We start from the raw sequence: 118886 nt of genomic DNA on the forward strand, positions 1-118886 counted from the left end.
CCTACTGGCCCAGAGATTAAAAATCTGCAACCCACTGTTTCTAGCTAGTTGGCTTAAGGAGGGCAACATTTATCAAAAAGCATGTGTGCCCAAATCACAACATTTCTTTTTTCTTTTTCTTTGTTAACTAACCAAATCACAACATTTCTTTTTTCTTTGTTAACTAACCAAATCACAACACGGATACTATCTTGGAAGCAACAAAATGTTAACCTGGATGAAAACTAAACTTAGGAAGGAAAATCTCTACACCTGGCAATATCATTTAGATTACATCCAACGGGTCACTCCATGAATATCTCACCAATGAATTGAGGAGAACAGGTGATTGATGATTCTACTTAATTACCATTATATCTACATAGGTATAAACCTTTTATGTGGGACCCTTCAACAGTAGAGAGCAGTTTCTTACATGTACATACCCCAATGCCCGGATCCCTTTATATACATACATACATAAATACATATCATTTATACGCCATGCACTAAGAGTATTTATGTCATTTTGCTTTGAGGAAATTTCATATCCATCTCAGACAGGAAATTTAATTTAATTTATTCATTAAGGCCACATATGTGGACAAATGACACAACATCAGTCCACAACTATTTGCTCAACTTGCCTTGTTTGTGGCAGAGAAAGCTAGAGACATGCATTCAAGTCTTTTTCTGTCGTTTTAAAGCTTTCATGCCTTCACTTGGCCTGTTTCATCCAATCTTATTCGCACTTGTTGGGGGGCTCTGTCAGTCATACCTTCTCTATCCATTTGCCTTTCGACAAGGCACAAGGGTGAGGATCAATTCTTTCTCGCAATCAACAAGATATTTGAAAGGTAGGAATGCACGCTCTATCTGCTGTTCTTTTGGTTTGTTAAATGTCAAAAAAACGAAAATGAAAGAGTCCCTTGTATTCTCTTTTGTATAAAAGTCATTGAAGGTGACCCTTTCTTGCTTATGCTGAAATTTTTGCTTACTCCCAACTTTTGAATGTTTATGAAGCTAAATTTTTCATATGGAAATATTAATTTGTTTGGGTTGTAAATAAGACTTATTGACTCTACGCCATTCTTTCGGCATAAAAGTTGCTTTACATTTTTCTCCATTTGATTTTTGTGGCATTAGCTTTTGAAACTTAATTAGTGTTTGTTTAATTTACTGGTGGATACGTAGGTTAGCAATATATTGAAAGACTTGATGGCCCATTTGGGAAGGCTGAAGCACAGTGGCTTTCTCGCTTTCAAGCACAGTGCTCAAATTGTGGCTGTTAGCCAGTCATTTATTTTGAAGGGCTATCCACTTCAGCCTCTCTTTGAATAACTTACCTAGAGTGCTCCGAAGTGGTTAAACCATTAATTTATCTGAATCTTCAGCCAAACGGACCCCTTAGCGGTGGTTGGCTTTGAATTAAATAATTTGTTACTTTGTCTCTTAGTGAATAAGTTACCAAGGAGTACTTGTGAGCTCCTTGTTGGATGGAGATGAAGAAATTGAATTCATTACCTATACCTCTGAATATTTCACCATTGTTTTAATTATTTTATCAACTCAAAAAACAAAACAATAAGTGATCAAATGGCCCCTTAACAGTTAACACACAGTCTCCCTGGTCATATTGAGGCTTGATGTTAGATTTAACATTGTATGATCAGATTTCAGTTGGCAACTCAAAATAAAGATCTTATCCTTTTGGTGTGCATGGGTGGCTTAGCTAGGATATCCATATTCCAAAGAATATTGGCTTTGTGGCTATTACAGATTAAGAAAAAAAAAATATCCTCCATCACAACCACCCATAAATAAGCCAATGGCTTTTGATGGAAAAAATTTAATTGGCTGTCTAAATTTGACCGCCTGGGCTGCCAACAGTGTCAATGATGAATGTATTACTGCTTTCTGGGTGAAATAATGTGTCATGCAGGGAAATTAAGCACTGTCGAAACCCTAGTTAGACAGCCAAAGTAGTTTTGTAGCTAGATGTGCATGTGTGAATGTCTTAGGGTCGCCCAGACAGATTAGTCCCTTCTTCCTTTACTTGCGCTATCAAGTATTGTGAGCGTGGGTGGTGATGAATTTAATATTCACTTTAATGGTTATAGTGCTTTTGCAAAGCACTCGGCTACTTTGAATCATTTCATTTCAAGAGTAGGTTAGATGTATTTATCGAACAGTTATCAGAAATACGACTAAATATGCTTATTCAATGTGGTCATTGAGTGTGCCACTATTAGATCCAGATTCGGCCATGACAGATGGACGAATACAACCAGCCGTTCCACAGGCCAAAGCCACAATGCCCCCAGTTGCCCACAGAAACAAAAAACAAAAGTACTAATGCTGTTGTTATGATAATCCAGAAACCTCCATAAGTCCATCCCGAGTTCTCGACTGAGACAGCCTGATACTTCAATTCACACCCAATATTCAGGGTTAATTGGCTCTCCTTTTCTCTTATCATTAATTAATTGTATGGATGGAGTTGGAGTTCACATGCACGTATATAATGTCGTAAGAGATTGATCGAATATGAATTCATATTTCATTCATACATTCTTGTGTATGTAAAAAGTTGAGGGTAAAAAATTTGGCATATATTTTATATGCATGTAATCATGAGTACGGCATATTAGTTATATATCTAGGATATATATATATATATATGTATTATTAAATTTTAAAATATAGAAATTAACGATTCTCAATTTTTTGTTCTAATCAATGTGGGTGTGACAATTGAATTCGGAGTAGTTGAATGCGGTTCCATGACTGTTCAGCTGGCTGTGGAACCAATGATGAGATTCCATGCTAGTAATAAAATACATGGGCCTATACCTATTACAGTGGAGCCTATGAATTTATTATTGGCGTAAAACTTCATTATTAATTCCACAACCAGCCAAACAGCCACCACATTCAACCAAACTTTGCTCGTGGCAATTATGCTGTTTTAAGACTTCAGCTCTCCCCATTGTTCAATTCAATGTTTTTAAAACCAACTCAAACAGAATCACTTTTCTGTTAGAATGATGGGACAATGAGTCAATCATCAAGGTGAAATGGATAAAAGATTAGGAATATCTCTGATAGTGTATATTCATCATAATAAATAAAAAAGAATAAAAAGCTGATCTCTCAACTACGTTTACATAGTTTAAAGGTTCAACTGTCACTGGCCCATTGACTGAATCAACAGTTTTTTGCATGATTTTTAAAAACAGATCAGTGACCGAACTGGTTAGGGGTCCGGTTACCGGTTCGAACGGTCTGACCGTTCGACCCGAACGGCTGGCCTGTTCTAACAAAAAAAAATTAAAAATTGAAAAACGGTCAAAACCGTTCGAATGGTTCAAACAATTAACTGGCCAGTTCAGCGATTTACTGACCAAAATCAACGGTTTTGGAGGAAAACAGAACCGGTCAGTTGACCGGTTCCTGGTTTTTCCGGTCAGGTCCGGTTTTAAAAACAATGGTGTTTTGTAAGTAAATAATTCAGGGGCGAACCCAAAAATATGAGCAGGTGATGGGTCAACCCACTTGAATTTGAATCTTTCATCAACTAGTCCAACCAATCGGTTCACTTTTAAGGTTGTAAACACTGCTCCAATGGAAAGTATACCTATTCTTGGGTCTTTTTTCTTTTTTGGTAATTAATCAAGTTATTCTTGGGGCTTTAATTTCACTTTCATAATTAGTAGCCATTTTATCAATTCTCACTCAATTTTGGGTGGTTCTCTCTACGATGACTTTTCACTTTGCTCTGAGTAGCCTAATCTCTCAAGCTCTGGTAGGTTATAATATATTTTAGGCAAAACTCATTGGATGGTAGGATGCATGTAATCCTCTAGAGGTGTGACAAATGGAGTATTGAGGGAGGCCACCTCATAGCTAGGTTTGGTATTGAAGTGGCTCATCAATCTTTGGTTTAAGAGTTCCTTATAAAGTACAGTAGACCTCTTTATAATTAATACTACATAATTCAACAGATCCTACAGTCTTAATTATGAGGTTTTACGAAACCATTTGGTTTCATGATTTATAACTAATCTTCTTGATATTTAATAACTAATAATCTTTAAGAAATTTTTGTATATTATTAGATATTAGAATGTATTTTCTATATAAATTTATCAATGTAAAAAAATATAATATAATGTACTTGTATTTATTGATTATACACAACACATGCACATTATACACTTCACTATTCATGAGAGTCAAGCAAGGGAAACAAAAGTATTTTTTTTTACTACCTTTTTCTAAAGTTCAAAATATCAATAAACCAATATATCGAACTTCATTTTTTTTTTCAAACTAGTTCAGAGGGATCAGTTTAAAGCCCGTTTACCCCAGGTCAGACCCCGAAACACCCATTATAGGGATGTATCGAGAGGTTACCCATTTGATATATATCGGCCGATATAGCCCGATGCTTATCGATATTTTGAACTTCCACTCCACTACCACCTCTTGCATACTCCCATCTCAGTTATCTTCCACTATATACTTAATTGGGTAAGCCACCACCGATATAGGTTTTTCTTGCTTTTTTAATTCTAACAATTTACAGAGTTCATTATCTTTAAACAATCTAAAGCTCTTTTTGATTTTTTTTTAATTTATTCACTTAACAATGGTGTGAATGGAGATTTTTTTAATTTATTCACTAATAATAGAAGAAAAAGAAGGTTATTTTTCTTCTATTACTAGTGAATGGAGATTAATAGTACTCAACTTTTCCCCATATAATTTGGAAGTAGGGAAAAGCAAAAGAGAAACAAAAACACTGATTATATATTAATGGTCTGTGTTCATGGCTCATTCTCAAGGGTCAACATACAAATTATACAATTCCATGACTTCTTCCATCAAATCATGTTGCAAACTCCATATCCCATTACTACCCATTAGTATACCAGCTGGTCAGATATGCACCACAAGATCCTGTTCTTATTTATCTTTGTTCCATACTGCTTTCTACTGCCATTTAACTCGTGGGCTGCGAGTTGATGTTTGGGATAGTTTGAAATTGATTGTTATCTTTCCACAGATTTTCATGTCATCAGATATACCAGCAATGACTCGGAACTTTTTGAGAGTTATTTTCCAGCCAATGAGTGAGATTTGTGAATGCTGTCGAGGAAAGGGAATCGGTTTTCTACCTTTGAAGGATCAAGTCCCTCATTCCTTGTATAACCACCACAAGCTTGTATGTGGAGCAGATAGCCTCAGCCTTTGTGAATTCAAGGATCAGGGCCTCCCAGGTATCCATGATACAAAAACCACATCCTTGTATATATAACAGCTTCTGTTGCATGAAAGCGTGGTTTTAAAAACCAAATCAGAAATGGAACCCCTTTAACCACTGGTTTCCAGGGGTGAAACAGTCTGACCATTTGGTCCAAATTCTGGTCAGACGGCCGGTTTTAGGGTCCGGAACTGGACCCGGATCCATGGCTGATTCCTGGGTCAGTCGGTCCAGTTTTCAAACCCATGCATGAAAGTGATTGTTGGGTTCTCCATCTCAGATAGCAAAGAGAGATGGGTTGGTTATTGGCAGCTCAGCCAAACATATGTTTGGCCCTACAAGGTCCTTGGACTTATATAAGTCCATACTCCAAACCAGACATCTCAGTTCTCAACTAGCACTAAATAAATTTGATCATGTAAACCCTGTGGTTCTCAAAGCATAGACTTGGGATTGAACCCAGCCTTCACTACTAAGACAGAGAGCCTTATCTGAGACTCCGGACAGGCTCAGTCTAATTTCTCTAGCCTGATTTAATTTGATGCAGAAAGTTGTTCTAGCTCACTCAGCTCGGTCCAGTGTTTGACTGTTTGCCCAACAAAGAGAAGCTAGGGAATAAGGATCATTTTTCCCCTTAAAGCATTATGCAGTGTTAATTTACATCTTATAGTAAACATTATGCAGGGGACCCACCAGATTGACATAATGTTCCAATTGTATGGTGTATGATGCATATGTACGTAAGAACAAAAAAAGGAGCAATTCTAGGCTAATTAGCATTCTACTTTTAAATATAGGTTGCTGGAAAGAGTGTAACTGTGTGCATTCGCCATTGAGCATCTTTTGGATTTGGACCTCAACAGCCAATGTCACAGAACACACACCTACGTACGAGAACAAGAATAAAACTAAATCAGTCATACCTCTACTGCAACATTCTGTTTTATGTGCACTGGATACAAATTTTGCACATGTTTCAGTTTTACATTTGATTGTTTGTAATTATGATTTGCATTCCTATCTGATATAAAATTTGTACTTTGCAAATTAAAACAAATTTTACATCTAAAAACTGATACAAAATTTGTACCACCTTCCTCTTACTTCAATTCTTTCTCATATAAAATGTGGATCACATTATCTTAAGTCCTACCTCACTCAGATAATCCTCCTTTTACCTTTGTTCTCTTTCGTTTAAAGTGGAAGGTCATTTCATCTTATTTCTCGCAAGCAAATAAACAAAGTTAAATCTGAAACAAAAGTAAATTAGAATTTACACTCACCTATTTTGCATTCCCATGCATTTACACCAGTGCAAATGAAATTTGAACTATAAACAAAGCCTGGCTGCAAATAAGAAGTTACAACCAAAACATCTCTTTGTCCTAAAAAAAGTGCAATACTCTAACACAATGTTTTCAACCCGCTGTTGACCCTGAACCATTGGAAGTTTAGAACCATCGACTAGCCATGATTTCGGGTCTGGTTTACTTTAAACCTACCATTTGGTAAAATGTTATTGACCTGGTCAAAAACTATCTCACCCTGGTAGTTGAATCATTGACCCATTTGACCAGGTCATCCGGGTCATGAGTTATACACTCAATGCATGTGTAAACTTTTAAATGCCATGACTTTGTGTTTAGATGTCCGATTTGAGCGATCTTCTTTTATTTTGGGTAACATTTTCAGATCTATGCATCTCAAGATGCCACCCCACTATTTTTTAACCTCAAATCCCAATTTTTAACATTTTTTATAAAAAAAAACTTAAAAACTGAAATAAATAACATAATTTAACACATACGCATATATTCTTAATACTTATCTAACATTATAAAAAATATATAATGCAATGACGTCATGGCATGATTTGACTCATTCGACCCAAAATGATCGAACTGATGACCCACAACCTGGAGGCAAAAAACAGTTCAGCCTCCAGGTTGATTTTTAAAACATTATTTTAACAGTGTTTGGATTAATGAAATTCAGGAAATGAATTGAAATTTGACCACCTGAAATTCCACAAGTTTCCATATTCTGCTATTTGGTAGGTAACTTGCAGAATTCAGAAATTAGCAAGTTCTGAGAATGAGTATTAATCTAAACTCTTCCTCAAATTATCCGAGTTCCTAATACAATCTACAACAACTAGAAACCTTTTAAGCCGCTTGCCCCACCCAAAAGAAAAGAAAAAAAAAAGACGAAATAAAGAGAAAACCTTGTAAGCCATACTTCTTATTAGCCCACAATTTGAAGCACAGATGGTCCTGTTTTTCCTCCCTAAACCACATGACCCAAATGGCCTGTTTTGCTCTAAATGGTAAATTGTGGGAAGCAGTCCAAACAAGATCCCATAAATTATGGTAAAAATGGTTCAGATTATCTGATCAAGATCAACAGGTACAACTTTATCAATAAAGTAGTACAAATTGGCCTATATTCATCAATGACAAAATGCACCATTACATGTAGTGGGGAAGCACCAAGATCGCCATATCCCTTGTTTGGTTCCTTTTAAAATGCAAGGCATGTTCCTCCGAATCTTCCTTTCTGAGTTTGCAATGTGGTCGTCACCAAGCAAAATGATGACACTTTTTACAAATCAAGGCAAAAAGCAATCTCACCAGAGATTAATAAAGTAATTAAATTCTGTTTCACTTTTATTCTTCGAATTCTCTCTTCTTTTTAGGGTTTGGAGAAGTGAATTCTAAATAACCTTTCTAATTATTCCAAGATAATATTAGGGGGTATTCTTTTTTTGGATTTTGAGAGGGGATAAAGTTGGTTAATGGAATTTTGGTTCCCATTGGCCAAGAATCACATGTTCATTTTTAGATTAATATGGGGGCTAGGGAAAATTTATTTTCCCGGGTATCACTTGCTCATCTCCTAGGTGGGTAAATAATTTTTCCACCTAGGAGAAAAATTGCTAACACTTGAATGGGACAAAAATGCCCCTTTTAATAATGGATTTTTATGACTAAAATGATTATTATATTATTTATCTAAGAAATAAAAGAACATGGATAAATGCACTTACCTAAATAAATATTTCCCAAGAAAAATTTACCCAAAATAATTATATTTACCCGAATAAATAACTTACCCAAAAACAAACAGGACCTAATAAATATTAAGATGAAATCCACTATGCCCATGGCTTTAGTTCATGGGTCACAGGCTTAGCTGATGATATAATAAGAATAAAGAAAGAAAAGAAAAAAAAAGATGAGAAGCCAATGACCCTTGGGGCCTTCTAAAGGACCTAGTGGGGTCTGAAAGAATGACCATTTTCTGTGCACTGAATGGCCCAAGTGTGGATTCTGCTGGGAATCTAATAACTTTGCATATTTAGGTACACCAAATATATAGCTCATTTTTTATGTGAGTGTTTAATGGGAGGGTTGTGGCTATACGTATCTATGCTTTAGGACACTGTAATGAGTCTGTTTTGAATTAGATTATTATGCATTTTTTTTAAGTCAAAAGGTAAGGGGGGAACAAATTCCCTCCAAATGATTGGTATGAGTAAAGCTATAAAGACCTTTCGGTAAAGGCGAACTTGGAGGTACATGTCTGCCAATTTCCTTCTCTGATTCCCACCTTCTCCTTCCTAAGGATTCTCCTTTTCTCTCTCTCACACATGACAGATGACACATCATCAGCTCTTGATCGAAATGCAGTGGCTTCTGGTTTCCTGAGGTGGACCCCACATGGACAGCCTGTTATCCATGTTTGGTGAAAAATCTGGAGAGCACAAATCCGCCATCAGCCAGTCATTTGAAGTATGGTTTTCTCTGCTTCAGCCCTTTTAAATATCTTATCTGAACCAACTTAATTAGCTGAATCTTCAACTCACCCCTCTCAAATGGACATCTAGAGCAGAAAGAATAACTAAGAGCTTTAGACCACTATTCACCAAATATCAATGAAAGGTTAGTGAGCTATGTACTTTGTGGTCCCATATATATTTGTTTTGTTAGGTCTTATTGTAGTTTTTTAATCACATATTAGTATTTGATTTAATTGTATGGTTGATGATGAAAGTGGTTGGGTTAATGTACAAGAGTTCAAAGTATGTTATAAGCTTGACTATAATTAAGCAGTTGATGGTAGGGGTGTCTATGAAAAACCGAAAAATCGAATTGAAAAATGTGGTTAATTGAACCAGTTGGTTCAGTTTTGGTTTGATATTTTTGAAAAATCAAAAGATCAGTCCGGTTTTCAATTAACCTACAAAAAACCTAGTGGTTAACCGAACCGACCAGTATATATATTTATATGTATATTTTATATATTTTTAATATATGTCACATATTTTCTATATATTATATATAAATATAATTCATTATATATATATATATATATATAAATGTATACATATATTATATTTACAATAATCCATTTATAAATATATTATATATTTTTATAATATTTATAATATATTATATCATTTATTATTTATAATATAATATTATACATAAATTTATATAATATATATTATAAATATAAAAAACCGAAGAACCGAAGAACCAAAGAACCAAACTGGTCAAAAACCAAAACCAGTGGACCGGTTCGGTTTGCAAAAATTGCACATGGTTCGATTAACCGCCCCCCTAGTTGATGGAATTTAAATGAAAATGTCTAGCATTTAGGCAGCATTATAAATAAAAGAGGAAGAAAATAAGTTAATAACCATGCAATTATAATTTATTCAAATTTGTTTACAAAAGAGAATATGATTATAATTTCAATGATACAATCTTCTTTTCATTTTTATATTTTGGTTCCTATGTCTATTTGTTTTTCTTTATTTTTGCACACATTTAATAGGCTATATAATGGAATTGAACCTCTGGTTAAGGTTGAGCTTTAAGATCTATATGACCTATAAAGATTCATTTCTTTATTTTCCTCTCCAACCATTTACCCAATGTTAGTCCTAATTATCTGGAGTCTTGGGAGGGATAGGCTGGGTATGGTCCTAACCTTAGGCATCTTTTCGCATAAAGTGTTCGCTCTCACAGACTATTACATGCATGCATTCTCATGGAATCTTGAGAAGGGTAAACTGAGTATGGTCCTAACCTTAGGCATCTTTTCACACAAATTAAAGAGACCACCCTCAAACTATTACCTACATTCTCATGCTTGATAGCCCAAGATTTTACAATCACACATTTTTACCAAGTAATGGTCACTATTTATTTGTTAGAATAAAATTAGTTACTATCTAAAATTTCTAAGTAATACATAAATTAATTTGTTATATTCTAAAACTTTGGCTACAGTAAAAGTTTTTTTCCCATCCACTCATAAAATAAGATATAGTTTTAAATCCTATATGGTAACACAAAGTCAAGAGGGGAACTAATTTAATTGTCTAAACAGATTCTTATGTGAGTTGATTGCTTTTTGTGGTTCTTACTTGAAGCACTTCAAGAATCTTACTATAATTAAACAACCAGTTTGAAAGATTTCTAATGTCATAAAATGGTATACACAGACTTTTTTCCACACGATAACATACAGGACATCACTTAAAATGTTCCAACATTGCATTAACCATTGATTCAAAAATAAAAAAAAAAGAAGATAAAAAAGGCTAGTCTGTTTGGTGGGATTTACTCAGTTACATTGTCATCATGTATCTCCAACTTCAAATAGTTAGGGCAAGGAATTGTTTAGAGAGTAAACATAGTATTTAAAACCATTATATATATGGTTAACAATTTTAAAAGTAGAATTTACTAATGTTTCTTAGTAAAGGAAAAAAGGCCTCCTCATGTCTATGCTGCAAATTCATTTGATGCAAGAATAAATAGCTTAGATCCAATGAGCCAAAAATTTTCAATAAGAATCTGGTATTAGTGTTGTTATAGAAACAATTTGAGATATCAAATACAAGATGTAATATGATTTAACAAAAGAAAACAATACCTCTAAATTTGTTTTACAACTCCTAATTAATTTTAATACTAAGGTAGAGTATCTATGTTAATTATAAATTTTCCCCTTTAAACAAGTTATGAATTTGGAAAAGAATGTTATACTGAACCCTAAATTTCATAAACAAATCTTTTCAAGGCCTAAGGGGATGCTTGCCAATATGTAAAATTTCATTTCTTTTTTAAACAAAAACTTCCTAAGTCTAACTATGTTCATGAAAACCTGATTTTTCTCTTTATAAATATATTAGTATTTTATATTTGCATGGGATATTTTATTCTCAATATTAATATTGATTTATTCTAACTTCTAGATATTAAAAATCTGGATAGATTTAGATGGGCATCTATTTTTATGTCTCATCCCACAAAAAAATGAATATATATGTATATATATATATATATATATATATATATATATATATATATAAGAAGGGGATGGACAATTCTGGGCTAATTTTGTTCTTATAAAAAGAATAAATATAGTATAATTTACTTGAAATGTAAAAAGAGGATAATGAGGGTGAAAAAGTAATTGTTGGTACACTATGGAAGAAGAAAAGAAATTTACCCATATTTTCATAGATAAAATTTTCTTGCTCCATTTGTCCTAGTAGATTTCACCAAGAGAATAAGCATACGATTGAGATTACAAAAGAGCTTTTGAAATTAGCCAAACTTTAGGCTCAGTTTGGGAATCATACAAACACAAATATGTACAGTGCAAATACAAGGCTTAGAAATATTATATACAAGGTTTTGTAGTGAAGAAATTGGATTTTGTCCTTACAAAACCGTTCTCAAAGACCCTTACAGTTGTGCATTTGGAATATCTCCCCATGAATAAAAACATACAAGTACAGAGATGTGAGGATGAAATACAAATTTTACACTAAACATATTTATATTTTCACTCTTCCGAAATTGAGCTTACATATTTGCATTTGTACTCCTTTCAAACTTAGTCTTAGTTTTATGGGTAGAAATGTAAATTCAGGCTCTAAAGGGTGGGGGCGAGGGAGGAAATCATTTATAAATATATTTAAGGGAATATGATTAAACTTTTCTCCTTGGGCTGTATCGGGTTCAATGTAAAATGGATGAAAAGAAAATTCAAGCTGAAATATTTGATCTATATTGTTGAAAATGAAATTTTGTTTTACTTGCCATTTACATCAATAGAAATTCAAAAAAAGGGGAGGGGGGGGGGGGGCAGAAAACAAAGTTTTCACTATTAAAGTGATGAAAATAACAGTAAGTTTGGAAAGATTGTAAATACAAAGTACAAAGACAAGGTTATTTAAAAATAGCTTATACAAGTTTTTGCACCAAACATATTTGTATTTGCACTCTTCTCCAAACCGATCCTTTTGGGAAGTGTACAAATACAAATATGTATATATAGTGCCAAACAAGATCTAGAAATACAAATGACACTAAACTTGGATTTGGATAAGCTAGGGATTTGTATTTTTAAAATCCCAATTTTAAGCTTTGTCTTTTAAGGCTTTAGGTTATGTTTTTGAAATAAACACTTACCAAATGCTTACTATACTTTTTGCCACATTTTTGTTTACCACAGCCCAAAAGCTCAAACCCGAAGCTTATCCAAACATGGGATAATTCCTCTTGTCAATGTTATAACTATAATGCATATAATCATACCACAGATAACATAGCATGAACCATGTCTCTTGCTTAGGAATTTTGGGGTGGATATGTGTAGTGTCTTTGAATTTATATTTCAATGCTTGCTTATAAGTGGAAATTGAGTTGAAAATAATATTGGAATCTGCATCTTCTGCCCTACCTTACCATGATATCAGTTGGAGCTGGCTTGGTTAGCACTCAGTGTGCTTGACTTGTAGACGATTGTACACCAGAAGTTTCAAGATTAACATTCTTGACTTGTTGCATGTCTGCATCTTACCCTCCAGCTAGTAGATACCCTTATCAACCTTTGGAGTAATAGGCTACATATCCATGGAAGGGAACTTCAGTAGCAATTCTTGGGGATTTGCCCCCTACAAGAATGCTATCCATAAGACACTGCAGTCACACATTGAGAATATCTCTTATAGTTGTATCTTATATATATTGTCATTCATGGAGAGATGTTCCAAATGTATGAATGTATGTTTGTGAGTAGCAGATTGAGAGGTTAATTATGGGAGCACCTACCTGGGAAAATGACAATTTTATGCTCTTTTATATTTATTAAAACTTATATTGTTCCTTTCTTAGATAGGTGCCAGCTAGCTTGATGGTAAGGTCTCTCTAACTAATTGTAGCTGAGACTTGGGATCAAATCTACCTGTGTGTATGTAGCCCATTCGCCAAAATAAGGAGATAAGGATGCATTGACAAAAAGGCCCATGGGAGTGGTTCTATTAGAGATTTCTCTCCAAATAAAGATCTATATCTTCATCTTTTCAGTGGATGCCCATCACATGGAAAATGCTTTCCCCTCTAAAGCATGCAAAATTTCTAGAAAATGACTTATGATTTGATTTCTTATTAAGTCATTTTCTACTCCCTACTGTGTGAACAGAGGACCTTAAACCATGTTTGAGTTGATAGAAAATAAGAGAAAAAAAAAAGAGAATTGAGGGATCTCCAAAACAAACATAATCTTAACCAAAAATTGAGGGGGGAGACGTGAAGGAATATAGTTTGGGTCCACAGGTATACCCATGGAATTTTCTTTCTTTCTTTTTTTTTTTTTTCTATCCAAAGGATAATTATTTATGATTTACCACTTTGGGCTATAAGTAAAAGAATATATCTAGGGTGCAAAGAAAAACTAAACCAAACAAGGAATTCTTTTTTGTTTCTACGAAGGGACAAACCCATTAATCCTCATGTGATGCGTTCTCTTACATTTTAGAAGGGAGGGGTATTTTTATCTTTTCACCATGGGTGTGCCCCATTCAATATCATTTTATGCCCAAATCACCCTGGATTTGTTACCCGCAACACTTACCCATCAAACTCCAATAATCAATGGAGAATAAGATGATCGTGACCCTTGATGTGAAGCTTGTCAGAGGCCCACGAGAAAATCATGAAATCATGGAAGGGCTCCTGTAAATCGTGTGGCTGTGAGTTAATTGACCCCACTCAATCCATTAGTTCATAACAGATCCATGTGTTTGTGGATTTAGCACAGTTTAATTAATTAACCATCCATACGAATACAAAGATTAGTACAAATCTCCATCTCTGTTTTCTGGGTTGTTTACTAAACATTGATTAGATCAAATAAAACCAAAGTTATATTTTAATGACTCCTGAATTAATGATTGCTTTGCATGGCAAAGGCTTTATGCAACTATAAAGCTTCCACGAAGCTTTGGTTAAATGTCTCATTCTACTTCTCTGTCATTCTCTCTCTCTCCCTCTCTTTCTATCTCTCACTATATAATGCGAACATGGATTATTGGATTATGAACTTCTGGAAACTGGAGATTTTTTCTCCGTCGCTCCTCGCTAGAGCAACCAGGAATATCGGTTAGTCAACTATCTGTTGAACCCACAGAAAGGTACGGACGGTTTTGAAGGATTTGCTCGACGCAGGTGGTGAGTTATAAACTTATAATAGGTGGTGGTGGTGGTGGTAAAATCCTTCGGGAGATCAAAATTTTTGGGTTCGAAATTAGGTGAGACCATGGACCATGCTGGCGTATACCTGTTATTTTTTTTGGTATTATTTTTGTTTTGTTTTACCTGTATGGAGTTCCTGGCTTTCTTGTTTTTCGGTCCAAGGTGTTTTTCTCGGTCTTCTGAAAATGGGTCTTGTAGTTTGTCTTTGTTCTGAACTTTTTTGATGGTTTTTGGATTTTAGAGTTGGCAGAGGATTCAAATTTTATCTGAGAAATGTGTCCTTGATTTCTTATCTTTTATGGTTTCTGGGTTTCCCATACACTGTGCTTGTTTTGCTTCTGAATGATGCGGGTTCTAGAAACTTGAGCAGATAAAAGGAAAAAGAGGTTTGGCCTTTGTGCTCAGTTGGGTCAAGCCTCCACTAGCTCTTTCTTTTCTTCATTTGGTGGAACCTAATATTTCTGTTCACTCTGTTTGTGTGTATGTCTATTTGTTCTGTTTTGTTTCTTCTAATTTACTGAAGATAATGATGCTTTACCATATCGGAATTGGTAAAATTCTTTGACTGCAGTAGAAAAACCAAGTCATTAATTAGTTGATAGAAATCCTCAGAGAACAATGTAACACTGCCCTGAATCCGACTGGCTTTATAGGGAGTGGTTTAGACTGTTGCTTGGTTGTGGGACTTGGACTTAGTTTATCATTTCTGGTAATAGCCATACCTTCTATATTCATGTGTCGTATGGGGCTTGGTGATGACTTGATATGGCTCAAACAAACGCAAGGAAAAAAAAAATAAACTGTTTTGATAGACAGTAGTTCCTGTGAAATTGGCGTTGCAGGTTGGGCTACAGGCTGAGCGTATGCCTGGAAACAAGTGCAACCGTAATGCTTCTGTCCCCACAACTCGATTGGAGAGGCTCCTAAGAGAAAGAGAGCTAAGGGAGCTAAGGAAATCCAACAGGACATTTCATCCAAATGAGGAAGGTAGTGATGGTAACAGGGAGACCGAACCATATGAGCATGGATTGAACTCAAGAGAGGGTAACAACTGCAAAGTTCCCTATGATCAAGAGTCTTTTGATGCAGCTTCAGCAGTGAGATCATATAGCGAGGGATATGAACGACAAGAGAAAAGGCCTTCCAAACAACGACTGTTGGTAGTGGCAAACAGGTTGCCTGTCTCTGCAGTTAGGAGGGGTGAGGATTCATGGTCTCTGGAGATAAGTGCAGGGGGTCTGGTCAGTGCTCTGCTTGGTAGGTGGTTGCTAAACTCTTGTTTCAATTGTTATTTATTGTTGTTCTTTAGTTTTATTTTCTTTTCTTCAGTTTCATATGTTTTGTTGGTTTTCTTTTAGTTTTTTCATCCAAAATGAGCACTTCTTTTTTGTTTCTTTACTGAGTTTTTGCCTTGTTGCTAACAATATGTTGGATTACATTATTCTTTACAGTTTAAATATAGACCTTTAATGTTCTTCACACACACACACACAGACACATACGCACCTGTATGTTTTGAGTTTTTCACCTGAAAATGAGAAAGTGCATCCTGGATAATTTTCTCATAGGAGTGAAGGAGTTTGAGGCAAGATGGATTGGGTGGGCTGGTGTAAATGTACCTGATGAGGTTGGGCAGAGAGCTCTTACTAAAGCCCTTGCTGAAAAGGTATAAAGTCTTGGTTTGTCCTTCAGATTTTATTTGATATGCAGTTTATTGACATTTCCTATATGCTCCTACCATTTTGAATTCAATGGGTTAATTAACTCTATATTTTTGCATCATCAAAGTGATTGTTGAGTTCCTCATGGCTCACCCTACTAAAGTATTTTTAATTAAATGCAGAGATGCATCCCAGTTTTCCTTGATGAGGAGATAGTTCATCAATATTATAATGGCTACTGCAATAACATCTTGTGGCCTCTTTTTCATTACCTTGGACTTCCACAAGAAGATCGTCTTGCAACCACCCGGAGTTTTCAGTCCCAGTTTGATGCATACAAGAGGGCAAATCAGATGTTTGCTGATGTGGTAAACAAACATTATGAAGAGGGAGATGTTGTTTGGTGCCATGACTACCATCTTATGTTTCTCCCAAAATGCTTAAAGGAATATAATAGAAACATGAAAGTTGGCTGGTTCCTCCACACACCCTTCCCTTCATCAGAAATTCATAGGACATTGCCATCCCGATCAGATCTTCTGAGAGCTGTTCTTGCTGCAGACTTAGTTGGGTATGTTACTGTTGTACTCTGCACCAATATTTTGAAGCACATTTCATGGCATATCTCCTGTTTTTCTGTCTTATGTGCTCAAAATTGTTGCATGCCTTTTTTAAAAGATCATATGGATAAAAGCTAAAGTTTGTTGTATCATCACATAACATAGAATATGGTTATGTTTATACATCTAAAAATAGCATGGCATTTCATGATTTAATGTTCAATACTAGTTTTTTCTTTAGTAAAAAAGTTCAGTACTGGTTGGAAATGATGTATCTTTGATATTGATCCTGCAACTTCAGTGGAATTGAGAAAAATAGGCGTTAGATCTGGTAATACTTTTAGCTTTGTTTTCTTGGTGCTGAGATGGTATGATTTCAAAACAGAGAGAAGAGAAGGAGGAGAAGGGAGAAGATATAAAAGAGAGAAGAGAGACAGAATTGAGAGAGGCAAAAAGTCAACTGGCGGCGCTGGTTTATTTGGTATTTATACTAGGGCGACTATACAGAAAAAAGAAAAGAGAAAATTACAAAGGTGCCCTTGCGGCACTAAACTTAAAATAAACTAAGTTATTTCAACACTCCCCCTCAAGTTGGGATGTAGATGTCAATCATGCCCAACTTGTCACATAAATCATCATGCCGCGAGTGATGTAAGCAGTAAACCTTTTGTAAATATATCCGCCAGTTGCTCTTTAGAACTCACATATGGGGTGCACACTTCCCCATTAACAATTTTCTCTCTAACGAAGTGTTTGTCAACCTCTATATGCTTAGTTCTATCATGAAGAACTGGGTTGGCTGCAATATTGATGGCAGCCTTGTTATCACAATACAAGGACATAGGGCCATCAACGGGAAAACCTAGTTCGTTCAACAGATTCTTTATCCACATGCCTTCAGCCACCCCATGGAACATTGCTCTATATTCAGCTTTAGCACTAGACCTAGCCACCACATTTTGTTTCTTGCTTCCCCATGTGACTAGGTTTCCTCCCACAAAGGAACAACATCCACTAGTAGACTTTCTGTCATCAACTGATCCAACCCAATCAGCATCTGTATATACTTCAATCTTCAAATGACCATTCCTTTGGTATAACAAACCAGCTCCAGGAAACCTCTTTAGGTATCTGAGTATTCTTTCTGCTACCTCTAAGTATATGGTCTTAGGAGCATGCATGAACTGACTAAGAACACCTACTGCATAAGCAATGTTTGGCCTGGTCATGGATAAATACAGGAGCCTTCCCACAAGTCTTTGGAATTGTTTTGCATCTTTGACAACTTCACCACAACAGTCACCAAGTCTATGATTTGGATCAATGGGAGAGTCGGCTGGCTTAACCCCTAGTTTTCTTGTATCCTATAACAGATCTAGGATGTATTTCCTCTAAGAAATGAAGATCCCCTTTTGAGAGTGGGCCACTTCAATTCCAAGGAAATATCGAAGGGGTCTTAGATCCTTCACTTCAAATTGAGTGGCTAAGAAATCTTTTAGTCTTTGAATTTCAACCTTCAGTCACTTGTGATCATATGTTATCAACATACACTATCAAGGCTGCAATCTTTCCTTCCCCTCTTTTCACAAATAGAGTATGACCAGTCTAACATCGTTTGTATCCAATCTGCTGTATAGCCAGATGAAACTTGCTGAACCAGGCTCTCGGTGATTGCTTCAGACCATACAAAGACTTTTTTAGTTTGCACACTTTTTGCTCTTTGCCTAGGGCACTAAAGCCAGGAGGTTGGACCATGTACACCTCTTCCTCAAGGTCTCCATTCAGCAAGGCGTTTTTAATGTCTAGATGATGAAGATCCCAATTAAGATTTGCCGCAAGGGAGAAAAGGACTCTAATGGAGTTCATCTTGGCTACTAGGGCAAAAGTCTCTACATAATCTACACCATATACCTGGGTAAACCCTTTTTCCATCAACCTAGCCTTGTACCTTTCTATCGTGCCATCAGCCTTGTGCTTCATTGTGAACACGCACTTGCACCCTACCGGTTCCTTACCCTCAGGAAGATCCACTAATTCTCACATGCCATTTTTATGTAGGGCATTTATCTCTTCTTTCATTGCATCTGTCCATTGAGGTACTAAGAGAGCTTCTGCCACATTTTTTGGGATAGGGACACTGTCAATGGAAGAAATGAAAGCACGAAAGAAGGGTGAGATGTTCTCATAGGTAACAAAATGGGTAATAGGATACTTGGTGGTACAAGACCTAACTCCCTTCCTTTTTGTAATGGGAATGTCAAGGTCACCACCAAATGGAATATCTATGGCAAGAGGATCGGGAACATCAATAGGAATGATAGTACCTGGTTGGATATGATCTGTCCCCGGTGAATCTGATGATGTTGGCGGTACAGTTTCAAGTTGCTCCACAACTCTTGAATTTAGTTGGCTCTTGCGACAACGAAAAACACGGAATAGAGGAGGGTCAGACAAAGGAGGGAGAACCTGAACCTGAACTGGTTTCTCCTCCACTTTACTCTCCCCCTAAGGAGAAACCGGGAAAAAAGGATCACTTTCAAAGAAAGACACATCCATAGAGACATAGTACTTCTTGGAAACGGGGTCAAAGCATCGATAACCCTTTTGGGAAGAAGGATAACCCAAGAAGACACAAGGAATGGTACGAGGATCAAGTTTTCCACGAGTAGGAGAAAGGTCCTGGACGAAACAACGACAACCAAACACACAGATAGGAATAGAGAAGAGGGGAGCCTTAGGAAAAAGAAGCTGAGGTGGGGCCTTGTACCCTAACAAGCGAGAGGGCATACGGTTGATGAGATAGGCAACACACAATACAACATCCAACCAAAAACGTTTAGGAACATTCATGTGTATAAGTAACCCGCGAGCAACTTCAAGGAGATGACGATTCTTTATTTCTGCAACACCATTTTGCTGGGGGGTTCTAGAGCATGAGCTATGGTGTATGGATCCGCACGAAGCGAAAAACTCCGTGAGATCACTATGGAAATATTCTTTGGCATTGTCTGATTGGAAAATTTGGATTTCCGTTTGAAACTGAGTGAATATCAAGCGTTGGAAATCTTTAACGATTTTTGGTACTTCATCTTTGAACTGCATAGGGTACACCCATGTATATTGGGTGTAGTCATCAATAAGTGTAATGAAATATTTATAGCCAGACTCGGATGTTAAAGTAACAGGGCCCTAGACATCAGAATACACAATACGGAAAGGAAATTCAGATTTATTATTTTTTGAAGTAAAGTGATTTCTACAATGTTTGCTCAACTGACAAGTTTGACATGTGAAATCCGACACTGACACTGATTTAAATAAATATGGTAACAACACTTTCAATGACTCAAAAGATAAATGACCTAAATGACTGTGCCATAAAAGGACTTGACTCTTATTAAACAGACTCTTGGACTCAATAGCTGCAAGACAAGCTTTATTCTCTAACATGTAAAGACCATCTACCATATGACTTGTACCAATTGTCTTCCCCGAGGCCAAATCCTGTATCATACAAGAGGAATGAAAAAAGGTTACTAAGCAGTTTAACGAATTTGTTATACTACTAACAGAGAACAAATTTATCGGTAGTTTAGGAACATGTAGAACATCAGAGAGGGTGAGTCCAAGAGGAAGGGGGGTGGTTCCTTGACCAGTTATGGTGGAGAAAGAACCATCAGCAAGTCTCACCTTGTCTCAACCAGATAATAGATGATAAGATTGAAAACAATTGGACTTACCCATCATATGGTTCGAGGCTCCAGAATCTATTATCCAAGGGGAATATGAGGGATGATAGGGCACATGGAAAGTTGTGGCAGAATTACCGTTACCAGATGTAGATGTAAAGGAAGTCGAGGGTGGAGAAGCAGAATCCATCTGGCAGATTGCCCTCCCATACAACTCCAAATGGTCATGGAAAGAATTAATGATATCTTCTCTCGGATCAGTCCCGGAAGGACTCATGGTAGTGGTTGATGATTGAGGCTCTTGAGAGGCTAAATTTGCTGCATTAAACTTTCTCTGACCTTGCTGTCCTGGCTTCTTGTTTTGATCCGGCTTTTTGCTCATTTCCTGAGCCCACTTTGGCTTCTCGTGAAGCTCCTAACATGTCTCTCGAGTATGCCTAGTCTTTTGACAGTGTGTACACCATAGCTTATCTTTGTCATCAACTTTCTTCTGGAAGTCACTCTTCTTGAAGGAATTTCCACCACCCGTAGCAACACCCCCTTTAGCTGCTAAAGCAACATGCTCTCCCTCGGGATTATTCATCACATTCCGTCTGCTCTCTTTTGACTGTACTAGAGCATATACTTCTTGTACTATTGGGAGGTCTTTACCCCCCAATATTTGAACCCCGATAGATTCATATGTGGGATTCAACCCTATGAGAAAGGCAAACACTCGTTGTTGGGAAACCAGAGACTTGTATGCTTTGGCATCTGCATCACATTTCCAGTCTATATTCTGATAGTGATCTAGTTCCTTCCAAACAGAAGTCAGGTCTGAATAGTAGGTGGAGAGACTCCTCTCCCCCTGTTTACAAGTTGAGGAGGCAGCTTGCAACTGATATATTTTAGCATAATGCCGTTGTTCGGAGTATGTAGGCTGTGCCTAATCCCATATCTCATGAGTTGTTTCTGCCCACATGAAGGTCTTTCTCACTTGTGGCAGAATAGACAATAACAGCCATGACAACACCATGTTGTTTTCCTGGTCCCACCTATCATGTTCCACACCACTAGACTGGAGTTTTCTGATTCTGCCATTGATATACCCCGTTTTTCCCCTTGCAGTTATGTAGAGCTTGATTCCCCTTGACCATTCTAGGTAATTGAGGCCATCAAAGGGAATCACAGCCATGGGAAAACTCATGTCAAAACCTCCGCTCATCCCACTCTGACTAGAGGTTACACCAGACATACCAAAATCTTTAGAAGACATAGAATCCGAATCTGATCAGTCACAATCCAGCTAGAGAACAAGTTTTCAATTCAGTTCAGACTCACAGTACAGTCAAAAACAGGTTGCAGTTTCAGTTCAGTCACACTTCTGGACACAAGAAAGCTTGTTCTCACACAAAGAAATCAAAGCTGGTCACACACCATTACTGTTCTCAGATTTTTGGCCCTACTGAATCATTTTAGACTGATCACACACCATTTCAGATGTGTAAGGTATTTCAAAGAAACAGATCTGACCATTCCCTTTAGCAATAAATCAACTTTCACACAGTAACTTAGGTTCAATGTAAATAGAAGAAGGAAATAAACTGCTGTCACAGCAGTTACAGATCTGCAGTCTTGAAGAAATCACACCTTTCAGCGCATAGGAAGGATCACTGGATCCACATGCATTGAGAGAAGACACTCTCACACCAGCCGCAGGTCATTAGATCCACATAACCCACTCATCTAGGTACAAAAGGATCAGTTCGATCCCCATAACTGATGAAGAAAAATAAAGAAAAACTCACAGCATTTGATTTTTCTCTCCCCTGATAATTTCTGGGCTCACGACCAAGAGAAAAGAACTATCTTGCAGTGAGCTTCCTCACACGTCTACCAGAGATCTTGTTCTTTGGTTCAATCACCAATAGACAAAAAAGGAAAGAAGCGCCGCCCTGGTCCTAAGATTGAATCTGCCGCTCTGGTACCATCTTTTCTTGGTGCTGAGATGGTATGATTCCAGAACAGAGAGGAGAAGAAAGAGAAGGGAGAAGAGAGAGGCAAAAAGTCAACTGGCGGCGCCAGTTTATTTGGTATTTATACTAGGACGACCATACAGAAAAAAGAAAAGATGTAAAGAGACTGGGCCGAATGGGCCCTAACAGCTGCTTGTGTGATATCCTTTATTTTTATATTTTATTTTATGTTGATGGGCCTCACTTAGTGGGCCTGTTATTTGTTCTTGTTTTATTTTCTTTATGTAATTGCCAAGCTGGCCGCCCACTTAAGGGCATACTTGTCATCATTAATTTTTAGAGATTAATAAAATAGGGTTAGAGGAGAAGGGTGAATGATTCGACTTCTTCTTCTCTTACCTCTTCTCTTCCACATACACAGCTCTTGCACTATTATTCAGATCTGATTTGCACTGTTAATTACTGATTTTAAACCTGATATTAGAAGACTGATTCACATCTTGGTATCAGAGTGGGTTCAGTTCTTCTTTCTTCCTTTTTCTTCATTCCTGTACACTCTAAAATTAAGAGAGTGTATGGAGAGATAGGTTCTCTATAGTATAGAGAATCACTTGCCTAGTTGGTAGAAGGGTTTGGAGATTTAAGTTCTGGCCGGATTTTGCCAAGAAGTGATGCTGTTTTGCTGCTGCCCGAAACCCTAGCCAACTAGAGATTTTCGAGGTTACCAGGAAAGGTGAAGCTTGGGTGTGGCGCTCTGTGCTTGGAAGGTGTCTTGTGACTGCTAAAGGAGGGCAGTTCAGGTTAGGAAGAGTTTGGGTCAGTCTGGTTGGTGTGGCACCATCTTCTCTCTTCCTCCCATCTTCTCTCCTCCCAAGTTAATATATCTGCTAGCATATTGACTGATTTTCTTGCTCATCTAAATGAGGTATTCATTTTAGAGACCAAAGATTTAGCCTTCCCAATCTGATGCTAATAATATTTTTTTTTGATAAATGGAAATATTTATTAGATTCAAAATAAGAGAGTTATACAGTGGAGGCTTCCAAACAGAGGCACAAGGTGCGACCTCAGTTACAAAGTTTGAATTTCAATTTAGCCCACCATAACTGATTTCTATACACCCCTTACTTGGCTAACAAGTCAGCCATTCCATTTGCCGATCTCATTTTCCATTGAACTCTAAGAGTCATGTTTCTAGTTAGTCATTTAAATCTTATATTTTCCCCTGCATGCCCAAATTACTGATTCCAGTTCCTCCAGCCAACCAACTATCAGTTTAGTCCCCTTCAATTAGTAGTTGGTCATAATTCAGCTCTCTAGTTAACTGTGCTTCCTGCAAAACTGCTTGAAATTCATCATGAACTGAATCCCCCACTCCAGTCAGACCTGAAAATAAAGCAAGAACATGGCCCTTTGCATTCTTGGACACTCCCCCAATTCCTGAAGGCCCTGGATTGCCTAGGTTGTTGCCATCGAAGTTTAGTTTTATGAATCCTTGTTCACGAGGCATCCAAACTATGTTAGGCCTCTCCTTAGTATTAGAAATTTTATATACCAGCTCCTAATTCCACCTAATGCCATCAAAAGAATAGTTTGAGAAGATATCCAAAGCTCTAGCCCAATGTATAGCCCTGTTTATCAGGAACTCCCATACAACTAGGGGTGAGCAATTGGTTTATTCAGTTAAAAACCGAACCGAATAAACCGAAGTTTTAAAAACCGAACTTATAAAATATAAAGCTGTACTGAAACCGAATTATTAAAAAACCGAAAAAATCGAAACCGAATTTTTCGGTTTGGTTTTTGGTTATTTCAGTTAAAACTGAATTTTATTAATATTATACTAATACATATTATATATTATATATATTAATATATTTATGTATATGTTAATGTATATTATATATTTATATTATATATAATATATAATATATATTATATACATATTAATAATATATATTATATTAGGTATATAATACATTTTGGTTAATTCGGTTTTTTCGGTTAACCAAATTTCTAATCTTAAAACCAAAACCGAAACCAAAAATTTTTAAAACCGAATTAACTAAACCGAAAAAACCGAACCAAACAAACTGAAACCAAAAATTTCGGTTTGGTTTTTCGGTTTTAACCAAATAATGCTCACCCCTACATACAACATCCTCCCATCTTACCTTGTTGAAAATTCTAGCATTTCACTTCCCAAACTGTCCGAACCAGTGTAGCTCTCACACATCTCCACAGAGCCTCACCCCTCCTCAAAGGCCATCTAAAGGTTGCCAGGTCAAATAGATTTAAAAGAAAAGGGTGGGCTTGGGATAGGAAACATAGTTTAAAAGAATATATCTCTCCTAGGAAAGTGGTTGTGGAGATTTCCATTGGAAAGAGAAAGGCTCTGGCAAAGGGTTATTGGAAGTATACATGGATGGGTGAACAACAACTAGGATGCAAAGGTAGCCCCCAATGCAACTCCAACCTCTCTTTGGAAAGCAATATATGAGGTGTATCCTTTTTCTCTTAACCATTTTTTGTTTGATGTGGGGAATGGCCTAAGAGGACCTTTGATTTGGGGAACACCCGCTTAAGGTCCAATTTCCTTTTCTTTACGCACTATCCAACTATAAGGCAGAACCTATTTCTAAATTTGTGGTTTTCTCTACCTCAGGTTTAAATTGGGACTTTGGGTTTATAAGGGGCCTTTGGGAGATGGAGTGTGAACCTCTCATCCTTCTCTTGGCCAAGCTTGGTGCTATCTTCTTGGATCAAAACACCAAGGGCACTAGTGTTTGGTCACTCTCCCAGATGGCTTGTTTACCTGTTCTTCCTTCTTCAATTTCTTAATACAACCTTTTACTTTGGGGGTGAACTTCCTGTCAAAGAAATTTAGAATAAGCCAATCCCTCCATAAAGTTCAGGCCCTTTGTTGGGAGGCCTTCATTGGAATGATTAACACTTGCTACTTTGTTGGAACCCCAATTGACCCTAACCACAAGTTGAATGCCACAGATGGAGATGTTCTTCTAGATAGAGAGGCCTATCAAAGATTGCTTAGCCGTCTTCTCAATCTATGTTTGACAAGACCAGATATATCTTATGCAGTTAGTGTGGTTAGCTAGTATATGCATGAGCCCAGAACCTCTCACATGCAAGCTGTTAATAGGATTCTCACTTACTTGAAGGAGTGTCTTTGCAAAGGAATGTTATACTCCAATCATGGGCATTTGAAGATTGAGGCCTACACAAATGCAGATTGGGCAAGGTCAATGGATGACAGAAGATCTACTTCTGGCTACTGTGCCTTACTTGGGGCCAATGTGATCTTAGAGGAGCAAGAAGTAATCTGTTGTTCGCTCTAGTGTAGAGATAGAATACAGGTCAATGGCTCATGGGGTTTCAAAGTTTCTATGGTTGAAGATCTTGCTAACATAAATGGGAATTCCAACAAAAAATCCTATGCAACTTTACTATGACAATTAGGCAGCTATAAACATTGCTCATAATCCTATTCAGCATGATTGTACAAAACATATTGAAGTGGATAGGAGTTTCATCCGAGAGAAAATTGATAGTGGAGAAATTTGCCTGCCCCTTGTATGAGGATCAACTTGCTGACTGCTTTACTAAAGGAGTTCACAAGCCGAAGTTTGATAGTAACCTAGGCAAGCTGGGCATGATAGACATCTATACTCGGCATGATTGTACAAAACATATTGAAGTGGATAGGAGTTTCATCCGAGAGAAAATTGATAGTGGAGAAATTTGCCTGCCCCTTGTATGAGGATCAACTTGCTGACTGCTTTACTAAAGGAGTTCACAAGCCGAAGTTTGATAGTAACCTAGGCAAGCTGGGCATGATAGACATCTATACTCGGCTTGAGGGGGAGTGTTGAGAATATGCAATATGATGAAAGGGCTTTTTTTGGGTTTTTTCATTTCCTCTTTGTATTTGGGCACCCAAGTAAGGGCAAACTTGTACTTTCAGCAACATTATAAACTTTTAGTCTCTGGTGTGAACAATAACTCGTGACATACCTTTGTAACATTTCTTCTTCTTCTCCTCCCTTCTTCTCCCTTCTTCTCCTCCTTTCTCTTCTTCTTTCTTTGTTTTTAGACTTCACCTTAAACAACTCTCTTGCACACCACTTCCCATTTAACCAAATGATCCTTCCTTCCCTCACCAAGCTCCTACAAGAAATACCTCATAATATTCTCTAGTTTCAGCACTTCCTTCTATGGCATCCTAAAAAGAGGTAGTAGATAGGCAGGTTAGCTAAAGTGGGCTTCAACAAAGTAATTCTACCCCCTAATGAGATATAGATTCTCTTCAATGTTGCCAGTTTCTTCGCACAACTTTCTATAATTGGACTCTAGAACCTGCCCTCTCAAGGGTTATCTCCTAAAGGCATGCCTAGGTGCTTCCTAGGCTAACCAGTAAAGGTGCATTGTAAAGAACCTACCACTTAATTCAGCTCCTCTTCCTCTAACTTGGCCCTAGCTACACAGCTCTCTTCAAAATTAATCTTCAAGTTTGAGATATGCTCAATAATTTCACAACCCATTTTAGGTTCCTTGCCTTCTTGGAATCTCCACCCTCGTAAAGAATAATTATATCATCTACAAACTACAAGTGTAAAACTACTATGCTAACTCTACTACCCCTCCAGCCTCTAAAGATATCTAACCTATTAGCTCTTAAAATTAATCTATTGAACGCTTCTGTTATCAAGGTAAAAAGGAAGGGTGAGAGAGAGGATCCCCTTTCCTTAATCCTCAGGAGGCTGGAAAAAAGTCCCTAACCACTCCATTGACCAAAACTGAATACTGACAAGTTTTTAGACAACCTTCAATCCACCTGCACCACCTCTCCCTGAAGCCACACCTTCTCATTACTTCCAAAAGAAAAGGCCAGTCTACCAGATGATATGCTTTTTCCAGGTCCAACTTACACACAAAACCTTTTTTCCCCTTCTTTTTAAGTCTTCCACACACTCATTGGCTATCAAAATTTGATTAGTAATCTTTCTACCTTGGATAAAGGCTCCCTGGGACTGGCTTATTAGCAATGGCAGGGCTGTTTTCAATTTTAAAGAAAGTATTTTTGCCACTTTTATAAATGCTAGCCACAAAGCTTATGGGCCTAAAGTCTCTTGGCTATATGACAACTCCTTATTAGGAATTAAGGCCAGGAGAGTAGCATTAATACCAAGGCTGATAAAACATTCCTCTTCAAACTCCTCAAAACTACCTACAGATCAAATTTAATTATCTCCCAAAAATCTTGGTTGAAAGCCATAGTGAAGCCATCTGGACCAGGAACTTTGGATCTGTCCATTGAAAATACAAATACAACCATCCTAATTTTCCTCCAAATCAAAGTCCCTTTCTAACAATCTTATCATATCATCATCCAACCTCTTCCAATCCAACCCCTCTGCATCCACCCTCCCACCTTGGTTTTTCTTGGGATTTGGGTTTAAGAAGAGGGTTGAGATCAGGAACTTGTGCATATTGATGAATTGATGGATGGTTTCTTCTTAGACTTTTCTTCACTCGATTCTAGGATTTGGATACTGTCTTCCTTGGGTTCTTTCTCTTGTGCTCCTTTTTGGTAGCCTCTCATAATTCTTCTTCATAAATCATAGCCCTTTTCTGTTAGCTTCATTTGTGCTGGACTGATTTCTTTCTAAGTTAAGGATTTTTGTTAGGAGGTATATGATAAGAAAATCAATAATTGTGAGTATATGCAAAAAAGGAGGCCCAATTGGTGCTTGTCTCTTCATATATGCTTTCTTTGTGGAAAAAGTGGGGAATACTTTCCATCTGATAACCTCTTGCCCATTTACCTCTAATATTTGGGTATTTGAGAACAGTTTGTAACTCTTTATGGTTGTAGTTGGAATCCTTTTAGAGATGTTATAAGTGTGTTCTTGTCCACCTACTTCAATCCACGTAAAAGAAGGGGGAAGACATAGTGAAGATGCATGAGAGCCACTATTATATGGATTATTTTGAAAGAAGGGAATGCAAGAATCTTTCAAGAAACGACATACTCCAAGGAATCATTGATGGAAAAATATCATAATTAAAGTAGTGCATTGGTCTCAAACATTTTTTTTAGGAGAAAAGGTAAAGTATTTCATTAAGAAAATTGAGCGTGTATACAAACCTTGTCCAGTATGGCACTGGATAAGGCAGGAAAAACTTTGTACATCCCAAAAAACCTCTGTTCCAAAATCAAACAAAAAGAATGCTATGCTCAAAAGAAGAGCTATAAGGACAATTCTTGAATAACTTGTGTGTTTCCACCCATGAGTATAACCTTCCCCAAATGCCCTTTAAAACTAACTCTTCTGTACTGAACTTGTCATCAAATAGCATCTTGTTTCTTTCCTTCCAAATTGACCACAACACTGCAGCTGGCACTACCTTCCAAACAATCATACCTTTGCTCAAGAAACCACTCACAAACCATCTCTTTAACAGCACCAATAAATCCCTTGGGAAACACAGCTGAACTCCAAACACCTTGTGCACTTTCGTCCATATTTCCCAACTGCAGCTGCAATGCAGAAAGTGATGCTCCATCTCCTCAGAATTGTTGTCACAGAGAACACATCTACTGGGTTCTACCACCACTCCTCTCTTTGAAAAATTGTCAACTGTTAAGCACTTCCCCAAAGTCGTCACCCACAAAAAAGAAAGAGACTTCGAGGGGAGCAACTGATATCCAGACCCTGTCTTCAGGGAAGGAAGCCTCCTTGTCATTACACAGTCTGTTATAAAAGGATTTGACTGTAAAGATTCCTGATTTATCCCCTAACCAAATCCTCTTATCCCTCCTTGTGCTATCCACCCTTACTGTATTCAGGATCTGCATCAAATCTTCCCATTGCTCCTCTTCCCAATCATTGAGGTTCCTTCTGAAAATGGGACACCTAACTTCCGCCCTTCCTTCCTGAGAGAACACCTCTGACACTGAACATTCCTTGTTGAAAGCAATTTCATAAAGAGTTAGGAATCTGTCCTTGAGAGGGCTATCCCCACACCAAACCTCCTGCCAAAAGCTAACTCTTACCCCTATCCTACTTCCATCTTTATCCCTTGCTTGAATTCCTTCACTGACAAAATCATAATTAGAGTAGTACATTGGGCTAAAGTATTGAAGATATTTGGGCAATCCAGGACTGCCAGATGTAGGAGTATTCAGGAATGGTCAAGGAGAGGTCGTAACTATCTACTCAGGCCCCATAGGCATTGGGGACTCCACTAGAGCAGGTTTTCTTGAATGGACTTTTGCTGGGCAAGAGGTTGAATATGAAGAACTTAGTGGTGGAAGGTGATTCCAAAACTGTGGCGGGCTGGTTAAAGAATGGATGCTGAGACATTTTGCCATTTAGCAGGTTTTAAGGGAAACCAAGCAATGGCTGGGGACATGATTGTGACAGTAAATTGGACTCTGAGGCCAGTTCACAGTTTGGATGATTCATTAGTGAAGCAGAGAATTCCCAACACTCAACAATAGGCTTCATCCACAAGTATTAACTAGCAAATAAAGAATGGATGCTGAGACATTTTGCCATTTAGCAGATTGAATATGAGGAACTTAGTGGTGGAAGGTGATTCCAAAACTGTGGTAGGCTGGTTAAAGAATGGATGCTGAGACATTTTGCCATTTAGCAGGTTTTAAGGGAAACCAAGCCAAGGTTCAAAGTATCGGAAACGCAGGGTGTATCGGAAAGACAATTTTAAGAGACGTATCGGGATGCACTTTGGATACGTATGGATACAGATGAAAAATCAGGATACACATAAACATAGTAGAAAACTCAAATAAATCCTAAAAAATATATTACTAATTATATTTACAAATTTTATATGATTGTTTTAAATGTAAAAAACCATAATTTAATGGTTTATATAAAGTGTGACATATCAGGACACAATTAGTAACTGTTGAAAAATGATGGAATAACTAAAATGTAAAAAAAAAAAACTAAAATGTAAAAAAAAAAAACTAAAATGTGAATGTCAATTTTCAAAAACAAATATAATTAATCTTAATATTTATTAGTATATAAATTTTAATAATTAATTCTAGTATTTATTAATAAACACTTGTCACTCGTTAAGAAAAGCGAAAATTTACTTAAAATAAAAAATACATATAATCATAGCAAGTAAATACGTGTGGGTCATTGGCGAACTTGTGTTTGTTAAAATCAAGTGACCAAGGTTCACATCTTGCTATAGCTAAAATTTGAAGTTTTTACACTAACAAAACAAAATTAATGAGAGGGGATCATTAATTAACGGAATTAATGAAAGAGTTTGAATTAGGCGCTAAAATTCAAATTTAAATTTAAATTTGCCTTGGAGTAATTGACTAATTAAAGAGAAATTAGACTTAAATAAACGACATTAATGAGAGATTCAGTATAATATGGATTAACGAAATTAATGATATGTATTGAACTGTATCGGACTGTTTTGAGCCCGTATTGGCCAATACAGATCCAAAACAGCCCGATACAGGCCCATATCGGCTGATACGTATGAAAAGAAATGGAACAAGTGATTTATACACATTCCGTGTATCGGGTTCTTGTTGAAACGATACATATCGGCTGATACGGCCTGATACGTTGCGATATTTTGAACCTTGAACCAAGCAATGGCTGGGGACATGATTGAATTGGACTCTGAGGCCAGCTCACAGTTTGGATGATTCATTAGTGAAGCAGAGAATTTCCAACACTCAACAATAGGCTTCATCCACAAGTATTAACTAGCAAATAAAGAATGGAAAATAAAAGAGGAGGCAAGAATTAATTCTACCATAGCTGCTGGCTATGGAAGAACTAGAAAAAAAAAAAAAAGAATTCTTTACTCAATTCCATGGAATAGATTGCCTTTTATAAGAACTGTTGACAACTTTCACATATGAAGTTTGAAAAGAAAGTTGGTAGGACTTTGACTAGGACTTTGACCATGACTTGCAGCATTTATGGTAATTTTCATCATCGCTATTTATAGAAAGTCCTAGTTTGAAAAGAAAGTTTCTAAATTTTGTTTAAAGTTTGAATACACATAGGAATTAGAAGTAGGACTTGGAAGTTAGAATCCAAATAGGAGTTGGGAGTGCTACTTTGGGTCTAAACATAGTGATGATGAAAATTACTATAAATGCTAGGTAACTTGTTGTCTAGGACTTTGACCATGACTTGCAGAACACAAAATCCTGCCAACGTAAATTCTTTAGTTGAGGCACTTTCACATGTTGGATTGAACTGAAATTCTACAGTATTGGAGTTCTGTAAGTGTACTTAAATGCCTCCAAATTTCAGTCAAATCAAACAACATTTGGCTGGTCAAACAGTCACTTCTTTTCCAGTTGATGCATTCTGCGAGTCTACTGTTTGACCCTTTTTCTTCAATTTTCTTCGTTTAGACTTGCTTAAAATCTTCTTATAAGCATTTGCATCAATTAGATCGACAAGGAGTTTCAGTTAACAGGGTACATATGTTTTGGGGAATTATCAATGTAAGCTAAATGAAGAAGTTATAGAAAATTTATGGGGGATTAGGCAGTACAAGAGCCTAACAATTGGGTTTCTCTTTTTTATTCTTTTGGTAGAATTCTCTTTTGTACATAACATTCCTTTTTTCTAATCAATAAAAATTCACTGGTTATCAATCAAAAAAAAAAAAAAAAACAGAATCGAGGAATAGACAGTTTGGAGGTTGGATGTGCTAGATCCAGGAAGAGAGGCCTTTTTATTTGTAGTGGGAGCTCATCACCTATTTTGTTTTTTCTTTAACTTTTTTGGGGATATGGATTTTATTGCACATATTGTTCATTGATTTGCATCCTCCCATATAAATTTTTTTATCATTATTTTAAAAATTTTCTTATCTCTTTTATTGAGAAGTATTTATGTTTATTTTTCTTACTAGCTACAAGACATTTCTTTGACAACTTTCACATATGAATACGAATTAATAGGGTTACCTTGGTCATATTTTGGCCATTCAAAAAAAATCTTGGTCATATTTTCATCAAGTGTTTCATTTGAATAACCTTGTCCAAGCCTCATAATGTGGAAAGAGATCTTAATATTTAAATCACCTATTCGGTCACGGAGCCTCATCGGTCATGTTGATCGTCTTAAAACCTTATTCAATTTCTCTCTTCTAACCTAAGTATGCCACTCATGAACTCAAGAAGCTACGATCGACGATGACGACGATGGAATATTGGTGAACGACAAGAAGAAGAGGTACAAAAGGGAGTTGAGGAGGATGAAAAGGGGTGAAGGAAAACGTTGGGGAGGAAAAATGTGGTATAATCAAGGCCATCCAATGGCTGGCTTAAGAAGGAATTTCTCATTTAACAAAGCAATGATGGTGGATGCCTGCCCAAACTTTGGGAGGACAAAACCAACAAAGCTGGGGGAAGGATTAGTGTTAGTAACTTCAGAAGAGGGTGTTCGTGCGAGATCCTCCTTCCTGCAGAGGTGTCTGGTTGGATGCTTTGAGGGAAAGATTTCTATTGAGGAGGCGGAAGTTGGGGCGGCAAGGTGTTGGAGAGAAGTGGGTGGGGTGAGGATAAAAAAATTGATAGAAGAGTTGTACCTTTTCATCTTCTCGTCTAGGGAGGAAGCACACTAGGTTCTAACAAATTGGCCATGGCAATTTAATCAGAGTAGGTTGAATCTAGAATGGTGGGAAAAGATGATGATTGTTAGAGTTAGCCGAATAAGGGTAGATTAGTCAACTCACCTTGGTTAAGTTATGAGCTTATGTGGCAGTCTTATTAGAGGTTCTCTGTCCCAAGTAGGGGCAGTTTAGTCCTTGTACATTTAATTAGAAGCCTAATCACTATTAAGAGGTCGACTGATAGGGTTTAGCTATCAGGTTCGACAGTTCTTTCATCTTCTTCTTCTTCTCTTCTTCTTCTTCTCCTTCTCTTTCTTCTTCTCCTTACTGGTTCGGACTACTGTAGCAACAGTAGAAACATGGTATCAGAGCGTGACAACTTCAGTTCGTGACCTGTTTCAGTTCGTGACAACTTCAGTTCGTGCTTCAGTTCTCTCCTTTTTCTTCTCTGGGCTGTCAATGGAGAAAAGTGGTTCGTCCCAGGCCTGAAACATCATAGCTCTTCTTTTTTCTGGTGCACAAAATCTCCTTTCCTAAGAAAACAACTTCAGCAGTGAATGGTTGGCTGAAGCTCTCAAACGAAGGTTGGTTATCTCTCCTCTGTGTGCTGTTGGTATTTCTGGGTTGAAAATCTTCAAGAACTTGAGAGGACTGATCAGAACCTAGAGAACTAGGTTGGTTGTTGCCCTAGTTCTTGGAAAAATTCCAAGAACAGGCTGTGTTTACAGTGACCAAATGGTGTAAGGGCTGCTACTGTAGGTGGCCGAATGGTGCAAGGTGTAATGCAATGGTACTAGTTGAGTTTTTGTTGGCCTTGTGGTGCCCTCTTAAAAGCATTAAAGCAGATCTGTATTGTGTGTGACAGCTATGGCTGTGTGGTGGTGCTTGTGATGCACAAACTCTGTTGAGTAGTTGTAAGAGAGCTTGCATGTGGTTAGTAAGTGCTGAATTAATGTCGGTGTAGTCTGTGTTTTTTTTTTGTGAAATCAGTAGTGGTGTGGATAAGAACAAAGGCGTGTATATCTATCATTGTGTTTAGGGACTGCTGTAGGTTCTGGAACATCAAACTCTTGATAGCAGCACTTAGTTGGTGATTGGGAATTCAGATTAGAGGCAGCATTGAAAGAGTATCATGGCAGCAATGGGAGATGGCTGTAGTGATCAGAAACCTAGTGTGGTGGTTTCCTCTGACTATCTAGGTGTATAGATGACCTCAATTAAACTGAATGGTGAGAACTATGTTCCATGGGCCAAGTCGGTGGAAGTTTTTCTCAAGGCAAAGAGAAAAGTGAAGCATGTGAAAGAAGATAAACCACCGGTTGACTCTCCAGGGTTTGATGATTGGGAACAAGAGGATGTTCAAATCATGACATGGCTATGGAACAGTATGGAACCCAAAATAAGTGCCAACTTCATATTCTTAGATACAGCTAAGGACATATGGGAACATGCCAAGAAGCTGTATTCTGGGCAAGATAATACTACAAGGGTATATCAGCTCTATCAGGAGTACTTTGGTCTGCAACAAGGAAATAAAACCTTAGAAGAGTACTATGCCAGTATGAAGAACCTCAGAAATGAGCTCAATGTCTATCATCCTCTCACTCCAGATGTTAAGGTTCAGCAACAACAGAGGGAACAACTAGATGTCACAAGGTTCTTAGTGGAGTTGAAATTAGAGTATGAACCAGTTAGGGCCCAAATATTGGGGGGCTCTACCCTTCCTACACTTGAGGAAGTGTTTGCTCGGCTTCGCAGGATTTCTTTGGGAAAGACAGAGAATCCCACACAGTCTGATAGATCAGCTTTTGTGACAGCCAGAGGAGGTGGACGTGGTACGAAAGGGGGAGGACATGCCTCCCGATGAGGTCGTGGTGGTTCCATATTTGGCCGTGGTGGTGGTCGTGACTCAGGGAGAGGCCGTGGCAAAGAAAAAGGCAGCTCTACAAGGAAGTGTACCCACTGTGGCAGGGAAGGACATTCCGTAAATTTCTGTTATGATCTTCATGGCCGCCCTCCCTCTAAATGGGCCAATCATGCTGTTGCTGGTGAGGTTGATGTCAGTGATAATCAACAGGCAGACCTAACTCCTTCCACATCTACATCTGTTTCCAGAAGGGAGATGGTGAGTGTACCGCGTGATGAGTATGAGCGGTTCCTTCAGTCCATTTCACAACACACTACTGCTACTCTTGCCTACTCAGGTATAGCTTGCCTGTCATCTAAAACCTCTCCTTGGATTATTGACTCTGGAGCTTCTGATCACATGACCGGGACTCCAGGTGTGTTCTCTTCTCTCTCTGAAACTTCCACATCTCAAACTGTTACCATTGCCAATGGTTCCTCCTCTCCCATCTGTGGTGTTGGCAAAGCTGACATGGCTTCTCTTTCTTTATCATCTGTTCTATATGTCCCTAAGTTTCCATTCAATCTTATGTCTGTTAGTAAATTAACCAAGACTCTTAACTGTTCTGTTACTTTTTTCCCTTCCTCTTGTGTTTTTCAGGATCTCAGGACGGGGAAGAAGATTGGTGGGGGGCATGAAGCTGGTGGGTTGTATTATCTTGACGGTGGTGGATCGTCAGTTGCACTTCAGACTTCACTCACTCCTCTACAGTGGCATTGTCGACTGGGACATCCTTCTCTCAAGGCACTCAAGATACTAGTTCCGTCTTTGAGTCATTTGTCAGTGTTATAGTGTGAGTCGTGTCAGTTTGGGAAACATTGTCGTGTTTCCTTCAGTCCTAGAGTTGAAAGTCGTATGTTGAGTCCTTTTGCTTTGGTTCATTCAGATGTTTGGGGCCCGATCAAAATAGAGTTTTATAATGGTTACAAGTATTTTGTCACTTTTATTGATGATTGTTCAAGAATGACATGGATTTATTTAATGAAAGAAAGGAGTGAATTATTTTCCATTTTTCAAAAATTCCATGCTGAAATACGTACACAATTTGGTGTTCCAATCAAAGTTCTTCGTTCAGATAATGGTCGTGAATATTTTCTAATTTCCTTTCAACAGTATTTAGAACAGCATGGCATCATTCATCAAACTTCTTGTGCATCCATTCCTCAACAAAATGGGGTGGCTGAACGGAAGAACCGTCATCTCCTTGAAACAGCTCGGTCTATTCTTCATCATATGAGTGTTCCTAAACGGTTTTGGAGTGATGCTGTACTTACTGCGTGTTTCCTCATTAATCGGATGCCCTCCTTTATTCTTCATGGTCGGTCTCCCTTCTCTATCTTGTTCCCCACCTTGTCTCCCTTTCCATTAACACCTCGTATCTTTGGCTGTGTGTGCTTTGTTCACAATCTGAGTCTTGGAATAGACAAGTTGGATGCACACTCCATCAAGTGTCTTTCTTGGCTACTCTTGGACTCAAAAAGGGTACAAGTGTTACAATCCCATTACTCGGAAGTGCTATGTCTGTCCTGATGTCACCTTTTTTGAGTCTGTTCCCTTCTTCTCAGGAACTGAAGCATCTTCGTCTCCACCTTTACTTCCTCTTCCTCTTCCGGTCAGTGATCCCGTTCTGGGTGTTCCTGTTGGAGTTGACTCGTCACCTCATCCAGTGCAGATCCCTACTGAACGACCACCAATTCGGCAAGTGTATACACGTCGAACAACACCGGCCCCTCCTCCAGCTTCTACCTTGTCCGCGGATCCTGTCGTTGCTCCTGTTGCTGAACCCTCAGGATTTGACCTACCCATTGCATTACGGAAAGGTAAACGTAGTTCTACTCTCCATCTCATTTCCAATTTTGTTTCAGTATCTCGCCTTTCCGCCTCACATCGCCAGTTTGTTTCACTATTGTCATCTATTTCCATACCTAACAATGTCCAAGAGGCTCTTAGTTCACCTGGGTGGAGGCAGACAATGGAGGAAGAACTCTCTGCTCTTCAGCATACTCACACGTGGGAGCTCACTACTCTTCCTCCTGGTAAGCATGTTGTGGGTTGTAAATGGGTGTGTACTGTTAAATACTTGCCAGATGGTAGTGTGGAGCGTCTGAAAGCCAAACTTGTTGCTAAAGGGTATTCACAGTTGTATGGAGTGGACTATATGGAGACCTTCTCTCCAGTGGGTAAGATTATCTCTGTCCGTGTGTTAATTTCCCTGGCAATTATGTATGATTGGCCCTTATTTCAACTTGACATAAAAAATGCCTTCCTTCATGGTGACCTTATAGAGGAGGTATATATGGAGCAACCACCTGGGTTTGTTGCTCAGGGGGAGGCTGGTAAGGTGTGCAGACTGAAAAAGGCAATTTATGGGTTGAAACAATCGCCTCGTGCTTGGTTCGGGAAGTTTAGTGAAGTGGTGAAGAATTTTGGAATGAAACAATGCCAGGTTGATCACTTGGTGTTTAGCTATGACTCAGAAGCTGGAAAGATTTTATTAGTGGCCTATGTGGATGATATTGTCATAACTGGCAGTGACAAATTGGGGATCGACAAACTCAAGGTCTTTCTGCAAAATCATTTTCAAACAAAAGACCTTGGGACATTGAAGTATTTCTTGGGTATAGAAGTTGCTAGATCAAGACAAGGTGTAAACCTGTGCCAAAGAAAATATGTTCTTGATCTATTGGACAAAACAAGACTGTTAGGTGCAAAACCGGCTGAGACTCCTATGGAACCAAATGTTAAGTTGAGCAGTGATACAGGGGAAATATTTGATGATCCTGGAAGGTATAGACGACTAGTGGGGAAGCTGAACTATTTGACTATCACGAGACCAGACATCTCCTTTGCAGTCAGTGTGGTGAGCCAATTTATGCAGAATCCTCGTATATCTCACTGGGATGCAGTTCTTAGAATTGTAAGATATTTGAAGGGAGCTTCGGGCTGTGGGCTATTGTATAAACCAGGAGGAAAACTTGAAGTAGTTGGGTACACGGATGCAGATTGGACAGGCTCTGTGTCTGATAGAAGATCTACTATAGGTTACTACACATTTCTTGGAGGAAATCTTGTGACGTGGAAGAGTAAAAGGCAGACGGTTGTGGCTAGAAGCAGTGTTGAAGCCGAGTACAGAGCCATGGCACACACTACATGTGAATTAGTGTGGTTGAGGAATCTCCTACAAGAAATTGGGTTCCACATGGATAAACCTATGAAGTTGTACTGTGACAATCAAGCTGCGCTCCATATCTCATCCAACCCTGTTTTTCATGAGAGAACAAAGCACATAGAGATTGATTGCCACTTTGTGAGGGAGAAGGTTCTTACTGGAGAGATAAGCACAGAACATGTAAGCTCAGGTGATAAGTGGGCAGATTTGTTTACAAAAGCCTTAAGCTCAGGGAGAGTGAACTATATATGTAACAAGCTAGGATTATATGACATATATTCTCCAGCTAGAGGGGGAGTGTTAGAGTTAGCCGAATAAGGGTAGATTAGTCAACTCACCTTGGTTAAGTTATGAGCTTATGTGGCAGTCTTATTAGAGGTTTTCTGTCCCATACTTAAGTAGGGGCAGTTTAGTCCTTGTACATTTAATTAGAAGCCTAATCACTATTAAGAGGTCGACTGATAGGGTTTAGCTATCAGGTTCGACAGTTCTTTCATCTTCTTCTTCTTCTTCTTCTTCTCCTTCTCTTTCTTCTTCTCCTTACTGGTTCGGACTACTGTAGCAACAGTAGAAACAATGATGAATCCCTCATCGGAGAGGGCAGAAGTAGCTAAAGAACCTAAGGAGATTTGGATAAAAGTTTTCGGACTGCGTTTGCCGTTTTGGTGCCCGAGTGTGGTGGAGGGAAAAGGAAATCTCTATGGAGGATACATCTGTATGGATGACTTTGAGGAAGAACTAAAAACCTGTGAATGGGTAAGAATAAGGGTGAAGGATGGGGGGGTGATTCCTGAAAAAGTGGAGCTAAGGTCGGGGGACCTCTTAGTGTGGGTGTGGATTTGGAAAGAAGAAAGGCCACGGGTTAGATGGAGGGGGCAGGAGAGGTAGGATTAGGGGATAGGGCTTGTGCGAAAGAGGGAGAGAAAGAGGAATCATTGGCGAGCAAGACGATGGTGCTGGTTGATGGAGAAGATAAAAGCAGCGGGGAGAAAAGGTCACCGGATTCGGAGAAGACGTTGAGGGAGGCATAAGGGTAGTATTAGGCCGTGCAGAACACGGTTGCCTGGGATTCTGTTCATCCCTGGGGAGAGGTGTGATTCCTGACACACCTATGGAGGCCTGTCACTTGAAGCTTGGGAGCTCAGGCGGTAAAGAAAGGGAAGTTCAAATTTTAAAAGGTAGTCAAACCTGGTCTGACTACTCAAAGTTGTGGCTCAAGGAGACACTCTTGGAGTGTCTAAAAGAACTAGAGCTGTTGCCAGGTGGCCTTAAGAAAGTCTCAAAGCCTTATGAGAATCAGAGGAAGGAGGTTCTTCAAGGAAGCTTGATGGGGTCAGATGTGGCTGAACCTGGTTCGTTCAAAAGAAGTGAATCCAATCCAACCAATCAGGGGCAGGCCAGGTCAGACCAACAAAATCTATTCCCAGGCCAAACCCATAAAAATAGGACGGATATTGGGCCAGGGGCTTTAGAAGGCTTGAATTGGCAATCTGCAAGCTCCAAGGTTTGCGTAGTGCCTAAAAAAAGCCTTGCCAGACCTGAAGAATCGTGGAAGAGCCAAGACCAGAGCAATTCACAGAAGTCTTAGTGGCAGTCAAGTCCCTTGCAACTGGCCCGACCTTCGCTTGCAGAGGAAATGGAAGATGAAGGTGGGATGGTAGAGCTCACGGTTGTGGCCAACCTAAACGAGGAGATAGCCGAAGCAACTCCCCTAGCGATAATTGAAGCAACTGAAACACCGGAAATTGTTGAGGGCTGGTCCCAAATCTCAAAAGTAGGAGAAAATCAGGTACATCTTTTCTATTTGGGAAGAGAAGAAGGAGAAGATTCAGGGGTGGAATTTTCGAGGGGAGTGGGAAAGGGTAGGGAGGTCAAGGGGAGGGAGAAAAGTAAGGGGAAGGGAGTGGAATCAACTTTGAAGTGGGTAAATGCAAAACTTTTGGGGCCGGGCAAATTTCTGGGTGTCTCAATTGCATGTTTGGAGACATAAATGATCCTCTACCTATAAAGATTGAGAAAAGAAGTCGGGGGGGATAAGGAAAACAAAATGCTAAAACAGGGGGAAACAAGATGAAGAGTAGGGAGATAATGAGGTTGGAGTGGGGTTTAAATAAGAAGGGGGGCAAATTAGAGGGCTCCTCATGGGGGGGGGGGGAAGAAGGCATGAGGGGGAAAAAAGGTAGGGTGGGGTGGGGAGAGTCATCTGTTTAATGGAATTAAAAATTATGTCGTGGAACGTGAGGGGGTTGGGTTTTGGGAGGATGGTGGTTTGCGATTTGTTTTAGAGGTGGGAGTCAAAGCTGGTGTTTTTCCAAGAAACTAAATTGGAAACAGTTGATCCTGGAGTGGTGAGGAGCATTTGGAGTCCATGGTAGGTAAGGTGGGTGTGTAAACCAGCTAGAGGTAGCACGGGGGGGGGGGGGGGGGGGAGATTGTTAATCATGTGATTTCAGTTGTTCTGGAATTTGAAGGGGGATTCCAAGGTCAATTCACAAATGTGTATGGTCTGACGGAGTATTCTGAGAGAGAGAGAGAGGTTATGGGGGGACCTTGCAGAAGCAAGAGGGAATTGTTCTATTCTGCGGGTTCTTGGGGGGGACTTTAATGTAGTGAGATTTAGGGAAGAAAAAAAAGGGAGGGGCCAGGAGAACCAGAGAGATGAGAGAGGTTATGGGGGGACCTTGCAGAAGCAAGAGGGAATTGTTCTATTCCGCGGGTTCTTGGGGGGGACTTTAATGTAGTGAGATTTAGGGAAGAAAAAAAAGGGAGGGGCCAGGAGAACCAGAGAGATGAGAAGATTTGGGGAATTTGTTAACCAGTTTGAATCGATTGACTTGCCTCTGATTGGAGCCCAATTCACTTGGACAAACAACCAGAATTCTCTGGCTTTGGTGAAGCTGGACAGGTTCCTAATTTCATCTGGATGGGAAGATAATTTCCAGGGTGTGAAACAACTGGCTCTCCCATGGCCAATATCTGGTCATACCCCCTGTAGTTAGTGTGTGGTAATTAGACCAGAAAATGCCCTTTTAAGATGGAAAATGTGGTTTGAAGAACAAGGATTGGCCCAACTGCTGCCAATGACTTGATGTACCTTATTAGTATAGTCCCTGTTGTATATTACTTTTACATCTTATTCTTCTTTTCTCTTTCAGCCCTATATGGGCATTCTTGTAATTGTACGTATCTTTTAATATATAAGAGACTATTTGAGAGGTGGGGGTCATTCATTCTTGACACCTCTAAGATTATTCTTGTTCTTTTCTCTATTCGGCCAAGAGTGTTGACATGGTATCAGAGCAGGTTGCTCTCTGATCTATTTTCTCACTCTCTTGAACCTTACTAGAAGCAGTAAACCTGTCGTATTAGGGCTGTCTTGATCAACCCTTTTCTGCTCTTTCTTCTTTGTGCAACCAGCAGGAGAGATTTCTTTAGATCTCTCTTGGGAGACATTGGTTTGAGGCCAAACTTCAGATCTGGTGTCGCCTAGACCGAATCTATTGTCCCTACAAACAACATCTGATTTGGTGAAGTTTTCAAAGAAGTTCTGATCTTCTTCTTGGGGTGGCAACACTGTACAGTTTCCTTTTTTGGACTGCAACAGCTTTGGACTTTAGATCTGGTGTCGCCTAGACCTGGTCTATTCCACCTACAAACAACATCTGATTTGGTGAAGTTTTCAAAGGGGTTCTGATCTTCTTCTTGGGGTGGCAGCATTTACAGTTTCCATTTTTGGACTGCAACCTTTTTTGGACTTCAGGCCTTCAACATCAGCCTGTGATTTAGGTTTTTCTCTCTAGATTGAAGGGTTCTCTCAAGCTCTCCTTAACCCTACACTCAGTTTCTGGTTTGGAGTTTTTAAAGACTGCCTCAATCATCATAAGATACCTCCCTGTTTGTGAAGAAGACGTCTAATGTGTTGGTAAATCACAGATTTCTCTCAATTGGCTGACTTGATCAACCTATAACCCTAGATCTGGTGTTGTCCTAGGGTTTTCTTGCCTCCTATTTATTTGATTCAGACTTCAGATTCATATTTGAAAGGCCTTAGACTCGATAGTCTTAAAAACTTGTCTTTTTTGGACTGTCATCTTCTTGATTACTGAATTTGGTTGTCTTTGATATCCTTGTGCCTGGACTGCTGTTCTCTTGCTGAAATGGCCTCCGATAGTGGCGATTCTTTTGCTAAACGTGATTCTCTGGCATCTATGGTTGAGCAAAACATTCGACAACTGGTAACATATGCTATTCCTTCTGCTCTTTCTGCTATTGGCTTACCTGGTGAGTTTTTCGGTTATTGTGCTTCTCCTTCTCATATTTGGATCATTGACTCTGGAACATTCGACAACTGGTAACATATGCTATTCCTTCTGCTCTTTCTGCTATTGGCTTACCTGGTGAGTTTTTCGGTTATTGTGCTTCTCCTCATATTTGGATCATTGACTCTGGAGCTACCAACCACATGACAGGAGCCTACCCTAACCAACCAAGTAACCTTACTAAAACCCATCACAAACATATTGTTACTGCCAATGGTGAAAAGTTAAACATCATTGGTAGTAGTGATCTGTTTCTTAAGCTTTCACCCACTGCATCTTTCCCTCTTACCAAGACCCTTCTTGTTCCTAATCTCACTACAAACTTGATTTCTATTGGCCAATTAATTGATGAAGGTAACATTCTCATTTTCTCTCGGGATGGATGTTTGATTCAGCACCAGAACACTGGAAAGGTGAAAGGGAAGGGGGCACAGGCTGGGCCGTCTGTTTGTATTGGAGTTCGAGAAGCCTCAAACAGAAGCATCATCAGTTTATTTCAGTTCCTCCACTTCTAGTTCCTTTCTGAATCATAGAAATAATGTTTGGGACTTATGGCATAAATGTCTAGGTCATTTACTTTTTGAAAATTAAAATTTTTGTTTGATTTTGGCCTTATTAAGAATAAAGTTCCTTCCTTGCACACCTTTGATACATCTTGTGTTTCTTGTTGCTTAAGTAAGAGTCGTACCTTACCTTTTCCTCACACATTTGAGCATGCTACCTCTCCCTTTGAGCTTATACATAGTGATGTCTGGACTGCTTCTGTCTCTTTTCTGCTCGGATACAAATATTTTGTGTCGTTCATTGATGATTGTACCAGGTACACATGGATATACTTTCTTTGCCACAAGTCTGAGGTGTTCCCAACATTTAAGTTGTTTCGTGCTATGGTGCAGGTTTGGTTTCAATCACAAGTGTGTATTCTCCGTTCAGACTCAGGAGGAGAATACACTAATGGAGATTTTTTTTATCCTATATGAAGGATCATGGAGTACAAGTGCAATGAAGTTGTCCAGATACTCCTCAGCAAAATGGTGTGGCCGAGCGCAAGAGTGGACATATCCTTAGTGTTGTAAGGACATTATTGTAGGAGTTCCATACTCCACCTTCCTTTTGGGTAGAGGCAGGTAGTACAACTGTATTTTTGATCAACTACATTCCTTTCCTCAGTTCTTGGTAATATGTCTCCCTTTCAGAAGTTATTTGGTCGTTCTCCAGATTTATCTATGCTTCATGTCTTTGGATGTGTGTGCTTTGTTGATCTTCCCTCTCGTGAACGTTCTAAATTGTCTGCACAGTTTGTCATGTGTGCCTTTGTGGGTTATAGTCCTGACCACAAAGGATTTCTTTGTTATGATCCCTCTATTCGCCACATTCGTATATCATGTAATGTTGTTTCTATTTTGCCAAACTTTGATTCACAGGATGCTCCACCTCTTTCTGCTGAGGACTTTCTCGTCTTCTCTCGCAAGCGGTTATATGCTCCAGTCCCTGCGCCTGCGACTCTCTTTCTTCCTGGTTCAGATCATCATCCTACCACTGCTCCTGTAAGTGATACCTCCTCAGTTGTTTTAGCTAGCAGGGAATCAGGAGGTGTTGGTGGCGGAATGTTATGAGTTGAGAGATAGTTTGACTTCTTGGCATAGTTGTCAAAGCGACGCCTAGGCGACAAGGCGCCCTTGGAGGCTTGCCTCGCCTAGTCGCCTAGCAGTTTTGTATAGTGTCTTATAAAATACTTTTATATTGTTACTTTTTTGAGTTATAATTATAAAATAGACATTATTAAACAAAAATATTCATTTTTTTTTGTTTATAAACTGATTTCTTTTTATTATTTTCTTTTTTGTTAGGGTTTAATCAACACAAACATTGCTAACTGCTGTATTGAACCTTCAAAGACTTCAGAATTTGAACCAATAAGTAAGGGAAAAACTTAAAGTTTTGTCTAATCAACACATTTCTTCCTCCAAATTTTCTTCTTAAGGGGGGGGGGGGGGCGCCTTTTCTTTTCTTCTTTTCCTATAACAAAAATAGGGGTTCAGTCCCCATATTTTTTGAATTTTCTTTTCTTTCTTCTTTTTCTTCTCATAAATATGTTGATTTTCTAGACATAAACATGATGTTTATAATTTTCTTATGAAAATTATGGATAGTTTTTAAGGAAAGATGGGTTATGGAACCTAGGGAACTGCCTAGGATATGCATTTTTCACCTTAAAAAATCCATCGCCTAGGCGGGCGCCTAGGCGACAAGGCGCCCCCTCCTGTCGCCTAGCCTCACCTTGGCGCCTTGAAAACTATGTTTCCTGGAACCCCTACTTCAGAAGAAATTTCCATGATTGGGAACTTGACCAAGTGATAGATTTATTTCAGTTATTAGCCTCTCAGTCCTTAAACCAAGAAGAAGAAGACCGTGGATTTGGAGAGAGTCTAAGGATGGTCAGTTCTCAGTCAGTTCCTTTGCTAGAAGTTAATCTGATAGTGACAGAGCTGAGATTCCTACTGAGAAGATTTGGAATCCAATTCCCCCTACTAAGGTGAATGCACTGTTGTGGGCTATTGTGTTGGACAAAAGTCTCTCCAAGAAGAACCTGGCAAGGAGAGGTGTCCAGGTTCCTAATCTGCTCTGTGTGATGTGTGGGAGGAAGGAAGAGGACAATAATCATTTACTCCACTGCCCAGTTGCTCTGGATTTGTGGAATCATTATCTCTCTTCGGTGGGTTTGAGCTGGACTATGCCATCATTAGTAAAGGACTTATGGTGCTGGGAGATTCAAGGCTTGTCAAGATTGGCTAAAGAGGTTTGGAAGACAGTCCTGGCTGCTATTATTAATACCACTTGGGAGGAAAGAAATAAGAGACTTTTTCAAAACTGTTCCAAAGAAGTCAACAGTTTAATCTCCACATCCTATGGGAGGCTAGTTTCTTGGACAGCTGCTGTAAAAGGTCTCCAAAGCAGGGCGATTGGGCTGCATCTGGGTTCTTGTAGTTTTTTTGAGTTGTGATGCTGTTCTTAGGCCCTGATTTAGGATCTATTGATCCTGATTAGGGTGATTTGTAATCTTTGTCTCCTATTAATAAAATTACATTACCTTTAAAAAAAAATTAAATCACCCTATTACTAATATTTTGTTGTGAACCAGTTGGAATTATATTTGATTGTCCAGTTTGAGTAATTGGGTTTTACTCCTAAGATTCAGCCATTTGATGTTATTATGGAAATTAAAAAGTTCAGTATATCTTTATAGCAAATTTATTGTTTCTTTTTAGTTGGATAGTTGCATTCTAACTCACCTGACATAAGTGATTTTGCTCACTGGACATTCTATTTTCCAGTTTTCATACATATGATTATGCAAGGCACTTTGTTAGTGCTTGTACTCGTATTCTTGGACTTGAGGGTACACCTGAAGGAGTAGAGGATCAAGGAAAGCTGACTCGTGTAGCAGCGGTACATATAATTGATTCAGTTGAAAATTTGTTTTCGGCATATCTATATATCTTTTACTGAAGAATTATTTGTTACTGTTACTTTTAGGTTGCATTGATTTATTAATTTTTTGATGTCAACCATTAACCAATCTTGTGATGCTTATTTGTTCTACTTTCCATTTGAGACTTCAGTTTCCTATTGGGATAGATTCGGATCGGTTCATTCGAGCGCTTGAGCTTCCTCAAGTTCAGGAGCATATTAAAGAACTGAAGGAGAGATTTGCTGGCAGGAAGGTAGGGTTTTTGTGATTTACTGCCAATGTCTTATTTTGTTTAAATGAAAGTAGAATTGATTGAAATGCATCTTAGGTTTAGGGTAGTACAGTTGAAATCTAGCATTTCAACTCTGGATAAAGTGTTTTATGTATAATGTCCATGAAAAATTATAAACATCTGAATTATTTTGAACTTTGTTCTTCTGTGATGCGTTTGACAATATTTTGGTATTATAAATTGTAAAACTGTCAGTTTCCTTCTGTTCTTTTAAGGATATATCCTCTAATTAAAGAATTAGCAAACAAAATCTTTCTCCACTATCTGAATCCAGGTTGATTTTGGCCTTCAACTTGTCCTTTTACAACCTTGACAAGCACCAAGTCCTTATTGGTGACTTGAAGAATTTACAGTGTCGGGCTTGGACCCTTTGGCCCAGTCCATCCAGAATTTAACAAATGATCAACCTGAACCTTCCCTAGTTGCAACCCTATTCATTGGTATTCTTTATGCAAGGTAATGATGATAAGATTGATAATTTGTTTTTCTATTATCCATTTATTGATTCTCAGAGTTGGTACCAGGTGCTTCTAAATGTCGAGAGCACCTCATCCAGCAAGGTCTTCCATGAGCTTAATCTAAATTTCTTTCTCCTTTTCTTCTAAAACCAATACATATAACCTGTATACTGGGGATGGCAGTGGGAATGAAATAAGATGATGCATTTCAAAATTGCAAAGAAGATACACAAAAGGCAGAGAAAACAAAGATATGATACATGGAAACTCATTCATTTTAAAGGATGGGAACACCTTCAACCCATCAATTGGGTCACCCAATGAGAGGAATGTTGGGACTGGCCTGCATGAGAATGTGGGTTTGAGTTTGATGGCAGTCACTTTATGCAAAGAATGCCAGAAGTTATGTCCATATCCAGTTTACCCTTCCCAAGACCCAGAATTCAGGATCAACATTGGGTAATTTTTCCCTTTTTACCTGATGATAGGAATCTCTGCTCATTAATGCTCTCGTTAAGGACCTAACTAAATGAGAAGCTCCTTGTCACAAATGTAGAATTTAGAAGAGGCATGACTTCTAAGAGAAGAAACCTCACACTTGGATAAACAAACTACGGAATTTTACTTTTATCTTGGAATTCTAATCTTTCCCATCTTTCCACACAAGAAGTCATTTCTATTTAAAAACTTTTTTCCTTGCTTACAAACATAGTTGTTAAGGTGATGCCTAGGTGGGCACTGAAACAATGCCTAGGTGACAAGATGTTATCCAGGGTGTGCTTCTTATCATGCTTTTTAGGTATACAATTTTGGTGCCTACTTAGGCAAGCAGAAGGTTAAATCAGGCACCATATTATATGGTGTATTTTATTTCTATTCAAGTGTTATCAATGCAGTTAAACGATGACTAGTCGTTTTGGCCTCTCTAGTTGATAGACTTGACACAAGGACTTGTTGATGGCTAGGCACTGGCTACCAGAAAAAAAAGGTAGGTTCTAAATTTAAGATATTTAACACTATCAATATTGCATGGACATGTACATGGGAGTTGGAATCCAACACATATCCAAGAGTCTGACTTGGCAATAATAGAAAACATGGACCTGTGGACATGTCAATGGAAAAAAAATACTATTAAAATAGTATATATATATTTATATATAGGGTTCGACTATGATATGAAAAGATATGATATCGGAAAAACGTCTGATCAATCAATTGGAATCATAAACGTGGTAGCCAATCAGGTGTTCTTTATCAAAATTCATGGGTGGGTTTTGATTGGTCAAAACTCTTTTGGTACCATGTCTTTCCCACATCATGGATTTTCCCATATATACATACATACATACATATATATATATATACATATACATACACACACACACACACACACACACACATATATATATATATATATAAAGAGGGGGTCCAAAATAGTTCATCTTGTACATTAGCCATTCATTTATGTCAGATAAGGTGGGAAGTTTTTTATATTAAAAATCTAAGCTTGGAGGTAGAAAGAAAATGCTATGTGGAAGTGTCCTCAAGAATCTGTGGAGTATTGGACTCTGACCCGTGTCTGACAACAGACACGGCATCCATGTAGAAGAGTCCATGTGGCAGTGATGCTATCCAATCAAGAAGCTAATATAGATTGAAAATATGCAATAAAAATGATACTTGTTGGGAATTGGGGATTATTATTTCTGTTTCCTATTCACATCTGGGACTGTTTTCTGTAGGAGGTACAATGCTCTGTTTGATTTTATTATTTAAGTGGGGAGTTTAGTCGATGCTGTATTATTACTTAAATAGGGGTATAGTTGTAATCTCATTATATTTTAAAAATAGAATATGTATAAGTCTGTTCAATTGGGAGAGTGGATTTTTCTCTCCAATCAGCAGTCCTCCTTCTCTCCTACCTACATGACTGTCTTCTCTTCTCTTCTCTGTTCTAACTTTCTTGTTTAGGTTGCACTAATCAGACCTCGTTCATGGTATTAGAGCAAGACTATCAGTCTGATTAGAGCATTCTATTTTCTCCTCTCTTATCTCAAATCTTTCTTTCTCTTCTCTGGAGAAATATTGAAGAGTGATCATATTTGGTTTCTTCTCACTTTTTCTCTTGATGTTTGTTTTTCTTCTCCCAAGGGAGGTGATACTGAACTGAAAAAATTTCTAAACTTGTTCAGACAAAGAGGGACTGAGGTGATTGAGTGTGGTGTATACCGTGCTGGTTGTGAGTTAAAAGAAGAATCCTATGCAGATTGTGAAGTGAGAAAAGTGGTGATTACTTATTGTATTGGGTTGACTTTACGATCTATGATTGAAGAATGCAGTGTTGAGTTTTTCGGGATATATGATTTTTCATGGAAAGGTTAGTAAGTGCTGTTTATATGCTAAATTGGTAGATTTGATGTTGTTTGTGAGTAGCCAATAGTTGTGTGAGTAGAATATCAAATTTTGGAATTGATTATTGTGTTTGATTAAGCAAAAGGAGTACATAGATATGTATTCTTAGTTGGATGTTATGTTATCTCCTAATTATCATAAAAGCAGAATAAATTTCTTACCCATTCAGATGATTTCAGTTAAGTTGAATGGACACAATTATGCAGAATGGGTAAAATCTGTTGAAGTATTTCTAACAACTACAGGAAAGATTTAAATACTTTTTTTTGATATATAAAGGAAAAGTTAAATACTTGACTGTTAGGGAACCAAAATCTGTTAGCTTTATTTATTCTAAGTGGGTGCAAGAGGATGTCCGGTTTAAAAAGTGGCTATGAGCTTGGTGAAATGCAAAACCAGTAGCACTTGATATTTTTGGATACATTTAGAGAAATTTGGGATCAGGACCATCAGGTGAAGAAATTATATTCAGGAAGCAATGACATTTCTTGTTTCTGTCCATTTTCACTTTGTAGCAATGATATAATACACTTGAAGAATATTTTTAGTAATAAATAATAAAGATTTTTTTAGATCAATAACCATCAATTTTATTAATGGAGAAAAGAGAGATTACAATTACAATAGAATAATGCAGTCATTGAGAGATAAATAGTCTTATCTCTCTGCCAGCAAACCTTACTTTTTCTTACAATTGTGCCCAAAACAGTTGATCTCTCCCCACCACTTGTTTGGCTAATGTATCCACCAAAGTATTAGACTCCTTTTGATCTATTGTATATCTTCTGTTAACCATCTGCATTTCTTTATCTCATTTCTGTAATTCCACATCTTGGCCTCCTCAGTCCTCACTTCGTAGCCAACCTATCACCAACTTAGAGTCTCCTTTAATGATTAATTTTCTTATATTCAAACTCCTTGCCCTTTGCACTCCCTTTGGCATTGCCATAACTTTCGCCCTTATAGGATCATCCACATCAACTGGGCCTGAATAAAAAGTAAATATTTGGCTGACCATCCCTAAACACCCCACCTATTCTTGATATTCTTGGATTCCCCATACTACTATCATCAAAATTGAGCTTAATTAGACCTGTTCATGGGCCGGTCCGGCCCGGCCCAACCCCCAGACAGGCTTGCGCATGAACTTTAGCCCATGGGCTTCGGGCCTAAAAGCCCGAGCCCGAGCCCGAGCCCGGCCTAACCCAACATTTTATATTTTATTGTAAACCCTAGCCGACTAACCTTTCCTATTCCCTCTTTTCATCTTTTATCTTTCTCTCCTCATTCTCAGTCTCAATAACCGGTGCGAATCCAAGCAAGCAGCCACTGTTCTCAGTCTCAGAGGTGACAGGCAAGCTCAGGCACCGATAGACTCAGGCATCGATCATATCTCTCTCTGGCGGTGAGTCTTCTCTCTCTCTCTCTCGTCTCTCTCATAGTTCTCACTCGCACGCACTCGCATATTTCTCAGGATTCAGGAACCGGCGAACTCAGGCACTAGCGCCAGCCACGCCACTAGTGAACTCAGTCGCCCCTTTCTCCGGCGGTGAATCTTCTCTCTCTCTCCACCATTCCTCTCTCTCTTGTCTCTCTCGCAGTTCTCATTCTCATGCATTGTTGCATATTCTCAGGAACCAGTGAACTCAAGCATCGACGATGGCGAACTTAGGCACCGGTGCCAACCGCACCACCAGTGAACTCAGTCACCCTGCATTTCAGCCCCTGTTAGGTCGGGCTTCGGGCTTTTTATGAGGGCCGGGCTCGAGCCCGAGTTGTAGGCCCGTTGGTCGGGCCGGGCTCGGGCTTGGGCCTGAAAAAATCTTGTTAATGAAGAGAAAAAACCGGGCCCGGCCCGGCCCATGAACAGGTCTAAGCTTAATGAAGCCTCTTTCCAGTGGAGATCAATAAGGATTAATGACTGTTTTTTTTGTTGATGAATCAGCTACTTCTCCCATTTTCGAAGGAAAGTTGTCCATTGGGACAAGTGAGAAAGTTTCCAAAGATTTCAACCAATGGACCACCTTAACCATGATGTGTTCAATTATAATTTCTTTACTCTTTCCTTTTCCAAGAATATTCTAGGGTTCCTTTCTTGCCAAATTGTCCAACTTGCTGCTGCCTTGGTACATCTCCACATGAGTCTTCCCCTTTTCTTTTGTCACACAAATGCTGTTGAAGCAAACAAACTTGGCACATTATCTGGAGATAAAAAAGAGTGCATCCATGATGAGAGATCACCAAGCATTACATCAACAACAACAAAAAACAATAGATCAACCCAATGACTCCAACTCTGAAAATGATGAGAATCCATTTCCAAGAGAATCCTTTGACAACCCTTCAATTTAGGTAAGATTAAAATCCATTCCATAATTTTCCACTAGAGAATACATTTTGATCTCTGCACATTGAGTAGTCATAAAAAATTCTTCTGTTGCTCTCCTTCCATATTTCTCAACAAATAGTAAAAGGAACACAACTCCATGCAATTTTTGCTTTTCTATTCCCTCTGAATGTAGGCCGTTGTGCAAAGATTTCTTTTGGAGATCTTGTTCCCACAGATCAAGACTGAAAAGGCTGAAGAAATATCACCAAATGTACATCAAGAAGCATAGATGCATCACATTCTCCTTGGCTAAGCATAAGTAGCATCTCATTGCCAATTGAAATTCCCCTACTTTTGATGCGATCCTGGGTGAGAATGTTGTCCAGAGCAACTAGTCAAGCAAAAGCCTCCACCCTAGGGGAAATGGGATTCCACTAAACCCCCCTCACATCCTACTTCTCCACCTGATTCCTTGCGAAGGCTTTATAAAAATACTTTTTTTATCAATGACTGAAAATTTCATTGATAATTAGAAGGATTACATCAAAAGAAATAACAAGAGATAACCTCTCTTATCTCTCCCCAGAAACAGAAAATTACAAGAAATCAATTACAATTGTGCCCAAAAAAGATGAGATCTACCCATCCCCTGTCTGGCTAGAGTACCAGCAAGTGAATTTGCACATCTTTTCACCCATTGAACTTTCACTTCCATATTCTGAATTAACTGTTTAATCTTTTTTTTTCATTATTGAATATCCAATGACTTGGTTCTTCTTTTTGCAGCCAATTAACCACCAACTTTGAATCCCCCCTCAATTATCAACTTCTTAATATTTAGAGAGGATGCTTTTTGGATCCCTTCCACTTCTGTCAATACCTCAGCTCGAAGAGAATTGCTAGTCCCAGCTGGTCCTGAATATAGAGCCACCAACCTTTCTCCCTTGTCTCTTCAAACTCCTATTCCAGAAGTACCTGGATTGCCTAGGCAATTCCCATCAAAGTTTAATTTGATGAAACCTCTTTTTTGAGGGATCCAATTGACTATAGAAGTTGTAAACACAGGTGCAAAATTAGCCACCTCTTTCCAATTAAGCATAATGTCATCAACTGAGAATGAAGAAAAAAGATCTGTTGTCCTCACCCAATGAGCAACCTTGATCATGATGATGTCTATGTTATCATCTTTGCTTCTTTGTTTCTCAGCACATATTCTAGAATTCCTTTCCTCCCCATAACACCCAACAATTTTTTTTTTTTGATAAATCATAACTCCCAACAAATGGCATCCCTAGCGCATCTCCACAACGTCCTGCCCCTCTTTTTGGCAAGCTAAGAGGAGAAGAAGCAATTAATCCTTGCAAATCATCCGGGGGAGTCCACCTGCACCCAAACAAGGAAAAAAACCAATCCCAAATGCAAGATACAAAAGGGGAAGAGGTAAGTAAGTGGTGGCAAGTCTCACCGTTGGCTTTACATAACACACCATTATGGAGATAGGCACATGTTTGGTCTCCTTCTTTGAAGCATGTCATGGGTATTAATTTTCCCCAAAAAAATTCCCAAAAGAAGGCCCCAACTTTCAGAGGAATGGGATGGCACCAAATCTCTTTAATCAGAATGGACAGACTAACAATGGGCAATGAATGAGACAATGCTTTGAAAAATGAAGATCAAGAAAAGGAGCCAGTTGGGGAGAGTCCAAATTTTGTAATGTTGATTCAACAGGTCCACAAAAATCCCAAAAAGAACAGTTATGAGTTTAGTCACCCCATTCAAATCACCTTCCCTAACCCCCTTCTAAATGTTGAACCCCAATCCAATCCTGAATTCAAATCAAAGTAGGAGAAAAAGAGGAAATAGGTTGATTCTTAAAATTTGAAAGAGATATTGAGAAGGAAATTGATCTTTCAATGGAGAGTTCCTTACCCAAAGATGTTCCTAGAATTTTATATGATTCCCATTGCAAACCTCATACCTGATATAAGGAAAGAAAGCTGGCAACAATGCATTGATATCTTTCCAAGGAGAAGCCTGGGAAGCCCTAGACAATGTTCTAGTGTCCTATCCATTTGCCAAGAGCCTGTGAATACTCTTCACAATCTTTGCCCATAACTTTTCCTTTTACATAGGAAGCCTCCGTAGCCATTTTCCCAACATAGCCAAATTTCTTCTTTCAATATTTTCAGTTCCCAATCCTCCTAAAGATTTGCTCTTGCTGACTTGTTCCCAACAAATTTTGTGACCTTTTCTCCCCTCACCAGGTTCCAACAAAAAATTCTCTCATAATCTTCTCCAATTTCCTAGTCACACTTCTAGGGGTCCTAAAGACTGACAACTAATAAATTGGAGGATTAGCAAGGGTAGCTCTGGTTAGAGTAATCCTTCCACCTAAAGAAATGTAACTCTTTTTCTAATTGGAAAGTCTCTTAGCAAAACTCTCCACCACTAGGTCCCAGAAGTTGATACACCTAGGATTATGACCAAGAGGGAGATCTAGATATTTAATTGACCACTATGCTATCTCACACCCCATCACTATAGCAAACTCCTCCAACTTCCTCTTAGTTAGGTTAACTCTTGCGATACAACTCTTGTCAAAATTGAACTTATGATTTGACACATGTTTGAAGAGTTGAATTACAGCTTTCAAATTTCTAGCTTACTTCATATCATTCCCTTAACAAAAAAGAATTGTTTTTTCTTTGTAGAGATAGTGGAGAGTCCCTTTCCCACTTATTGATCTCCTGTTGCTTGGTGCTTTGTATTTGGGAATTTTTCTGTTCTCTCTTTGGTTGTAGGATGGACCCTCCCCAAGAGGTGACTGACATTTTCAATCCTAACTTCTTGAGGCAACAAAAGAAGAGAGGGAGAATAATGTGGAGAGCTACAAGGCAGCTGTTTCTTGGGGAGTATGGGAGTAAAGAAATGACAGAATTTTTGCTGGAAAAAGTAGAACTTTGGAAGAGGTCATTGACAACATAAAAGTGAGGGTTACATTGTGGATAAAAATCTTAGATGGTTTTCAACTTTTCTTGGTATCTAACATCCTAAGGGCATGGGAGGAAATAGCACGGTCCTCTAGAGACAAGGAAATTCTAAGAGTTGAGTGGAAACCATCAGAGGTTAACAAAGTAAAACTGAATTTTGATGGAAGCTCTGTGGGCAACCTGGGAGTGGCAGGAATAGGTGAAGCAATCAAGAATGCAGAATGCAAGATATTGGCTCTATATTCAGGGCCACTTGGCATTACAAATTCAAGAGAGGCAGAGTTACTAGCTTTATTGCAGGGACTCTGGTTGGCAAAGCAATTGGGTTTTCAACAAGTGGAAGTGGAAGGGGACTCAAAAGTTGTTATATCTTGGGCAAGATGTACCAAACATATCCCGTGGACCCTCAAACACATTTTTAGGGAAGTGGAAAGATTAGCAAATGATATAAATGCTGATTTCAGGTGGATCGGGAGAAGTGAAAATGGGTTGGTAGATACTTTAGCCAAACAAGGGGCTGCAAGGAAGCATCTATATTGGGCTTCTTTGTAATTTTGGTTATAGCTCTTGGGGATGACATTTGGGTCACCAGAATGTACTTAATCTCATATATTTTTAATTAATGAATCAATATTTATTGCTGATAAAAAAAAGAATTGTGTCATCCACAAATTGTAAATGAGTAACTGACACTTTCTCCCTATCTATTCTCTAGCCTCTCACCAGATTTCTTGCATCATCCCTAGTAACTATTCTACTTAAAGCTTCAATAATGAGTGTGAACAAAAATGGTGACAAAGGGTCCCCCCTGCCTGATCCCTTTGAGGGCGTGAAAAGGTCATCGCTCTTCCATTGACTAGAATTGAATAATGGCTTGATAAACATCCAACTGCCCACTTGCACCATCTATCACTGAATCCACAAATACTCAGAATGTCCAACAAAAATGACCAATCCACTAAATCCTAAGCTTTCTCCAAATCTAATTTGCAGGACATAATTGAGAAAAAACCATTCCTACTTTCTTTCGACCATCTCACATCTCTTCTCTATACTTGTAGGTCCACCGACTGTAACTTTGCTAAAAGACCCAAACACTTATTATTAAAATAGAAAGAGAATACAAGAGGAAGGTCATAAGTTATCACCCGAGAGAAGGAAAAACAAACTAAGACACAACTATTACAAAAAGATAGCATACTACATAACTCTAGCAATATAGAGATCAAACAACTCTAGGACTAGACCCTCAACGAACTCCATATTTGCCCATCTGCATTTCGAGCATATAGAACCTAGTGAAATCAGGACCTTAATCTTCCCCATCAAACACTTCCTCTTGCCCATCATCATCTTTATCCCACATCTCTCCTCCTTCAGTTACACCTTTCTTCAAGCTTTCTTTCTTCTTCCTCCTCTCAAACTCTTAAAAAGCTTTCCTGGAAAACTTCTCACCACCCCAAAAGAACAAACCAAGGCTTTTGCCAATCTCTATGTTTCTTTCAGCAGCATTCTCAATGGAAATACTACCAGGTCTCTCCGCCTTTTTTTTCAAGGCTCTCATCAAGAGCTCTCAATAGAAGCAGATTCGTTCTCATTAACGTCTTCATGCTGAATAGTCCCCATTTGATTACCAGGATTGGAGATAACCCAAGAATCCTCAATAATAGCTACTTCGCTTGTTGACATAACTGTTACAGACTGTATAATTAAAATAGGAAGATGTTATAGACTGTATAATTAAAATAGGAAGTAAATACTAGGGAGATATAATGTTATAGACTGTATAACTAAAATAGGAAGTAAATACTAGGGAGATATGATTTACCTTGATTGTAGGACAGATTTGTAGGAATTTGATTAGTCTTCTTTCCTAATATATTCTTTCCTAACATAGAATTTGTAACTTGTATATGTACATACGAGATTGATGAATAATAGAACAAATTCTTCTTTTTCCTCTGTTTACTCTTATTTTACATGGTATCAGAGCATCTAGTCTCTGCCTGCCCTTTTGTTTTAAGTAAACAGTAGGTAGAGGAAAATTTCTGGGTGTTTCGGGTCACCTCCTTGGAGCAGTTAGAGCATCTAGTCTCTGCAAAGTTCGACAGTCAGCAGCCCTGCGCGTGTGTCTCACGCACCGCCTGAAGATTCTGCCACAGTCACGCGCGTCGGCACATGGAGGCACATTTGTTTCTGGAAAATTTTTTTCGGTCGTTGTCTTTTGGCTCGCCTCGTCCTGTATAGCACATATTTGTGCTTTGTTATGTGCATATCCATTCCGGTGTTTTCAACAGGTGTGCTCTGTTGATTTTCAGTGTTCAAAATATTCTGTTTATTTGAATTTTGAGATTATGGCAGACAAGAAATCAGTAGTTATGTCGGATGTTATTCCAGTGATGTCAAAAATAACTGAGCATAAGCTTAATGGCTCTAATAATTTGCTGAGTATTGCTATGCATAACCATTTGACTGATGACCCTCCTAATGATGACTCGAGAAAGTCTTGGTTGAGGGAGGATGCCCGTTTGTTCTTGCAGATACGCAACTCCATTGAAAGTGAGGTGGTTGGTTTAGTTACTCACTGTGGATTTGTTAAGGAATTAATGAACTATCTAGAGTTCTTGTACTCTGGAAAGGGGAATATTTCCCGCATTTATGATGTGTGCAAAGCCTTTTACAGGGCAGACAAAGGCGATAGATCTCTTACAAGCTATTTCATGGATTTCAAGAAAACATATGAAGAACTTAATATGTTGCTTCCGTTTAGTACTGATGTGACTGTTCAACAAGCTTAGCGAGAAAAGATGGCTGTTATGAGTTTTTTAGCTGGCCTACCTTCTGAATTTGAGACTGCTAAATCTCAGATTCTTTCCAGTTCAGAGATCTCTTCTCTACAAGATGCTTTCAGTAGGGTCTTTCGTACAGAATGTTCTCCACCTTTTCAGCCTAGTAGTGCCCTTGTCAGCTGCAATAATACATCTGAATCAGGGAGACAACAATACAGGAGTGGTAGTGGTAGGTCAAGTAACTATGACAGGAATACTAATACTCGTGGACAGGAGTTAGGAGAGATAGTGTGTCATTACTGTCATAAGCCAGGACATATGAAGCGGGATTGCAGGAAGTTGCAGAATAAGAAAACTCAGTCAGCCCATATTGCATCCACCACGGATACTTCTGAGAAGTCTGTTATGATATTTGTAGATGAATATGCCAAATTTGCTCAGTACCAAGAATCATTGAAACCTCAATCTACTCCTGTTACTGCCATCGTCGAGTCAGGTAAACCCAATACATGTCTTGTTTCCTCCTCTTCAAAATGGGTCATTGATTCTGGAGCTACAGATCATATGACAGGTAATTCAAGTCTGTTTTCTACCTTTCAGTCACATAAATCTACCTCTCCTGTTACTTTAGTAGATGGGTCAACATCTTGTGTTATTGGGTCTGGCACAATTAGTCCAACACCATCACTTCCTTTGTCATATGTTCTTAGTTTACCTCAGTTATCATTTAATTTAATTTCTGTTAGCAAACTCACTCGTACCCTTAATTGCTGTGTCTCATTTTTTCCTGATTATTGTTTATTTCAGGATTTTACAACGAAGAAGATTATTGGTAAGGGACATGAGTCTGGAGGTCTCTACATCCTTGATACACAAGTTCCATGATCCATAGCCTGTTCTGGAGTTGTAACCCCTTTTGAAGCACATTGTCGGTTGGGCCACCCCTCTCTCCATGTGTTAAAGCAAATTTGTCCTCAATTTCAGAATTTGTCGTCATTAAATTGTGAATCTTGTCAGTTTGCTAAACACCATTGCCTTAGTTCGAGTCCTTGAATAAACGAGCTAATGCTCCTTTTGAATTAGTCCATTTAGATGTTTGGGGTCCGTGTCCAGTTGAGTCCAAAACTCGGTTTAAGTATTTTGTTACTTTTGTTGATGCTTACTCTCGCATGACATGGTTATATTTAATGAAAAATCGTTCTGAGGTGTTTTCTCATTTTTCTGCTTTCTGTGCTGAAATTAAAACTCAATTTAATGTTTCTATACAAATATTGAGAAGTGATAATGCTAAGGAGTACTTGTCAGAATCCTTTCAAACTTACATGCTTCAGCATGGCATTCTTCATCAAACTTCTTGTGTAGATACACCATCTCAAAATGGGGTTGCTGAACGGAAAAATAGACACCTTCTTGAAACTGTAAGAGCTTTGTTATTTCAAATGAAGGTTCCTAAACCTTTCTGGGTTGATGCAGTTTCCACAGCATGTTTTTTGATTAACCGTATGTCTTCATCTGTCCTTCAGGGTAAGACTCCTTATCATGTTCTGTTTCCAAATAAAACACTGTTTCCTATTGAGCCTAGGGTATTTGGGTGTACATGCTTTGTTCGGGATGTTCGTCCTCAGGTTACCGAACTAGATCCAAATTCTTTGAAGTGTGTTTTTCTTGGGTATTCTCGTGTTCAAAAAGGGTATAGATGTTATTGTCCTACTCTTCACAGATATCTTGTGTCAGGTGATGTTAATTTCCTAGAAGATATACCTTTCTTTCCATCTACTCCTCATTCAAGTCAGGGGGAGGATGATGATTCGTTAATCTATACTGTCACATCATCTGGTTCACATCCTATTGAATCTGCTCCTGCCAGGCCTAAGCCACCTACAGTACAGGTTTATTCTCGGTGACCAACCCCTCCGGATCCATGTCCTGCACCAGCTCCTTCGTCGGCAGATCCAGTCTCAACTGATCCTGTTCCTTCGTCATCAGAACCAGTCTCTAATGATGATCTTCCTATTGCTCTTCGTAAAGGTAAGCGTAAGTGTACTTATCCAGTATCTTCATTTGTGTCTTATAATCGTTTGTCATCATCTTCTTGTTCTTTTATTGCATCTCTTGATTCTATCTCTGTTCCTAAGACTGTTAAAGAAGCCCTTTCTCACCCTGGATGGCGTAATGCTATGATTGAGGAGATGAATGCTTTAGAGGATAATGGTACTTGGACCTTGGTAAATTTACCTGCAAATAAGAAGGCTATTGGGTGTAAATGGGTGTTTACAGTTAAAGTCAATCCTGATGGGTCCATTGCCCGATTGAAAGCCTGTCTTGTTGCTAAAGGATATGCTCAGACTTATGGAGTGGATTATTCTGATACCTTTTCTCCTGTTGCTAAACTTACTTCTGTCAGGTTGTTTATTTCTATGGCAGCTACTTATAATTGGTCCCTTCATCAGTTAGACATCAAGAATGCTTTTCTTCATGGGGATCTTCAAGAAGAAGTTTATATGGAGCAACCGCCTGGCTTTGTTGCTCAGGGGGAGTATGGGAAAGTTTGCTATCTTCATAAGTCTCTGTACGGGTTGAAGCAGAGTCCTCGCGCCTGGTTTGGAAAGTTTAGTCAGGCAGTCGAGAATTTTGGTATGAAGAAAAGTAAGTCTGATCATTCTGTTTTCTTCAAGCACTCTGCTGCTGGCATCATTTTGTTAGTTGTGTATGTGGATGATATTGTCATTACAGGGAGTAATACTACAGGGATTTCATCCCTTAAATCCTTTCTCCACACTCAGTTTCATACCAAAGATTTGGGAATGTTGAAATACTTCTTGGGTGTTGAGGTAATAAGAAGCAAGAAGGGAATATTCTTATCTCAAAGGAAATATGTACTTGACTTGTTGCCTGAGACGGGAAAGTTGGGAACTAAGCCATGTAGCACTCCAATGATTCCTAACTTGTAGCTCACAAAAGATGGTGAATTATTTGAATATCCTGAGAGATATAGAAGATTGGTTGGAAAGTTGAATTATCTTACTATAACTCGTTCAGATATTGAGTATTCAGTTAGTGTGCTGAGTCAGTACATGTCCTCTCCAACAGTTAATCACTGGACAGCTGTAGAACAAATTTTGTGCTACTTAAAAGGAGCACCTGGGCGAGGAATTTTGTATGGCAATCATGGTCATACTAGAATTGAATGTTTTTTAGATGCTGACTGGGCAGGATCCAAGGAAGATCGAAGGTCTACTTCAGGCTATTGTGTATTTGTTGGAGGGAATCTAGTTTCATGGAAAAGCAAGAAGCAGAATGTTGTCTCACGTTCGAGTGCAGAATCGGAATATAGAGCTATGGCCAAGTCTGTGTGTGAAATAATGTGGATATATCAGCTTCTGACTGAAGTAGGTCTTAAAACTTTAGTACCAGCCAAGTTGTGGTGTGATAACCAAGCTACTCTTCACATTGCATCTAATCCTGTTTTTCATGAACGAACTAAGCATATCGAGATTGATTGCCATTTCGTTTGTGAAAAGATTCAGCAAGGTTTGATTTCCACAGGTTATGTGAAAACAGGAGAACAACTGGGAGATATCTTCACAAAGGCTCTTAATGGGGTTAGGGTTAATTATCTTTGTAACAAGCTGGGCATGATTAATATCTATGCTCTAGCTTGAGGGGGAGTGTTACAGACTGTATAATTAAAATAGGAAGATGTTACAGACTATATAATTAAAATAGGAAGTAAATACTAGGGAGATATGATGTTACAGACTGTATAACTAAAATAGGAAGTAAATACTAGGGAGATATGATTTACCTTGATTGTAGGACAGAGTTGTAGGAATTTGATTAGTCTTCTTTCCTAATATATTATTTCCTAACATAGAATTTGTAACTTGTATATATACATACGAGATTGATGAATAATAGAACAAATTCTTCTTCTTCCTCTGTTTACTCTTATTTTACAATAACAATCTTACTCCCTCTTCTCTTATACACCCTCTTGTAGTTCTTTGTAGGACTGACCCCCACCAATCTAAGTTTCAACTAAGAAAAGACCTTGGTGATGTGAATAGTATGTGAGTATCTTGCTCTGGTAAAACCATGAGATCTTTCGGAGGTCGCCACTTCATCTACACCTAGATCTTTCTCAACCTTCCCCCTCCTACCCAAATCCACACCTAACCTTCCAACCACCACCTCCTCAAATAGCCAGTGAACAGCATCATGGCTCTCAACTTGGGGAACGCCACTGCGGTCGCGTCAAAGCCACCACTTCCTCCATCGCCAACACCAAGCTCTCCTGTTTCGGCAACAACTACCCCTCTTGATTTCTCCTTCTTCCTCTCCTTCAGCCCCATCTCTTCTTCTTCTTCAAGGATCTCGCTAGAAACATTAAACATAGTTTCTTTTGCATCAGAATAGAAATCAGAGATGACGTACCAGAATTCTCCTTCACTGTTGTGGCTTCACCTTCCACCATAGATTGAACGCAACAAAAGGGGCATCATCACTGATGCCAGGGCTTTGGATAACATCCTGATCAGTGTGCCCCTCTGCAAGCTTCACCATGACCTTCACCTTCTTACTTTTATCATACATGAAGATCGCTTATTCCTAACATTCTTCCTTTCCCCTTGGATCCTTAACCAAAGGAATTTTGCTCGGTCTCCTATGTTTAATATCCTTTGAGCTTTTGAAAGTGACTAAGCTCCTTTGGTTTACCTGCAAACCAAATGCACCGAAAGGCTTCCTCGCCTTTTTTGGTTCAGACTTTGGAAAGTGAGTCCCAATCAAACCATCATCCCCCTTCCAAGCACGTGTGACACCTCAAAAGTCAAAGTTGTTGGCTTTCCATCTCCCTTATAATACTCCAGCCCCTTTTTCTCTTGTCTTACCACGTGTCTCTCGTCTTCTATCCCTCCTCCGATATCATTAACCACTAAAGTGGGCCCCACTTCTCTTATCCCTTTTGAACTCTTCCTCGAGTCTCCCCTCTTCACCTTCCCAATGTCTCAAAAATCGATCAGCTCCATCACACTGACCCCACTATCATCATTTGCTCTTTTTAGTCCAGAAATGCCCTCTTCTTCAACTTCTAGACCTTCCTCTGCTGAGAGCACATTCGACTTCAACATATTCAAACCAATTGATGAGAGAGAAACACTCCACTCCTCTTTCCACGAGTCCATATTATCAATCCATCCACCAGGGTAAGTCCCTTCTACCACCAGTCTTAAATCAAAAGATTCTCCACCAAAATGGAGCAACAAGGATGCTGGAACGAGATGGAATTCCTTCTCCTCAATTAAAATAGTGCAGTGACCAGATTCTTCCTAGTGTTAGTTCTTGAATCAACGACCCTGAAACTCCCACATGCATCCCCAACAGCCCTGAACATTTGATAGCTCCTGGCATGTTAAGGAATACCAAAGATGTTAATCCGGACAAAGCTTGAAAGCCCCACGTTTCTCAAAGCCCCCACAAGGGGGTTCCATCTCCCCAACCTTAATTCTGGACACCGTATTTGATCTTGTTCACGACTGAGGATATCGAGAGCTTCATCCTCAACTGAGTCTCTGAGTCTCCTCAACAGAAAGAAACATGCATCGAGTCTCCTCACCTGAAAGGAACTACTTGGCTGCCATTCAGTCATTGCCCAAGTCCACACATCTTCCACATCTGGTTCAGAATTGACAAATCTTCCAACCAAGCTTCTACTGAGCAACTGAAGCCGATTGTGAGTGCCTCCAGTTGAGTTAACACACACCTCTCTCATCTTGTTTTTAAACAATCTTCTCTCATCTTCCTGACCTTGAATATTTCCAATTGATTGAATGGTGACTGATCCCATCCCAAGTCACCTTACCCCTCTTGCACTGACTCTTGCCCGGCCATAAGGCAAATTTACCTAAGAAAGTCAAACATAAAGTGGTCTTCTGAATTTTGGACTCCACACCATTCTTCCTTGGATTAATTCATAAGAATCAGCAATGGATTTGGCTCAACCTTTCTTGGACACAAATCACAAAATCTACAAATGTCTGACCAATCATCTTCCCAAAACCTTATATTATCTCTATCCCCCATCTTGAAAGAGACATAGTTCAAGTTGTTAGGATTGCTTTTATATGCATTATTGGTATTGTTGTGTACCCAATGATATACTTGTCTTTCCCTCCTTTTTCTTTCCCTAACACTAATGTGTGTGCAAGTGGGCACCACCAGTCCACTAAGATTGCCTCAATACTTTGTCTTTTCTCTTTCTCTTCCAAAAGCAACCTAGATGGTACCAGAGCATTTTTGACCGAGATTTGAGGCTTCTGTGATTCTCTTTTCTCTCTTCTTTTTTTGATCAACAACAGAACCTATTTCATTGATTAAGAAGGGGAAAAATGGGTACAAGAACAAAAAGGGGAGAGAGAAACTTTCTTAGCTCTACCCATAGAAAGGGGGGTGGGGGGGAATTTCTTCTTCATTCTTATTCTTTTGGTTGTAGAACCATTTCTTTTTCTCTTGAGTGTCTCCTTGGACTATGAATGGAAGAATAAGTGTTGGAGGGAGTTTTCCTCTCTGTTTTAATGGTGGTTCAGATCTAAGAAGTGGTTCTTCAATCTGGGTTGTGGCCTAATGAATCTAGTGCAGGGGTATCCTTGGTGAACAGAAAGTACTGCTAGTTGGAGTATTTAATCTGGAGGTGCAAACAAATTGTTTTTGCTGCATAGTTGTTTGGATTGCAATGGAGCAGTTGCATATTTGCTTTTTTTGGCTTGAAAAGGTCTCTGCAACTACATGTTTCTGGGCTGAAGTTGGGCTGGTTCTGATGTGTTTTTTAAGAGTTTGTACTCCAACTAGTGATCTGCCCTGATCTGCTGCTTAGTTGAAGCCTTGGGTATTCACTGTAACATTTGTCTTCAAGGTGTTTGATTGCTGGCCTGTGGCAGCAGTAGTAAGCAGTCTTTCCTCTTTCTTTTCTGGTGGTTTTAGGAGTTGAGTTGCTGCTATATTTAGTTTTTTTTTTTTCTTCCTATTTGATCATAGTTGGTGCTGTTTTTCTGCTGGGTTGTTTCTACACCAATGTTAAGGGCAGACTGGCAGGTGCAAATTTCTCTTGGTGTTTTTCAATGTTTTAAAAGTGCAAGGCACAAAAAAAGTGCAGACACCATTATGCGCCCAAGGCGAGGCATGCTCCTTTTTGAATCAAGGTGCAAAGTTTAAAAAAATGCAAAAATGTAAAAAAAAATCGAAATAAATTAAGAAAATATTTGAATAGTATTAATTAAAAAAGTTCAAACTTTAGTTTTAAACTAAATGTTTTAGAAAATCCTATTAGCTCAAATTTAAAAACATAAACATAACATATAAAACATATTCAAAGTGAAAAATGCAAAAATAAAATAAAATATAAAATAGCATACAAAACATATTCAAGCATGTCAAACTTTTAATTTCTTTATTTCTTTCTCAGTTGCATTATTTAAAATAGTTAATGTGATGTTACATCTTTCATTCCTAATTCTACAAGCTGCCTTTGTACCAAGTCCCTTGAGGCAAGCCCAAACAATTCCATGTTAGGGTCTTAAATTTTTAATCCCTAAAAAAATGATTTTATAAGTTTTATTATCTTTTAAAAATGGCACAGACCTGGACTACTATCAAACCATTGAGTGGGAGGAAAATTGGATGCTAAGGACTATAAGAAGTTTGTGAATCAGCAGTATGTGTTTGCATTTCTTGCTGGCATGAATCATGTTTATGAGATCATGTGGGCTCAGATATTGGGCAGCAAAGAACTTCCCTTTCTTCAAGAGCTGTATCTCCTTGTTCAATCAATGGAAAGTAGGAGGATAGCTATGAATCCTCCTGAGGGGTAGGTGGCTCTTATGACTGGGTGGCAGCAACGAGGGTAAGAAAGTTACAGTGAATGAGAAGAATTAAGAAGTTGATAAAGACAAGTTGTGGTGCTCTGATTGTGGCTGATCTTGTCATACTAAGGTGACTTGTTGGGATCTTGTAGGAAATTCCAAGAAATTTCAGCAGAAGCTTGGAAAGAAATAGAATTTAGATAATGTTGTGTTTGGTACTGTATATCAAGAGAGTAATTCTAGCACCAATGCAGCCTACGATCATTCTACAAGCTTTGCACTAAAGGAAGAAATACTAAATGCCTTGAAAGATCAATTGTTGGAAGGATATGGTAGGGCTCTTTGTTAACTGGAGGAGACCTCTATTGTTCCCTCTTCATCCTATGCTTCCAGTTCAGGTACATAGGCCTTTTCTTTCCATGTGACCACCTCTCATTCCCGTTGGATTATTGATTCCAGTGCTACTAATCATTATAAGCTCTTACCATTTACTTTCTGGGAGGGATAAGTGAGGTTGGCAGATAGTTCTCAACAGTGATTTAAAAGGCATGCCTAGGGACATAAGCGAGGTGCATTTTAGGGCCTGCACCTCACCTAGGCCTAGGTGTAGCCCCTTTAAAAAGGTCTACTCCTAGTGCGCCTGGTGCACCTTGTGCCTCACGACAGGTGTGTGCCTGAGTTAAATTTTGTGCTTTGTGTTTTTTTAACCGCCCTTGGACCCCAAGTAAGCCTTTTGAGACAAACACAAAGAAGTCCATGTTCAGGTCATAAATTCTTAACTTGTTCATAACAAATGGTTTTATAATTTTATTTATCGGGGCTCATTCTTAGATCAACCAAATTACATTTTTAGATTTCTCTTCTTTGTTGTTCTTCTTTCTATGCTTTGATAAACTTCTATGTTTTTTGTTACCAATGAAATAAAAGACAAGTTCACAACTTCACATCTTTGATCTTGCAATGCATTATCAATCAGTTTGGATCAAGGTTCTAAATATTGATAGTTTGATACATGCCAATATGGCATATTGGCATGAATTATTGGATGCTTTTATGTTTTTTTTTTAGTTTTTCTTTTTTTTCAAATTGGTTCAGGGAAGTTGCTTTAAGGCCCATCTACCCTTTGAACCAGGTCAGGTCCTGAATATCCTACTGTAGGGGCATATTGGGGGGTCACCTATACAATACATATCGGTTGATACGCCTTGATAAGTTGCAAAATTTTAATCCTTGGTTTGGCTAGAGTGGGTACTCAATAGGCAGGAGATGTGTGGTAACCACTCTTTTTCTTATTAAAGCTTTAGGAACCTTGATTTACTTTTTCCTTTTCGGTAAAGAAAGGCGAAGCATTTCATGGCTGCTCAAGAAATGGTTGGGATGTCGGGATATCTCGTTGAGCTACCCCTTACAACACCTTGGAAGGCTATACATGGTATTCTCCCTCGCTTCCTCAGTTTTATCAGGTATGATGTTTGTTCTGGTGATGCTATTCGGTTCTAGGAGGATATTTGGGTGGGTACTCAACCCCTCAAAGATCGATTCCCCTCGCTCTATTCCCTCTCCCTTCATAAAAATGAGCCAATTGCAAATTTTCTCCCAAACCCGTTAACTCCCTTGTCTTTAAACTGGGATTTTGGTTTTCGTAGAGGGTTAAGGGACGGTGAATCGAGTTGTGTTATTGAGCTAATTCATTTACTAGAGTCCGTTTGTTTGGACCCCACATCTTCTGATCAAAGAGTTTGGACTCCTCTTCCAAAACGTATATTTACTTGTTCTTCTTTTCTAAAATCCCTCAGTTCTCACCCCAATTCCCAAGGGTTCCCCTTCAAAGAAGTTTGGGCGCGACCTATTCCCCCCAAAATTGCTGTATTCTGTTGGGAAGTCTACTATGGGAAAATCAATACCTTGGAAAACTTGCAGAAAAAGCGACCCTCTCTTTGTCTCTCCCCGAATTGGTGTTCCTTGTGTAAGGCCCTGAATTAGGACTATTTCCATTTGTTGATTGTTACAGCTTTATGGAGTTGGAGCCTTTGTTTATTTGGAGGTAGGTGGTCTCTACCTTCTGATTTGAGTTCATTATTTAACCCATCTTTTTTTGTATGTCACACTAGAAGAGGCAAGTTCATGTGGAAATGTGTTAGGGCAGCCACCTTATAGACTCTCTGGGAGGAAAGGAATGCAAGAGTCTTCTTAGAGAAGGAGAGAAGATTAGATGAAGTGAAGGACTGCATCCTAACAAGAGCAATTCATTGGCTGAAAACCTTGGATATATTTGATGATTTCTCCTTTGATGACTTGTGGAGGAATTGGTTAGTAATAGCTAATACTTCGACAAAGAAGAATAGAAGTTTGTTAGAATGGGTTCTGCCTCTAGAAGGTGTCATCAAGTTGAATTTTGATGGAAGCAGCCAAGGTAACCTTGGGCCTTCAGGTATAGGGGGTGTCCTGAGAAATAAGGACAGCAACATAATTTCCTTATTCTCAGGACCAGTAGGAGTGGGGGACTCTACAAGGGCAGAAATACTAGCTGCAGTACAAGGAATTCAGATCGCTAACCAGCTTGGGGTGGAGCATCTCCTAGTTGAAGGGGACTCTCTGGTGGTAACAAGGTGGCTTCTAAACCTGAATACTACCATTTGGGGCTACAAAGATCTCATAAAAAAAAGTAAAGTGGTTAACTAGCAATATGAGAGTTGAGGTAAAATGGGTTAGCAGGTTTGCTAATACTATTGCTGATTCTTTAGCCAAACAGGGGGTTTCCAGGGAAGATCTTTTTTGTGCTACTTTGTAAGTTGTTATTATTTTGGAAATCTGTACTTAACTAGCCTGGAGAGGTTGCAGCTTGTGCCTCTCCTTGGGGACATTGTATTACTTTCCATTGCTGATTAATAAATTTCTTTAAATTGTCAAAAAAAAAAAAGAAAGGCAAAGCATTTGCGTTTTCATGGACATTTACGGCCTAGCAAATCATGGGAGAAAAAATTATAATGGCTCATATAATGTAAACTGCATAGAACATGTCTTTAGGTGCACTTTACTATTAACAATGACAATACATCTTACAAGGGCCAACTTTGTCTCTTTCACATATTACCTTATTGACCTCTGTTGCCATGTGGGAATGTGTTTATACTTTGTAATATAAATCAGTTGGTAGAAATGTCTTGTATACCAAACCTTAATGTTCCTTAGATTAAAGATGTGGGAGCATTGAGCAGCATTTGCCTGAGGAACAAAAATGGAAACTTATCATTTTATGGTACTTCTTGGGGAAATCAAAATGCCTTGTCTTGGAAAGAGTGAGTAGAGGGTTCATGCCTTCTTGGAGATCAGTTTAAGAGTTCCATGAGAGTTTGATTTCCCCTCTTCAGGTTAACTTTTTGATTGTGTCTTTAATAGATTTTGTCTTTTATTCTTATTTACAGGGATTATGGTTAATTTTTCAATGATCCTGATATATCATGCTATGTGGAACACTTAAAAGATTTTCCCAGCATTGTTTCTCATCACATTTTTGGAATTGTTTATGCAATCAATAAGATGTTGATAGTTTTCCTTTATTGACATACGTATCATATTCTGCTATTTTCTTGTTCTTATTTTCCTATACATGATTGGTGTATGCCAAGCAATTAGTGGAGCACTAATTTACATGAAATGAAGTGTTTTGCTACTGGCTTATGTTGTTGAGGCTCAGTTTGGAAAGAGTACAAATACAAATACGTACAGTGCAAATACATACAAAATAATACAAAATACAAGGTTTTGCAGTCTACATATTTGTATTTGCACTCTTCCCAAATGGAGCCTGAATTTCAGACCTTTTGTTCTGTTTGTTCCTATATAGAAATTTTGTTTGTTGTCTATATGCTTTTCATTTTCTATTTGCTTGTTATTTCTGTTTGGCAGGTAATGTTAGGTGTTGATCGTCTTGACATGATTAAAGGAATTCCCCAGAAGATACTAGCATTTGAAAAATTCCTTGAGGAAAACCCAGATTGGCGTGATAAAGTAGTCTTGTTGCAAATTGCTGTTCCAACAAGAACAGATGTCCCTGAATGTATGCTCCTTCACTAAATTTACTTTATCTTCTTTCTAATATAGCATTTGCTTATCAGAAGTGGCACAATTATCTTTTGAATTGGCTATGTCCTTGATGTTCCCGAATATATGCTCCTTCGCTAAGCATGCTTTTTCTTCTTTGTGATATACATGACTCAGGAAGTGGGTTTTCTAGTTGGGTTATTTAATTGAGAAGTTGGACTCTGGAACTTCAGAAGTGAGGAGGAAATTCAAGTGGCTGACACAAAACATAGATGTGAGATTTACATGGGTTAAAAGAACCACTAATGCTTTTGCTGATGTACTAGCTAAACAAGGGGTGGGAAAGACTCAATTGTTTTGGGCTCAATTGTAACACTGCTAATATGCTGATGAGAGTTAAGAGAGTTTATCTCTCCTCTTTCATCTCTTTTGTACCTTGATTTGATCATTAATGAAATTTGCAGTTATTGATAAAAAATAAATAAATAATGTCCCAGGAAACTTCCTTAAGGTTAATTCTTTGTTCTGGGAAGAGTTTCTGGATTCCTCTCTTCACTCTAATTATGGCATAAATTTCATCTTAAAGGACCTCTCCTCATGTTAAAGACAACTCTTGTTTGTTGGCATCTTTAAATTAGAAATTGAAAGTTAGGAAGACTATTATTAATAGGCCAAAACATTATGCAGACAAGGTGGAGTAAATCAAGTAGGTACCTGACTTTGGATCTGGGAAATGAATATGTAGCTGATATTAGCAGAATGCTAAAATATACCCAAAGGCTCAATTGTCAAGTTAATTGAGATTCAAGCAATCTGTTGGTGAAGATGAATCAAGAATTGTCAGCTTTTTCTATATGTATTTTTAGAGGATGGTTGGTGGTGGCTACCACCCCAATATAGAGAAACGGATTGGCGATACCCATGGTTTAAAATCAACATATTTCCTAGTGTTTCTATGATATATTTTCATTTTCATGGGTATTGACAATTTGGCATGAAATATTACTAGAATCGACATATTTCCTAGTGGAAACTACCAATGCTATGTGGAGTACACAAGATAGTATATATATATATATTTTATGAACAAGTACATGAGATACTAATCATAGTATTATAACATGATGAGTTGGCAATCATATTGCAGATATGTGGAGCAACAATATTATCACCCACTAAATAGAGATGATAACTCTCTAGCTCCTAAAGAAGTAGAGAGGGGCAAAGCCCTTTGTGTCAGAGTCGAGTTGAAAAGATAGGAGATAGAAGAGAGAACAGAACAAACAGTTTGGTGGGTGTGTCACCTTGTGACTGTTGACACCCTAAAAGAGATATTTATATAAAGGACAAATCTTCCCTTAGTGTACAAAAGAAAGAGTACAGAAAATAGATGTACAACAAAAGAAGTAAAAGTACAAAAATAGCCCTATGGCTAGATCTTCTCACTGTCTCTACACTCCCCCTCAAATTGATGCCTAGGAATAAGCATCAGTTTGTCCATGAGAAATAGATGTCGAGCCTGAGTCATTGCTTTTGTCAATAGGTCTGCCAGTTGGAGCCTAGAGGAGACAAGAGGAAGAGATATAACACCCTCAAGAAGGAGATCACGGATGAAGTGGCAATCAACTTCTATGGTTTGGTGCACTCATGGAAGACAGGGTTGGAGGCAATTTTGATTGCACCGACATTGTCTGCATAGAGAGGAATAGATGGTGATGGTTCATTAAGTATTTAAAGTAGAAGAGCCCGGAGCCATATGATTTCACTACACATGGAAGACAGAGCTTTGTACTCAGCTTCAGTGGAAGATTTTGATATAGTAGGTTGTTTCTTGCACTTCCACGAGATAAGGGAGTTGCCTAAGAATACACACCAACCGGTAGTGGACTGTCAGGTGTCAGGGCATCCAACCCAATTAGTGTCTGCATAAGCTGTAAGGTGGGGGATGAAGAGGAGAAAAATATCCCATGTGATAAGGTGCCTCGTACATATCTAATGATCCGATGAACTGTAGATAAATGAGGTTGTCTTGGAGAAGACATGAACTGGTTCACCAGTTGAACTGCATATGATATATCCGGTTGAGTCATGGTGAAATAGATTAAACTCCCCACTAGTTGATGATGAAGAGTAGGATCTTCTAGAAGAAAATTATCATCTTTGCTGAGTTTCAAATTTAGTTCTAGTGGGGTATCCACAATCTTAGAGTCATTGAGATTGGCCAGTTTAACTAGATTAGCCACATACTTTTGTTGGTTAACAAAATAACCCCGAGAGTTTCGTCTCACTTCAAGCCCCAAGAAATATGTCAGAGGCCCCAAGTCCTTCATCTTAAAGGATTTACTAAGTAATTGTTGCAGCTCAACAATTCCTTCTACATCATCCCCTGTAATGAATATATCATCGACATAAAGAAGTAAGATCGTCACTCCCTGCTTCCGTCTTAAAATGAATAAAGAATGATTTGAAGAACTCTGGATAAAGCCTACATCAATGATAACAGATCTAAACTTCTCAAACCAGGCTCTAGGAGCTTGCTTCAAGCCATAGAGTGACTTCTTTAGATGACAAACAAGCTATGGGTTTGTACAATATCTAGGAGGGGGCTTCATATAGGCTGCCTCCTTCAACTCCCCATGGAGGAAAGCATTCTTTACGTCCCTTTGATGGATTGTCCACTATTTGGTTGTAGATATAGCGATTAGAAGTCGTACAGTAGTCATTTTTGCTATAGGAGCAAAGTTCTCCTCATAATCTATCCCATATTCCTGTTTATAGCCTTGTGCAACCAACGTAGCCTTGTATCTATCTAGGCTCCCATCATATTTCAGCTTCACGGAGTAGACCCATTGACTCCCTATGGGAGATGTCTCAGGTGGAGCTTTGACCAAGTCTCAGGTGTCATTCTCAAGAAGGGCTCAGATCTCAGAATCCATGGCATCTTTCTAATGTGGTTCTACTATAGCCTGCTGGTAAGATCTGGGAATGTCTGTGGTAGATAAAACAACAGAGAAGGAGCTATGGTTTAGTGAAAAACCATAGCGGTCAGGTGGGTGAGAAATTCTAGAAGAACGATGTAAAGTGGGTACAAAGGGTTCAAGTGGAGGATCAAGTGCACTTATTGGGGCAGTTGGAGTGATTGGATCAGCAGTTGGTGGTGGAGCGGAGGGGGGCATTAAGATTGAAGAAGACTAATGCTTTTTGAAGTAGGTCTAAAGTTGTTGCGGAGGTGATATTGGTATGCTTGAGGGTACTTGTAGAGTCAAAACTATGCAACAAGGAAGTGGAAGGAGATGAAAATTTTACAGTATGTTCAAAAAAACACTCTCTCAAGGAAAACTACATTATGAGAGATTCGAATACGACAGACTGAAGGATCATAGCAAAGGAGTCCTATATGTTCAGAATTGTGCCCCATAAAGGCACACAAAGCCGCTTGTTTTGTTAGCTTTGTGCGTTCACGAGGTGGAAGGTGAACAAAATAAGCACAACCAAAAACCCTGAGCATAGATAGATCTGAAGGTTTGTGGAAGAGAGATTGGAAAGGGGAAGAATTATTCAAAACAGATGAAGGAAGATGATTTTTGAGATACACAACAGTGCCGGCTGCTTCCACCCAAAACCAAGAGGGTACATGGGAATCTTGTATAAGTGTTTTGACTACACTCAAAATATGCCCATTCTTTCTTTCTGCTTCCCCGTTTTGTTGTGGGGTGCTTGGGCAGGATTTTTGGGATTGAATTCCATGTTGTTTTGAGTAAGTTTGGAAATCCCCACCAAAATAATCTCCCCCTGAATCCAATTGTAGCACACATATCCGTGCATCAAATTGGGTAGTAACATAAGCATGAAAGTGCTTAAATACAAAATAAACTTCAGATTTCTTTCGAAGAAAATAAACCCAAGTGAAACGGGTGCAGTCATCAATAAAGGTTACAAAGTACTTATAACCCAACCGTGAAACAACAGGAGACGACCAAACACCACTATGTATTAAATGAAATAGAACTGTAGCATGCTCAGAGTGAGAAGGAAAAGGTGAAATGTGACTCTTACATAAACCACAAGTAATGCAATCTTTATTAACATTCTTAAAGGAAATAGCAAAAATAGGTAAACTATCAGAAGCAAATAACTGATCAAGTTTCTTAGAAAACAGATGGCCAAGGCGTTTATGCCACAAATGCCAATCATTATTATAATTAAAGGACTCAAAACCAGAAGTAGTAGAAAGCAAATAAGAAGTAGAAATGGGTGCAACCTTATTCTTCTCAAACGCCAGAGCAAATAGTCGTCCCAGTCTACGCCCTTCCCCTTCACCTCCTTAGTTTGTCGGTCCTATATCAAACAACCATCAGAAGTGAATGAGACAGTGTTAACTTCCTTTACAAATTGGCCAACAAAAATCAAATTGGCGGTGAGCTTAGGTACAAATAAATTTTTGGATAAATGAAATAGAGATGACTTAGATGTAGATAAATACTGATCATCACAGCCAAATATATCTAATTTTTCACCATTTGCAGTGACAATGTGTTTATTGGGAAGATGGGTTTGGGATACTGATCGAGTGTGGTCCCTATAATATGGTTAGAGGCTCCCGAGTCAATATACCAGAGGTGATTTGGTGAAGGACAAAAGGTTGGTGACTTACCAGATAGGCCAATAACAGAGAAGGCTAAGGAGATGACCGAGGACATGAGCTATCGAATCCATTCTTCAGACATGCCACCGGAGGTGTCATTTTGGCCAACCACAAAAGTAATGGAGGAGGCATATGATCCATGATCCATCTACAACAGTCTGATAGGCCATGTAGCTTTCTTTCTTCTGATTTGATCCACCAATTTTCTGAGGCCGAGTAGGGCATTCAGTAATGATATGGTCGAACTGCTTGCAATAAGTGCATGTATTCTTTTTCTTGCAATGGAAGACAACATGCCCAAACTCCTTACATTCATAGCATTGTACTTTAGAGAAGTCCTTCCCTTTCGGTTCTGTTTCCAGGAAGACAACATCAATGTTGGAATCTTTTCTCCCATCAAAAGTGGTCTGTGTAGCAAATCTGGTTTCATCTCTCAGAGTTTCCCCAAGAATAGTATCTAAGTCAGGAAGTGTTCCTCGGCTTAGGATATTAGATCTGACAACTTCAAACTCAGGCCTGAGAAAATGCATAATCTTCCTTCTATCAAAGTATTCCTTCATATACTTCACGAATCAGTCTGACGGATCCGTTCCCACATGTACTATACTCTGTCCAGAGGTTAATAAACCCCACATAGTATTCCTAGACTTTCCTTTCTCCCTGATAATATGAGAAGATGCCAACCTCTATCTGGTACTATCTAGAGGTGTTCGATTGCTAATAAACTTTCTCAAAGTACTCGTACATCTCATAGGCAGTCCTATACCCTCTCCTAGGGATTGCAATGTCGGTTTCGACTAATCCTAGGATCCATGATGCAATTTTTGCATTATCGATCTTCCACTGGTTATGACCCTTAATATCTGAATCATCAGGTTTAGCTACAGAACCATCCAGATATTCCTAACGACCCTTGGCTTCGACATGGAATTGAAAGTTAAACTTCCATAAAGCATAGTTTGTGCCATTGAATTTAATAGGGAGAACCTCCATCCTTTCTGATGCCATTGAAGGACAAAAGACAGCAATGCACACTTCTAGGAAATCAATAAAATTTGAACCAGAGAGTAGAAAAGAGAGTACCAAGAGAGTACCTTTCAGCCGAGGTCCAAAAGAGGTAACTGTAGTATTCTGCCAAACTGAAAAGTGGGTTGAAACCCTTCAAAATCAAAACTGATGCAAACCAAACCAAAAGGATTCAGTAGATCTGCTCTGGCCGACACCAGATCTAAGATTTCAGAATGATCCAGTGTCTCTACAAGGAGATCCAAGAAGAAGGAGAAATCTGATGGTGCAACAGTCCAGAGAAATGATCTGTAAAGTTCAGATCTGAAGCTTTTCTAGGAAGAAGATTCAAAGACACTCAAGAGCCTCCCAAATACTGTTTGAGAGTTTTTGAGACAGCAGCAACAGAAATGATTGAAAAGATACTATATGCAGATCAGATCGTGAACTGCTCTGGTACCATGTCAGAGTCAAGTCGAAAAGACAGATAGAAGAGAGAAAATAGATGTACAACAAAAGAAGTAAAAGTACAAAAATAGTCCGCAGCTAGAGATCTTCTCACTATCTCTACACTTTAGAGATGCATGAGAGCTACCATTATTTGGTGTATATAGGAAGAAAGAAATGAGATATGAGAGATTGGTGGAGATAAGTTTAATACTCTAGAGACATCTTAACATATACAGTGGACAACCTCATGAGAAATTGGAAGCAGGTGGCAGAATTTTCGCTTGATAAAGTCTTAACCAAGGTTGTTTGGATCCTCCCTCCTCCCAATATCAAAAAATTAAACTTTGTTGGCTACAACATTGGGAATCCAGGCCAGTCTGGGATTGGTAGTGTATTTAGAAATGAGGAATTCCATTAGCATTGCATTCAGGCCCTATAGGGATAGGAGACCTCCACCATGGCAGAAGCACGGCCAGCTCTTCAAGGCCTTAGAAGGGCTAAATTAATGAATTTTAGAAATATAATTGTAGAAAGTGACTCATGTGTTGTAATTGGGCGGCTTAGGGGTAATCATGATGGGCCATTGAAATACTGACACACACATTATAAGAGAATTGAAGCATTGATCCAAGGGTTGGGATTTGAGAGCGATTGTAAAATGAATCCTAGATCTGCTAATGGACTGACAAGGCAAGGGGTGGGTAGGGAGCAACATATTGGGGTTTGGTCTATCAAGGGAAGCTGTAATTGTAATGTACTAGGTGGTTAGCTAAGGCAGTCAACCTGATCCTGCAACTCTTTACCAATTCTTATTTAGTAATAAAACCTTTTCTGTTTTCCATTAAAAAAAAACAAAGGAGTAGCAGTGCTTAATGTAGGCAAGTTATCCTTTAGATTGAGTGTAAAAGATTATTTGGGTTATCTTGGGTGGATGTGGGGGAGCAGCAATGGGCTAGCTCTAATAACAGCTTTCTTGTAGATATAATCTTTGATGACACATTGTACATAAACCTTGTATTATTCTTCTTATAAGTTAACGGAAAAAAAATTGCAAGTTGAAGGCTAAGCATACTAGTCAAAACTGTCCAAAATATGGCAGAACTTCTCTACCTCCTTGTAGATGCTAAATTTTTTTTTGGAGGATGAGGATGTTTGACCATCTGCAGCACCTTGTGAAGATGTCTCACTAGTTATCTGATTATCTCTTCCTTGAATGCATTACTAGTTCTCTTCTTTTGGCATCTACTATGTGGTGCTTAACCATTCTCCCTAGTTTAATTACATGTGCCACAATACTGACACTTCATCTCCCCTAGAATCCTTGGAACTTTCTTTCTTATTACTAGATTTTCCTTACCTCTTGGTAGTAATCAGGGCAGAACAATCACTTCTTAGAGTCTCCTATATTACTCATCTCTTACTCTCTTGAACTTGAACTAGGGCATACACCTGTCCAAATGTATGTAAGGTGTGAAAATACAGTTTTTGTTCTAGATATATTTTAGTCTTTTCCCTTCTTTTAACTTTGTTTTTTTGTCTCTGTTCTTAAGTCTCTGTATACAGGGGTAATATTTGCAATTCTAGCTTTCATTATGAATTAAACATACAGGGGTGGCAGCTCTCTCTCTTGATAGAGACTGTTTTGCCCTACTCTGTTCGTCTCCCTCTTCTCTCCTCCATCACTATCCTTCTCCATCACTAGACTCATACCAGAACCTTTTCCCTTTATTTATTTAACTAAATACAGGCCTGATAAGGCATCTTTGCTTAGAAACTAGACCTGTTTCATCTCATATTTTGAGCAGTATTTGCAATCTGTCATTGATCCAAACAGCCAGACTGGTTGACCTGTCACCCAGAGAGGAAGGCAGGACCTGTCACCCAGGATTAGCAAGAACCTGAATTCTTCAGCAAGAATTAAGCAAGGGCTGGTGAGCACGACTTCAGATTGCTTCTTCTACCAAGAAGCAATATCAAGAACACTTCTTGATCAGATCCACAAGTGGAGATCGAACTGGGTAGGGGTGGCAATAACTGGGGAAGAATTCTGCAATTTGCTATTGTGTGTAAAATCCGAAGAATTCGCCCCCTATTTATAGGCTTCTCTGGATCAGCCTCCTAATCTAATTAGGAGAGTTTCCTAATCCAAATCTTATATTTGGATCTGGACTCTTAAATGGATAAGACTTATCTTATCCTTCAACTAATCCTAATCAATTTAAAACTGAATTCACCCCCATTTAATTAACTAACTTAAGCCCAGTTCGAATTGGGCCTTAGGCCCATTAAGGTTATGTGCTCACTTACTCTTTAATCTACTACCCAGTTGGCTCTCTTTGTATGGCTTGGGACCCTAACATTGATCTACACATTAGCCACATGGGTTCAACTCAGCCTTTATTACAAGGCTTGGCCGAATTCACTGTATGTCACAGTGAACCCCTGAGTCCATCACCATGGGCTCTTAATAGGCCCAACATTTACACTAAATGGTTCTTGGATCCAGCCACCTTATGAAAACCCAAGAACTGTGGGCAGATGCAAGATTAGCCCATCAGGCATTACCCTCAATGGTCTTACACTTAACCTCTCAGCCCTTATTGATCAAACATTGCCCAACAAGAGAGGACCTCTCCCTCGGTTGCAAGGTATAGTGCTCACATGGATCCCGGGAATTAAAAATTTTGCAAACATTTTGAAACCATAATATATAAGTATATCTTTATATAAATATATTTTGCAAAACCAAGTTTCAAACATATTTGAAATCCACTGCCGGCAGTTTAGGTTTCCATCATAGAGAGTGCATTCACCGATCATTCACTTTCCGACAAAGGGGCTGATCCTGTCCCAACATGCCTAGGTTTTGACCCCCTCTAAGGATCTCACTGATTGGCATATCAAAGACAGCCCAATCCAACACCTAATGCAGTACCATAATTGAGTCTAGGGGTCAGGTGTAATATTCTAGTTTTGCCCATCTATCTCCAAGGTCCAGGGCAATACTGGAATTTGGTCTGGTTCAGGGTTTCAAGAAAACCCACACTGCATGTACCTCAGGTCTCACTCTAGCAACTGAGACAAGCCACCCCAACCAACTTGGCGGCACATCAATGTCAGCCTTGGCAGGATAAATCTCCCTAGATCTATCCAATGACTGTGAAGATTCTAAACTAACACGAGTCTCGTAATTGTCCAGTTTAAGGGTATTACACAGAAACACACCAAATCACATGAATCAATTATGCACTTTATTCATTTACAATAAATGACGTAATGTACATCAATCTGATTGGAGCTAAGGGCATACACTGTCTAACAGCAGTAACATACTTCTGAGTTTTTCAGGCCCAATAGGAGTCACTAATTCCCTAGAGGCAGAGTTGCAAGCTTTAAATACAAGGACTGAAATTGGTTGTTATGATTTATGAAGGGGTGGACTAAGATTGATATAGGAGACCATCAGACAATCATATATTGGATGTAAGATAGGGAGGATACCCCTCGGAGACGTCAGCCTTTAGTTAGACATGCTCATTTCCTAGGCGAAAATTTGAATACCTAATTCAAGTGGATTCCTAAAAGCACAAATAGCCTGGCTGATGTGCTAACTAAAGCTGGACCAGTTAGACAGTTCTTGGATTGGGGAGAACTAGGGCTAGGATACTTTGTAATGTTACTGTAATGTTTTGATAATTCTGATCTGTATTGGGTAAGACAAGATGGTGTTGTAACTGTCGACTGCTACCTCTGTTGGGGCAATTGGTTTATTCATTAATGAAACACTGTTATTTATCAAATGAAAAAAGTGGATATCTCATTCAGGTGGATCAGGAGACAAGCCAATTATTTGAGTGATAGTCTTGCACAAAGTGGAATAGGGCGGTCCAAGTTGTATTGGGTGAGTCCTCTCTCAGATTAGATGTTCTGGTTGTAAATAGGATGATCATGTATTGAGATTAAGCTTAGTGTCTAGACTGCCTATTGAGATTAAGCTTAATGATGTTTACTCTCTATTGATCACTATCATTTTAATGCAGTCCATCTGGTTACTATCAAAAAAAAAAAAAAAAGAAGAAAAAAGAAAAAAGAAAGAAAGAAAATGAAAAGGATGGATATCTGAATTTCTTGTGCCATGATTTAAAACTTCATTCATTTGAGAACGTGATCATTTTCTTAATCAGTTAATTGTCTTGTGGGCAAGTTTCTATATCATAAATGTACTTTTTCTCAGTCCTTTATATTAGCTTTAACATTTGCTGCTGCTTTTTATTACCCATTCTTTATATGTTCTACTCAATAGATATATTTTATTTTTCTCTGACAGATCAAAAGCTTACCAGCCAGGTCCATGAAATTGTTGGGCGCATTAATGGAAGATTTGGAACTTTGACTGCTGTTCCCATACATCACCTGGTTTGTCTCTATCAGTCTGATTTAATGGTTCCTCATGTAAATTATACCAAGATATTTATGACTGAAAATGATCTGCTCCTTGAATGGTTTGGAATAAGGATATGGTTCATGACCATTTTGAGTTTTACCTTGTTGTTATTCTCTAGGAAGCCTTTGGAAACTCTTAACTAATTAATTGGTTATCAAATGTTAGTTTAAGTGTTAAGCTAATCATTCTTGCTGACCTGTTGGGTAAAGGTGCCTTACCAGAAAATTATTATGATTTAGCTTTTAGTTTCTTGATGTATGCACCTGTAACTTTTGGTTAGTCTACTACTGTTTAGGTCATCAACTAGGAAATGATTTTTATGAATCAATACTGAGGAGAAACATCAGAGAGAAATTATGAATGAAAAGTGGGATAGTACTAAGAATGGTTTACTAAATGGAGAAAATGGAGAACAGAGAATATTTAGGAATTTGTTAACTGTAAGAGAATATGCATAAATAATCACATGCATACATACATACATACATAAATACATACATATGTGTGTGTATGTGTATATATATATGTAGAGAGGATGGGCCGAATGGCCCATAGGCTGTTTATTCTTTCTTACCTTTTATATTCCTTTCTGTAATGGGCCTTATTCTGGGCCCATCCTTTCTATGTTATGTTTAACATATATGCATCTGTACTTATATGTGCATAATAAGGTGGTCGGAGATACAAAAAAAATTGTCAACTACATTGATTACCTTGAAGAAAAGGTGCTATCAGTACCCAATGAGGAAAACGAAAGAAAAGAAGAATTCACCTTTTGATTCCCACCTCCAAGTATGACTCTGGTCATTGGCCTTGTAAATTTTTCAACCAAATGAAGCAAATAAATGACACCTGAGTGACTCATTCTCTCTCTCTCTCACACACACAAATGCATCCCTGAATTGGCAGAGTTAGTTATGTCTCCCTATTTTGATCACTCCGCCACTAAATTCTAAAGTTCAAGCTACATAGGATCCAAACGGTAGTTTTCCAGGTTTGGGGACCAGAAAATCTCTATATGATACTGGATGATTGCAGAAGAAATCTTCTAGTTTGTCTTCGTCCCTGAAATGTTTGTTGGTGTTAGTGTCGAGTATGTAGGAGTATTTCTGCCTTTGTGCTTATGGTTAGGTGCTGATGTGTAAGTTTATGTTAGACCTAATGTCCCTAACTTAAGTAGGGGCACATGTGACTTTTCCACAATATTTTAGTAATGTAAAACAGATCTGGCCTTTTCCTCGTCCTCTCTTCTACTCTTCTCCTTTCTCTCTCTCTCTTTCTCTCTTCTCTCTTTTCCTTGACTGTTATCAGTCTAACAGGCAGGCCGAACTCTAATATGGTATCAGAGCTAAACTGAGCAAATCGGATCTGCCCAAAATTCTGTTCTTTGCGCACCCAGTCTAGGGTTTTCTCTTGCTTTCTTCGCCATCAGTTGGAGATAAGGGAAAGGGCTGAAAAGGAGTGATCGCCCTCTTCCCTTGGAGGTTTCTATGCCTCTAGTTATGGTGTTCATGGTCGGTTACTGTGGTTTCTAAGAAGCCCTCCCCTAATCGATGAAGAGAAGAGGGCTGATTCGTGTGGTGCAATGGGTGCCTTGTGTGGTCTTATTTTCGGGTGATCAGGTAAGAGGTTCTATGCATTTTCTTGGCGTGAATTAAATGATAAGTCTGTTTCAGATGGTATGGTGGGATTTCAGATTGTAGTGTGATAGGGTTTGTGCAGTTTTCAGTATGATTCGAAGGGGAAGTGTTCCTCGAACAGTGTTGAAGTTTCAGGTAGTTGTGAGGTAAAGAGTGCAGTTTACAGCAATAATAAGTGCTGAAATCAGTGTGTAGTGTGGTCTAGTGTGCCGAATTCAGTCATACCAGAATTCAGCAATGGGAGACAATAGCGATAGCAAGACTAGTGTGATGGTTCCTACTGACTACCTGAATGTTCAAATGATCTCCATTAAGCTGAATGGAGAAAATTATGTACCTTGGGCTAAATCTGTAGAAGTCTTTCTTAAGGCAAATAAGAAGGTGAAACACATAAGGGACGAAAAACCCTCCATCGATTCTCATGAGTATGATGATTGGGAGCAAGCAGATGCACAGATTATCACATGGTTATGGAATAGTATGGAACCCAAGATTAGTGTAAATTTCATGTTTCTTGATACTGCCAAAGAAGTGTGGGACCATGCTAAGAAGTTGTATTCGGGCCAAGACAATACAACCAGAGTATATCAGTTGTATCAAGAATATTTTAATCTACAACAGGGTAATCAGAGTCTTGAGGAGTACTATGCTAGTATGAGAAACATTCGTAATGAATTGAATGTTTATCACCCTCTCACTTCTAATGTCAAAATTCAGCAACAACAAAGGGAACAACTTGATGTGACTCGATTTTTGGTGGGGCTAAAATCTGATTATGAACCAGTGCAGGCTTAGATAGTAGGAGGGTCAGCTCTCCCTTCCTTAGAAGAGGTGTTTGCTCGACTTAGGAGGATTTCCATTAGATCTACCGAGAACGCTAATGTTTCTAATAGATCAGCCTTTGCAATATCCAGAGGTCGTGGTGTTAGAGGTGGAGCTCGGGGAGCTCAGTTTGGCCGTAGTGGCAGCTGTGGACCGGCATATGGCCGGAGTGGTGGTAATGGACCTACATATAACCGTGGTGGTGGTCGCACTGGAGATTGAGATTCAGGGGGAGCTCATGGCAGAGGACGTAGTTCAAGTCCGAGGAGGTGTACACACTGTGGTATGGATGGACATACCATTAATTATTGCTATGACTTGCACGGTCCACCCTCAACTTGGGCCAATCATGCCCTGATTAGTGATAGTAGCTTCAAACAGGAGAGTCATTCAGCTGATCAGATATCTTCTACATCCACAGATGTTATTGGGAAGGAGATGATGAGTGTTCCCCGTGATGAGTATAAGAGGTTTGTTCAGGTCACATCTCAGCAGAACACGGCCACTCTCGCACACTCAAGTATGGCTTATCTGGCATCCACACCCAATCCTTAGATTATTGATTCTAGAGCCTCCGATTACATGACTGGAACTCCAGGTGTGTTTTCTTCCCTCTCTCATTGCCCAACATCACAATCTATTACCCTTGCTAATGGTTCCACATCTTCCATTTGTGGTGTTGGTAATGTTAACATGGACCCTTTATCCTTATCCTCAGTTTTGTATGCCCCTAAATTTCCTTTTAATCTTATGTCAGTTAGTAAGTTGACCAAGTCTCTTAATTGCTCCATTACCTTTTACCCCTCTTTGTGTGTTTTTCAGGATCTCAAGACAGGGATGAAGATTGGTGGAGGGCATGAAGCTGGTGGATTGTATTATCTTGATGGTGGTGGAAGTACGTCAACAACTCTACAATCGTCTCTTTCTCCTCTCCAGTGGCACTGTAGATTTGGTCATCCTTCACTGAATGTTTTGAAGTCTTCGGTTCCTTCATTGAGTCATTTGTCTGTTTTGCATTGCGAGTCGTGTCAGTTGGGGAAACATCATCGTGTTCCCTATAGTCCTAGAGTTGATAACCGTATGTCGAGTCCTTTTTCTTTAGTTCATTCATATATTTGGGGTCCTTATAAAGTAATGTCATACAATGGATATAAATATTTTGTCATTTTTGTTGATGATTATTCAAGGATGGCGTGGCTCTATTTAATGAAAGAAGTGAATTGTTTACCATTTTACAAAAATTTTATGTTGAGATTCACAACCAATTTGGTGTTCACATTAAAATTTTTCGTTTCGATAATGGCCGTGAATATTTCTCTTCATCATTTCAAGAATACCTAGACCAACATGGCATTATCCATCAGACTTCGTGTACCTACACCCCACAACAAAACGGGGTGGCTGAGAGAAAGAACCGTCATCTTTTGGAAATAGCTCGGTCCCTCATGCATCACATGAATGTCCCAAATCTTTTTGGAGTGATGCAGTGCTTACTTCTTGCTTCTTGATTAACTGGATGCTCACGTCTATCCTTGATGGTCATTCTCCATTCACCACATTGTTTCCTACCTTGTCTCTGTTTCCTCTTTCTCCTCGGGTTTTTGGGTGTGTTTGCTTCATTCATAATCTGGGACCAGGAAAAGACAAGTTAGGTGCACGATCTATTAAGTGCATCTTCCTTGGCTATTCCGGACTCAGAAAGGGTATAAGTGTTATCATCCCAGCTCTTGACGTTCCTTTGTGTGTGTTGATGTTACCTTCTTTGAGTCTACTCCATTTTTCTTGGGGTCCGGTGATGTTTCTTCCTCTTCATCACCTCCTCTCCTTCCTCTTCCAGTTGTGGATTTTGTTCCTCTTGTTCCAGCTATGACCAAGTCCTTGCCTCCGTTGCCACCACCTGTTGAACGACCACCTATCCATCACGTGTATACACATCGCCCACATGTACCGGCTCCTTCTCCAACTCCATCATCGTTGACAGATCCGGTAGTTGTTCCCACACCAGCACCAACCCTAGTATTTGATCTTTATCTTCCCATTGCCATGCAGAAAGGTATGTACCTTTCATCCTATTTCTAATTATGTTTCACTGACTCACCTTTCCACTTCCCATCGCCAATTTTTCTCTTTGTTATCCTCTATTGTTATCCCTAAGGATGTTCAGGAAGCCCTTGCCTCTCCAGGATGGTGTCGTGCGATGGAACAAGAACTCTCAGCTCTGGCCCATAATCATACATGGGAACTCACCACTCTACCTCCTAGTAAGCAGGTTGTTGGTTGTAAGTGGGTTTATATGGTTAAGTACTTACCTTATGGCAGTGTAATGCGGCTGAAAGCTAGACGGGTTGCCAAAGGGTATTCCCAAACCTATGGTATTGATTACACAGAGACTTTCTCCCCAGTTGCTAAGATTGGTTTAGTCCGTGTTGTGGTTTCTCTTGTTGCGATGTATGATTGGCCCCTCTATCAGCTTGATATCAAGAATGCCTTCTTGCATGGTGATCTGCTCGAGGAGGTCTATATGGAGCAACCATCGGGGTTTGTTGCTCAAGGGGAGGATGATAAGGTGTGTTGACTACTAAAGGCCATTTATGGGCTTACAGTCTCCTCAAGCATGGTTTGACAGATTTAGTGAGGTGGTAAAGAAGTTTGGTATGAAATAGTGCCAAGTTGACCATTCAGTCTTCAGTCATGACTCTCAGGCAGGGAAGATCCTATTGGTGGTGTATGTAGATGATATTGTCATTACCGGAAATGATAAAATGGACATTGACAGGTTGAAGACTTTTTTGCAGTAACATTTTCAGACAAAGGACCTTGGTAAATTGAAGTATTTCTTGGGGATAGAAGTAGCAAGGTCTAAGCATGGTATTAACTTGTGTTAGAGGAAATATGTTCTTGATTTGCTTGAAGAAACATGTTTGTTAGGTGCTAAACCAGCTGAAACACCCATGGAAACAAACACTAGGCTGAGCAGTGATATGGGTGAAGTGTTTGAAGACCCTGATAGATATTGGCGGCTGGTAGGTAAACTGAACTACCTAACCATCACTCGGCCAGACATTTCATTCGCAGTTAGTGTGGTAAGTCAGTTCATGCAGAAACCTCTGGTTCCACATTGGGATGCGGTTCTAAGGATTGTGAGGTATTTAAAGGGAGCTCCTGGTCATGGTTTGATATACAGAAGTGGTGGAAAACTTGAAATAGAAGGATATACTGATGCTGGTTGGGCCAGTTCTATATTTGATAGGAGATCTACCACAGGCTATTGCACTTTTCTTGAGGGAAATCTAGTGACATGGAAAAGCAAGAAGCAGTGCAGAGGCAGAATATAAAGCTATGACACATACTACTTGTGAATTAGTGTGGCTAAGGAACTGTCTACAGGAGATGGGATACACTGTTGATACTCCGATGAAGCTCTATTGTGACAATCAGGCTGCAATTCATATTTCCTCTAATCCGGTGTTTCATGAGAGAACCAGGCACATAGATATCTCATTATCTTGTTCTTTCTCTGTGTAAAGCAGTGATTACACTTGATAACCACATAATGCATGCTGATTGGTCTGTTGACTAATTATAGGCTGCAATTTTCCAACTTCAAAAACAGGTGTTTTACATTTTATTTCCGTACCTTCTAAATATGGCATGGTGAAGGAATAAATATCTCATTATCTTGTTCACATGTATTCTTAGATGATCCAATTAGTCGGCTGATGATTTAGTCAGGGGAGGAGCTGCTGGAAATGAGTTATATTGGTTTGGGATCTTACTTCATGGTTTATATTGCTTTCTTTTGGTGGGTGCTTTTTGTACATGTTTTTTTAGTGTCTTGCTTCTATAGAGGTTCTTCTACTGGTCACTTCTCCCTTTCTGGCAGCATGATAGTTTGTTTTTCTTTGAAAAAGTTTCGGTCACTGATCACATACATGTATATCTACATATATATACATGTATGTAAGCATGTTTTATGTATGTAAATAGATACATAGGTAGGTAAACTATGGAGTGTTTGGTTGTGATCAATTAGCTTGATTTTGTCTTTCTCATGTCTTACTCATGCATTTTAGCAGACATGGAGATTCTGTTTCTGATTAAGAGAGGGGTACTTGAGGGGATTTGGCTATTGATGCTTTTGGATGCTTCTACTTGGTAGATCAAGTTCAGGGTTTTGCAAGGTTACCTGAGTTGAACACTTTTGTATAAATTGTTTCCTTTTTTTTTTCTTTTCTTTTCCATTGTTCTTTTCTCTTGGATGGTTGGGAAGTGTAACTTGAGAGCCATTCTCTCTCTCTCTCTCTCTCTCTCTCTTCTTTTCCCATTGTTCATCTCCTTTTTGCACTGCTACATGTATAATTCCTCTTTGATTTCTAGAATACAATATTATTCTATTAAAGAACTAGGGAAAAGAATGAATGCCATACTAAATCTGATGATATATTCTCTTGTTCATTCTTTATTAAGGTACCTTGTGGTTGTACTGTAATATGTTTTCGTAGATATGTGGTCCTGCTAAGATCATTTGAGCAGATCTTGTTCCTCCCGTGATCAAGATGTTTGGGAGGGAAGTAGCCAACAAGAAAGTTAATACCTGTGATATGCTTCTGAGAAGACAGAAAATGATAGATTCTTTCCCTTGAGTTCTGCTCATTGTATGTGGTGACGGGGAGTCAATAGCCATTTGATATTCACTACCAATTTACTGAGTAGCTCTTTCATATGTGATGATCTTTTACTGAAGAGATTGCTGTTGTGTGATGATCGTTTACTGAGGGCATTGCACCAGTCTTTCAATATTTTGGAGCATATGGAAGTAAAGTTGCTTCAGGATCTTTCATTGAAAAGGCTGATTCTTTCCAGGTTGTTATTGATTTCATAAGGTAGTTATTTGGCACTTTTTGTAGATCTATCCAGACTCCAGAGGAATCCCTGTTAATTACTTGGATCATGGCAGATATGCAGTTTTAGGATCCAAGTTGCACCAAATGGAAAGTTCAACTTTCTTCATGCTCTTTTGGAATTTGTTAAGCTCAATTTTGACAGATGTTCTTAGGGAAATTCTGTTCCCTTAGGGATAGGAGGTTTTTCAAGTATTCTGGATGTCAGATCATTTTATATTTCTTAGGATTTATCAGACAGAGTGATTCTGCTAGGAGCCTATGACTAAGATCTTATCTATTTTCCAAGGCCTTAGGCTATTATATTATCTTGGTCTTTTTTCTTGGTTATTTGAGCATTTCAGTCGAAGGAGACTCAAAATTGGTGATTGTTTGGCTTTATGTCAAGTCTAGAAGGGCCATGGAGCTTAAACTACTTTTTTAAGAAGTTTTAATCCTTGGCACAAAATTAAGCATTTCATTGAGTGGTAAACTTGGTTGTCCAATATTGCTTAGTCCAAGTATGGAATCTCAGGGAATCTATTATACTTGAATCAGCTGATCAAGTATTATCTGTAGGCATTTTGGTTTTCCTATTGCCTAAGGTGTTCTTTTGGTCTCATTGAAACATCTTGTTTATTTGGATTGTTATCATCAAAAAAAAAAAAAAAAGAAAAACAAAAGAAAGAAGAAAAAGAACATAGATTTATGTGTTTTGATGAGATCTTAGGCCATGAATGCCTACTAGAATATTCTATGGAGTTGACAACTTATATTTGGTTTTTCATTGCAGGGGTATGTACCCTTTTAGCTGCATTAAAACCAAATTTATAAAGTTTAAGATGTTAAATATGTTCATTGCTTTGTCATCTTCTTATGTTGCTTTGATGCTATCTTCTGTGGATCCTTTCAATTAATAAGAAACTCTTCACTACTTGAGCTATTTCGTGATTCCAGTATATGTTCAACCAAGACTTTTTTGTGTTCATTTTCTGTAAGTATTGTATTTCAACATGCATGGTGTTCAGTAGTTGGACCATTTCTTGCTATAGTTGTTTATCCATGTATTGTAAAATCTTGAATTACTAGAATCTATTTTTCTGAGTGATATCAAAAGTCCCAGTTTTGTCATTTTTAAAGTCCATACAAATTTGTTTATTATTCATAGTTATGCAAAGAACTTATATTCAAAGGTTGGGCATATAAAAATGTTGGCAGAACTTTTTGTTTTACATTATAGTCTTGTCCACAGCTTATTGAGTCAGCCTGTCCCTTCTTTTTCTTGTAATATCTTAAAATGATAATATTGACAAGAGTCACAAGATTGTCTGTCTGACATGTTTTTGTTTACAGGATCGTTCCCTCGACTTTCACAAATTATGTGCGCTATATGCAGTGACTGGTACTCTTTTCTTCCTTTATTTTTAAACTGTCCCTTGTGAATAGCAAGAAATATGCACTAAATTACAAAGAAAAAAGTAACACCTGAGAGAATCACCCACTCCAATTGGGCCTGAGAACAGGGCTGAAACAATCCCATTCTCATTCCTAAACACACCCCAAATCCCTGAGTGTCCAGGATTCCCTCTACTACCATCAAAGTTTAGTTTTAAGAAACCAGCTGGTGGAGGGGTCCAAGACAAACTCAAAGTTTAGTAATCTGGGTACAGCTAGCAATCTCACCCCACTTCCTCAACATGTCATCCATTGTGTAATCTGTGAACAGCTCTGAAGATTTTAGCCACTGTACAACCCTTATATGGATCATTTCTCTCAGCTCTTCAGCACTTCTCTCTACTTCAGAGAAGATCCTGGAGTTTCTTTTTTCCCATAAAGACCAACATACCTCAGCTCTTCAGCACTTCTCTCTATTTCCAGTCTACCTTCAAAAAGACCAACATACCTCTATCTGCACTGTACAACCTTTGATGGTGTTGTAATTGTACAGAAATCTTATCACAGGACCATACATTTTTTTTTGGTAGAAGTACAGTTTCTTTTCAGTTAATACATTATACTTTACCTTAAAAAAAAATAGGTCTATTTCCAGTCTACCCTCTCAAAGCCCCAGATGGTCAAAACCATGGTTTGCAATATCAGCAAGATTTGGTGAAATCTCTCCATTTCGTTAGGAGCCAATGTAAAAATTATCAATTTTTTTGAAAGTATTTTCCTAAAAGAACAAATGGGTTTTTTGTAATTGGATGGTTGGTTTATTGGTCTATATGTGATTCACTAAACCACTATAATTCAAAAGAAAGAAAAAAAAAGTACACACAACTTGAAAAAAGAATTCTCAATGTAACCAAAACATTAACAAAAAGCACAAATCAAATGGCAAGTGAATGACATGCATATAAAAGAGAAGGTGGTTAAAAGACTAAAAGGGAGATAAATAGAGATACCTATTCAAGTATCTTAATCTTCTTTAATTTTATATACATGGTTGTTTGCTGTAGTTATTTGAGTTTTAATTGTGAAATTATAGTTCTAAGTATCTAAGATGTTTCATTAGAAAAATTCATGTTTTTAGTAATTTCACCTAATTTCTTCATATTTTCCAAATATCTTAGTTGAATTGGTAAAATATCTCTTAAATTTCCACATTTCTGCATGATGAAACATCTATTGACATTGAAGTTGCAAACCATGGGCAGGTCCATGGCTCTTATCATTAAGCTTAAGCATACTTGCGTGTATGCTCTTATTAATAGACTAATTTGTTTCCTTAATTTTCTTCCCTATACAGATGTTGCCCTTGTGACATCATTGAGAGATGGAATGAACCTCGTCAGCTATGAATATGTGGCATGCCAAGATTCAAAAAAAGGGGTTCTCATTTTGAGTGAAGTAATTAGCTATTATTATTTCCTTTTGTTTTATTTCTGAACTTATCTAATGATCTGAAGTGTATACTAGTTTTTGTGGGATATACAGAATAAGTATATGATAAAAAGATTTTTTTTCTGCCTATCCAAAATTCATGCAAAACAGCTTTGGCATGCTGATAATTTGATTGAGTCATCTTGCAAACTTCATTGAATGGTTTGGCTAATCAATTTAGCTGAAGCAGTAGTCAATTTTTGGGTGTTGAAAGCTACAAATAAAGAGATGATTTGGTATTGATGAAATTCAGATGCATGGCCTATATATGTAACAGAAATTGCATTTGCATTGATCAACAAGATACTGTATATCCCAAATTATGCTGAATTGGGAAGAGATGTCTGATCAACAAAAAATTGTGGAGGCTTCTGGATCAGAATGTCACATCGTTCCATCCCCCCTCCTCTCATGGGTCCCCTTGGTCAAAGGACAATGGGAGGCCCTTTGCTCCATAACATAGCCATCTGATCAGGAAGATTTTTTGTGCAATAGGAAATAAGAGAGGGCATGTTTGCAATGGACCAAGACAATGCCCCAGGTCCTGATGGGTTCACATTGTGTTGCGAGGATATTGAGGATGATTTCTTGATTTTCTTTAGGAATTTCATGAAGGATATCATCATCAAAGGTTCAAATGATATGGTCATTTCTCTCATCCCTAAGAAGTTAGAATCCGAGAGCTAATAGCTTGCATGTGCAAGGATATGTATAAGGCATAGTTGTCAAGTTGTATAGGCTATGTTAGGTGATAATAGATCATTTAGTCACATAGGCAGCCACTTAGGAAATGAATTTTGACAAAGAAACTATAGTTTCTAGGTTGATTCCATAGTTTAGCATAACACCCAGCAAGCATCTAAATTGGCGAAAGTAGTGATCTTCATTAGATAGCATTGTAACAATAATTTTCATGTCAGAACAAGGACAAGTTGCTTTCTATAAAGGAATAAGATGAAGGATTAGTATCTAAGAGTTAGAGTTTTAGGGGAGATGAAGGATTCTTTGTTGTCCCTTGTTACAACAATGTCATACTGCCACAGTGCCTCCATCTCGTCTGATAATGAGTGTATGATCAGCTTGGCTTTGATTATACCCCCCCCCCCCATCTTCTTCAACCTACATTAGCATTTAGTTAGTCTATTCTTGGAGGAACATCTGTATAGACTTCTCCATGTAAGTCTCCATGAAGTAAGGCATTCTTCACTTCTAGTTGATATAGAGGCCAAGGCCTATTTGTTGCAATAGAGAGAAACACTCTTATAGAGTTAATTTTGGCAGCTAGAGCAAAAGTCTCTTGATAGTCTATATTCCATAGGTCTAAGTAAACCCTTTGGCAATAAGCTTTGCCTTGTACCTTTCCAAAGATCCATCTGGATAGTATCTAACTTTGTACGCCCATTCACATCCTACTAGACATTTCCCAATAGGCAAGTCCACCAATTCCCAAGTACCATTCTTTTCTAATGCTCTCATTTCTTTATCCATGGATTTTCTCCTTTAAGGTTTGGCAAGTGCATTTGACACACTAGTGGGCTAAGAAATGGACTCACTGGAGGCAATAAAGGTATGGTAAGTTGGAGAAATAGAGATAGAAACATGCTTAAAAATAGGATGTTGGATACTCTTTCCCTTCCTAAGGGCAATGAGCAAATCAACGTTGGAGGGAGAAGAAACATTGATAGTAGGAAAAGTAGAAGGATTAGGACTATCAATATTAGAGGATAAAATATGGATAAAAGGGCTAATAGAAACGATACTCAAATCGAAAGGAAAATTTTGAGGTGGTTGTGTATGTTGATGATATGGTGGTTAATAGAAATGATTCAAAGGCTGAAAAGTTTTTTGGCTTCAAAATTTGAAATCAATGTCCTATGTCCTTCGAGATATTTTCTTGGAATAGAAGTGGCAAGGTGTAGTGAAGGGATCTACATATGCCAGAGGAAGTATGCATTGGACTTGTTGAATGAAACAGGGAAGCTAGTAAGTAGGCTGGCAGACACTTCCATTGAATAGAATCATGGGTTGCATGAAGGTGATGACGAGCTATATCCCAACAAGGTACCAATGGCTGGTTGTTAAACTTCTCTATTGTCTCTCAGTAGATTGCATGCCCCTAGAGTTTGTCACATGAAGGCCATTGAAAGAATCCTCAGATACCTCAAGACATGCCGAAGAAAAGGTTTACTATTTAATAAACATGACAAACTTGAAGTTGCAGCATGCTCTGAAGCATACCTCCTCTATGGGTAATAGGAAGTTTGTATCTTTCTCATAGGTAGTGCAATGTTAGACTCAATTGTACCAAGAATCCTGAAAACCAATCTACCATTATCCAACATCCCTTGTTGATAGGCCTTGGCATCAGTTTCATTGGGCCGAGTAACAAATAACAATACTATTCAAATGATCTTCTAGGCCTTTCTCTTCAACAAAGAAGTCAAAATGGAATTTCCGTATTCCCTAGTTGGATCCAATAAGGTTAACTAGAATAACTTAAATCTTATCAAAGGCCATTTGCAATCAAACAGGTATGATATATGAATAAAGTGTGATTTCTCGAAGAAAGAAAATATTGTGTCCAAATATTAATTTCAGCAAGCACCTTTAAATCAGACTGCAAGAATCCCTCGAAAATACTTGTAGCACTAGGTATAGAGATATGTATCAAGATCCTGGTCCTTATTTTGAAACCAGATTTGAGTAAGCCAATAGAACTAGAAATCAAATAAGAGATGCTGCACACCTGTCCAAAAAAGCAAACTGCAACAAGTGATCAAAAGCCTCTCAAATCTGATCAGAATTAGAATCATCCAAGAGAACAAGTAAACCAGGTCTGGGTGATCCACAATCTAGAGTTTCAACAAGATCTGACACTTCCAAAAAATAGATTAAGGAATAAAATGACCAACAAGCTGAACAGAAGAGAGTCTAACACCAGGTTTCAGGAGTGTCAAGGAATGAATTCGATCCCCACCCCCAAAGAGCTTTTATTATATTATGTATATTCACAAGTAAGTCCTTATAGCCCTAAAGGATTTACAAGTAATCCCTTATGGTCCTAGAGGATTACAAAAATCCCTTATAGGGCTGAAAGAGAAAAAACAAAAAAAATAAAAGATACAATACAGAAGGGGCTGAACAGAAGAGAGTCTAACACCAGGTTTCAGGAGTGTCAAGGAATGAATTCGACCCCCACCCCCAAAGAGCTTTTATTATATTATGTATATTCACAAGTAAGTCCTTATAGCCCTAAAGGATTTACAAGTAATCCCTTATGGTCCTAGAGGATTACAAAAATCCCTTATAGGGCTGAAAGAGAAAAAACAAAAAAAATAAAAGATACAATACAGAAGGGGCTATGATAACAGAATATATCAATACTCTCTACACTCCCCCTCAAACTGATGTGAAATCATAAGCATCAGTTTGTTCACAAGAAAGAGATGTCTTACTCTTGTCATAGCCTCAATAAAAATGTTAGCAATCTGCATACCTGAGGCCGCATGAGAAAGAGAAATAGAACCATCAAGGAACAGGTCTTCGATAAAGTGACAATCCACTCAATATGTTTAGTCATCATAAAGAGGAATAGGGGTAGGAAGATGAACACCGAGATCATCAGAAAGGGACTGTAGCCAGACAATCTCGCTGCAGACAGATGACTTAGCTCTATATTTTGCTTCTGTAGATGACTTGGAGACTGTTTGTTGTTTCTTGCACTTCCAGGAAATAAGGGAATCACCCATGAAGACCACCACCCTGTAGTAGAGCGTCTAGTGTTAAGACAGCCTGCCCAATTAGCATCAGCATATGCCCTCAATTGAACAGGAAGAGGAGGAAAAGAACAGGCCCTAGGATTGTGTTCCATGAACATATCAAATAATCCAATGAACAACAGTCAAATGGGGATGACGAGGAGACAGAAACAAACTGACTAACAACCTAAGCCGCATGGGAGGTGTCAGGACGAGTCATAGTATGATAAATGAGATAGCCCACAAGTTGTCGATAGAGTGTGGCATTAGGAAGTAGTGAACCGTCTGTTTTGGATAACTTGCCATTCAATTCCAAGGGAGTATCAACTTGCTTGTCATCAGTAAGATAAGCCAATCAAGAGAGATCGAAGAAAAAGCTACTTGGTAGGCGTCCTTTTCCAGGAAGAAGACAGCTTCTTGGACCGAGTAAAACTCTACTCAAGAAAGGCCCAAACTATGACTGAAAGTAGTTCTTGATCTCTCTAAACAGCTCTTCAAATTCCAGGTTTTAAATCAAAAAAATGCTCTAATACCATGACAACAAGCTGAACAGAAGAGAGTCTAACACCAGGTTTCAGGAGTGCAAGGAATGAATTCAACCCCCACCCCCAAAGAGCCTTTATTATATTATGGACCTAAAGGATTTACAAGTAATCCCTTTTAGGCCTAAAGGATTTACGAGTAAGCCCTTATGGGCCTAAAGGATTACAATGGAAGCCCTTATAGGGCTGAAAGAGAAAAAAACAAAAGAATAAAAGATACAATACAGAAGGGGCTATAATAACAGAATACATCAATACTCTCCACATAAAACACCAGTTAAGATTGCACAGACTTCAGAAAAGATGGAAGATTAGGACTGATTGAAAGAGCTCTAAGAGCAGCACCAAAGACAGCAAAAAACAACCCTTAAACACTCCAAATTTATATCATGACTGCAAGAAATCAAACAGAGAGGAAGCACAATCAGGCAGGCTGGATCGTGACCTGCTCTGGTACCATGACAACTAGTCCACTCATACTCTTGATCTTAGGATTTAAACAGGGAAAGATAGGAAAACAGAATAAAGGAGTTTCTAGAGTTAATTGACCCCCAACCCAAAGAGCCAAATATATATATTAAAGAATATAAGATATGTACAATTACATAAATGCCCTTACAGGGCTGAAGTTAAAAGAATAAGAAATAAAATACAACAGGGAAAATAGTAATACAATACAATACAATCTTAACTCCTATAATCTCTATGTCTACATGCTCATTGGTTTTTTTGAATGGATATATAGATGGAAGTTTTGTTTGATAGGTAAACTTTGGATGTAATATATATTGATAGGTAAATGGATCTTATTAGGTTTTATGCTTTTATTTCTATCTTAAGCTTGTAGAATCTTATTCCATCTATAATGAACAATAAATGGATTATACTTTTGGTTTAATGCCTTCTATTGGTTTCTAGTTTGCAGGTGCTGCACAGTCACTTGGTGCTGGAGCTATCCTAGTAAATCCATGGAACATCACTGAGGTTGCTTCTGCAATTGGCCATGCTTTGAACATGCCAGCTGATGAAAGAGAAAAGCGTCACCACCATAATTTTTTGCATGTGACAACCCACACTGCTCAAGATTGGGCTGAAACATTTGTAAGGTATGGTTAATTGGTCTGGATTTGTCTGTGGGTAGTTTTTTATATTTTCATATGTAATGAAACTTGAAATATATTATTTTAAACTCTTGCTTTGTAAATGGAAATCCTTTTCTTCTTCAGCACCATGTATAAGAAAATAAAATTGATTGGGATAAATAGGAGACCATTATTGGTAGAATTTTACTGCAAACAGAGGGGTGAAAAGGACAAAGAGGCCTAATGATATTCTTCTTACCAATGTTATCTTGGTCTATAGTACTAGTGCCAAGTATTCTGGTGCCCATGTTGGTGCGTCACCTTGACACTCAACCAGCTTGTGTTCACTTTTTATTTTAATAATTTTTTTCTTTACTCTAAAAAAAAAATCTCTAGCATGTACATATAAGAAACTCATGGCATGGGACACATAAATATTGTTTTTCAAGGAATAGGCCGTTGGTATATCTTCTCATGTACTGTGTATTGGAAGGAAAAAAGAAGATTTTTATACATTAAGGGTTTGAATGTATTGGAAACTCGTTCACCTTTTCAACTCTTCAAAATTGCAAATTGCTTCCTTGTGTTGGATATTTGATATAGTTTGAGGAAAAAGAAAAAAAAAAAAACTTTTAGTAAAGTTTGTTTTTTATCTCTTTATGTGCTTTAAAATGGCCTTTCTTTTGATTGATATTTGGCAATTATGGCCTTGGTTAGTAAGTAAACAAAGTTTTGGTACTGCATCTCCAAGGTCTTTCCCACTCTGCACACCAAATGAACCTTGTTTTATGCACTGCTTGTACCTTTGAATATTTTATTCTTGGTTTCTAGATAACTTTTTAACTTTCTTTATGATGTTTGAGATGTGGTGTTTCATGCACTGTTTTACATGTAGTGAATTGAATGATACCATCGTTGAAGCTCAATTGAGGACAAGACAAATTCCACCACTACTTCCAGTTAGGGATGCAGTTGAACGTTATTTGCAATCTCGGAATCGATTGCTCATACTGGTATTCTCTATTTCATACCCTTATTTGGTACTGTCAAAACTTGAAATATCAATGTCACTATATTAAACTCTAGTTCAATAAGAAAACTCTTCCAAATATTTTTCGTGCATTTCTCTTTCATTTAGTTGGTGAAATGACCAGGCTCGAAATTAGGTTTTGTTCCTAACAATTTATCATGTAAATTCTGTTTGGTATTGAACCAATGGACAGGTGTGAAACTCTTGGAATGCCACTCTCTCCTCTTGTTTTGTGAAGTTTTTAGGATTAACAAATGTTGCAGTTTTCTTAGATTGTCACCATGACGATATTGGCAGTGATTTAATAGGCATGCCTAGGTGCACAACTGAGGTGCATTTCAAGGTCTGCACCTTGCCTAGGCCCAGGTGCATCCCCTTTGAAAATGTGTGTGCCTAGTGCACCTGGTGTACCTTGTGCCTCAGCTCAGGCATGCTCCTTCATTAAATTTTGGCTCCAACCCTGGATCCCCAATCAAACCCCTTGAAACAAGCTCAAACATGTCCATGTCAGGGTCTTAAGTTCTTAATCCTTACAAAAGAATGGTTTTATTAATTTAATTCTTTTAAAAAATGTCTTGTATTAAGAAGAATGAATGAACAGCATTAAAAAAAGGAGGTTCTACTCTGCTGGGACCAATATTGGGTAATTTGTACTTCTTGAATCTAGTTTGACTGATATTATGGAAAAGAATCTAGTTTGACTGTAAAATGTTGATTGTTTAACTCCACCTTACATGAAAATCGGATAGTGAGTTTGGGAATTTGTAGTTTGAATAAATAAGGGAGAAATTTGTTATCCTAAGTAAGGTTACATTATGTCTCCATCTATGGTTCAGGGTCCTTTTTCTAGGAGTTTGTCATCATTTAGCTGTTTATTTTACATTTTTTTTACAGCTATGGTGCTTCAAAATTGTAGGGATTCAATGCTACATTAACTGAGCCAGTGGATACTCCTGGTAGAAGAGGAGGTGATCAAATTAAGGAGATGGAGCTTAAGTTGCACCCAGATTTAAAGGAGCCCTTGGCAATACTTTGCAATGATCCAAGGACAACAATTGTCGTCCTCAGTGGAAGTAACAGACGTGTGTTGGATGATGTAAATCTATTTCACATTTCCTTTTCCTCTTTTGTTCCCAAGTATATCATATTTAAAAAAAAATTACTGCATCCACAGAACTTTGGGGAGTACAACCTGTGGCTAGCTGCCGAAAATGGGATGTTTCTGCGCCGTGCAAAGGGAGACTGGATGACTACGATGCCTGAACATCTCAATATGGATTGGGTTGATAGTGTAAAGGTAATTGATGTTGGATTTTCGAAATTTATCTATAATATCTTCATATGGTGTCTTCCAGACTCTAAACAGGTAATGTTCTTGTTGATTTTTCAGCATGTTTTTGAGTACTTCACAGAAAGAACACCTCGCTCTCATTTTGAACTTCGTGAGACCTCACTTGTGTGGAATTACAAGTATGCAGGTACTTGATCAGATGTTTAATTTCTTTTAATTCTGTTTTTTTTTCTTTTCTAATTTGCTTTAATCTTCATTACTTAGATGCTGTTGTTTATTTCCTTATCACCTGTTTGTACTGAAGATGTTGAATTTGGGAGGCTCCAAGCAAGGGATCTGCTGCAGCACCTATGGACTGGCCCAATTTCTAATTCAGCTGTTGATGTTGTCCAAGGTAGCCGATCAGTTGAGGTTCGATCAGTTGGTGTTACGAAGGTGACTTATCCCAAATGTATATGCTTTATTTTCTAGATTCATAATATATTGAAAGACAGGTTTATCTTATTTATTTGGCACATGTTCACAGGGTGCTGCAATCGATCGCATCCTAGGAGAGATAATCCACAGCAAATGCATGGTGACACCTATTGACTATGTTCTATGCGTTGGTCACTTTCTGGGCAAGGTATATTTACCTTCACTATAAAGCTCAGGATGTCTTTCAAGAACTAAAACTGCTCTAGAGTTGTTATGCTTTAGGGTGAAGAAATTTCTATCTTTGTGTTTTGTATAACTTTGCATTTTTATTAAAAAATAGTATAAGGCTACCTTTAGTTGCAAATAAATTGGAAAGAAATTTCAAAAAGAAAGTGACTTGGCTTGGTTTGGCAGAAAAGAGAAACAACATCTTTGAGAAAATAGGAAGATAAATTTTCTCTTCGGCTTGCATTTATTTTCTCTCCAAAATGGTAGACAAAGCAGAGAGAAACAATGAAGAATGAGAGGAAGCAAAACTGGACCCACTACCTCCTAAAAGAAATTCTTTTCTTTTCTTTCCTCTCATTTTCTTTACAATCAGTGTAAGAACAAACAATTGAACACTAAATTTTCATTGGACTTGAGGTGGTCCAATATTGATCTATGATACTCCATTAGCTCAACATGCTTAGTATGGGGTGCAAACCCTAACCCAACCCAAGGTTCTCAACCCAATCATTAGACTAGGATGGATAAGCTGGTCTGTTTTGGAACTTTCTCTGCCGCATTTACAAATAAATTTATAAATACACACATCATCATGTTCATGCAAACACACATATTGTATATGTAGGTCATATATAGACATCGTATTATAGCAACATTTTACAATAAAGCACCTTTTATTACCATCCTCTCTCCTTTTTCACATAAACATAGTTATATACAGTGTTTAGAAAACCAAACCGGACAAGCCAATCAGACTGGTTGAACTGTGACCTAGCACCTAGGGCATTGGCTGGTTTGGTCATACCGTAGAAACCAGATTTGATAGAAAACTGGTCAAAACTGGCTGACCAGTCGATTTAACCAAAGAACCGGTGTTCATAAAACCACCTGAGTCATTGAATGACTTGAAATTTCAAAATGACAATGGCAAGTCTTGAAATTTGCTTTAAAAACTATGGAATTAACCATCTATCCACCACATTCAAGTATGATATTATGTGTAAAATATAATATTAATTCTGAAGAAAAAACTAAAATTAAAATTTTGATAGTATATAGAATAGGATACATGTATGCCTACCTGTATTTCTATGATAGATCTTAAGGGTTGAACTAGGGGCAATTGGTTGCTGTGGTAAACTCTCAGATTGGCAAGCATGAGAATGCATGTTCCTATCTGACAATGGTTACTCTATGCCAAAATGCCAAAGGTTCATCTCCTTTCTCCCTCTCCCAAAGACCTTGGACAGATGGGGCCAACATTGGATAATGACCCTTTTATCTTGAGAGTTGAAGTTATTTTATTCATCTTTTCTATCATTGTCCATATCCTTACCTTAACTAGGTAGCTTAGGTGTTTGTAAATTTCACTAAGGTAGAGTTGCTTTCTACTATGACTTTCACTAAAACCAAAATATGAGATGTATTGGTCTTAGTTAACAATTAACCATGTTAAGATGAAATGTTCATGAGGCACATGAGGCGTATGCCTCTAGCACGCCTCATAAAAAGGTGTACGCCTCTGGCATATGCCTCAGGGCATTTTGGGGGAGCCTCACGCCTCCAGGCGTAGTATGCCTCCCATGCCTTTTAAAACACTGGTACAAATGCATGGGAGTGCAAATGAAAAAAAAATGTAAATTTTTGCTTAATTTTGTTTTGGGTTTTACTTTATTATGCTTCAGGTCTTAATTTACTTGATTTGCACTGCAATCAAACAAAATAAGCTAAAATTCGAAACAAAAATAGGTCAGAATTTACAGTCAAATCATTTGCACTGCCATAGTTTTGTATCAGTGTAAATTTATTTTCATTGCAACAAAACACAGCACAAAAACTTACAAGTGAACACCTTGTTTCTCCACATTATGAATGTAACTAGAATGTAAATAAAATCATCTTTTTATGAATAATGGTTGTTGTGGTAAACTCCATTGGATGAAAAATATAAAAAGCATCTCTCATTGTACCTTAGGCTCAGTTTGGAAGGAGTACAAATACAAATTTGTAGAGTACAAAACCTTGCATTTTATATTTTTTTGTATGTATTTGTACTCTTTCCAAACTGAGCTTTATTTTTTTTTTTCTGGTATTCAACGTACCATAATGTTGATCAATTAGGGACATCTGCCAACCATCTATCAATGAGAACATCACTTGTTTCTGCAATGAAGAAAAAAGAATATCACTTGTTGAAATTTTATATATGTTTCCAGCTTATTCATATTACAGTAGCACAATGTATATTAATTTAACCCTAAGGTACACCCCAAAGTTATAGACACAAGTTCATGCGTTCCTTATGATAAGGCCCAAGTCCCCAGCCCATCACCAGCTTTAGCCTAGCTAGCTTACTACCAGCCCAGAAGCCCCCCATCAAGTATCTATACATTAAGAAGCCACGTTAGAAAGCTTGAGTCGTGTGCATAACAACCATGCAAGAGACGTGATGTGGTTTGTTATGTAATAAAGGATATAAGTGTAGAGAAGATGGGTGTTAATATTGTAATTTTACCTTTCTTTTATTTCTCTTTTGTACACTTCTGTATTTTATTATTCTCGTAAGGACAAGAATGTCCATTTACACAAATATATATATATATTTCTTTTTGGGTGTGTGAGACAAGTGTAACACCCCACCAAATCATGTTTCTCTCATTTCCTCTCTATTTTGACTGGAACTGACATGGTATCAGAGCAGGTTGCTATTTGATCAGGCTCTTGTTTGTTTAATACTTTCTTTACGTAGTAATCTCATTTCCATACTGGGATTCATTGCATTCTTCTTTTGGTGGAAGAGTGTAGGGCTGTTTTGGTCAACCCTACTTGCTGTTGCACAACCAGCAAGAGAGATTTCATTAGATCTCTCGTAGGAGACTTCAGATCAAGGCCAAACTTCAGATCTGGTGTCACCTAGACCTGATATCTCTTCCTTATAAACAGATCTTGTTGTGGTGAAGTTTTTATGGAGTTTTGATCTTCTTCCTCGGGTGGTTGCTACTTATAGTTTCTTTGTTTAGACTGTCGCTCATTCGAACTCAAGTTTTGGGCTTATTTTGCTTGCTCTAAGATCTTCAGTGACTCCTGATGATTATCTAACTTATCTTTAAGGTATTCCTCTTGTTTTTTGGTGGCTATTGTTAGTCACTCTTGTTGTTTTCTTGGTTTCTTGGCTGAATATGGGATGCAAAAGGAGTGATTTCATCTCTGTGAAGTTTGATGAAACAAACTATGCCCTTTTAGAAATTTCATTTCCAGTTTTTTTGTTGAAGGAAAGGGTATTTGGATGGTATCACAACCATCCCTGATAATACAGATGTTAAAGGGCTGAATCAATGGAAAATTGATAATGCCCAGATAGTCTTCTAGATATTGAGTTCGATTACTGTTGATGTAGCTGATGTAGCCAAATCCACCCTCATTACCACATGATGACTCGTGGCACACCCATGGGGGCAATCTTGTCATCTCGTAGACCCTTGGGGGCATCCTCATCTTTTCACCCTCAGATTAATGCGGAACCTTGGTAACAGGCATGACTACCTAGAGAAAATCTATCAGTAACATGTCTATGCAATATCAGATTGAAATGGACATTCATCAAAAAAATATCAGATTGAAATGGACATAATGTCATACACTCAGGAGGAGAGAAAGATCTAGGAATACTATGCTGGATTTAATCTATGGACATAACATGAACTTTTTCAACTTGGGGCTATCACTACCGACTGTTATGTGAAGACTATGAGAAAGCATTTTTGGTCAGAGGAAAATCATACATTTTCTAATGCATCTTAGACTGGATTATGAGATGATAAGGTCTAGCATACTTAGTAGGGAAAATGTGCCTAATCTAGAGACTATATTGGGTGATCTTCTATGGGAGGAGACCAGACTGTACACACAGTACTCTCTTTGATAGCAAGAGAGAACATGGCCATGACATAGTGGTTCTAGCCACCAAACTGAAAGGGAAGGACTTTTCCTAGATACAATGTTATGAATGCAAGGAGTTTGAGCATGTGGCCTCTCATTGTAAGAAAAAAAAAAAAAAAAAACTTGTATACCTACTACAAACAAGGTTATATAATCATTGAACGTCCTACTCGGCCTCCCAAGAAAGGTCAGCACAAGTCACTTTAGACAATTGCAATGTCTTCATTTGATGGTACTCCTTCCTCCATTTCAGATAAAAAGGGGGAATCATTCGGCACTTTGATTGAGGAAAAGATATGACATCTTATGTCTTCATCCATTTTATCTACTTTTTCTACTATTGGCCTATTTGGTAAGTCCTCTACTACTTATTCCTCTCCTAGCCATATGTATTGTGGATTATTGATTTGTTGCCTCAAATCATATGACTGGGGCCTCCTTTGGTCAAACTCCCAAACCCTACTCTTCTAATGACTAGATTGTCACTACTAGTGATGAGTCACTGAAAATTTCCGATTGTAATGATTTATTTCTTCCTACTTCTCAGTCATCTCCCAAAAACATTCTTTATTCCTTAGTTAATAACCAATTTTATATCTATGTGACAACTTGTTGATGATAGTAACTTGGTTTTATTTTCTCGTGATGGTTGTGTTATATAGGACCAGATCACTTGGGAAGTGAAGGGGAAGGGGCATAGGCTTGAGAGTCTATTTGCTCTTGAGTTTGAGAAGAGACCTTCATATATAAAGGTGCAAACTAGGCGGGTTGGGCAGGGCTTATGGTCAACCTAGGCCCAAGCCTAAAATTTGGGCTTAAGTCCCGAGCCCAAGGTCAAGCCAGATCTTCCCAACCTGAGCCCAGCCTGCATTGCAATTTGATGTTCTCAGGTTGGGCTCGGGCTTAGGCCGGGCTCAAGTTGGTCAATGAACCCACTCTAAAATTATATATGTATATATGCATTTATGTAAATATGTATACATATATGTATGTAAATATGTATGCATATATATCTGTGTGTGTGTGTGTAAATGTGTATGCAAAATTTACATATATACATACATACATACATACAATATATATATATATATATATATTGTATGCATGTATGTATCAGTGTTTTAAAAGGCGTGGGAGGCGTACGCCTGGAGGCGCACCTCCAGGCGAGGTGCCCCCAAAACGCCCGGAGGCACATGACAGAAGCACCTAGACCATTGAAGCATACGCCTCAGGTATAGAGGCGTGGGCAGAGGCGTACGCTTCTGGCATGCCCTTGGAAAGAAGCTTACGCCTCCCATGTGTGTAAACATTTAACAGATTGTTTGTTTTAATTTTTTAATGTTCTAATTGCTGGAGCCACGATTATATCATGGCCCCCATTGTATGCAACTATTTTTTAAGTCTAAGAGGGGGAAATATCCCTCTTTCGAACCCAAACTTTATGGCTCGAAAGAACTCTGAACTGTGAAACCTCTTGCTAAGTGTGAACTGCAAAGAACCTCTACTCTGTTCCAATGTTCAACCTGCAACTTCGACTTCGAGAAATCTGGTCTGGTATGTGTTTTTTTTTTCTTCTCCTTTCTTCTTCTTCTTCTTCTTCTTCTTCTTCTTCTTCTTCTTCTTTCGCACTTCGCAACCTGCAACTTCTTCTTTCTTCTTCTTCGAGTCACCTGAAATTTCTCAGATGTGATCTTACTTTTTGTATTCTATTTTCAATCGCAATCGAACTATTGAAGAGAGGTTGCTGCTGAGCCAACCGAGTAACCAACCAATCTGGGCGGCTGTGAACGTGACAAAGCTGCAATGGTTCTTTTTTTTTTTTGGAAATAAGTTTCAACGGTTAGTAACTTAGTACTTAGTACTTAGTAGTTGTGTTCTTCATTTCTGTATTCTGTTGTTTCTTTGTTTCTTTGTTTTTTTTTTCTTGATTTTAGTAGTTTTGTTTCAGCCTTCTTGAACAAAGTTGCATGAATAAATTATGTAATCTGTTGATTCTGTTCTTCCTATTTTTTCTTTATTTTTTTTGTAACACATTTAATGGACCAAATAGGCCAAGAGGCCCAAGACCCAACTGTTGGCTGTAACTTCATCAGTTCAGCCTTTTATTGATTTTGCTTCTTTTGAATTTGATAAATGATTTATTGATTTTTCTTGTGAATTGTAGAAACTGAATGCTTATAATCTTATAGAAAGTAGATATCTGAATTAAATGATAGAAATTATAATGTGTGAATTTTGACTGAGTTTTAGTCCTTAAGAGTTTTTTTTTTTTTTTTGTGATCTATGTTGCATACTTGAATCAATAATTGTATTTCACATTTTCACTATGCTATATTGCTGGTTGGTGTTGAAAAATTGAGATTTATAACTCAAATATTGATTGAAATTAAGTCATTTTCGTGTTATATATGTTTTTATGCTTAAAATATCTAATTTTTATTAATATACCCACTATAATTATAAAAAAAAATACATACTTGAGGCTTACGCCTCACACCTCCGGGTAGTGGAACACCTCGCATCACGCCTCCACATTTTAAAACACTGGTATGTATATTTTGTATGTATGGTTGGGCCGGGTTCAGGCTACTAAAGGGCTAGGCCCGGGCCCAACCCAAAAAATAAAAAAGCCCAACTTCTTGGGCCTGAGCCCAGCCCAGCCCAAAGACCGAAAATCCAAACTCAGACTGTAAAATTTCGGGCTGAGTAGGTTCAAGCTTGGGCTAGGCTAGCCCATGCTGCACCTCGATTCATGTACAGTTTCTTGTTTCCTTTCTACTACTAGTGATGTTTTGCATTCTCATTTTAATAATGTGTGGCATTTATAGAATAGACATTTAGGCCACACACATGATAAGAACTTGGATCATTTATTTGCTTCTAGTTGCTTCCCTATTGTTTCTTCTGTTTCTAAGAACATTAATAAATCTTGCATAACTTGTGGTGTTAGCAATGGTCATATTTTGCCTTTTCCATATTCTGATTATGCTGCCATTCCTTTTCAAATTATACACAGTGATGTTTGGTCATTTAATGTTATATTAGAATTCACTGTAGATATTTTGTGTTATTTATTGATGATTGCACTAGATACACTTGGGTTTATTTTTTTCGAAAGAAATCAGAGGTTCTTTCTACCTTCCAGCACTTCCACACTATGGTAATGACCCAACATAATGCCACCATTCACATTTTACAATCGGATTCAGGGGGAGAATATTTTGATGGGAAAACAGAGAATTCCAGACATGTCTAAAGAAGCATGGTATTTTTGTCCCAAAAATTTTGCCCAGGAACTCCTCAACAAAATGGAGTTGTTGAACGCAAGAATTGACACATCTTGAGCATGGTGAGATCCCTTTTTCTTGAATCCCACGTCCTTGTTACCTTTTGGGTGGAAGCGACCAATATTGTTGTATATCTCATTAACATCATCCCATCTTCAGTTCTTGATAATCAATCACCATTTTATTGCCTCTTTCATTGTTCACCAAGCTATTCTATACTTTTTGTCTTTGGTTGTTTTTGTTTTGTGCATCTCCCTCCCCATGAGCATACTAAGCTTATTGCTCAATCGAGTATATGTGCCTTCATGGGTTGCAGTTCATAACATAAGGGCTTTTTCTGCTATGAACCTAAAGTTCGTCGTCTTTGCATATCTCAGAATGTTATCTTTAAATATATCTTTCTTTTAACATATTGTTAAATTACCTGCACCATCCTTCTCTATTTTGTATAACTTTGTCTCTGCAAATGATTCTGAATTTCCAATACTACCCCTTCCAAACCTACCTTAGGAAGTATCCAGCTACACCAATGCCTATGCCTCCTCATCATCAAAATAGAGGATGGAATATATAGTGAATGTTCAATACAATTATAATTAAATACTCTTATGCATTGAGGCAGATGGCATATATAGGAAGATTGCTTCTATAATGGAAATTTTGTGCTTATTATTGGAATAGAAACGGATGGGCCGGATGGCATAATAGTGAATGTTCAATGCAATTATAGCTACATACTCTTATGCATCTTTATCCACTTTTAAATCAGTTAATCCTCTTGAAACTTGCACCAAATATAAGAGTTTTAATTTGCTTGGATGCCTAAAGTTCAAAATGACACTCCAATGGGTTGATTGCTGGATGAAGAAGCACAGAAACTAGAATATAAGCTTTGACTTCATGTCTTTCTAGCTTATGACTCATGGTGACATATTCTTTCTGTTTTAGGATGAAGATATCTATACTTTTTTCGAGCCAGAGCTTCCTGCAGAACCATCAGGTAATACAAGAGCCAAGGTAGCTGATGCAGTAAAGACACCTATTGAAAAACGTCCTACACCAAAACTCTTAGCAAGCAAAAATGCATCCAAGTCATGTCATGGTAGGACACAGCGGGCATCAGTGACCCCTGAGAAGAAAACAACCAATCATGTCAGTGGGTCAGTGTTGCAGCATCCACAGGACAGTATCCCACGGCATGAGGGTTCTGTGCTTGATCTCAAGGGAGAGAATTACTTTTCCTGTGCTGTTGGGAGAAAGCGCTCCAATGCACGGTATCTCCTCAGTTCATCAGATGGCATTGTCACATTTTTAAAGGAGTTGGCAGCGGCTTCTTCCCGGAGTTAAAATCTTTATGAATTGCTTCTTGTGATGGGTTCTCCAGATTCAACCTGGCAATGAATCCTCAAGATTTGGTGGGGGTGATAGCAAAATGGTTATTCAATTCTTTTCTGAGGCAAATATTGAGTTCTCCCATTCTTCTCTACCTTTTTCACCATTCTAAATGATTTGATAGTCTAGGATTCTTGCTGTGGGTGAACTCACTAAGTGCTTCAATGTTAACAGGATTAAATTAATCTGAATCACAATCTTTTGTTCTGAATACTAATGGAAAGAAAGAAAAATAAATGATTCTTGTCCTAAAACAGAAATTACAAATGGGAGTAAAATCCTTCTTTTGGCCCACCCTGTTTGTACAATTATTGAACACATGTTGCCAAAGTTGTGGGGATTTCAACACTTGAAGCAGAATAGTTGGAACCAATTAAATTTGAAAAGCAATGATCAGAATGATAAAATTAGGATTGAAAAACAATGATCAGAATGACAATTAAGATTGAAAAATCTGCAATAGAACTCCCATCATCTGTGTGCTCAACTTCTGTCTACTTTGCGTGAGTGTATAACCTTCTCTGTCTTTCATGCTTCCAAGTGGCCATTTGATAACACCTGAAGTGGCAAAACTGAATGTCTTTGTCTCTTTGTGAATAAGTTATTAAGAAGGTTGTGAGGCTGAAGCTGATGCTTAGTTGATTGCTATTATGCTATACGCTTAAACATTTTATTATTTATCTATTTTATATATCCGCTAAAGAACAAAGAAATATCATTTAGTTTTTGTGTAGCCACTTAAGCTGTTACCAACCAGCTTGAAGTGTCTCCATGAGGTTCGCCTACGAAACAAAGGGAGAAGAAGAAGCTAATAGAAAACATACATAAAAGACTAAAGAAATGATTGAAAAACTTAAGTTGTATTGAAATATATTAAGAGCGAAAGCAAGACAAAGAAAAAGAAACAATGGGTACTATTAACTAAGAGACTTACAGTTAACCTTCTACAATTATTATGCCTTCATTAATTGTTGAGGAGAGTGGAGCGAGTTAAGATGATCTGAATGTATAGATGCCACAAACAAATAAGAACGGTACCATTACCAACTAATAGTTGTTAAGTTGGTTGCTCCAACTTAATATCAATTTTATCCAAGTATGAGGATTGTTTCAGATTCATTTCATCCCCTATACTTTCACCATTCAGAATCTCAGATCAATCTGAAATCATTCTATTATCACATCTACTCACAGGTTATAATTATTCAGTGTGGAGCCAAACGCCAAACTATGTTCATGTCACCAAATGCCAAGAATATAATTAGTTCCAGTGATGGGACGATTGCCAAATCGGTTTCTCCGTTGAATCCTAATTTGCAGCAGTGGATAGTGGTGCAATTGACCCCATGGTCTAATCTAATCCAATTCAATCCAATAATGCCAAGCTTCCACAAATAAGGCATCTTCTGTTGTGGGTGAAGCATTTCTTTTGAAAGCTTGATTTGAACTGATAGGGGTAATTTCGTAATAAATAACCATGGGCGCAGGCCCTTAAACATTTTCTACTTGGTTTAAGTGATGGAAGTTGGATTAAGTAAATCGGTTTTAAACTAGGGTTGTCAATTGGACTGGCTTTGTTCCAATCTGATCCAGTCCAATGTGAGTCCATTACAAATGGACTAGGTCCAATCCAATCCAATGAATATTTTGGACCAGTCCAATTCAATGTCTAGACCATCCAATCTGTTTAAATTTGTTTTAATTTAGATTAATTTTAATCCAAACCTGGTCCATTGACACCTATATTCTTATCTTCTATCAATGGACCAGATATTGGCTCAACCCAACCCATTCCAATATAAATTCATTATGGATGGAGCAGGTCCAATCCAATCCAATAAATACTTTGGACCATTAAGTCTGGACTGGTCCAATTCAATATGTCTTGTTGGTCTGTCCAATTCGTCCAAATTGATTTTGGTTTGGACGGGGTCCAATCCAAAACTAGTCCATTGACACCACTATTGTAAACTATAAATGGTGGTTTAGCAAGACGCAAATTGTAGGGTAGAATTTAGTAAAAAACATGAAATTACAGGGGATTTAGTAAATAACCTTTTTTTTTTTTTTTGTAAAGATCTTAAAAACCTTAGAGAATGATTGATACAAAAACCAAAGAGGGTCCTCTTTTTCCCTCTTTTCTGTTCTTTTCCATAGTCAATATCAACATAAAAAGTACTACTCCCGAGGGGAAGATGTGACCTAGTCAGAGGACAAGGATATATTGTTGTGACTTTCGATGGTTTTTAGTAGACCTGGTCATGGGCTGGGCTCAGGTTGAGCTTCTACTAAAATTTGAATGAACCTATCTTGAAATGTGAGCCCAAATCAGTATAAAATGTTAATGGACCGAGATCAGGTCTAGTTCTCAATTTTTTTTAAAGTTCAATAGGTGCAATACTCAATGAAACTAAAACACTTGATGGTGATCACGCATGCTCCTATTCCATTGGCATGCGTCGTCTCAAAACTTTTCTTCCTTTTTTTCATTCTTTACACATTTATGTTCATAGTGCCATTGTTGTCTAAGTTATTCTTGTTGGTTCTGTTATTTATTTTTGTCTGGGTGAGGTGGGGGTTATTGGCGCATCCCATTTTTAGGGCATGTTTGGTTTGCTGGAATAGGGGTCTGGAATCAGAATTGCAATGGGTCAATCCAATTCCAACTGTTTGGTTGGGTGGAATTGGAATCCCATTCCCATTCCCATTCCCATTCCTGGTGGAATGGTATTCCCTAAAATGAGGGAATGGCCATTCCCTCCCCCACCCTTGAGAATGAAATCCAATTCTAGCTTTATTTCAATTCCCACTCCGATTCCTGTCTGAACCAAATAGACTATGGGAATAGATCATTCTGATTCTGATTTCAATTCCAACTTTGAATGAAATGGACCCTTCATTTTTATTTTGTTTTATTTATTTATTTATTTATTATTATTATTATTATTATTATTATTATTATTATTATTATTATTATTATTATTATTTGAAGTGGGAATAGCAACAATACTAATAGTTGTATGTCAAAAATTATTTTAATCTTAAGGGCAAACACCCCCTTAGTTTACTTTTTCCTTAAGCCACTTCAACCTCTAGAGGATCCTCCCTAACCAGAAACAGAAAAGCAGCTTTTCAATTTGAAAGAAGGAAAAAAAAAAGGGGGATTAGCAATTCAATAAGAAGAGGGAAACTTTCTTTTCTTTTGAGTTTATGCTTCAGAAACAGCACATGCCTTTGACAAAAGAGGCAACCATGTCTGTTTCAAGACCTGTAGATGACAAAGCAACACCCCCTTTTATGGGATTTTTCTAGTGAAATCTTGACATCACAACAACTTCCAGGAAAAAAAAAAAAAAAAAAAACAATTTGTGATGGGCCATACAATTAAGCTGAATGATAGTTCAATTTCGCAACCTCGTATCTCCAACTGGCTTAAATAGGAGAAATCACTTAGCAACCTTGCCTGATGGGAATCTTCAATTTCTATATATATAGCCTTTGCAACATTGCCTGATTTCCAGTAAATAATATGAATTCAGTGGTCTTAATACGTTTAATAAGTTTCTAATGGGAATCATCAATTCAAAAGACCTAGAAACAGTGGTGGTGAAGGAAGTTCTGAAATCCCAAGAGCTTCAAGTTAAATCATAAGCCTCAACACACTTGTGATGGCTATTTAGTACCATGGCATTGGGTTGCCATTGCATTTTGGGCTGATCAATACAAATTTGTGAGAGATATTTTTCTAGTTAAAATGTTTTTAAATCTTTCTGAGTTGATCAATACAAATTGCTATTTATACTTAAATTGTCAAATTTGATATTTCTCGCATATACCATTTTTCTGGTTGAAATAGCACTCATATATGATATGATAATGCATATTTCTCACAAATTTGTATTGACATCATATTTGGATATTGAATCATCATCATCTAAGCCTTGTTCTAACTATACAGGATGAGCTACATGAATTTTATTTCATCATTCCATATTGTTTAGTGTCCTATTGATTGTTTGATTTTAGATGTTGAATACAATTAATAATAAACTAACATTGATATAAATGTTATATGTTATTAATAGAAAAACTAAAAATGAATTTTATATTATATATCATGAACAAAGTGACATGAACCTATGATTCTTTCATACAAATACAATATAAAAACTAACTTTACTCATAGTTGCATATTAATTTTATGCAAATACAAATATAAATGTAAATACTTAAGTTTTATCACCAGGATTCAAAATATCGATACATCCAATACACCGGTAGGGGCATATCGGACGAATTGACACACATTTTTGTGTTTTTTTTATTTTTATTTTTTCTGAAACCAGTTCGGGGGGGGGGGGGGGGGGGCGGTTTAGGGCTCCTCCACCCCCTGAACCAGCCAGACCCCCAATACACCCACTATAGGGGCGTATCAAAAGAGTCCTAGAATGATATGTATCGGCCCATGATACTTATCGATACTTTGAACCTTGTTTATCACATTAAATTAAATCATATTGGATTGGTAGGGTACATCCATATTTGATCAATTATAAATGGAACGAATTCAAATCATCTTAATGGATCTAATTCGAATTCAAATTTGGGCAAATGGTTTTTATGGGTGTCACCAAATAAGACTTGATTATAACTGACTGACCCTTAACCGGTAATTCCCTTGCCCTTTCTTATCAAAGAATCTTATATATCCCCATTCAAATGATTCTTATAAAAACATTATAAGGTACCGTTTACATAAATTGGTTTGGCTTTTGTTCATTCCAACACTCTTATAATTAGGACTCAAAATGCGCACCCAAACAGACTCTATTCTGTTTGGGTGTAGCGGATAGACTTGCAAAACAGGAATTATGATAAGGACTGCAAAAGCACTAGTTGTGTTTGGTTTGAAGGAAAAGATAAGGAAACCTAATTGGTTTGGTTCCCCACCCTTTCCTTCAAAGCAAACATAATTGATCGTGTACAGTGAGAAATGACAACCGTAGGGAATAGCATACAGCATGCAGGACTAAGGAGCACATGCAGTGTCTGGGAAAGACATGCACCCGTGTTTCATAACCACTTATGCTTAGTTGGCATAACTAATTGAGGATTCACCTGACAAAGCTGATTTTCCATGTCATTGGAGATATGGCATTTGCTCCCTACATCGACCTTACAGTCACATCCCACGGTGCATTTGGAACATCTCCCATGAATAATAATTTATAGGAAAATGTTTCAGATGTGCAGCTCATGCTGTGAGGTCTGTGTGAAAAATGCTCTGTGAGGAATAGATTCAAACTCGTTATAGGAATCAATAAAATTGTGAGACATGCTTATCTTATAAGGGATTTGAGAAATTCAGATTAATCCTTACAAGACCCTGCTCACACCATCCTCACAGCCATTTGCAAATTGCAGCTGTGAACAGAGAATATCTCCTCCGATGCAAGTGGCTGTGAGGAGGGTATGAGCACAGTTATGTGAGGACTGAATCCAATTTCGGATTTGAGGAAGGTGTAATATATATGAAAGCTAGTCCTGATCTCCCAACGATACACGTTCCAACCCCTGTACTACGATTTGACACCGCCGGTCTCATACATGGCCACTTAGGAGTGATCATTTCAGCCTGGCCTAGCCTGGCCCAGAAATTCCGGGCTTGGGCCTAGGTTTTGTGTTCAAGCCCGGCCCAGGCCCGGGCCCACATCAGGCCCACAAATTTTAGGGTCAGGCTTGGGCTTAATACTTCAAGCCCAGTTCAGGCTCGGCCCGGCCCGCCCTACATATATTTAAATTTACGCATTTTGTGTATAATGTATACATATGTATACATGTTACTTTATATTATATTATATATTTTATATATAAATATTATAACATGACATGTATAATGTATATTATATATAATATTTTATATTATATAATGTATAAAATAAGTTTATATACATGTTATGTCATTTAATATAAAATATTATGCCTATGTAATGTTTTATATATGAGTGACAATAATCCAGAATCAAGCCTGACCCGACCCAGGCCCGTATAGACCTGGGCTAGGGCTTATGTTTCTAGGCCCGGAACCTTGGGCTGGGCCGGGCCCGAGCCTAAGCTATAACCCTTATTGATGGAGGGTGATTTGACCCGACCTCCTAAGAAGGCGACACGTGGACGTGACTCAGCATAAGCAACAACTCAGCATGACAACCTGGCTACGACTGAGTAGCGAGCTCGTTAAGGTCCTCGCAGGACAGCTCGCCACGGAATGAACTCGCTACAACGCGAGCTCATGGACCTCGGTATGTAGAAAGGGAATACTCTAAGTCAAGTCTATCCCAGCTCGCGAGCTGAGAGAATCAACTCGCTCCAATACTTAGGCAATAAGACTGCCCCAAAGGCAACCTCAAGTGGAATCACCTCGGGACACATCCAGGAGCTCGCTATGGGATAGCTCGCTACAAAGCAGCTCGCCGTTAAGCGACGTGGCGTTCTCAGCAAACTTCTTATCTGACGAGACCGTACCCGTCAGACTACATCACGTCTCCTGACTGACGGCGCAGTCACTGCCAGCCCAGTAGACTGCACCCACGTCTCTCGATAGGTGGTGGCGTCCTTTATGGGTCGTGTCTCTCATCCGATTGGGTAGTACTCTACGACAGTCACTTGTGCAGTCCTGACAAATAACGATTGCGACAGAAGGCCAGTGGCGGTTATGCCCGATTTGACAATTACATCTGCATTTAAAGGCCCCAGTGTCGAAGGGACAAAGGTATCTTGAATTAATCTCGAATTTTACTGATCTAGCGCTATCTGCACTCTTAGCTCTCTTTGCATCCCTTACAACTCTCCCAAGTATTCTAACTTAAGCATCGGAGTATCCCACCGGGCAAGCTCCCGGGGAATCCTTCACCTTCCTCTTCTCAGGTACCGTCCGTCGCCAGGTAGGAGCCAAGCATCCGCCAGGTAGGAGTGCCCGGATCGTGCAGCATCAATTATCATAAGTGCAAAGCTCGGCCCAACCCGGCCCATGATCACCCATATGGCCACTCCCACTTTTGTTGGGAAATCATGTTGAAATGTGCAGTGTAAAATCATGTTCATAGGGTTTTTGTTGGAGTGAGATCCTATAAAAGCGGTTATTGTCTCCTAAAAGATAGAATACAATTAGACCAAAACTCATATTAAGGTTGTGTTTGGTTTGAAGGGAAATTAAGTCAATTAAGGAAGAGGTTAATTTCCCTTCCTCTCCCTTTCTTTCAAAGCGAACCACAGCATAAAGTTATCCCTACCCACATTGCCATTGACTTATCATCTCATCTCTCAACTTTCAAAGCTCCATAGACCTAACACTGCTAGGATTTTGTGAAGTCTGGACCAAAAACTTCATACAAAACCAATCAAATATGTATCTCTCTTACCAGAAGAACACAAATAATAGAATTTGAATGGATATTAATCCTATTATTAATATCTCACATTAATTTATCTCTCGTATTTAGTAATCATGTAAAATACAAAACAATGTATCATTTAAAATTTATGGTTATTTTGGATGCACCTGTTTCAATGTAAAGTATTGAATGCATGGAAGTTTTAGGCTGAAATATTTGAACTATATTTTCTCCCCTTCACAATGAAAAATGTTTTCTCTCCTTGCCATTTATACCAGAACAAAATTAGATGTAGCAAAAAAACAAAGTTTTTGCCTAGTGAATGAAATGAAGCATCTCTCTCTTTAAAGATTCGACTAAGAAAGAAGTTTCAATGTGCTGTCAATTAGTCAACGTCGCAGAGTAAATTTACACCGTGTATTGAGAACATTTTCCGATAATAATATAAAAAATGATGATATCATCATTAGAAGATGTTCCTCGGAGATGTACTGTGGGACGTTGTGGAGGGTTAATTTGAACTTGTCAAGGTTGGGTCCAGTTCGGGTCCAATTCCGGGTAGACCCAATCCATATTGGGTTTCAAACAGGTTATAAAAATTAAATCTAAATAATATATATATCATATATGATTAATAATTAATTGTATATTTGCATAATACTTGCTCTAGTATCTATAATTGGGACATATAATGCAAACCCAAACCCTGTATAATTGGGTTGATTCGGTTCAGGTCTGTCTGATCTACTTGCCCCATTGACAGCCCTACGCTTCAACAAATAACCATGTCAGGGGCTGCTCACGCATTTGCTTATTCTGCTTGTAAAGGCCAAATGACCATAAACTACAATCAAGTAATATATGAAGCTGCTTCATTTTTTTTGAAAAAAAAAAAGAAAACAAATAACCATGTCAGGGGCTACAATAATTAAATTAGTCAGTTTGGTCTCTCCCGATTTTCACCAAAAAATGCTTTAAGACCTTTTGAATGTCAAAGCCCAAAGCCCAAAGGCCTCCCCAGATGGGCATTAAATTCAATTTAGGCTTGAATCAGGATTTGCTCTTCATAGTACATCTCCCAGAGACGTTCCTGATGTGTGGCTGAGACGGGTTGTGAGATTGGTGTGAGAGCCTCCTGTGAAGAGCAGACCTGGACTCCCTAAATTAATTTAAACCCCGTTAGTGCCTTGCCCTGCTGCCTAGTGCCCGATGGATGGTTGCTTTTGCAATTAAAGCCTTTCAACTTTAAAACGGAAACGCAGCATCTTAGTGTTGTGTTTACATTCAACCATAAACCTGTTCGGTAGTAAAAGTCACCGACTTGGGCAGTTTCTACATTGTTTCCCCCTAAACTTTATCTGCGACATTTCAAAAGTTAGGGGTGCAATTTGCATGCGTTTATCCCGAAATTTTATATGGATTGGGTTTAGATTTTTGCTCTCGGGTTGGATTCAGGCCCAAGAATTCAAGCTTTTTTATTTTTCGGGCAAGGCTCAAGTATAGTCCTTAAGTAGTCCAAACCTGTCCCGAGTCCGGCCCAATTATATACATTTATACATACATCTATGTAAATGTTGCATACATATTTACATATATATACATATATATTTGTATACATATTTTATCTATATATTTATACATATATATATATATATATGTGTATATGTATATATTTGCATAAATACATTTATATATGTATAATTTTAGAGTGGATTCATTGACCAACCCGAATACATCAAATTATAGTGCAGGCTGGGCTCTAATTGGGAAAATCGGACTTGACCTCAGGCTCGGACCTTGGTGCCTTGGTGCCTTGCCCAAGTTTTAGGGCCAGACCTGGGTCGACCATAAACCCGGCCCAACCCGCCCAACTTGCACCCCGATCAAAAGTACAATTTGATTTAAATCTCACTCTCATGGTGTGACATATCTTCTCAATTAAAGGATTTGACTATGATACCGAAAAGACATTATACTAAAAAATTTTGTAACCACAACCAATAGTAACCAATCAGGTGATATTTATCTAAATCATAGGTTTGTTTTTATGCCAAAATAATAGGGGTTTTGGTTGGTTAAAGCTCTTCCTGTATAATGTCTTTTCGGCAGCATAGATTTTTCCCCTTATTGAATGCATGGCCTATCTGAAAAAGCCAAAAATTTTGGTTTCCTCAAATAGGCATATTTGCATTAACCCTACCCTATGTTGTATTTCAGCCCTACCCTATGCTGTATTTCAACTTCAACCATAAACAGCCATCCAAACATGTTTTTTCACCATAGAGATCTAAACGCTTATATGATACTGATGTGCATTTAGAGATGTAAAATGGGTCGGCACAACACGAAACAGTCCGTCAGATACAATGACGGGTTGTGTAGGCTCAACACGACCCCAAGGCTGGGTTTATAACACATCATCCAATGTATTACTAGAAGAAGATAAAAGTAGAATTTGAAATTGAAGAAATTTTTTGAGGTTATTGTAAATTTTGAAATTTTTAATTTTATTTGTTACTTGTGACTTATTTATAAATTTTTTCAATTTCATTTAATCATTTTATTATATAAATTGATTATTTATGTGGAATAAAATTTTAAGATTTTTTTTCAATTTATTCTTGCAATCGTTCAATTTATAATTTTTCCTTCAATGTGTCATTACTTTTTTTATAATTTTATGATTTTTTTCTTAGTGAAAACAAAAAAAAAATGAAATATTGTGGGCAAGCCTGACCCAGCCCAAGGCCTATGGGGAACGGGCCTGGGCTGGTGCTGGGTCCCACCCCTAGCCTTCACATGCATGTCGTGCCAGCATATCCCACCACAGTAACCATGTAGGCCCGGGCCCCGGCACAACCCACTATAATGCGGATGACACAAAAAATTGGGCCATGCCAGCCCAACACATTCAACATTAACCTCCATGTGGACCCTGAATGGAAACACAAAGAAGCTATTCCAAACGTGATAGGTAGGGGTGGCCACAAGCCGAGCTTTTCACGAGTTATTCGAGCCTGATACATAGGCTCGTTTGTTAATTGAGCTAAACTCGATCCTAGTGAAGCTCGGTTCATGAGGCTCGCGAGCATCGTATAATAAATAAATAATTTTTTATTATATACACACATGCATATATACATACATACATACATACATATACATGCATGCATACATACATATACATATAAATATATAAATATATAATATAAATCATTTTTATTATATATAATAATATATTTTTATATAATGTTTCTAGTTTTTATGTATAATAGTAAACAATTTTTATAATTCTTATTTTTTTTGTATGTAAAATAAAAACACTTTTTTATATGTATAATAATAAATAATTTTTATAATTCTTATTTTTGTTGTATATAAAATAAAAATTATTTTTATATGTATAACTTTTATTTCAAAAAAAAACTTGGCTTGTAGTCAAGCTTGAGCCGAGCCGAGCTCGAACTTGCAACCTTTGAACCAAGCCGAGCTTCGAGCCTAAGACTATTTCAGTGAGCCAAGCTCGATAGCCAAGTATTCAGCTCAGCTCGACTAGAATCCAACCCTAGTGACAAGATTCTTAAAAGCAGACACTGCAAACATGGGAGATATTGTTGATGTGCTTTTGTGTTCATGTTTTCAAAGTTTTTGCTTTCAAAAGTTCCGGGCTCATATTGAACATTCCCATTGTTGTCACCAGCATTGTTTTGGAGTAGACTAGTCTAGGCTCTAGCCCAAGTTTCAAGACAGCAGAAGAGAGGTATTATTACTCAAGTAACCAAGGGCTGTTTAATAACTCCTGAAATGGCTGAACTGAAAAATTTATTGCTTTGTCTTTTAGTAAATAAGTTTTATTTTTTTAAAGAGGTTCTAGGTTCCTTAATAGATGAAATTTGGGTAAAATCTCCTACTGATTGTAGCGGAGACTTGGGGTTGAATACCACCTGCACTTGGGTTGGGAACCCCCCCCCCCTAGGTAGGGGTGGCCACAAGCCGAGCTTTTCACAAGTTATTCGAGCTCGATTCGTGAAAAGCTTGGCTCAGCTCGGTTTAAACAAAGCTTTGAATCGAGTTCGAGCCTGATACATAGGCTCGTTTGTTAATTGAGCCAAGCTCGATATGTATACATACATACATACATACATACATACATACATACATACATACATACATACATACATACATACATACATACATACATACATACATACATACATACATACATATATAAATCATTTTTATTATATATAATAATATATTTTTATATAATGTTTTTATTTTTATGTATAATAGTAAACAATTTTTATAATTCTTATTTTTTTTGTATGTAAAATAAAAACACTTTTTTATATGTATAATAATAAATAATTTTTATAATTCTTATTTTGTTGTATA

General features: G+C 38.2%; 1 protein-coding gene across 4 annotated transcripts; it reads left to right on the forward strand.

Moving 5' to 3' along the window:
* The first annotated feature begins 14569 nt into the window (after nt 1–14569).
* LOC104608406 (alpha,alpha-trehalose-phosphate synthase [UDP-forming] 1) lies at nt 14570–107351 on the forward strand. Of its 4 annotated transcripts, none has more exons than XR_016077279.1 (19): nt 14570–14858; nt 15645–16059; nt 16371–16468; nt 16646–17034; nt 46053–46167; nt 46341–46442; nt 69228–69378; nt 79790–79878; nt 88602–88650; nt 89998–90098; nt 95350–95537; nt 96409–96526; nt 97460–97639; nt 97718–97840; nt 97934–98021; nt 98139–98269; nt 98361–98459; nt 105564–105767; nt 106654–106793. XR_016077279.1 is itself a non-coding variant. In XM_010274379.3 (19 exons), the coding sequence occupies exons 2-18, from the start codon at nt 15666–15668 to the stop codon at nt 105760–105762; spliced, it is 2550 nt and encodes an 849-aa protein (XP_010272681.1). In that variant the 5' UTR covers nt 14570–14858; nt 15645–15665; the 3' UTR covers nt 105763–105767; nt 106654–106793. The 4 variants fall into 4 exon arrangements, 3 of the variants coding, with proteins under 3 accessions (XP_010272681.1, XP_010272680.1, XP_088745611.1); XM_010274379.3 differs by having other exon boundaries at nt 105628–105767; XM_010274378.3 differs by lacking the exon at nt 105564–105767 and having other exon boundaries at nt 14571–14858; nt 106654–107351.
* The last annotated feature ends 11535 nt before the right edge of the window (nt 107352–118886 follow it).

The sequence above is a fragment of the Nelumbo nucifera genome, chromosome 6 (genome assembly GCF_055504915.1).
Source record: "Nelumbo nucifera cultivar China Antique chromosome 6, China Antique-T2T, whole genome shotgun sequence".
NCBI classification, from domain to species: Eukaryota; Viridiplantae; Streptophyta; class Magnoliopsida; order Proteales; family Nelumbonaceae; genus Nelumbo; species Nelumbo nucifera.

Bases quoted from the DNA above. Each gene is read 5' to 3' on its own strand.
- LOC104608406 (XM_010274378.3), top strand. From the start codon at position 15,666: ATGCCTGGAAACAAGTGCAACCGTAATGCTTCTGTCCCCACAACTCGA. The intron at 79,879-88,601 runs GTTTGTCTCTAT...TTTTGTTTACAG, and splicing joins CTGTTCCCATACATCACCTG to GATCGTTCCCTCGACTTTCA. The intron at 98,460-106,653 runs GTATATTTACCT...TTTCTGTTTTAG, and splicing joins TTGGTCACTTTCTGGGCAAG to GATGAAGATATCTATACTTT.